The sequence below is a fragment of the Delphinus delphis genome, chromosome 14 (assembly GCF_949987515.2).
Source record: "Delphinus delphis chromosome 14, mDelDel1.2, whole genome shotgun sequence".
NCBI lineage: Eukaryota > Metazoa > Chordata > Mammalia > Artiodactyla > Delphinidae > Delphinus > Delphinus delphis.
The window spans coordinates 48,087,329-48,200,677 of record NC_082696.1 but is presented as its reverse complement, the minus strand read 5'-3'; the positions used below and the strand labels follow the sequence as shown (position 1 = coordinate 48,200,677).

Here is a 113,349-nt window from a genome sequence, read left to right as displayed (position 1 = left end):
CTTTCAAAATCTTTACCCAATGTGTTCTGAAATTTCAGTTATATGCCTTGCTTTGGGTCTTTTTTTTCTTTCTTTCTTTCTTTCATTGTGTGGGGTACTGAGTGAGTCCTTTCAATCAATATCCTTTGTTCTGAAATTTTTTATTATATTATTTTTTTGATAATCACCTCCTCTCTCTTCTTTCTTTCTCTTATTATTTGGGTATGGGGACTCTTGGACTGATCAACTAATTTTCCTAATCTTTTCTATCTTTCATCTCTGGCTTACCCTGCTTTCTCAGAGATTTCTTTAAATTTATCTGCCACCTTTTTTTTTTTTTTTTTTTTTTTTTTTGCCGTACACGGGCCTCTCACTGTTGTGGCCTCTCCCGTTGCGGAGCACAGGCTCCGGACACACAGGTCCAGCGGCCATGGCTCACGGGTCCATCCGCTCCGTGGTATGTGGGATCTTCCCGGACCAGGACACAAACCCGCATCCACTGCATCGGCAGGCGGACCCCCCAACCACTGCGCCACCAGGGAAGCCCCCACCTTTTTTTTTTTAATCACTCTCAGCTATCCTATTTTTAATTTCCAAGTACTCTTTCTTGTTCTTTGAACGTTTCTTGTTTATATATTTTATGTAGTATTCTATTTTTGTTTGTTTTGTTTAGTTTTTATGGATAGACTCTCTTCTCTTATCCCTATGGAGTATAATTATGGTCTTTTTTTCTTAGAAGTTTACTTCTACTTCCTATTATTATTTGTTTTTTCTGGCTTCTTTTTTTTCCTATTTTCTTTGATCTCCCGTCAAACACTGAAGGCTTCCTTCAATCTGATACTTGGCTATTAGTATTTAAGCGTGAAGCACAACAGAACAGATTGTAAGCTATTGGATTCTGGACCTCACCATAAGAAGACCAGGTTGCATTTTCTTTTATTGAAATGAGCCTCAAATGTCAGTATGTAGATAGAGCTCTTTCATTTGGAGCTACTCAGTGTCTACTGAGTAGAAGCCTCCAAACTCTGGGATATAAACTTGATTCTGCTTTCTGATATTAAACATTAGCACTGGGGGGAGGGGGAGAAGAGGGCTAATTTTCTCTAAGACTTATAAATTAAGTACTCAAAAGAACTTACTTCCTGTAGTACTTGACTTAAATATTTACCATAAGCAATAGACACAATAACTAAATTTCTCTAAATATTTGTCCTTAGAAAATGCGGACTTTTAAATTTCAATCTGACAGGTTTTTTAAGATGGAATGGACAGTGGGACCCAAAAGATTAAAAACCTCTACTCTAAGAAAACTTTATGTTTACCAGCGGCATTGGAAGACTAGAAGAGAACTGGGGGTTTGGGGCTTTAAGCCACAGTTATAAAAGGCTTTTAGAAGCAGCAATCTAGAAATAACAATTCTGTGAACTTTCTGGAACCAGTACCTGAGACCCAGGTGGAAGAGCCCTGCCCTGGACCCCACATGTCACAAACATACCTAAAATGAACTTATTAAATAACACACAGGCACCTCTGATACTTGGAATCCAGTGCATATTGCTGGCACAATTGTGACTCATAAACATCCATTCCTGGAAATAACACCATTTAGTCCCCAAGGAAATAATTCTCCACATCTTTTGCCCTACGTCCACAATACAAAAGGCAACTGAATACAAATACCATGGAACACAGTTTATGGTGCGGTTGACACAGGAGAAAGAACTGCTTTGGAATGTGGGGAGGATTTGAGTAGCAGAGACAGATAAGAGAAAAGACAAAATAATTAACTTGTCAAATTCTTCCTCTCATTGTGAATGCAATAGCTTTTGGCCTAATGAAGTATCTTCCCTAGTGCCAAGTATCCATTTTCTTGCTTCTCTCAGGACACCAGAGATACTCTCAAATTAAAGTAAAATTTCAAACAGTTGAACATAGTAGCTGAGGAACATTTTACAATACTGAACACTTTTATATTATTTTTCAAATTGTGTGTATGTAGGTGTAGACATAGCATACATGAAGTGTGATACAAACTCTACATTAGCAAAATGGACGTGTTATACTAGAATTGCAGATAGTTTGATTTTCATAAAAATATGTAATAAGGTTTCATTAAATTTTCAAAAATTAAATTTAAAAACTTTATAATTGTGACTTTGAGTTGTTAATATTAAATAAAATTCATATATTTATTTTTTTAATTTTAATGGGTAATTATACATTTGGTAGGAAAATAGCTTTTTGAGTTATCTGAAAATAATTTTAATTTGTGATTTTTTTTACATTTACTTTAATTTATATTTTATACACATTCAAAATAATCACTTTTTTAATCCTTTGGATGACAGAATGAGTACAAGTTGAGATCATGACAGATAAAGAAGATAGAAGAGTGGAGCTCAAAAACAGTAAAAAAAAAAAAAATCTCAAAAGGAAAAATAAATTTAAAAACCTTCAAAGAGGCTACCGGCTCGAATATTTAAAAACTGAAACAATGAAAGTGTTCATGAACCACATGAAATTTGCAAACAGCACATTACAAATTCTTTGCTTACTGAATATTTAATTACTGATGAAAGTGACTAAGAAACTTATGCTAACATATTTGGCCAGGACACTGGTCAACTACACTGTTTATAAATGACTTTGTCCTTTTACATTAAGGTCATTGTATATCTTTTCTTATTTTCAACTTTACATCTACTGTTAAATATTTAATTCGGCTTAGGAAACACCATCATCACTAAATTTGTTATATTCTGAGTTTCTTATTCTCGCTTAGTAGTTTCACTTTCTTCTGTTACCTGTCTTTCCCCTGTGTCTGATAAGTTGAATACAATACAGAAGATGAAGGGGAGTCATTCCAAACAAAACTGCTTTTCGACTTTTGGCATATCTCCTCTTATCCATGTTAGTCACAGCCAAGAAGTCAAATAGCTTCTGGGACAGATTATATCTGGGCACTTTTGTTTCACGATTTAATGTAAAACATCTCAGGCATTGCAATAGTGTTCCTTTCTTCGGTACTTTTGCTTCTGTATTTTGTAGTAATAATACCATACCTTATCTACAGTTTCCAAATCACTTTATTACTTGTAATGCCAGTGAAGCCCCACAACAGCCATGGGTGGTAGAACTCACATTTACAACAGAGCAAACCATGTTTTTAACACTATCAAAGTGACAGATTTGTGACAACCAGTGATATACTGGTAAATGTTTAACAACTGTCTCTTGGAGGATATGGAGAGCCCTGCTTGTAGAGTTTACCAATTTCCTTGAAGTGACTACTCCCAGCATGGCCAATGTCAAGCTACCTATGTGATGTCAACTGGCTCCTAAAAGTTCTGAAAAGTTAACAAAGGGCTCTTGCAAACAAGAGGAAGTGAGCTCCAGCACACCAACAGTCACTTTAAATTGAATCCAAAGTATATGAAACATATACATGCATATGTGCCTTGTTTTGAGATTAGGATTATCAAAATAAAAAAAATTGGATATGCCAATGTAGTTGGTGGATTAAACCAACAATTAAGCTATTAAGTGGTAAATTATCAATATATGTGGTCTCAATTACAAATGCTTTTGGAGTTCTCAGAGGGTAGTGAGTTGATGGACAGTTTCTAAACTGGCCTTCAATGACGTCCAACTCATGGTACTCATGCCCTTGTGGAATCCACTCCCTTCAGTGTGGGCAGAACTTGTTACTTTCTTCTAACCTCCTTAACCAACAGAATATGGCAAAGGTGATGGGATGCCATTTGTATGATTATGTTATGTTAGACTGTAACTTTTGTCTTACTAGCAGACTCTGTTTCTGGCTTTGATGAAGCAAGCTGTCATGTTGTGAGCTGATCTATGGAGAGGTCCACATGGCAAGGAACTGAGGTCCTCAGTCCAACAGCTTGTAAGGAACTGAATTCTGCCAACAACTGTGTGAGCTTGGAAGCAGATCCTTTCCTATTAGAACTTGAGATGAGACTGCAGCATGGACCGATACCTTGCTTGCAGCTTTGTGAGATACCATGAAGCAGAAGACCAGCTAAGCCATGTGCAAACTCCTGACCCCACAAATAACGAGATAATAAATGTGTGTTGTTTTAAGCCACTAAGTTTGTGTAATTTGTTATGCAGCAATAGATAACTAATATAGTCAGTGTGTACTGGAGTATTGTCCTAGAGAATGTTATATGGGATTGTAGTATTAGAAATTTAAATTTTAATGAGTTTTGATAGTGCAGGGATTGGAGGGGGCTTTGAGGGAACGTTGGAAGATAAGCTTAGTTTGAAAGAGTAGGGTCTATTAAGAAGGCACTTAAGGGTTCGTGACCTGGTCCGGGAAGATCCCACATGCCGCGGAGCGGCTGGGCCCGTGAGCCATGGCCGCTGAGCCTGCGCATCCGGAGCCTGTGCTCCGCAACGGGACAGGCCACAACAGTGAGAGGCCCGCGTACCGCAAAAAAAAAAAGAAAAAGAAAAAAGAAGGCACTTAAAAATTCATTTATGGGAATTCCCTGGCAGTCCAGTGGTTAGGACTCAGCGCTTTCACTGCTGGAGCCTGGGTTCAATCCCTGGTCATGGAACTAAGAGCCCTCAAGCTGTGCGGCATGGCTGAAAACAAAAATATAAATTTTTTTTTAAATAAAATAAAAATTCATTTATTCAACTAATAATGATTTAATACCAACCTTATGCCAAATACTTTTGGAGGGCAATGCTATACAGTATTGAGAAAAGACAAACAAGATTTATGGAGCTTAAAATCTAATTGCAGGTAAGAGGGAGCTGGCAATCAACAAACAAGTAAATACAAGAGAACAATAAGGATTATGCAGAGAATTAAAGCAGAATGGCGTGTTAGGGAGTGACTAGCTGGCTACTGTAGATTAGGTGGTAAGAAAAGGTGTGGCAGGCCTGTAAATTGTCCCCTGCATCCATTTTCTCCCTCTTTCCTTCTAGTAACAGAATCCCCCAAGTTTTCACCAGGCAACTTGAAATGTAGACAGGTATGGACCAGCTTCAATCATGTGAACAAAGATTGAACCTTCTGAACAATCTAGAACAGGCTAGAAGGAACCTGGGTCCCTGAATGATTTCATGGAGCAGAGCTGCCCACTCACGCTTTACCAACTGCCTACCTCTGGACTGTTATGTCAGAGAAATAAACTTTAATGTTTTTGAGTTACTATATTTCAGGACCTCTTCGTTATAGTACTGAGCCTATGCCCTGCTACTACAGGTGACCTCTCAGAAGAGGCAACATTTAAGCTAAGACCTAAGTGACAAGAATGAACACACCATACAAAGAAGAGGAGAAAGAGCATTTCAGACAAATGTAAAGGACCTAAAAGGAGAAAGGTCGGTATGGCTGGGGCACAGGGAGTGAATGGCAGAGATAAGCTTGGAGAATTAGCCTGGGACCAGATCACATAGGGGTTTCAAGGCTACGGTAGGGAATTTTTAGTTTAAATGTTATGGAAAACCATTCGAGAATTTTAAAATATTCAAATAAGAGAAGTGTCATAAATGGATTTAAAAAAATCTCTCTGCCTGCTCAGTGGTAAGTCATCTGAGGGGGCAAAGTGAAGGCACAGAGATTTTTTTTTAAATCTTTATTTATTTATTTGGCTGTGTTGGGTCTTAGTTGTGGCACGTGGGATCTTTCATTGCGTTGCGCGGGCTTCTCTCTAGTTGCAGCGCGTGGGCTCCAGAGCGCACAGGTGCGGTTGCCCGCAGCACGTGGGAGGGATGTTAGTTCCCCAACCAGGGATCGAACCCTCGTCCTCTGCATTAGAAGGCGGATTCTTAACCACCGGACCGCCAGGGAAGTTCCAGAGAAATTGTTTAGAAAGCTACTGCAGTAGTCCAGGGGAACAAATTTTAGTGCTCTAAACTAAGGTAGCAATGAAGATAGAGGATAAATCCTTGAATGTTTTAGAAGTATCAACAAGAAAGCTAATGATAGATTGGATTGGTAGGAGGAGTGCAGGAAAGAGTGGAATGAAGGATGACTTTGGGCTTGAGCAACTGCTATTATTATTATTATTTTTTTTTTGCGGTACGCGGGTCTCTCACTGTTGTGGCCTCTCCCGTTGCGGAGCACAGGCTCCGGACGCGCAGGCTCAGCGGCCATGGCTCACGGGCCCAGCCGCTCCGCAGCATGTGGGATCTTCCCGGACCGGGGCAGGAACCCGTGTCCCCTGCATCGGCAGGCGGACTCTCAACCACTGCGCCACCAGGGAAGCCCAAGCAACTGCTATTTAATGAGATACCTGCTACGTGAAGGATGGACCATAAGGATGCAAGAGCAGAGCAGAAAGGTCAGCCAGGGAGCTTGAATTGAGGAGAGCTGGATTTTTTGTTTTTGTTTTTGTGGGGAGGGGGCAAGTTTTGCTGTGAAAAGGAATAGCTCTCTTAGCCACTTTAGCTTCAATATGCTTATTAGACATTCAATCTGAAATGCCAGGTAGGCAAGTGTCCCAAAGGTCTGGAATTCAAAGGAGATGTCTGGGTTGGAGATATAGATTTGAAAGTCACTAGTATATGGATGTGTTATAAAGCCATGGACTGGATGAAGTAGGTCACTCAGGGAGAAAGTGCACACGGAGAAGAGGGCGGAGGAGAAGCCAAGGGCACTGTAGTGTTGGATAGTATAGATGTCAAAGGAAAACCAAAAAAGAGAGGTGTCACAAAAGCCTGGAGAATTGTTTCAAGAAGGAAGGTGTAGTTAATTGTGTCAACAGTTATTGAAAGACAGTTAAATGAGGACTGACATCATTCTTTGAACCACTGGCTTTGACAAGATGTGGGCCTTGAGAAATATCCATTTCAAGGGTGAAGAAGAGATGAGGAGGTGAAGACCAGAAGTATAGACATGTCTTTTAGGGAGTTTTGCTGTTGAAGGAGAGCAGAAAAATTGGGTGCTAGCTGAAGGCTGAAGTGGGGTCAAGTAAGGATTTTTTTAAATTTGGGTAAGATTTCAATAGGAAGGATTACTAAAGAGAATGAGGGGTGAGGGGTACAGTTAGAGGTGTCTTAAGAAGGTCTAGGGGATGGGAATCCTTTAAGTCCTTTAGGCAATCGTTTATGTGCAAAGCAAAAAATGTTCAATAAGAATTTCTTTTTTAAACTCGTAAAGTGGGAAAAATCATCAGTGATAAAAATAGGGCAGATGGGGCTTCCCTGGTGGCGCAGTGGTTGAGAGTCCGCCTGCCGATGCAGGGGACACGGGTTCCTGCCCCGGTCCGGGAAGATCCCACATGCCGCAGAGTGGCTGGGCCCATGAGCCATGGCCGCTGAGCCTGCGCATCCGGAACCTGTGCTCCGCAACAGGAGAGGCCACAGCAGTGAGAGGCCCGCGTACCGCAAAAAAAAAAAAAAAAAAAAAAAATAGGGCAGATGATAAAGGAGTGACAGATATGTTTTGGACATATTAAGTTCAGTGAAATATTTAAATAAGATTAACTGACCAACTTAGTACAAGAGACTTTGAGCTTCAAGATAGTAATAATCCTTAAGAAAAACAATATATTTTACAAAGGATCAGTCCAGTTGGCAGACACCATTTAAATTACCCTAGGAACTTCCCTGGTGGTCCAGTGGAACTAAGATCCCACATGCTGCAAGGCATGGCCAAAAAAAAAAAAAAATTATCCTATATAAAATTAACAAGGACTTACCTTGCCAAGATTCTCGGCACTTTTATATTCATTTAAATTGCATTGGGAAAAAGCATAACAGTAATTGAAAAGCAACTAATTATAAGCAATTACAAGCCAAATTATGTTTATACCAAAATTAGTGTTTGAGGTGGTTTAGTAGACTGATTCTTCATTTCAATAAGCAACTATCAAATAATTGAATAGCTTGTAAAACACATAAATACTTCTTTTATCTTTATTCCAAGTGTAACCACCACATTCTCTTTGAATTATTATTATAATAAAATAAGCAACATTCATTATTTTTTGTCCCAATCCCCAGTTTGAGTTGGGTGCTTTTAAAAACAAGGCAAGAGTAGCATATGTACCTAGTGCACAACATAGCTTCTTTCAACAGGTTTGACATAGAAATGCGAACAAATTCATGCTCCTGTAAAGACAACTACTATCCTGCAGGGAATCTAGAGTACAAACTCAAAGCACTTGACGCTTACAACATTGTCTTATTTCACTTGTAGTTGAGGTAAGTCTTTCTCTAAGGATGATAAGGAAAGGTCTTTTGTCTTGTGACTGCTGATTTTTACATCAGGTTGGTTTTTTTCTCCCATATTTCTGAGTAAAAGTCACAACTTTGTTACCACAATTTTGCCACCTCAGGTTAAACTGCTTGACTACGACTCGACAACTTTTACACTTTACTTGATTACTGAAGTTACAGATTCATGACTCTAAATCACGACTAGTGATAGCTCTGAATCCCTGTTACGTTCATTTCCCTGCAAACAATTTCAGATTATATTTATTTTTGGTTCATTTTTATTGAATGAAGGAGTCTTTAAACTCTATAGTGCTTCACAATTTTCAAGTCTCACACAGATGATTTCATACAATCCCAAAATAACCCCCCCTTTCCCTCCTACCCCTTTATGTCCCACTTTGAAATTATACTTAATAAATCAGGTTCTAGAAACAGTTTTGCAGAATAAAGTCCCACCAGTTGCCCTAATTGAGCGCGGAGTTGCCAGTGCTTCACTGCAGCTACTGCGCTGGGCCAACTCGGAGGCTTGGCGAGCCACATGCTGGGAGGTAGGTAGAGCCGGAGCCCTTCGAGGCTGGGCGCCACGTTGCTTCTCCCTTTTTGAATAGGGAGACAACGCTTCTGGCTATTGTGTAAACCGGTCGAGAACTGCGTTCATTCGCACATAAGCTAAAGCGAGAGCAGCATTAAAGCGCCTTCTAATCCTACCCCTGGCAACATGTGCGTCACGGACCAATGTTGAGTTTTAATGCCTGGCTTCGTTCGCCTTGGGGAAGCTTACTTGAGAGAATGGCCGAGTACCTCGACAATCGCGACGAAGTGCACAGGATCAAAACCCCCACGCCAGCCCAGCAGTGGCCACCGCCCCCGCCGAACCCCGCCAACCCTCCAGAGGAACCACCCATGTTCCCCGATAACCAGTTGTTTTACGCAGCGCTACACAGCCTTTCCTCACTCCGTCCCCGCTCTCCCACCCACTCCGCATTCGACCCCAGGTTTGTAGTCCCCAGCCGAACAACAGACCGCCGTCTCCCGCCCAGCTGCCAGCCCGAACCCGCACCGCAGCGAGGGAGCCAGCTCCCCGCGCTCCTCGCAGGCGGGCGGCCAGCCAGCCGCAACTGGGTGGTTGGTGATTGACAGGAGGCTGGAGCAATGAGCCGCAGGGGCGGGATGCTGCGTCACTTCCTGGCTTTTCGGGTAGACGGGGTATATAATTTCGGTGCTCACGCAGCGGCCTCGCTCCCACAGTATGGCCGGCGACATTAGCTAGCGCTCGCTCTACTCTCTCTAACGGGGAAACAGCGGACTACAAGAGACTGAGCTGTATCTGCCTCTATTTCCAACAGACTCACGTTCAACTTTCGCTCACACACACACACAAAAAAAGCCGGGAAAATTTTATTAACCCTTTTTTTAAAAAAGTTAATATAAAATTATAGCAAAAAAGGAACCTGAACTTTAGTAACACAGCTGGAACAATCCGCAGCGGCGGCGGCAGCGGCGGGAGAAGAGATTTAATTTAGTTGATTTTCTGTGGTTGTTGGTTGTTCGCTAGTCTCACGGTGATGGAAGCTGCACATTTTTTCGAAGGGACCGAGAAGCTGCTGGAGGTTTGGTTCTCCAGGCAGCAACCCGACGCAAACCAAGGATCTGGGGATCTTCGCACCATCCCAAGGTGGGTGCTCGGGGCTCTCGCCCACAGTCGGGTCTGGGGGCTGTCGCCGCCTGGGAGGCACCAGCCCCAGGCTGGGGGGCGGGGGTTGGCTTCCCGCAGCCTTCAGGTGAGGGCAGGTTCGCGGGCGGGGGTCGTTTGGGCGGGCGGGGGTCGTTTGGGCGGCCGTGGAGGGCGGCCCCGGCGCTATCGGGAGAGGCCAGGTCCACGCGCGGCCCGAGCCGGCTTCTCCCGCCACCGTTGCAGGGCCGGGCGCTGCCCGGGGGGAGGGGAGAAGGCCGGCGCCGCCGCGTGCTCAGGTAACGTCCCCCGCGCGGCGTGCGGTGCAGCGGGCGGCGACGCTCGGGGTGGTTTGGCAGCTCTCGCCTCCCAAACTTACCTCCTCCTCCACGGGAGTTGGCGGTTCGGGGCCCTGGGTGAGGTGCCCGGGGGTGGGGGCCGCGCGGGCTCCCTCCCAGCAGGTGTGGCTCGGCGGGCTTAGTCAGGCGCTAATTCGGGCGTGTCTGCCTCGGGAATGGAGGAGGGAGGGAGCGGGACAGGAGTCCGACTCGTTCTCTCCGCGTGCTGCGGGAGGAGGGGGCCCACCCGGGGCCGGGCCGAGGGGCTGACGAGCAGGCCTCCCGCCCGCGGTCGGCGCTGGCAGCATGTGGCGCCCGGGCGGCGGGGATTGGGCGGGAGCAGCTGTGTCGCAGTGGCTGGGCCCCACCGCCGCCCTAACGTGCTCTGCACCAAAGCCTTTTCGGGGCGGCCCAGGGAGCCCACCGAGGCTCGCTCCCGACTCTCTTGACCTTGGGTTGTGTAACCTGTTACCGAGTCGGCGGGGTCCGGGCGAGGTGCGGGGTAGAGTGACGCTTGCCTATATTCACGGGCTAGAGGCCCGTCCGAGCTCGGACATAATACCTTTAATGCCTAATCCAGCAAAGGAATCTGGGGCCCCAGCCTCCCACCCCGGGCAGTCACGCGAGAGAGCTGGGCGATCGCGCAGAAAAGGAGAGGTCTTGTAGTGGCCTTGATCCAATCGCAGACGAGGGCGCAGGCGACCCCTGGGGTGGCTGGGCCGGCTCCCCCCGGCTGGGCTCGCTAAGCACCCCTTGGCTTTCTAGGCTTCTCCGCGCACAAGTGCAGCTAGCTAGAGTGGCCGTGCGGCGGCGGCGGAGCCGGCGCGGCCGCTTCATTGAGAGGCGACGACCAATGAGCTCGTTGGCCCGACCGGGAGCCTGGCCCCGGGGTGTGGGCCAATGGGCGTTTCAGGAATGTTGGCTGCGCTCGCCGCCTTCTCTGACAAAAAGCAACTGGAGAAGGGAATCCAGGCGGACACGTGCTGCCGGGACTTTAAGGCGATCTATGTTGAAGGAATCTCCTGTAGAAGAGCATCGCGTTAGCTAAAGTGTGACCGGTTTCATTTTTCAAGCTTTGTGCGACACTTAAAAATGTCTTAATATATCCCTTTACTCTAAGCACTTTATGTTTATAGGAAGCAGTTACTTACAAAATATGGGGAAGCTTAGTATTTCCTCCATTTCACAGATGGGGAAGCTCCCTGGTGTTGTTAATGCGCCTTTGGTAAAACGATTGTGATGGGATTATCTAGAAAATGTTGTCAGGAAGAACTAATGAGTAAGAACAGTCTTATAAAATGAATAACAAAATTTTCTGCTCTGGCTCTTTAAATGGGTTGAAGCTTTATTTGTAAGCACGCGTTCTTAATAAAGGGAAGGGAGTGTTTCCTCCCCGAGTTCTTGGGCAAAAATGCCAGAATTTAAGCTTGGGCTTTTTTGGTTAAGAGTTCCCTGAATCAAGGAGGAGAAAGGCTTATAAATGGGCAACTTGCTTTCTTTAAATGTTTGAGAACCGCTTTTGTACTTTAATCAGCTGAAATTGTTTTACTGCTTCAGTGTGGATCTTAAAATGATGGCAAAAGTTATACCTTCAAGGACAGGATGTTCAGTTTTGTTGAATTCGTGATTTAGTGCCATACGTTTTGTAGACACTTAAAATTTGTTACGTCACTGTTGTGAGAGTTTAGCACATTTCAGCTGTTGAAACATCTATTGGATTTAACAGAGATGTCCGTTGGTAACCTTCGAGGAACATTTTTCAGTGACCTCTCAGGCAGAGATCAACTGGTTAGGTTATTTATTCAGAAGTTTAAAAAAAAGTACCTGAAAAACAATACATACTTGATACATCACCTAAAACCAATGGCCTGGCCAGAGAAAATCACTGGCTTCTGGTCTCCGAGGAGGTGGGGTGCAGGCCCCAGAGACCACAGAGGAGTTATCAGTCATCCAGAAGAGTAATGCATAATGAGATGGTTCGTGGATGACCTATGGCATGTCTAGATTTGAATTCAAATATCATCTAATAGCTAGCTGTTCGATATTTCCATGTCTCTAAAATGGAGAAAATAATGGTACCTACCTCATAGGGTAATTGTGAGGATTAAGTGGGTTAATACATATATAGTACTTAAAAACTGACTGACAAATTGTAACCATAAGTGTTAACATCTTTATATTTGATTCTTTGCCCTTAAGGACAGAATCTTTTTTTCTTTTCCTTTCTTTAAGCAAACCAGGCTGGAGGAGAAAGTATATCAGATACTTAACATTAAAGGGTGCTCTACCAAGTTCATGTATTTTTATTCAAGTAGAGGAGATATGGTGAGTTTTGGGTTGCTTAATGCAGTTAAACCTTAATTCTTCCACAGAATAATCAGTCTTTAGTAGCTTTGTTCTTTTTTTAATGATATAAAAGTTTGGAAGCCAGAAAATCCTTCCTTGTCCTTAACCTCACATCTCCAACCTCAGTAATACTGCCAAAATGCAAATAGACAAAAGTCATAGTGAAAAGACATTAACTAACAGACTGGAATAAAGTTAACAACTTAACTACACTGTTTATAAAACATAAAACTTAAGGTTATGGAAAGGGTTAAGAGGTCCTAAGAGGGCATCACTATCGATTAAAAGATAACAAGGATATTATGGGGAAATTCCTAGAAAAATACTTTTCCACACTGATGCAAGAAGAAACAGAAAATCTTAATAGTCCTATTACCATTGCATGAATTGAATTAATCAGTAATCATCCCATGAATATAAATCTAGGCCCAGATGGTTATACTGGAGTGTTCTAACATTCAAGGAAGAAATAATTCCAATCTTCTTCATACATTCTAATAGTTAACAGAAAGGGAATACACATGACAGTTCCTTTTGTGGTTTGTATAATTTTGATATCAGACCCCTGACAAGCTGTGAAGGAATCAGAATTTTCATGCACTGCAGATGGGAATGGAAAACAGTATATCCACTTTGGAAAATGGTTTGGCAGTTTCTTAATAAGTTAATACATCTGTCATATGATCCAACCAGTCTAGTCCACTCATGTATCTGTCCAAGTGAACCGGAAATGTGTCCATACAAAGACTTTTACATGAATGTATTCATAACAGCTTTATTTTCCAATAGCCCCCAAACTGGAAACAGGTCTCTATTAACAAGCAAATAGATAAACAAATTATGATTATTCATACGATAGAATACTACTCAGTAATAAAAAAAAAGAGATGAACTGTTATTGATACATGCAACAAATAATTGTGCTGGAGAAAAAATAATAAGCCTCACAAGAAGTACTATACTGTAAGATTTCATGTCTATAAAACCAGAAAATTCTAAGAATCTGACATGCAGATCAGTGGTTGCCTGAGGATGGAGTTAAGGGGGAAGGGTGGATTACAGAGAGGCATGAGGGACCTTTTAGGGGTGATGCATGTGGTCAGTGTTTTGTGATAGTTTCCAGGTATACATGTATGTCAAGAATCTTGTAGATTTAATGTAAATGAAAAGATTCAAATGAATTTGAAGTTTAGAGTACTATATGTCCCCAAATTCTTTGTACAGTAACAACGATGAATATGAATTTGGAGAATTTGAAAAGCTGCTGAAATAGTTTTATAGAAAAGATTCTGCTATCATCAGGTATAAGGATCCAAAAAAATACTTAGTTGGAAGCAGTGTGGGGTTTGAAGAATTTGTGACATGAAAATTATTCCACAGACATCAACCAAGAGAAAAAAAACCGTAGGGCCATTTTGAAGGAAGTATTCCAGCAGAGCTGGAGAAAGTGGTAATCTGCCAAAATAAAACAATATGATTTGAAAAATCTGACTAATAGTAAAACAGCATATCTTCTGAATACAGATATTTTGGGTTCTTTGAGCTTTTTGTTGAAGCATAACACAAAAGTTAAGAGAATCATGGGCTTCTCTGGTGGTCCAGTGGGTAAGAGTCCATGCTCCCAATGCAGAGGGCCCAAGTTCAGTCCCTGGTTGGGGAACTGCAGCGAAAAGACCCCGCATGAAGATGCCAAGTGCCGCAACTGAGACCCGGCACAGCCTAAATAAATACTCATAAGTACATCTCTGATTTTCACAAATTGATCACATTCATGTAACCAGCGCTCAAATCTGAGGAATGTAACTAGCCAGAAATCCCCCGTACCTCCTTCCAATTATAACCTATTCCCCTCTCCACCTAAGGGAACCACTATCCTGATTTCTAACATACCATAGATTAGTTTTCCCCATTTTATATATAACATGGAGTCATTTAGTATGCATTATGCCTCCTTTGGTCAGCATTATGTTTGAGGTTTTTTAGTTCATTCTCAATGTTGTATTTTGTGTCCATATGCCACAGTTTATCAAATCTATTGCTAACATGGGTATTTGAGTGATTTCCAGTTTGCTAATACAAATATATGGCTATGAACACTAGTGTGTCTTTTAGTAAGCAATATGTATGCTTTCCTGTTAAATATACACATACCTAGGAATGGAATTGCTAAGTCATAGGGTGTGCATATAGTCAGCATAAGGGTGCTGGTTGCTCCATATCTTCATCCAACACTTGTATTGTTTTTTTAATTTTAGTTATTATTGTGGGTATATAGTGGTCTACGTATTTCCCTTCAGACTAATGGAGTTGAGCATCCTTTCATATCTTTATTCACCATTTGGCTATCTTTTGTGAAATGCTTGTTCAAGTCAGCCTGTTTTTCTTTTGGGATGATTTTTCAGTTTGCAGGAGTTCTTTATATATTATGGATGAATTATCCGTCCAGTATGTGTATTACAGATATTTTATACACTCTGGTTTCCTTTTTCGTTTTATTAATGATAGCTTTAGAAACAAAAGTTCATAATTTTAATGTAGTCCCATTTATCAGTGTTTTCACCTTCAATGGTTAGTGGTTTTGTATCCTATTTAAGATATCTTTGCTCATCCTGAGGTAACGAAGATGTTATTTTTTCCCTCTAAACTTTGTTTTACTTTTCATATTTAGATCTGCAGTCCATCTGGAATTGATTTTTTAATATGGTATGAGGGAATAGAAAGCACATGAAGCAAAGTTGGCCCATCTTTCCAAGCTTTAACTCCAAGTCAAGCTGGAACCCACTCTTTCTTTTTTTGTGGGGGGGTGGGTGGCAGCACTGCGCAGCTTGTGGGTTCTTAGTTCCCCAACCAGGGATGGAACCCGTGCCATTGGCAGTGAGAGAGTGTAGTCCTAACCACTGGACTGCCAGGGAGTTAATTCCCTGGAACCCACTTTCTGTTAAACATTTCTCACTCTCCTGTAGGCCATTTAGTAGAATTGCAGCATTTACCTTCAGTGTAATCTGAACAAATGACATAATACTGAGAATCTTTTTTTTTTACTAATTTCTCAAGGGAGACAAAAGGGGCACATTATATAGATTTTGTTTTATTTTTTTAAGAAAGAAAATCTTTTCTGGTATGGCTTGGGTTAAATAATACTGGTTAACAATATGTTGGAGAAAAGCAGTAGTCCAGACATCCAGATGAATAAGGAACAGATGATGTGTTCTAAAACTGACTTATTTCACACAGTAATTAAAGTTGAAATATAAAAAGAGGGAGTAGTATATTAGGTTTAACCTGCAGTTTTCTCTACTGAATTTTTCAGATTTCAAATGATGTTGAATAGAAATAGACCATTTATGTCTATTTCCATAATGTCTTAGAATTGCCCGACTGAAATCCTGGACCAAACAAAAGCCTTTTTATAAGAAATGGCAGCTATGGGGAGGAAGTATGTTAGAAAATAAGAAATTTTGGTGAGGAAAGATAGTTTAATCTGATCTTTCAGGACTCTAAAATTGGCTTTCCTTTTTGCTTTAGAATTCATCTCAGACCTGAGCTATATATATTCTTAGTAATGAGGTAGGTTCACATGGGAAATTGTAGTGGATGGAGGTGAAGAGAATATTTTACTAATTGTGGGAAGGTTAGAGGTGTTAGACGTGTTACTAATTGTGGGAAGGTTAGATGAAAACTACCATCTATAATTTTAATATTGGAAAAGACATTTAGGACTAGTGGCATGTTCTGCTCTTCTTTCTTTCCTTCACTCAAATTTGTAAGCTAAAATAAAATCTTCAGTAAAGGACTGGGGGCAGTTGCAAAAATAGTAAATTACACCTCAGCATTAACTTTCCCAGAACTCATGCCTTACTTGACTAAATGACTGCACCATATTGCAATATCAATAATTTACATTTAAGGAATTTACAACCCCTTGCCAAGAAACCTTTTAGCCTAAATGTTTAGGAGTGAAAAGCTTCTTATTGAGTTAAGCTTCTCATTACACTCCTCACAGCAGTTTCAGAAAAGTTTGAACTGTTATCTTTAAACCACCTTTCTGGGCTTCCCTGGTGGTGCAGTGGTTGAGAGTCCACCTGCCGATGCAGGGGACACGGGTTCGTGCCCGGGTCCGGGAGGATCCCACGTGCCGCAGAGCGGCTGGGCCCGTGAGCCATGGTCGCTGAGCCTGCGCGTCTGGAGCCTGTGCTCCGCAACGGGAGAGGCCACAGCAGTAAGAGGCCCGCGTACCGCAAAAAAAAAAAAAAGTTAAACCACCTTTCTTTGAGAGGTACACATTGAAAGTAATAATCAAATGAAAGTAGCAGTAATTATACTCATTTAATTTTTAGGTAAAGTTTGAGATGGAGAATTTAGTACTCTGATTATAATTAACAGTGCATTCTGAGTTGATTTCTTTGAACAAAAGATAAAAGCTTATTTCTCTGGATAATCTGAATTAAATTCTGGTCAGTCTAGACGTTGCTAAAGAATAATCTCATGTTCTAGGATAGGTTTGACTCAGACTGCTATTACTAGTACTACTACTTTGGGTATGGTGTTGAGACCTGAATGTAATGTGATAAGGAGAGTCTCTGAAACAGATAGGTCAAGCTAATAGCTAAGGTCACAGTTCAGGGAAGCTTCAAATAGTTCAGTTGGGTGGCTTTTTGGGTAAATTACTTGATAGTCCTGAAACCAGTGATTTTTGCTTAAAGGAAGAAAACCATTAGAGGAATCTAATCACATGGAGCCCTTTTAAGTAAATGTAGGTTTCGAGGCACCATCTGCAGAGTATCTGACCTACAGTATCTATGGGTAGAATCTAAGTGATAAGAGTGAAATGAAACTCTGCTCTAAAGGGTTTCTTCCACCTGCTTGCAGCATTTTGTTCCCTCCATCATTTACTTCTTTTAATTGATGTTTTAAAAAGTCTAACAAAGTGTACAATTAAGCAGTATTCAGTGTGTGTGTTTACATTGTTGTGCAGCAGATCTGTAGAACTTTTCATTTTGCAAAACAAACTACCCATTAAACACTAATTTCCCCTCCCCTCTTCCCCCAGCCCTTAGCAATCACCTTTCTTTATGATTTTGACTACTTTAGATACTTCATATGAATGTATTGATTACCTCATTTAAGTGGAAACCTACAGTATTCATCCTTTTGTGACTGGTGTATTTCACTTAGCATAAAATTCTTAGATTCATCCACGTTGAAGCATGTGATAGGATTTCCTTTAAGACCACATAATCCATTTTATGTATTATACCACATTGTCTTTATCCATTAATCCCTTGATGGACATTTGGGTTGCCTCCTTCTCTTGACAATTGTGAGTAACAGTGAACATGGATGTGCAAATATTTCTTCCAGATCCTGTTTTGTATTATTTGTGTATATACCCAGAAGTAGAATTGCTGGATCATGTGGTAAATTCTATTTTTAAATTTTTGAGGAATGTCCATACTGTTTTCCATAATGGCTGCACCATTTTACATTTTCACCAACAGTGCATAAGTGTTAAAATTTCTCCACATTCTTGCCAACACTTGTTCTTTCATTTTTCCTTTTAAATAGCAGACATCCTAATGGGTGTGAGGTGGTATCAAGAATGTGATTGGCGTTTCTCTTATGAATAGTGGTGTTGAGCATCTTTTTACATGCTTGTGGGCCATTTGTATATCTTGGAGAATTGTCTATTTAAGTCTTTGCCTACTTTTAAATTGGGTTATTTTTGTTGTTGGAGTTCTTTGTTTATTCTGGATATTAATCTCTTATAAGATATATGATATTTTTCCAATTCTGCTTTTTCACTCTATTGAGTGTTTTCCTATGATACATAAAAGTTAAGTTTTATGTAGATCCATATGCCTATTTTTGCTTTTGTTGCCTGTGCTTTTTGTGTAACATCCAAGAAAGCTTTGCCAAATCCAATATCCTAAAGTTTTTCCCTATGTTTTCTTATAGGTGTTTTGTGTCTTAATTTAGGTGTTTAACATTTTTTTATATATATATATATATAATATTTATTTATTTGGCTGCACTGGGTCTTAGTTGCGGCACGGGGGATCTTCATTGCGGTATGTCGGATCTTTAGTTGCAGCAGCATGCGAACTCTTAGTTGTGGCATGTGGGATCTAGTTCCCTGACCTGGGATCGAACCCCCTGCATTGGGAGCGAAGAGTCTTAGCCACTGGACCACCAGGGAAGTCTGTTAATTTAGGTGTTTAAGTCCATTTTGAATTATATGGTGTAAGGTAAGTATCTAATTTCATTCTTTTGTGTGCAGATCCAGTTTTCTCAACACCATTTGCTCAAGAGACTCTTTGCCCAATTAGTCTTGTACTTTTGTTAAAGGTCATTTGACCTGAGGTGTTTACTTCTTAAATTTTTACATTAAAGAGTGTAGCCAGGGAATTCCCTAGCTGTCCAGTGGTTGGGACTAGAAGCTTTCACTGCGGTTGCCCAGTTCAATCCCTGGTCGGGGAACTAAGATCCCACAAGCCATGTGGTATGGCCAAAAAAAAAAAAGAGTACTCAGTTAGCCATTACAAGTGTTATTGAATCAGATGACATAGAAGTCTCTTGTCATTTTAATTGCCTCTCTTACTGTGTTAACACCCCAGTTTGTTCTATTTTTATTAGACCACAGACTCTTTAAGAAAACTTATAAAATATGGCATGCCATTAATGTTTTACTTTTCTGGCATAGTGACTAAGATCATTCAATCCATGTACTGTCATTTGTAAAGAGCATACTATTTGGGATCTTTATCATGATCTGGGTGTGGCTAGGATCCAAAAAAAGCTTTATTTACAAAAGGAGGCTTATTTTCCCCTCAGAAATGTGATATTAATAATATGCTGAAATTCTCAGCTGTTTGGTTTTCTCCTTCTTCTTTGTGTTCATGTATGGCATTGTATTAACTTCTTCAGTTCTGTATCTCTGTTGCATCTTTCCTGCCCTTTGATTTATTATTTTTTTGAGCCAACAGTGCTCCTAAGATTGTGTTTTTATAATCACTTGGTTGATAGACTGTTCAACTGTGTTTGGCTTAGGGTGTTTTAAAGCAATTCCTTTCATACTGTGACTTTGAAAAATCCTACTTGAAGGTTTCTATTAGGTGAGGAAGGGTTTGGTTGTAGAATTAACACTGATGAATGAGTGCAAGAGCATTCTTGTTCCATCAAGATGGAATAAGCACACTCTATTCTCACTAAATGCAACTAAAAAACCTGGACAGAATGCATGGAGCAGCTATCTGAGAACTCTGAAAAGTAAATGTTAGGTGAATTGGAGAAGGAAGCCAAAACTCAAAATATCACTGAAATAGTCGGGAGTTTGTTTCTTTTTTTCTCTGGTATCTCCTGGGGTGGTCTCAAAAGCTGCCAGAAACCTGGAACTGCACACAAACTGAGCTCTGAGAGAGGTCTTTTTCTGGAATGCAAAGAAGGAAGGGAAGGGGGGCCCCTTTGGGTTAGAGAGAGTGGGGAAAATCCCTTTTTTATTTTCGTATTGCTTTGCTTTTTTTCTGTTCTCTCCTGCCACAGCTCAGGCAGTCCTGTAGCAGACTGCTGCAGAGTGGGGAAACTAAATTGGCTTTCTAGCCAGAGGACCAAGAAGCAGGCCATCTTCACTACCACCCCAGTCTGCCCCCCAACCCCCCCCCCCCCCCCCGCCTTGAGCCAGAAGTTGTTGTGGAGATTATGGAGAGAAAGAGGTGAAGAAGGTGATCCCTTAATGATTTATATGAACACTCCTTAGCTGCTCATGTGTGGATCTGACCCTAAACAGTGTATCAAAGGCTTTGAAAACTGACAGATTGGCCACTGGGTGGCACATATGCAGGACAGCTCAGAATTCCATAGCAATGGCTTTCATAACTCTGAAATCGTAACATAACCCATAGAAGTTGGATAAGAACAAGACTGAACTTAACCATTTCAACTGTCTGCTAGCACAATTTTTTTTTTTTTTTTTTTTTTTTTTTTTTTTTTTTTTTGGCTGCGTTGGGTCCTCGATGTGGTGCACGGGCTTCTCATTGGTGGCTTCTCTTGTTACAGAGCATGGACTAGGCGCACGGGCTTAAGTGGTTGTGGCTCGCGGGCTCTAGAGCGCAGGCTCAGTAGTTGTGGTTCATGGGCTTAGTTGCTCCACAGCATGTGGGATCTTCCCGGACCAGGTTTCAAACCTATGTCCCCTGCATTGGCAGGCGGCTTCTTAACCACTGCATCACCAGGGAAGTCCCCTAACACAGTTCTTTAAAATCAGCATGCTCCATAGGATTTAAAGGAGATGTAAAATCATATAGTGTGAGGTCCAGGATGCGATCATAAATTACTCGACATACAAATAAATGACCAGGAAATTCTTTCAAAGGAAGACAATCAATAGACTCCAGCCTCTAGGTGATGCAGATCAAAATTTAAAAGCATCTATCATAACCATTCTACAAGAAGTAAGGAGAACACTTAGAAGTCTTAGCAGAGACATAGAAGATGGAACTAAAAAATAACTACTGGAATAAAAAGTTTACTGAATGGGCTTTATTTAGTAGGATGGAGATGACAGAGAGTGAGTGAACTTGAAAACAGATCAGTAGGAATTGCCCAGTGTGAACAACAGAGAAAATATGGAGACTGAAAATGAACAGATCCTGGTGGGACAAACCAAAAGTTTTAACATTTTGTGTCAGATTCACAGAAAGAGGAGTGTGATGCAGAGAAAATAGTCCATGTCTAGGTTCATTATAATGAATGGGTTCTATAACAGCTAAGATATTGGACAGTGAAATGACTAAGCTTCATTTATGCAGGTTAAGATAGCATTTCAAGTGGAAGATGTATGTGTAGCTCATTAACAGAATAATTCTGTTAAATGAATCTTTTATCTTTTCTTTTTAAGAACTCACCCTCTAAATACCTGAATTATTATGGTGACAAATTTAAAAAACTGAATGGGATCATGTAGCAGTTTAGATTTTTTAAATTTAAGGCTCTTTGATTTTTTAGTAAGTTTATAAGATCTAATCAAAATTATTGCCAGATGCAACAAATATTTTAGGACCTGCTGTGAACTGGGCTAGGCACTGAGGATGGAAACAGTAAATTACACATTCAACCCCTAACTACATGGAATGATTCTGGTGGGATTAACATGAATACGAAAATAGCCACACAACTAAAGCACTTAGGTAAGCCTTCTGAGTTTTAAAACATTTTAATGGCAGACTTGATCTGGTGGGGGTAGTGGGGTGGCTTGAGCTGGAGGAAGGGAGGTGGGGACAGAGGTTCTAGGTAGAGTGAAATCCATTCAGCAGTATCCAGAACAGTCAAAGTTTGCACCTGTTGTCTCAGCATAATTATAAGGATCTAGTTCACTCTCAGGTGGCTTGATTTGGGTGAATTAGTTATCTATATGTCTGTCAATGTACACTTTATTTGATTTAATTATTCTTCTCATTGTCTTTTGTGTGTGGGTGGCTACCTTGGGTCTTTGTTGCTGCCCGCGGGCTTTCTCTAATTACAACGAGCTGCGGGGCTACTCTTCATTGCAGTGTGCGGGCTTCTCATTGCGGTGGCTTCTCTTGTTGCAGAGCACAGGCTCTAGGCACGAGGGCTTCAGTAGTTGTGGCGCACAGGCTTACTTGCTCTGCGGCATGTGGGATCTTACCAGACCAGGGCTCAAACCCGTGTCCCCTGCGTTGGCAGGCAGATTCTTAACCACTGCGCCACCAGGGAAGTCCCTCGTTGTGTCTTTATCATATAATGTGTCAGATGAGAAGGGGGGATCCCAGGAGATCTGAAGATTAGATAATAGTTTACTCTTTGGAGAGAGTAAAACAGGATCTTTCTGAAGTAAGGGAAGCAGGTACAGTTGAGGGGTAGAGTCACTACACGGAAAACAGAATAAAAAGTTTATACTGAGTGTGAGATCCGTAGCCCTTTATCAGCTCTTTTACCTACCAGAAATCTTAATATGCTCCAGGCAAGACAACCGAATATTTGGGTAATCTGACCTACCCAGGAAAGAACAACAGCAAAAAAACACGGAGTTCCCAAGTGAAACAGCCTAGATAGAGAGAGGTCCACTAAACAAGCATAGAACTTCTGACTAGCTAAGTCTTAGCACCCTATTCTTGGCCAAGAACCACTTAAAAGAAACGTTGAAAGAGGAGACATTTGGGGGAACATCTGAGGATAAATTTGGATAAGTGTGTAGAAAACAGAAGCAAATGAAAAAGCAAGACAGCTTTGAAAAGCAAATGAAAAGCAAGTCCAGGAAAAAAACCTATACAAGCGAGGAAAAGTTCTTGTTATACTACATCTAGCTCAGCCACAGAACACGTTTAAAAGTCTTAACATCCTATAGTTAACACTGCTGTATGATATGTGAGGAAAATGTTAAGAGAATAAACCCTGAGTTCTCATCACACCGAAAAAAATTTTTTTCTTTTAATGCCTTTTTTTTAATTGTATTTATGTGAGGTGATGAAAGCTAACTAAACTTATTGCAGTAGTCATTTTGCAGTATACATAAGTGAAATCACTATGATGATGGGCACCTGAAACGTACACAGTGCTGTATGTCAACTATATCTGAATAAAACTGGGGGAGGGTAGTTAACTTTAATCACCGCTTTTCAGTTCTATTCACTATTTATGTTATGTCCCGTGGATAGAAGAGAATATTTGCAGGAGTGCTTAATTCTAGTGGGAAGTCAGTATGTAATGACATTAGCCAGTAGCATTATTGGAAGATCTGAATTAGATCTCTAAAGAGATCCCTGTGCTCCAGAATTTTACTTAAATGCTTCTAATGTTTATAGTGGGTATTTTTATTATTTACCTTCATATTCAGTATTTGAATTCTAGTAGGTAAATTTTGTATGCATTATGTAATTTATTATCAGTCATGTGAGGTAGGTTTTATTAAACCAAGCCCAGGGGTAATTGTAAGAAATGTCACAAAGCAGAAAAGCAATAGCTTCAATAAGAGCCTCATGTTTTCCTTTAGTTCTGGTTATTTCTTTTTGCATGAAGGCATATTCTTTGTGGAATTGAAATACTGTGGGTTCTGGAATGTTGTTTGCACATTTAGTGACCTTTGAATCTTAGAAATATGAAACTGAAAGCTACTACTTCAGTACCTAAGACAATATAAATTTGTGTTAACTCAGAACTGGGTCTTAATTGCAACTGTTTTTCCTTCCCTAAACAAATTGAACCATTTTTAAAATTTGAAACAAACTGCAAAAACATGGCCAAGTCTAATACGTATTTTCTTCTTTATATAAACAATCAGTAGCACCTCTTAAAAAGAGTAATTGTTAGCTCTTTTTAAAAGTTGCTTTGTAAAAAAAAAAAAGTTGCTTGATAAAGTTATGGGCAAATAGGCTTTATAATTAATCATTAGCAAGGCTAAATCATTTAAGTTTTCAGATGGGTCTGAGTAATGTTCAATTTAATCTACCAGTGGGAGGAATTATTACTGCCTTGTGGCTGGTCATCCAATAGCCCATTGGGCCAATAACATTCTTTCCCCGCCCCCCCCCGCCCCGGTACGCGGGCCTCTCACTGCTGTGGCCTCTCCCGTTGCGGAGCACAGGCTCCAGACGCGCAGGCTCAGCGGCCATGGCTCACGGGCCCAGCCGCTCCGCGGCATGTGGGATCTTCCCGGATCGGGGCATGAACCCGTGTCCCCTGCATCGGCAGGTGGACTCTCAACCACTGCGCCACCAGGGAAGCCCCCAATAACATTCTTTTAGAAAAATGATGAAACAGGCACAAAATTCTAGCAGGATTGATTGGTATTATGTTTGCCTTTAATACAAAAGAATAAGCATACCTATTTCTGTGCTGGCTGTGCTGTTGAGGATTTCTCTCACAAGGTCTTAACTGGAAAAGAAAACTTTAATGTGCCATTTTCTTGGGTATACAAGAATGAGTTGCCAAATATTAAGAGGCTTAAAACATATTTCTAGCCTTTAATCTGGTTATTTTAAGCTGTCCTGTGGGAATATTTTATGTTAACTTTCTGTTTATAGTGGGCACACTGAAGAGGAAGCACTACCTTAGGTCTCAATTGGGTAGATTAAGACTAGCCCATGACTTCCTTTTTGCTGTCTACTGCCTTACTGCATTTCAGCCTTGTTGAAATGGGCATTTTGTCATCCCATTAGAGTGTAACAGTATTCCCAAGATCTTATGGGTATGCTTGTACTATTGAATTGTCAGCCAAAGGCATTTTTTGGTTTTTTTTGACAATGCTTCTAGACCTTTAAACAGCACTGGGCATTGTGATTAGCTGCTAATTTGATAGCAGAAAATAGTATCAAAACTGTGTGAGAGTACCAGCTTACTTTTGCTGTCAAACTTAAATCTCTTTGCCAATCTAATTGGTGAAGGAAATGATGCTTTTAAATTGTAATTCATATAGTAAGGTTAAAAATCAGAATTTGAGGGACTTCCCTGGCAGTCCAGTGGTTAAGAATCTGCACTACCAATGCAGGAGGCGCAGGTTTGATCCCTGGTCGGAGAACTAAGATCCCACATGCTGTGTGGTGCATCCCCCCCCCCCAAAAAAAATCAGAATTTGATAGGGGAAAAAAGTATCTCGTTTTAACTTGTATTTCTTTAATCACTTAGTGAAAGGTAATGTTATCCCTTGGTTTATTGGCCTTTGGTATTTCCTCTGTACATGGCCTATTTACATTATTTTGTCCATTTGTCCACACCCCCCCATTTGTCTTTTTCTTAATAAATTGCAAATACGTAGTATAATTTCCTGGGTTTCGGTTTGCTTTTTTGTTTTTTTTTTGGTTTTTTTTTTTTTTTTGCGTTATGTGGGCCTCTCACTGTCGTGGCCTCTCTCGTTGCGGAGCACAGGCTCCGGACATGCTGGCTCAGCGGCCATGGCTTATGGGCCTAGCCGCTCTGCGGCATGTGGGATCTTCCTGGACCAGGGCACGAACCCGTGTCCCCTGCATCGGCAGGTGGACTCTCAACCACTGCGCCACCAGGGAAGCCCTGCTTTTTTGTTTTTTACATGCTATAGCAAAATGTATCCATCTTATTTGGTGGATATGTCATTTTTTTTTTTTTTTTTTTTTGGTACGTGGGCCTCTCACTGTTGGGGCCCCTCCCGTTGCGGAGCACAGGCTTCAGATGCTCAGGCTCAGCGGCCACGGCTCACGGGCCCAGCTGCTCCGCGGCATGTGGGATCTTCCCGGACCGGGGCACGAACCCATGTCCCCTGCATCGGCAGGTGGACTCTCAACCACTGCGCCACCAGGGAAGCCCCAATATAAATTATTTTGAAACAAAACTAAATGTTGGTATTCATAAGAGAAGCTGGAACAAGAATGTGACAACAAATATAAAATGTGGTCTTAAATCATTGGAAACCTTTGAGACCTTTGTAATTTTTATGAGTGTACTGTTATGAATTAATCATCCTCTTTTTGGTTAAATAATAGATCCGAGTGGGACATACTTTTGAAGGATGTGCAATGTTCAATCATAAGTGTGACAAAAACTGACAAGCAGGAAGCTTATGTACTCAGGTAAGTCCTGTAAAACAAGTGTTGGCTAACCAATTTCAGTCTGAATCATACTTTACATGGAATAGCAAATCATTTTTCTGGATCTTAGTTCTATAATTGTCTTCATCTTATTTTTTAAAATATGATGTAAAATAAAATGTTTACTTCTGATGTCCCTAGGCAGTAGGTTTTTGAAGTCCTACCTAATAGCTCTTCAAGATGGTTGCCATCTTTACTATCTCCTTGAGGTTAGCAGGAAATGTCTGTGAAGGAGGGGAGGGTAGAATGGCACTGTTCCTTTGCCCACAGTCCCTGATACAGGTCTTCCTTTTTAGTATATGCCTCTCTCTCTCAACTTCAGGCAAAGTGAAAATTAGCTTCATCATACAAATAGGATTGCTGTATGTAAGAGAAGAAAGCCATGCAACCTTTTTATAGGTATAAAGATACTATATTGAATTCTTATAATAATATTGTAACGGGCCTTGGGGCTATTGTATTGAACATGGTGCCTGCTTTTTATGAAGCTTGTGCTTGGCATGTACAGATGTTTATCAAATGATTATTATGTGCCAGGCCCTAGGGATATAATGGTGAGTAAAAACAAACATTCCTTTCCTCATAGAGCTTATTATCTAATGAAAAGTAATGAGATGGTTACAGAAATACATGAGAGTGGGCAGTTCAAAATGAGGTAAAGTATGAATTTAGTGTCGTAGGTTAGGTTAGGTTAGGTGAGGAGGAAAGTTGACTACTAAAAGAGAGTTTGTGTAATGAGCTAATATGCTTTATACCTAATTTAAGTTCTGTTTCTGTGGGGTCCTATAACCTTACACTGATTTTTATATAATAGAAGAGGAAGAATACTATAGTACATTATTTGCCTCCTTGAGATCTTAACATTTAAAATTATTAGCCAAAAATTTACATTGTAAATGACAGTGCAATAATAGATTAAGCATCTCAGTAGTACATAAACATTGTTATAATATTGTGACTTTTTTTTAAACTGCAGTGAGAGTAGCATGTTTGTCTCCAAGAGACGTTTCATTTTGAAGACATGTGGTACCACCCTCTTGCTGAAAGCACTGGTTCCCCTGTTGAAACTTGCTAGGGATTACAGTGGGTTTGACTCAATTCAAGTAAGTAATCAAAAATCATTTATCCTTTTGCGGGGTGGGGCGTAAATGTTAGGGTTTGGTGATGTGCCTGGTAAATAAATTTGTATACTTGTTCAGTTTTAATGGGTAAGGACGTTCACAACATGGGGAGAAAGAGTGCCTGTTGCTCATTAATAGCAAAAAATATGGAGGAACCAGAGAATGGGTTGGGATAAAACTCAAATGGGAGAAAAGAAAACCAGACACTTTCAGTAGTTAATTCCTTAATATTATTACTATGAATGGTAGAGAAACTAAGAAAAAGAAAAGCAAGAAAAATCATTCAGTCTTCATAATAAAGAATTGATTATGTTAAAGAGCAATAGTCAGTTAATTCTTGAATGCTATCAGAATTTATACTTAGGGTATAATTGTTCTGATAAGCAAATGTTGAATTTTAATAATTAACTATGGCAAGGATAGCTGTCATTAGGACCTAAAACAGTTTTTGTTAATTATTGACCCTTTTAAGAAAATCTAAATTTAGCAATATGTTCTTAATTTTTGGATCAGTGACTCTTTTGAAACTAAATATACACATGTTCTGCCACAAAATTTTTGCTTACATGCCTGTTATAAAGCTCAGATTAGGGACTCTGGTGGCACAGTGGTTAAGAATCCACCTGCCAATGCAGGGGACACAGGTTCAAGCCCTGGTCCAGGAGGACCCCACATGCCACGAGCAACTAAGCCCGTGTGCCACAACTACTGGGCCTGCACTCTAGAGCCTGTGAGCCACAACTAGTGAGCCCACGTGCTGCAACTGCTGAAGCCCGAGTGCCTAGAGCCTGTGCTCCGCAATAAGAAAAGCCACCGCAATGAGAAGACCGCGCACCACAATGAAGAGGAGCCCCCACTTGCTGCAACTAGAGAAAGCCCGCACGCAGCCAAAATTAAATTTAAAAAAAAAAACAAAAAAGAAACGTATTAGAAACTCCTGCTCTAGGGCTCCCCTGGAGGCACAGTGGTTAAGAATCCGCCTGCCAATGCAGGGGACACAGGTTCGACCCCTGGTCCAGGAGGATCCCACATGCCGTGGAACACCTAAGCCCGTGCGCCACAACTACTGAGCCTGCGCTCTAGAGCCCATGCTCTGCAACAAGAGAAGCCACCGCAATGAGAAGCCTGCGCACTGCAATGAAGAGTAGCCCCCGCTTGCCACAACTAGAGAAAGCCCATGCACAGCAACGAAGACCCAACACAGCCAAAAAACTAAATAAAACAAAATAAATTAATTTAAAAAGAAAGAAAGAAAAACTGCTCTAGGGAATTCCCTGGCCATCAAGTGGATAGGACTCCGTGCTCACACTGTCAAGGTTCCAGGTTCAATTCCCTGGTTGGGGAACTAAGATCCCACATGCCACGTGATATGGCACAGAAAAAAACAAAGAAAGAAAAAGAAACTTCTGCTCTAGAAATAAATATTGTACCTTGTCTCTACAGTTGTTATGACCCATCATTAGTAGTTGGGCATTTTTTGGTTTCTAGAAATTCAGTGACACAATCTACATGGTTAATGTTCTATTTAGACTCTCTTCACAGCTGAAAAACAAAGTTGCTCTGTATAACACTAACCCATGGGTATTGGTCTGAAACCTTGCTCTTTGACACAGTGGCCTTTGCTTTTGTTTGTCGGCCAGCAAAGTACTTATACATCTATTAAGCATATTAAAGGAAAAACACTATGTTAGGTGTCATTGGGGAAAATATTTGTGGATATAGTTTTGACTTTGATATGTATATGTAGAAAATAGTTGATTGGTTTAGGAAAGGTGATAGAATTCAGTGTATGAAGTTATCTGTCTGTCTTTTTATAGAGCTTCTTTTATTCTCGTAAGAATTTCATGAAGCCTTCTCACCAAGGGTACCCACACCGGAATTTCCAGGAAGAAATAGAGTTTCTGAATGCAATTTTCCCAAGTAAGTTTTAATAGAATTGAATCCTGCTTTCTTAAAGTTAGAAGATATATTCTCTCGAATGTGTGTGTGTGTGCGCGCGCGCCTGTGTGTCAAATGCAGCACATTATATAGTTAAGATAAATATATCAGTGTAGCTGATTACAATTTTTGGAGTATGTTGTGTAAGTGTTGTTGAAATGATGGGGGGAAAATCAAGGAATTGATCGCCTGCCAGAGGGAGAGCTCATCTTCATCTAGCCAGTTGCCCTCATTTATATCTAACTTAGTGGTTATGAAGGCTGTAATCCCTTCATCCAGAAAAATGCCCAGTCACTTCATAAACCCAGGCTAAGGCACTGGTCCATGTTAAGAAACGCTGTCGTGCATTCTATATAGGAATTGTCCTAGCTTAAAAATGGTCAACTTAGTGAGAGCATAGTGTCACTTCAAGTAAATTGGCAAGATTTTTTCCATCCATTTGCTAAGCTTTTATTTATAGACCTTCCTTTTTGAGCTTCAAGGACAGGGAAGTAAAGTTTATCTAATCTAACACCCTCATATCCTAAAGGAGGCTGAAAACCTGGATGATTTTAGTAACATGGCACAAAGTTGTCCACAGGGATGATTTAAAAAGAAAATCAGATTTCTATCCTACTGTTCTTACCTCATCTACTAATATGAAATTTTACTAGTTATATAAATAAGAGTGCTGAGTATAATTTAGTTTAAATATCTACCAACTATTAATTTACTGTGTTTAATGAGGCTTTGAAACACTATGGACAGGAGGACGTATTACATAAAATAACTTTTTACTTGAGAGAGTAGATAAATGGGTGACCAAATTCCATTTCCTAATGGAGTTTTAGGGGAGAGTAAACCATAGTTTTCTCAGCACCATTTAGACTGACTCACTAGCTGAAGTGCATCTCTAAATGACAGCCAGTAAAGTTTTTTCTTAAAAGGTGAGGGGGATCCTGCCTACTGCTATCGAATGGATCTGTTAAATTTATTTTATGTTCTCCTTCAACAGATGGAGCAGCATATTGTATGGGACGCATGAATTCTGATTGTTGGTATGTTGGACCCAATTTGATGGAAGTTTTGTTCTACATAAGATTTACTTTGAACTTGGAGTTGTCATTTTTAGAAACTATTTTGTACTTTTACATAGGTACTTGTATACTTTGGATTTCCCAGAGAGTCGGGTAATCAATCAGCCAGATCAAACCCTGGAAATTCTGATGAGTGAGCTTGACCCAGCAGTTATGGACCAGTTCTACATGAAAGATGGTGTTACTGCAAAGGATGTCACTCGTGTAAGCATTTTCAATAATAATTCTGTATTCTGCTTGGTGACTAAATATTTTAACTCATTCTCCATTTATTTTTCAGATTTGTTTTTAATTCAGTTTTTGGGCTTTTTTCCAGGAGAGTGGAATTCGTGACCTGATACCAGGTTCTGTCATTGATGCCACACTGTTCAATCCTTGTGGGTATTCAATGAATGGAATGAAATCGGATGTAAGTAAGAATATCTTGCTTAATAATTGAAATATTTAAGTGTGCCCTTTCCATTATTAACACAAAACTATTTCTCAAAGGGAACTTATTGGACTATTCACATCACTCCAGAACCAGAATTTTCTTATGTTAGCTTTGAAACAAACTTAAGTCAGACCTCCTATGATGACCTGATCAGGAAAGTTGTGGAAGTCTTCAAGCCAGGAAAATTTGTGACCACCCTGTTTGTAAATCAGGTAAAGTATTTTATTATCGACAATAAAATCTTACAGAAAATAAAGATAGTGAAGCATGTCATAAAATGTATTCTGAGATGGCACATAATCATTCAGCTATTCAGAGGTACTACTAATTGAGGTGTTTGGTAGATGAGAAGCTTTATGTGTTTCATTAGACTTCTGTTGGTCCTTGTTTTTATATCTAACCCAGTTCATGGGCTCCTCTTGTCCTATTTTCCCTGTTGATAGACCTTGGGGTGGGGGGTGCCAGGGGACATAAGGTGCCCCACTTCATCCCACCCCTAAGAAGTCAGCTAAAATATTTCAGTGCCACAGTTTGACTAAAATAATAGTCTTAAATATTTATTGCATGACTGCTTTGTTCGAAAATACTTCTGCAGGTTGGAAGCACTCATGGTTAATTTAATTTTTTTCCCCAGAGTTCTAAATGTCGCACAGTGCTTTCTTCACCCCAGAAGATTGAAGGTTTTAAACGTCTTGATTGCCAGAGCGCTATGTTCAATGATTACAATTTTGTTTTTACCAGTTTTGCTAAGAAGCAGCAACAACAGCAGAGTTGATTAAGAAAAATGAAGAAGAAACGCAAAAAGAGAACACACATAGAAGAAGGTGGTGGCTGCTTTTTAGATATTGATACCAAGGGCCATGCTTTCCATAACCACCACCTTGTAGTTGCAGAAAGCCCTAGATGTAATGATAGTGTAATCATTTTGAATTGTATGCATTATTATATCAAGGAGTTAGATATCTTGCATGAATGCTCTCTTCTGTGTTTAGGTATCCTATGCCACTCTTGCTGTGAAATTGAAGTGCATGTAGAAAAAACCTTTTACTATATGAAACTTTACAACACTTGTGAAAACAACTCGATTTGGTTTATGCACAGTGTAGTATTTCTCCAGGTATCATCCAAAATTCCCCACAGACAAGGCTTTCGTCCTCATTAGGTGTTGGCCTCAGCCTAGCCATCTGGGACTGTTCTATTAAATTGCTACCAGGATTTTGCATCCAGTTACCTCCACTTTCTAGAACATATTCTCTACTAATGTTATTGAAACGAATTTCTACTTCATACAGATGTTTTTGCAGCACCAATCAAAGTTCTTCTTCCACGAGTCGAGTCCTCTACGAAAATGACTGCAGTTATCCATTTTGTGTATTACTATCTCACTGCTTCCTATACTTGTGTGACTTTGATTCATTCCTCACCATGGTGTCTCCCTCCCAACCACACCCCCTCCATAAAGCAATACACTGTTACACTGTGGGTTTACACTAACCTTATACCCCAGAGGGGGAACGGGGTTGGGGGTGGACCCTGGGCTTAATTTTCTTTTAAGGTCAAGGGAGTTTGGCATTTTTCGTTACCATGAGCTCTTTTGGAATAAGCTGGTGTTGATTAGTGAAGAAGGTGTAGATTGATACTAGGGAATATTGGCAGAACTGTATGCCATACTGTGCCCCCCATTAAATGAGATTAGCTTCTCATGGGTACCATGTCTTTATTAACTTGCTAAGTAGTAGTATAGGAAAATTATCACTAAATTTGTTAGCAAGGAGATTTAAGATAAAGGTTGTGTTGGATTCAACAAGTTGAGTCAGCTCAGATGATTCACCTCAACTTTTACTTTCATAGCCATTTCCACTAATTTCTATTAATGATATGCCATAAACTTTCGTTCAAAGCAGAATCGATGTCTTTGCCATCTTTGTGACTTAAAAAGTTCTGTGACTTTGTGATGCATGTGATAGTGTTCTGACGCTTCCTCTTACTGGTATTTCTTTCTCCATGGAGTAACATCAAGTGATGAATGAGAACTGTTCAGGTTATTCAGACATACTACACAGTGAAGCAGAGTGCTATCCATAAAACATAACATATAAAATTCCAAAATGGTCAATTGGAAATGACTAGAAATACAGGCTTAAAAGAGTTGGCATCTTTTAGCTGTATTTGCTAATACGGACATTTATTTAAGCAGCTGAGAAAAGAGCAAAGTTGACTCAATTTTGTATTTCTTCTTGTCCTCAAACAATTTTTGATTCATTCTGGATTGATGCAGTGATGTTTTTGTTCCTTCCGTACTTATAAATGAAACACTTTTTTTTTAGTGTTTCTAAACATAAATTCTACTTGGTTTGAAATCAAGTGGTTGGAACACTTTTGACTTTTAAACATGTTGATTCAGAGCTTCATTGAAGAAGCTTTCAATCAATGGATCAGTCCGATTCTGTAATTAGTGCACAGTACCTAATGTTTTGGTGCTATTATGAGGACCAATGCTCAAAGTGGATTTTGTTCTTGAACAGTGTCCCAGTAGATTTGTTGAACACTTATTGGCTTGAGGTCTGATCCCTGCCCCAGCCCAATAGATTTAAGATTTCTATTTAATGTTGAGAAACTGCACAAATTTGTATGGAACAAAGCCTAGAAAAATAAAAACTATAGATTGAATAGTAATCTAAATTAATCCTAGTGTGTATGATAGAGGAGGGAAAATTTTGGTGCCATAATTTCTCTCTTCATGGTGTTGGACTTAAATCAGTTGAAATGTATTTCTGTACCACAATTTAAGCTTCAATAAAGGTTTGCTTAATTCATTGTCTAGTGACATTCAGAAAGTTTTCTGTTGATGTATTTTTTTAAATAGTATACATGACCAAATACTAGACATCTAAAGTTTTTATAATTAATTGAGTAAATCAATATTTAATGATCATTTTTTAAGATTTATGGGAGTTGTCATGAAGATAAGATCTCTAAGCTCCTGGGAGAACAGATTTAAACATTTTTTTGTTAGTGGCTTCATACCTGAAGCTCAAAGGAAATCATCCGGGCTATATACCAAGATATCAAAGAGTAAAAAGGGTGTAAGTAGTAAGAATAAGAATGCTAGAGTTTGGAGCTAGAAAAGTGAAAAGTTTGAAGGTGGAATAATCTAACATTTATTATGAAATAGGCTCTTGATGGTGGGGTGGGGGCAGAGTTTAACTCATGGTTATTTCTATTAACTAGAACAGAGTTATAAGCTTTTGATCATTGTGCCATGCGGGTACATATCTCATCTGAGTTTAAAAGGGTTGATCATAGAAAAGCAGGTTGTTACATATGTGTGCAATACTTACAGCACCAAATTCTTTTACATGAACAGGTAACTGAGTTTGGCAGACACTTGGTGTTAATCAGATTCAGGGACATAATCTGAAAAATATGGTAAATGTGATATCACACTATGAAAGATAAAAGGCTTTTATTGTCCTAGTCAGATAACTCACCATTTCCTGGCTACCCACCTTCAAACTTGACATTCTCATCTACCCTTTTTGTCATAATGGAAGAAGTATTGGTCCTTTGGATTCTATCCACCCATTCCTACTTTCAGAGACTTTATAACTGAGTTCACTGCAAGCATGTCCACTGTTGATCACCATCAGTTTGTTTTACTTTTCTGGTTTCTTCCCACTTATGTTTGCTCCTTAGGGTCTACTTTATTAGTCCTTTACAAGGTGATAAGTGTCAATTCTTACCCCAAACTGAACCCTCTTCAGACTACTTCTTGCAATCTAGCATTTTCCTGAGTTGTTGAAACCAGAAACCTAGGATGAAATTGAGGCAGGGTCAGAGAGATCTGTTATGTGACTAAGTTTGGAAGAAAACCATTGGCAGTGTCAAGAGATGTCCAATATGCTGTTGGATATGTGAGCTAGGAGCCCATAAAAATAGGTTGAGATTGGTAATTAAACATCTTAATTGGATGTATATTTAAAAAAATTGTACCTTGAACCTTCACACCCTAGCTTCGATAGTCCTCAGTTCTGCTTTGGTACATTCATCTGTCCGCTATGCACACCTCTTACTAGGTAAGATTTATTAAAAAATTGAAATACGCAAATCTTAACTACAATTTTGAAAATGGATACTTTTAGCCCACAGCCATATCAGGACAAGGGAAGGTTCCCATATACCCCTACCTAAGCAACAAAGCCACTACCCCTACTTTAGTTGGTAGTTTAACTACTATCCATATTTTTTCACCATAGACTAGGGTTTCCCTCCCCGCCCAGCTCTGAAACTAAATTGAATCACTTAATGCTTTCATTAGTATAAAGTTTTGAGAGGTTGAACCATGTATTTCTTTTTATTGCTGAGTAGTATTCCATTGTATGAATGTACCACAATTTGTTTAGCTATTCTCCTGTTAATGAACATTTTGTTTCCAATTTTGGGAAAATATGAATAAAGCTGCTATGAACATTTGCATATAAGCATTGTGGCTTCTGAGTATGTAATAGTATCTTGTATTAATCTACATTTCTCTAATGAACATGCTCTGTCAATTAGCCATTTACTATATTCTTTGAATGAAAATAAGTTTTGTATATTTTAAAATTAGGTTGGCTTTTTATTAATGAGATACAGGACTTTTATATATTTTGGATACAATTTTTTGGTCTAGTATTTTGCAGATATCTTCTAGTCTGTCTTCATTTTTCTAAGTGTTTTGATGAGTAGAAGTTCTTAATTTCAAGTCTTAATTTATCAACTTTTTTAATGGATCTTTTCTGTGGATAAATCTGCCTTCCTCCACATTGTGATGGTGTTGTTTTCTTGTAAAAGCTTTATAATTTTTGGCTTTTACATCTATGATCCATCTCAAATTTTTCTAAGTGATACAAGGTAGGGATCGAGGTTCATTTTTATCCATATGATCAGTTAATCCAGCACCATTTGTGCTTTTTCCATTTAATTAATTTGGTGCCTTTTAATAAATTAGGTTGACCATGTAAGTGTAGGTCTACTTATTGCTTTGACTATTTCGTGTACTTTGTATTTCTGTGTAAATATTAAAGTAAGCCTGTTGATTTCTATTTTTTAAAAGCCTGATGGGCATTATGATTAACTAGCATTGAGTTGAATCCATCTGTCATCTTTAATTTTTCTCAGCAATATTTTGTGTAATGTGTGATTTTGATTATGTCATAACTATTTTAGGTTTCTTGACGCTAAAAACCTATCAATGGGATTGTTTTTTTTCCAATTGCTATCTTACACAATTAAAAAAAATTTTTTTTCTTGTATCATGAGACCTTGCTTAAGCTCACTGGTTTTAAAAATTTTTTATTTTCTTCTCTATTGCCCTGTTAGGACCTCTAATACATGTTGAGTATAAGTGGTAAGAGCAGGCCTACTAAGATGAGGTTGGGAAGACAACCTAGGGAGCAGAATTCAAGGAGGTAGTGTCAGGGTGATGCAAGTGGGCATCTGGGAGTGAGTGCATCCTTGCATTTTGCTCCCTAGGGGCTTTCCTCGCCTCAGCCTTATCCTGGTCTTCTGTTAAGGCATGCTCATCCCAATTTTAGGAAGAAAAGAGCAGTCCGTCAAGAATGCTATTGGTAGCTAGCAGGAACCTGCTGTATAGCAGAGGGAGCTCAGCTCCGTGTGGCGCTCTGTGACAACCTTAGATGGGTGGGATGGGGGGAGGTGGGAGGGAGGCCCAAGAGTGAGGGGATATAGGTATACATATAGCTGATTCACTTCATTGTACAGCAGAAACTAACACAACATTGTAAAGCAATTTTACTCCAATTAAATTTTTTAAATGTATTTGTATTAAATAAATATTTATTAAATAAGAAAAAATGCTATTGGTTTTATGTAGATGCCTAGATGGATACCTTTTACATAGTCTACTTCTGTTTAGTTTGCTCTGTTTTTCTCATGAATGGGTACTGAATTTTGGCAGACTCCTTTCCCCCCCATCCCCCCTCACCCACTTTTTGCATCCACTGAAATGACCATATGGTTTGTCTCCTTTATTCTGATAACATACTATTCCTGTCCTTGGGGAGGAGGATTTAGTTAATGGAAACTTAAGACTGAAACATCCCCCAAACTGTCCTGTTTAAAGTAACTTGCCCAAGGTTGCACAAGTAGAAATGTCTACATTCAAAACTGGCTCATTTTCTTAATCACTGTGCGGTCTCAGCTAAACCTTTTCCAAATAAGTCTCCCTTTTATAGCTACCTAAAACTTGGGGATTCAGTTATTTCACCTACTTTATTTACAATTGAAGAATTCGTTCCCCATCCTTGATAGTACATTTGCTTCTTCTGACTTCAGTTTTAGCATTTTAGTAGTAAGGTTGAGTTGAACCCTGGAAGTTGGCCGCCTTCATTAACCCTGTGATGTCCTTTACCCTGATGCTCCACACAGCCTCATGGTATCTCCCAGTCAACATTTTCCCCAACCAGCCCTCAATATTTTGCAAGGATTAAAAGCCTGCAAAATAAGGAAAAATAATGAAATCTAATGCTGGTGAAGCTTTTATGGAAATACGTACCAATTCAATGATGGTACCCTGGAAAATAGTTCCTAGGAAGGATAATCTGGCAGTGCGTTTTTAACTTGAGGGAATATGTAGGTAGATAGCCATATACAAAGTCACTTGCAGAAGCAACCTAGATGGAAAAAATTAGGGTCCCAGTTAATCTGGTCATAATGTCTATGCAAGTACATTAAAATTTTAAAGGAAATGTGCTCACTATACGAACTAGGTAAAACTACATGAATAGTAGGTTAAAAATACTAGGTGTGAATTAAATGCAGAACATAGTGCTAGATGCTGAGAATATAGAAGTGAGTAAGACGTAATCACTGTCCCTCCTAGGATCTCATTCTAGTAGAGGAAGTAGATTATAAAAGGTGATCTGATGTAGAGAACAAACGTAGGGACACCAAGGGGGGAAAGCGGGATGGGGGGGGTTGGGATGAACTGGGAGATTGGGATTGACACGTATACACTGATATGTATAAAATAGATAACTAATAAGAACCTGCTGTATTTAAAAACAAAACAGTGATCTGATAGTGACGTGCTGCAAGAGCCTCTTACCCAGGGAGGTTAGGAAAGATTTAATGGGAGAAGGTCATCTTTGAGCTAAGAGCTGTGGGAATATACTAAGTAACAAGCAAGGATGTAGCCTTCTAAGCAGATCTTTTCTGAAAGAATTCCAGGTGAATTGCTTGCTATAGAAATAGGAAGAATCTCCAATTAGGTGGAGGGACTGAGTGTGGAGGGAGGAGGGAAAGTGATTTAAGATGGTGGAAAGATTGCCAGTGGGTACTTTGGTGCTAAATTTGGATTTCATTTCCCCCTTGGCTTGCCCCCACCCCCACCCCAGTACTGGCTACTGGCGGCTCATAGCTGACTCTAGAAATTGTTCTCAGCTAAAGAGTTCTGTATCATAAGGAAAATTTTTTGAAGAAACTTAACTTGGGGGCAAAAAATCCTGGAGGGAGCTTCAAAATGGATTGCAGAAAGTTAGGCTGGGGAGTTCCCTGGTGGCCTAGTGGTTAGGATTCCGGGCTTTCACTGCCGCGACCCAGGTTCAATCCTGGTCAAGGAACTGAGATCCTGCAAGCCGCACAGTGCTGCCAAGGGGGGAGAGAAAAAACTGGATGTCAGGAGACCAGTTAGACTCCTTCAAGAGGAGAGGTAAGAAATGTTACCACTAATGCAGTGAAGTCACTGCAACAGAAAATGATAAACATGAGACACTAAAGAGGTAAGTAGAAGACCTAGTGTTCTCTAGCTTGGCTCTACTGACAGTTCGGGAAAGGGAAGAGGACTGGGGTAGGAGATAACAGGTCTGTTTTTGGACATGTTGAGTTTAATGAGCCAAAAGGTGGATAAAGGAGCCCAGATTTCCTCTGCTGAGATTGTGAGATTATGGGCACTTTCATAAAGAATAAACTTTTATGCAAACTTCTTCAATTTATTTACTTATAATTTGAAAGAATTGCTTAACAGGCCTGTGGGCCTGTAGGGAACTGGTTAAATAATCGTCCATTGAAATGTGTTGAAGCTATCAAAACTTATATGTCTATGTTGGCATGATAACAATTTTGTAACATGTTAAGTGAGAAAAGTAAGTTACGGAGCTATAGTAAATAAGAGTATCTAACAGAAAAGTTCCTGCTGTTGCTCACACCTCCCATTGAGCCACCTACCGTACTCTATACCATGCAGGGACAGTAGTATGAATTTAGAAGACAGCTCCCTCTGGGCAGGCACAGCCCTGTGAAGACATGCTGGGCTGAGTATATTGTGTTTCAGCCCAGATGCAAATATAGGATGGAGGCCAAGGTTGCAGTAAGGCCAGGTGGGTTCAGAGACAGGCCAATGGAATTCACACATTCAAAAAGACAAGGCTGGATTGATGCAGGAATCACTAGGCCTTTTTTTCTGTTGGTATTTGGGCTAAAGGGTCACCTAGAACAGTGTTAACATTTTTGACATGAAGGACCAGTTTTTGTTTCCAATCTATCATGGACGGATGACTGTGTAAACTGCTGTAAGTCAATAACTATGAAAATGAATTTTTAAAAAGATACAGCCTGATTTTTAAAAGTTCAACCGACAGAATTACTCTGCCAAGTATTATAAAAGCTCTTAAACGCTTGCCCTCAGTTTCTGTACTTATCTGGTTGCAAGCTGGTAACAGTTTGGGACTGACAGGAGTCAGCAGACGTTTTGTAGCGCTGATAAAGCTCTGTACTTTAGAATGTAGAAACTGGGGAACAGGGGAGGGGAGACATGACACGAGTGTCATTTTCCCATCTTTCTGGAAGCCGTGCCACCTGATAAAACAGGGATCCAAATGCATTTGGGGGCAGATGCTAACCCACCACACAGCTCACTCATTCATCATGATGTTCAAAAAACACTGAAGTTCTGGTACCGCCTGTCCTGAGGAGATGAACTCTATGCTAAGGCAGAATAATTCTGAGTAATTTTTTGAAGATTTTATTTATTAGGCATTTATAAAACATGTTATTAAAATACACATAAACAAGTGTAACAACACTCACTTCCTATAGAACATAAAGTTCTTACAGCTGAAAAGCAGGTCATCACATTTAAAATAATTTTCATTGTAGAACCTAATTAAAGTGGTTGCTTCACAGTCTAACCTTTCTTGCACCTGACAATTATGACCAATAAGTCACTAATCTAGTAGCTAACTGTTCTATGCCCTGGAAGGAAATTTGATCAGATTCTTTCTTATTAAATTATCAGATCTTAACATTGTACTCTCCTTTTAAAAACACTACATTGTGACTCAGTGACACTATATTTGTGATGCACTGCTTGTGGTCATAGTATAAAAAGCTATCGTGTTGTCAGAGTAGACAAAGGGAAGCCGCCTTTATTTCCATTCAAAAGAATGAGACAGTGGGACTGAAGACCTTTTTTTAAGTATGTAAATTATCTTAATGGTATTTCTAAATTATTTTTAGCTGCGTGGTGTAGCCTGAAGGTTCCACTATGTTTTATCTGCCTCAAAACAACTCCCCTGATTCACTTTGTTATAAAGCAGAAACTAATACACCATTGTAAAGCAATTATGCCCCAATAAAGATGTTAAAAACAAAACAAACAAACAAACAAAAAGAAAACTCCCCTTCTGGCTGCCCTACGACTATCGGGCAGTCATCACTATTAGTATGTAACTCTTAAGTCAGCATTTTCACATATGGCTCCCATTGAAATCAGTCCACAAATACTTACTGAACAGAAGTGCAAGACATAGTAAGAGGGAATGAAAAAAGTATAAAACCCTCTGCTCAGAATCTTCCAATAGTTCCCCATTTCACTCAATTTTATTCCCTCATCTCTAACCTCATCTACTTTACTTGCACACTCCACTCCAGGTATGCTGGCTCCTTGCTGCTCCTAGAACACATCAGGCATGGTTCTGTCTCAGGACCTTTGCACTGTGCCCTAGAATGCTCTTCCTTTAGATACCTACATAGCTCACTCCCTCCCCAACCAAAGTCTTTGTTTAAATATATCAGTACGACCTACTGTGAACATCTTATTTTAGAATTGCAAACTGACCCCAAAGCAATCCTAATACCACTTAATCTTTATTAAATAGTTTTTTTCCATTAGTTGCTGAGTAATTTATCATGTTATTATTTATTGTCCAGCTGCTTCTACTAGGATGTAAACTTTGAGGGCAGGGAGTTTTGTTTCTCTATTTCTCAAGTGTGGAGGCCACCTTCCAAGATGGCCCCCAGTTATTCTCACATTGATAGTGCTGATTTAAGTAGCCAGTATGATAATGCAGAAATTATAGAGTATGACTTCCAAAGAAAGGTCATAAAAGGCATCTTGGAAATAAATCCTCTAGACCCAGTCAAGCCGTTAGATAACTGCAGTCCTGGTCAACAACATCTTTTCTACAACCTCAGGAAACCCTGACCCAGAACCAATTAAGCTGCTCCCAGATTTCAGACTTATTGAAAATTTATTGTTTTAAGCTGCTAAATTTGGGGCTATTTAACGTAGTAAGAGCTAATGTACCAAGCACCTAGAACTATTTCCCTGGCACATAGTAGGCATTTAAGAAATAACAGAGGAAGGAAGGAACAAAACTGCCAGAAATAACCCAACTTTCATCAATAATAGCCAGGATTATTGTCACTTAGCAGAAAGTGACGTAGGCTTTGAGGTAAGCAGGTATACAGTAGGTAAATTTTACAAAGAGAAGCTGAGTTTGAGATGTAACATGAAGTAGAAAGGAATGTTACTCTTCCCCAGAATTCCCTCCCATCTTTTATTGCGAATCATGTCTTACACCTAAGAGTTCATTAATTTTTGAGCATTAATAAAGTTGCCTAGGGTACCATCTCTGCCATTTTGCCTATGTAAATTATAAATTAACTATGGTATTATAAACACATAATATTATTTCTGTAAAAGTTGGAGATAAACTTACGCTTCTGGCCAAGATGGACTAACAAGGAAAGGATTTACCCTCTCACCTGAAACAAGTAAAAAACTATGTACTTCACAGGACATTGGATAGGCTGAAGGCTTTTGCTTCAATAGTGAGCCCTTGACCAAGTGCTTCCTGCAAAGCAAGACCCAAAGGGATCTAATTGCTTCTAACTATTGATAACTGGGTCCCAGAACAAAGCTCAAGAAATGCTATCATCCAATACATTACCAGGCATGCAAAGAAGCAGGAAAATACAACCATACTGAGGAGAAAAAATCAATCAAAATGGACCTAGAAGTAATTCAGATGATCAAATTTTGAAGACATAGCAATAGAAAAGATCCAAAATGGAACAAAAAAGACTAGAAAAAAGAGATGGCATCAGTGAGCCATAGGACAACTCCAAGAGGCCAAATGTACATGTAATTGGAGTTCCTGAAGGGCGAAGATATTTGAAGGAAGACTGGCTAGAAGTTTCCCAAGTGCCATAAAAACTAAAATCTCACAGTTCCAAGAATTTTAATAACCCCCAAACACAGGAAACATGAAGTTTTAAACATGCTTAAAATCAGTGATTAAAAAAGATCTTAAAAACAGCCAAGGGAAAAAAGAGATACATTACCTACAGAGGAACAAAGCTAAAGATGGGAACAAATATCTTGTCAGTGCAAGCCAGAACGTTTTCAAAGGCATGAAAGAAAAACTTCTAAACCTAGAATTCTCTACACAGTATTTTGAAAATACCTTTCAAAAACCAAATGAAATAAAGACTTTTTCAGACATACAGTATTATTAATCATCAGGAAAACGCAAACTAAAAATCACAATGAGGTGTCACTACATACCTATAAAAATGGCTTCAATTTAAAAGGCTGCAGTGTAGGGCTTCCCTGGTGGCGCAGTGGTTAAGAATCCACCTGCCAATGCAGGGTACATAGGTCTGAGCCCTGATCTGGGAAGATCCCACATGCCGTGGAGCAACTAAGCCTGTGCGCCACAACTACTGAAGCCTGCACTCTAGAGCCCGCGAGCCACAACTACTGAGCCCACATGCCACAACTACTGAAGCCTGCATGTCTAGAGCCTGTGCTCCGCAATGAGAAGCCCGTGCACCGCAACAAAGAGTAGCCCCCGCTCGCCGCAACTAGAGGAAGCATGCGTGCAGCAACGAAGACCCAACGCAGCCAAAAATAAATAAATAAAACAAATTTTTAAAAAGCAAAAAAAAAATAATAATTTAAAAATTTAAAAATAAAAGGCTGCAGTGTAGAATTAACACAAATGTCCATACACTAGTGGGTGGGTTTCTGGTATAACCATACAATGGAATAAACGGGAATGAAGTACGGATACATGCTGCAACATGAATGAACCTTGAAAACACTAATGTGTGTAAGATGCCAGTCACAGAAGTCCACATATTGTACGATTCCATTTACGTAAAATGCCCAGAATAGGCAAATCCACACAGACAGAACGTAGATTAGTGGTTGCGTACGACTGGTGTTGAGGGCTGGGGAGCGAATGAGGAGCAGTGACCTCGCTGTGATGTGGGGTTTCTTTTGGGGATGATGAAAATGTTCTAAAATTGACTGTGGTGACAGATGCACAGCTCTGTAAATACACTAAAGACAATGTAATTGTATACTTTAAATAAATGGGTGAATTGTATGGTATGTGAATCATATCTCAAAGCTGATTTCTTTTTATAAATATATTTGTTTATTTATTTATTTATTTTTGGCTGTGTTGGGTCTTCGTTGCTGCACACGGGCTTTCTCTAGTTGCAACGAGAGGGGGCTACTCTTTGTTGCTGTGCGCGGGCTTCTGATCGCAGTGGCTTCTCTTGTTGCAGAAATCTGGCTCTGGGCACGCGGGCTTCAGTAGTTGTGGCACGCAGGCTCAGTAGTTGTGGCTCACAGGCTCTAGAGCGCAGGCTCAGTAGTTGTGGCGCACGGGTTTAGTTGCTCCGCGGCATGTGGGATCTTCCTGGACCAGGGTTCGAACCCGTGTCCCCTGCATTGGCAGGCAGATTCTTAACCACTGCGCCACCAGGGAAGTCCCTCAAAGCTGATTTTTAAAAAAGGTTGGAGTGTTGGAGAGAATGTGTAGCCACTAGAACTCCCATGTACTGCTAGTGGGTACAATCACTTTGAAAAAGTTTGTCAGTTACTTAAAAAGTTAAGAATACAACTACCACATGAATCAGCCATTCCATCCTTATATATTTACACAAGAGAAGTGAAAGCATATGTTCATTCAAAGACTTGTACATGTAATGCAATGTTTATAGTAGCCTTATTTGTAACAGTCAAAATCTGGAAACAACCCAAATGTCCAGCAATAGGTAAATGGAAAAACAAATTATGGTATATTCACACAATGGAATACTACTCAGCAACGAAAAGGAATAAACTGATGTGAGGGGTATGGTTGGGAGGTTGGTGAGGTTATAGGAGGGCAAAATGAGAACTTTGCAGTGATAAAACTCTTCTGTATCTTGAAGGGGGTGGTGGATACATGAACCTACTTGTGATAAACTGTATAGAACTGGTGTGGGGGGGAGGACAAATTAGGAGTTTGAGATTAACATATACACACTACTTTATATAAAACAGATAATCAACAAGGACCTACTGCATAGCACAGGAAACTCAATATTCTGTAATAACCTATATGCAAAAAGAATCTGAAAAAGAATGGATATGTGTATAATTGAATCACTTTGCTAAAACTAACACAACATTGTAAATCAACTATACTCCAATATAAAATAAAAATTAAATTAAAAAAGAATCAATAACAAATAAATTACTCTTAAATTTAAAAAGAACTATAGAACTAAATGTACCCACACAAAAGACTATAAGATTAGCAGATTGTATCAATGCCAATATCCTGGTTGTCATATTGTACTATAGTTTTATAAGATGTTACCATTGGGGGAAACTGGGTAAAGAGTATACAAGATCTCATTGTATTATTTCTTTCTTTTTTTTTTTTTTGGCTGCGCCATGCAGCATATGAGATCTTAGTTCCCCCACCAGGGATTGAACCCATCCTGCAGTGGAAGCGAGGAGTCTTAACCACTGGACCACCAGGGAAGTTGCAAGCAAAGGGGTTTCTGGTTTTTTTTTTTTTAGGTGTTGGGGGTAGGAGTTTATTAGTTTATTTATTTTTGCTGTGTTGGGTCTTTGTTTCTTTGGGAGGGCTTTCTCTAGTTGTGGCAAGCAGGGGCCACTCTTCATCGCGGTGTGCGGGCCTCTCACTATCACGGCCTCTCTTGTTGCCGAGCGCAGGCTCCAGACGCACAGGCTCAGTAGTTGTGGCTCACGGGCCTAGTTGCTCCGCGGCATGTGGGATCCTCCCAGACCAGGGCCCAAACCCATGTCCCCTGCATTAGCAGGCAGATTCTCAACAACTGCGCCACCAGGGAAGCCCCTGTATTATTTCTTACAACTGTATGTGGACCTATAATCTCAAATATTTTAATGAAAAAAAATTCTTCGTACTTACAACATAGATAAACCTCTAAATAATTATGCTGAGTGTAAGAAGACAAAAGAGTACATACTGAATGATTCCATTTATATAAAATTCTAGAAAATGCAAACTATTCTATAGTGATAGAAAGCCGTCAGTGGTTGCCTAGGGAGGGGAGAGGGCCTGGAGTGACAGGAGGGAGGGATTACAAAAAGGCACAATTTTTACAGGCGATGGAAATGTCTGTTATCTTGACCGTGGTGATAGCTGTACCCATACCAAAACATGCGCAATTTTTGTACATCAATTATACTTCAGTAAAGCTGTTTAAAACTCTGAAAGTTAAAATATCTGCAACAAAACTAAATTTTGTAATCATGATTTCACCAAATTTGGCCCTCCTAGTTCTGTGAAAGAATAAGGGGTTTCATGATCTAAACTTTGTTTGGGACTGAGTGGATCAATTCAGATTAAAAGCCCAGTACAAGCTGTCCTGTCGGGGTTAGTTGTACAAGAAAGCACAAAACCCCTGAAGCCTTGAGTGGAGGTTGGCCACCAGCTGAACCTATTCAACAGTGTGTCTATTGTATGAAGTGAAACTGCCTCAGGCGTCTTTTGAAACCTTATCTAGAGAATTTTGATTGCTGAGAAGTTTTCCCTACATTAGCCAAAGGCCAGAATACTTCAGTTCCCTTATTTTCACAAACACCAACGTTCTTGCTTGTTTCCCTGCACCAAATATGCACACACGCATACTATTTCTTTGACTGTTAAGTTTGTAACATTCTTTGAATGTTACAACTTAGAGAAAGCTCGCTGGTCTATAAAGCGTGTCAAATATTTGAGCGACTTTCTTTGTATATAAAACCTCTATTCCTAGGTTTCTGCTTACTATTTTCAAACCTCAATTTTTAAATTAATACTTATATATATAATATATTCAGTAACTGAATTCATAAAAGTGCAAATGATACAAAACAGTGTAGAGTGAAAGGTCACCCTCCTACCTCTATTCCCCACCTGCCCAATTCCCCTCTCCAAGAGCATCCAGTTTTGCTAGTTCTTCTTATGAAATGCCAGAAAGTCTATGCATACAGAGGCAAATATACACAAACACACACACATACACATATATGTCTTAGTACACAGTCTTATTATCTCAGTTTTTAAAAAACAATTATGACTTTTGAATAGATTACACATGATGTGTTAAAATCCAGTAGGCATAACACTGGTTCCCCTTCTACCCATGCCCGTTTCCATCTTCTTCCCCTCCTAAACAACCAGTGTTACCAGTTTGCTGGATTCCTTCTAGACTTAGTCTATGCATATAACTGTTTTTCTGTGGTTTTTTTTTTTAAACTAATAACACAATCTTGCTCCATAAATGCAGGGACGTGGCCTACTTGGGTCACTCTTCCTGCCCGAGCATGGAACACAGTTCCTGGCATATAGTAAGTGCTCAATAAATATTTTTGGAATTAAGTCATCTAGACACAAACATCCTTACCTTCCTAATCTCTCTCTTCTGCATTTTCAAATATATCTAGCAAGTCTGATTGATTCTCCAATGGGAGAATTTCATCCCTTCCTCACTTTTTTCTGTGATCACAGTCCATGCTCAGGGTCTAATCACTATATGCCTCAGAATACCACAACCTCCTCAGGAATCTCCTAGGTCTCTATCACATAGGTAAAGAGCTCTATGGAGGGCTTCCCTGGTGGCGCAGTGGTTAAGAATCCACCTGCCAATGCAGGGGACACGGGTTCGAGCCCTGGTCCAGGAAGATCCCACATGCCACGGAGCAACTAAGCCCATAGGCCACAACTACTGAGCCCGCGTGCCACAACTACTGAAGCCCGCGTGCCTAGAGCCCGTGCTCCGCAACAGGAGAAGCCACTGCAATGAGAAGCCCATGCACCGCAACAAAGAGTAGCCCCCACTCTCAGCAACTAGAGAAAGCCACGCACAGCAACAAAGACCCAATGCAGCCAAAAATAAATAAAATGAATAAATTAAAAAAAAAAAAGAGCTCTATGGAAAGAGAGGCCACGTCACATAAGGGGTAGGAACACCAGGTTTAGAGTCAGACAGCCCAAGTTCACATTATAGGTCTGCTATATCAGAAGCACTTTAACAGATCTTCACCTCAGTTTCCTTGTCTGTACAATAGAGATGTCAGTGTCTTCCTCATAGGGCTGTTGTAAGATGAAATGGGCTAATACATAAATCACTTACATATATGCATCTGGCACATAGTAAGTGTTCAATAAATGTTAGCTATTATTGTTATAGTGCAATTCATCTTCCTCAAGTGCTGTTTTTTTTTTCAAGTGCTGTTTTGAATACATCGCACATCTGTAAGCAGCTCATAGACACTGTCCATAATTTACACTGAGCCTTCTGCTCCTTTTTCAGTTTACCTCTTCCTCCTTACTCTACCATTCTCTTAACCTGCTGCGGCACGTGAGCGCCACTCCAGCAACCCAGTCGTTTAAATATACCACACAGACGTCATCCCCACTCACCCCAAAGCTTCACACAGCACCATCCCTCCTTCCTAGGACCCATTCTCATCTCATCTAATCTCACCTCCCCTTCCTTCCTTCCTTCCTTCCTTCCTTCCTTCCTTCTTTCCTTCCTTCCTTCTCCCCTCTTCTTGCCTCTCTCCTTCCCTCAGGCCTTCTTTGATTACTTCTGGCTCTGATATAGAGATAGAATTGTTCATATATCATATATACATTTGTATTTCTATGTTATACATTCTTACATATTTTCAATTGTGTGTATCCAGAGTATCCCATTAGATTATACTGAACTGCAGTGTCTATAATGTCTATTCTTTTGTTACCCTTTGTACAGTATGTTCATGATTAACCCTTGGAAAAACATTTTGACTTTTTTTTTTAACATTTGATCTTTCTCCAAATCCCCTGGCTTCCAGAAAAACTATGACAATAAAATATAGAGAAGGCTATGGCTGGGTACAAGCTGAGTCAGGGTGCAGGGATTTGGAAGGGAGGCCTGTACTGAGGAACACAGGAGCAAAGCTGTCACTCCCAAAGCACTTGCCTCCTAGAAAACATGTAAGTGAAGTATTTGGGGTTTGCTATAAGCAACTGATCTGAACCCTCAACAGTAAATCACTTATTATTGATCATTACGATCACTGAGATCATCATCAAGAAATTACTTAGCACCTATATTGTGAAGGCGCCATGTTTATAGGATACAAGGAGACGTTGAACTCCTCTTCCCTATGATAAACTGAAAATCTAATGTGATAGAGACCCAATATGCTCAGCCACCTGAGTGGTACAAAAAAATAAGCCATCATCAAAGGCTGTGACAACCAATTAGTGCTTCACGGAGAAGGCTGAACCTGATCTGATTCTGAAGAAAGGGTCAAACGTTTAATGAGCATAAGGAAAAGCATACATTTTAGGTGGTAGGTACTATTTGAATATTATATTCCTTTATGTGAACCTCTATTTAAGAGTTCGGTTTCAAAAAAAAACAAGGGCTTCCCTGGTGGTACAGTGGTTAAGATTCTGCGCTTCCACTGCAGGGGGCGCGGGTTTGACCCCTGGTCGAGGAAGTTCCGCCAGCCACACACAGTGGCCAAAAAGGAAAATAAAAGAGGGAAAAAAAAAAAAAAAGAGTTCAGTTCCATTATTATTTCATTAACAAAGAGATCATTCCAATGACATTTATTGAGTACCGACTATCTGCAAAGCACTATGCAAGGTAGAATGGGATACAGACCTGAATGGGGTGTGATCCCTGCCCTGTAAGAGATTACAATATAGTGGAGAACACCAACATTTAAATCCCGGACTAACAGCTTGCAGAGTAAAGGAAGCTCAGAAAGTTGGTCCAGGACAGAAGCAAAAATCTCCTGACTGCCACACTGTTGTGTAGTCCATTTCCAGAACACAGTAAACCCCTTTAAGGGCAAACTCTGGCAAAATGCTCTAATTGTGGATGACATCAGGTAAATAACAAGAGGGTCTGGTACAGGGCTACAGAATGGTGATACTATGTATTTTTCTATCATCATCCTTTTCACTATTCTCATAGGAACTGTTTTTTGTCAATTCCTTGTCTCAGCCACGAGACCTTTTTGTTCCTGAAAAAGCATTAAGCAAGCTGTGTGGAAGGGACCTTAGTATTATCCAATCCATTCTTCTAATTTTATAAATGAAACAGCTGATGTCTGTTACAGAACTTGCTTAAAGGTCATGAGGCTTTTTCTTTAATTCATTTCTTTAATGATAACGGCACTTACATTTAAGTTTTATGTTATAATTTGCCATTTTTAGACACTTCTTAAACTTATCTCATGACTAATCCAGGATGTGACACTGGTGACAGTAAGTTAGACTGATATAATTAAGTGCTCTGAGAAGCTTCTGCTGCCCATCCCCATCTCCCCACTAGTGATGCAACACTTTCTTTCCGTGACAGTTAAAAAAGAACCTTTGGTACCTCTCCAAAGAAAACTATCAAACACAATAATACATAAGAAATTTAAAATTACTTTTTATTAGTACATATTTTTCCCCCAAGCTTTAAATGACACCCAATTGGATTTGGTAATATACTTCTGAATAGAAATCTATGTGGTTTTAATGTTAGGAACATTAGAAGAACTGAGGTTGCTTTGTTCCCCCAAGTCAATCCTTTTTTGCCCTTATGTACTGAATTTTTATCTGCAAACTGGACTTTTGCAATGAATTGTTCCAATTCATCAAATATGTATCAATTTCCTACAATGTGTACTGTTTTATGCTTGACACTGAAGGACACAGTAATAAGTAACACATAGTCCTCTACTATCCAGTTGCTTATCAGATACTGGGCAGTGTTTCATGGAACACAAGTTCATGAGAGATAAATAGCTGCTGTTAATTTAGCATAATGTGAGTAAGATATTTCTTCTTTTTCCTAAAGTGTATCTAAAGTTATCAGAGGCTTATGAAAAGCCACGGGTGATACCCATTTGTGTTCCGAACATACCAGAGTGAGTTCCATATAGAAAATTATGTGATGAATCATTATAGGAATTCTGTGACACTGAAGCGAGCACCTCCCTCCAAGGGAAAAACAACCCCAACCCTCCCCCCCACACACAAAAAGCAGGTGTATGAATTAACACCTGAGAAAATACATATAAACAAAAAACAGAACATGAGGGAATCCAGTCAAGATGAAACTTAGTAGTGCTCATTGCTTACAGTCAAGATGTCATTTTAAACAAAGAATGAGGTGAAACAAAATAAGAGGAAGATCCAATGACAGCTACTTAGTCAGGTTCTTTTTTTAAAACACTGGAAATTTTCTGTTTAACGTTGGAAGCTCTTATCCTTAACTAGTTGCTATCCTGTTTCACTCAAAGCATGAAAAGAAACATTATCTTCGTGGAAAAAATCACAGCCTCATAAATCATAGTGCAGACTAATCAAATTGCATCATCAACTTTTAAATTTATTTCCACATTTCACGAATATGTAAAAGAGTATCTCGCGTAGCAAGGGAGCTTGATAAATATTCACTGACACTACATTTCTACAAAAGGCAATAAGGATAGCTGGGATTTTTTTTTACCAGTAGCCTTTGGACTATCAACACAACAAAAATAAGGTGTATTTTACTTGTGTTCATGTTATAAAGTATTTTTCTTCAGACCTTAAATAACCAAAGACACATTGGCACCAGAAAGATGGCAATACCCTCGCAATATCTGATGCTGCTAAAACAGTAGGTCATGTTCTATTCATCTGGTAAGAGGCCAGTTTCACATCAGGGAGCACAGAATGATGAGGTTATAACTAAGGTTTAGACATCTTTCACAAATGTGTCCTCTTAAATATGAGAAACAATTGTGTTCTAAAGGCTTTGCTTAAAACCAGGAACAAGGGTCTAATTGTTGCCAACAATTTGTTGCTATAGAACCTTCTTGCTCATAGACATGAGCTTGGCTTACAACAGGCCATTTTGTGCTCTGATTATTTACGCTGATCTATATAGTGATGATAACTAACTTTCTACCCAAGGGTGCTTTGTTTGGAAAAGACAGCACTGGAAATTTAAATGCTTAAATAAATGCCAAGTATTATTACTGACCCTTTGTCCTCTTTTGCCCCTCAGAGCTCCTGTGGCAATTTTAATCTAAGGGCTCCTGTGTTAATTGTCCACTATACCCTTATATGATCTCACAAACTCTATTGCTATTGATGCCAAGGTAATCAGGATTCATGTGGAGATCTGGACTGAATGTGTATTCAAGGCTGACAAGGGAAAGGGTTTCCTTAAGTACTGCAAGCATCCAGTGAATGTTAACATCATTTGGAAGACAATGCAATAGAAGCAAGTAAGAGAAACTTCTTAAAGATCTGTTTGACACCATCCAATTTCAGTGCAACTTCAGCAAAAAGGAAACAGCTAACACAATAATGAAACTGCAGAAAGCAAAACTGAATCCTTAGAGAGTTCAGAACTGGTCGTTTTAGATCTCTGATTTGATACTTTGATCGTTCATCCATAAGCAAATGCAATTTTATTTTAAATTCTCTTCTCACTCTGAAAGAAAATGCTTCAGTGTATTAGGGGAAAATAGGGGAAAATACAGAGAAGTCTTTGTTGAGCTCAGCAACTCTCAAATGAGCAAACTATGAACATGTTTTATTCTTTCATTCATTTAGGGCACCAAAATACTCTTTAGTAAATACCTGTTGAGCGAAAAGACTGTATTAATAATTCTTACAGCTAGATTTTTATCTACCATTGTTCAAGTCAGAAGATGCTACAATTTGAAAATGATGCTATCAACAATGATTATTATCTGCCTGAGTGGGTGTTGCTGAAAAGACCGATACTGGATTACTCTAGAGTTACTGGGTGTGGTACACTTTTTCCAGTTAAGAATTAAGGTTAGAAGGGCATCATGCCTGCAACTCACTCTTTTTATTTTTTTATTTTTTTTATTTTTTAACATCTTTATTGGGGTATAATTGCTTTACAATGGTGTGTTAGTTTCTGCTTTATAACAAAGTGAATCAGTCATACATAAACATATGTTCCCATATGTCTTCCCTCTTGCGTCTCCCTCCCTCCCATGCAACTCACTCTTAAATGTCTCAGAAAAAAAAAAAAAAAGTGGATACGTGAATAAAACTAAAGAAATATACTATATGTATGTAATGTTTTAAGATGAAGACTAGCCAGGAGATTCTTTATACTATTCTTGCAACTTTTCTGTATATCTGAAATTATATTTAAAAATCTTTAAGTATAATTAAAGTTCATGGAATTGAAATATACTTTTGATGAATGATGGAAAATTAGAATCATTTTTAATTGAGATATATACCATAATGAAATAATCTTAAAAAGAATTTTTTCATTAAAACATCAATTAAAATTATGATCCCAAATTATTATGAAAAATATGTATTCACAGAAACCATAAAAATTCTATACCTTATGTTTAACAGCAAAGCTTCTATTATATTCTCATTAGATGAAATACTAGAAAATAATTCTTTATGTTTTTATTCATTAGCTAGATTGTCAGAAATAATACCAAAAAAGTAAAATACCAATGCATTAAAATTTTTGGCCTTCAAGCAAAAATTTCATCATTTCCCCAATTTTATCCCTTTGTTAATAGCAAAATTAACTAAATTCCACATGTTTTATTCCTGACCCAACCACTTACTTGCTCTTTAACCTTAAGTAAGTCCCTCAACCTCTGTGGACCTAGCTTCTTTATAAAAATTTACTGAGTTGTATTAAATTCTTAGATGTTCCTCCTAGCACTAACATTCTAAGTTCCTTTTTACAAATAGGGAAATAGAAATTCTAAGTAACTTTCTAGAAGTCACATGATAAAAGTCTAATTTTAGAAGAGTCTATTAATCATATCCAATCTGGAGTCATACACCAACATGAAACCCATTGTCAAAAAACCTTCCTAAACTTCCCAGGCACACCTGCTGTCAAGGACTCATCCTCGAGTCATCAGTTGCCAAAGCTCATCTCACTCTATGAGGGAGAGTTATAAACTCTCTGGTTTGGTCTTGGGAATGTTTTCCATCCACCAGAGGCTAACAAGTGTCCTGGATACAAGAGTAGGAAGGAAGAAGAGGCCCCACAGTCAAGGTGATCTCCACAGAGACTTGGGACAAGAGATGACTTGGCTGTAGGACTGTGGCTACAATAGGCTGTTTTGTTACTCTTTGTAGCTATCCAAACACTTTCTGGTAAGTGAGAGAACATGTTAGACTCATTTGAATCCCTGCCCTTTTTATTTGATTTTAATTATGGGTAAGCTGTACAAAAGACTGAATACTGCTCTCCGGCTCAGCAGGATGTGGCAAAAGATCTAAGCTTTCTTTGTGCAGGTTTGCTCTGCAATAAGGTAATACCCTATCCTGAAGTGTCTACTTTAAAACAGAAAAGGAGAAAGGAAATAAAGAACAAACTCTGTGGGTTAGGTCTTCTTACAATAAGACAGGCTATATATAGAAATGTATCTTTTTGTTGTAAAGTACATACTTTTCTGATAATGAGAAGTATAAATATAGTATTTACACCGCCAGGCTCTGTTCCAGGCACCTTAACGTATATTGACTCATATAACCCTCACAACAACTTTCTGAGATAGACTGTTCTTCCCATTTTATAGATGAGGAAACTGAGGCACAGAGGTTAAATAGCATGCCCAGAACATACATTTAGTGATAAGCTAAGGCAATCTGGCTTCAGGGTCTGTGCTCTTAACTGCTGAGCATTCATGGGCCTTGTTTATTAATCCTACAATACCTTTTACTTAGGGCAATGGTGCTCAGACTTATGGGAGCATCAGAATCACCTGAGGCATTTGTTATAAGTGCATATTTCTGGTCTTTACACCCACCTACCCACCCAACCTCACCCCCAGAGATTCTGATTCTGGTAGGTCTGTGGCTGAAGAATCTCTATTTCTAACAAGCATCTCAAGTAATTCTAATATGGGGGTCCAGTATCACACTGAGAAACACAGACTTAGGGAAGGAAGACTCTTTCTTCTAAGGGTAAAACATTTTTCTTTGCAATTTATTCATCCACTCCGGAAACATTTATTAAGTATCCACTGTAAATTCAGAATTATATTAATTCTAAAAATTTGTGTGTGAAATTACTTCAAGTATTGGGCCCCTGCAATGAAAGAACTTGTACCATTATTGCAAAGGCAACATTAATTCCTTTTAATAATTAATAAGTGTTTTCTGAACACTTAACATGTGTCAGTCACTGAGTCAAGTCTTCTGTAGAAAAGAAATAATGTAAACAGTGAATGAATAAGGGTAAAAATTGAGTGATTCCAGTAAAAAATGCTTATGGAGGACTGCACAGTATATAGAGATAGGTCACTCAGCTGAATCATCTACAACATAACCCTCAAAGCTGTTTGGACTTAGAATGACTTTCTTTAAAAAATAAATAAATTAATTTATTTATGGCTGCATTGGGTCTTTGGTTGCTGCATGCGGGCTTTCTCTAGTTGTGGTGAGCGGGGGCTACCCTTCGATGTGGTGCGTGGGCTTCTCATTGTGGTGGCTTCCCTTGTCACAGAACACGGGCTCTAGATGCGTGGGCTTCAGTAGTTGTGGCATGTGGGCTCAGTAGTTGTGGCTCACGGGCTCTAGAGCACAGGCTCAGTACTTGTGGCGCACAGGCTTAGTTGCTCCGTGGCATATGGGATCTTCCCGGACCAAGGCTCCAACCCTGTGTCCCCTGCATTGGCAGGCAGATTCTTAACCACTGCACCACCAGGGAAGTCCTTTGAATGACTTTTATCTAGTTAAGACTTAAATTCTAGTTAAGTATTCCCCTCAAATCCTCTGAGTTAAACCAGTTTCACATTATTTAATTCATCCATCCACCCATTCATTTAATGATCTTAATGAACCCACAGCAGTGTGCAAGGAAGCCAAAAAAATTAACTCAAGGCACTTAAAATCAAGTTGAGGGCTTCCCTGGTGGCACAGTGGTTGAGAATCTGCCTGCCAATGCCGGGGACACGGGTTCGAGCCCTGGTCTGGGAAGATCCCACATGCCACGGAGCAACTGGGCCCATGAGCCACAATTACTGAGCCTGCGCGTCTGGAGCCTGTGCTCCGCAACAAGAGAGGCTGCGATAGTGAGAGGCCCACGCACCGTGATGAAGAGTGGCCCCCGCTCGCCACAACTAGAGAAAGCCCTCGCACAGAAACGAAGACCCAACACAGCCAGAAATAAATAAATTAAAAAAAAAAATCAAGTTGAGAAAAAAATACACATACATGAACTAACAAATACAAAACAGATGTGAGCAATATGATATAAAGTTGTCTTAAAAGATAAAGTGAAGCATATTAAAAATTTTAAGAGTTTATTTGAAAAAAAATCAGGTCCCATTAGGCAGTGCCAAACTGGAAGTGGTCAGGAGTGCTCCATCCACAGAATCTGGGGACAGACTTTTTTAGAGAAGACAGGGAAGCAAAGTAAGGAATTTATTGGTTGGTTATAGCTTAAAGCTTAGTTGGCTGTTTGTGATTTGTTGTCCTTAGGTTTCAATTTCATAACCTTGAGGCATGTACAGGCTTAGATCTCCAATTGCTTACTTAGGCTGCCACAGAATTAGAACCACTTCAGTCTAATGTCCTTTTTGTTTAATTAACAGCTGCATAGAGAAATTCATAGGAAAAGTAGAGGGAGGGTCTGGCATATATTAAGTGCTAGTAAATGTGGGTTGAATGAATGAATATACTATTAGAGTAGGCTAGTCAGGACAAGTTTCCTGGAGTATGAGAAGTAATAGGCAGAGATAGACTAAGGAGCAAAGGTCAGCCTGGAAGAGCAAATGACGTTAGGAAAGGCCCAGTGGCAAACAGAAAAAAAAAAAAAATGCAGGATGTAGAGTTTCAACAGATTGGCTTGGTTGGAACAAAAGGGTTAGTTGATGGGTGGAAAGGAAGAGTGTGAGGTTTGATAAGGTATGGTACATTGGTACATATGGTACATTCTGATACAAGCCAAACTGTCATAACAAATTAAACATTTGTAACACCCTAAGTATAACAGTTTTGTTCTTAAAACTTTGACTTCCTCTCTTGAAATGTATTGATAATAAAACGTTAATTCTGTAAGACCAAGTTATTTAAATAAGTAATATTTTGTATATAGAATAAATGCCATCAAGATGATAAAGCAAAAATATAATGGCCTAGGCAATGCCATGGATGGAGAAAATTTAGAGACTCTCTCTTCTAATGTAACCCCTCTTTATAAGCTGAGGGGTCAAGGATCCAGGCAGATTAGGGTCCTAAGGTATTGACAGTGCCAAGTTAGGCTGCTGCCCTATTTACCAACAGCTGATGGAATCTTTAATGTTTACAATTCCACCTGAACTGCATAATTGTTATAATTTGAAGATCAATACAGAAAATATGAAGCATATAAATAATTAGAAAAAGAAAAGATAAAGACATCATACACAGAAGATGTTGAAATTGAAGGGTGGGAAGTTTAGACCTGGATTAGGGCAGTAGCTGAGGAAAATGGAAGGAGAGGTCAAGAGATATTCCAGCTAAAAGTACTAAAAGTAAAAAGTTTGTTTGGGTTTTTCCAAACGACCTTTTTGGCCAACCCAATACTTTTTTGAGTGACTGCCTGAATAAGGAGGCCAATAAGAGAGTAAAAACAAACAAACAAAAAACTGCAAATATGAACCTGAGCATCAGACCTGATGGTTAAGTTTGGAAGTTGCTCAGTTGTCCAGGTGGAATGGTAATAGTATTAATATAGATTTCATCAAAAATTAGTTCTTTAAAAAGCAATTCTTTGGGCTTCCCTGGTAGCACAGTGGTTAAGAATCCTCCTGCCAATGCAGGGGATACGGGTTCGACCCCTGGTCCAGGGAGGTCTCACATGCCGCGGAGCAGCTAAACCAGTGCACCACAACTACTGAGCCTGCGCTCTAGAGCCCACCAGCCACAACTACTGAAGCCCATGTGCCTAGAGCCCGTGCTCTGCAACAAGAGAAGCCACCACAATGAGAAGCCCACACACTGCAACACAACAAAGAGTAGCCCCGCTCGCCGCAACTAGAGAAAGCCCACGTGCAGCAACAAAGACCCAATGTAGCCAAAAATAATAAATAAATAAAATAAATTTTAAAAAAAGAATAGATACCTAAAATTAAAAAAAAAAAAAGCAATTCTTTGCAAGATGAAAAAGTTCTGGGAGTTCCCTGGTGGTCCAGTGGTTAGGACTCACGCTTTCGCTGCCGTGGCCTGGTTTCAATCCCTGGTCAGGGAATTAAGATCCCGCAAGCCATGTGGTGAGGCCAAAAAAACACGAAAGAAAAAGTTCTGGCGATTGGTTGCACAACAATGTGGATATACTTAACCACTGGACTGTACACTTAACAATAGTTAAGATGGTAAATTTTATTTTAAAAAAGAATAAAAAATAAGTGCATAATTTTTTTAAAAGGAATTATTTCTATTAAACTTTTGCTCCATCTACTCTGGAGCTATATCAGCTTTTTATGTTTTAGGAGCACAGACTCACAGGTCACCTCAAGTAACTGGAAGCCTATCTATTTTAAGGATACACATGACAATAAAAGAGATAAGAATATCATAGGTACCTAAGAATAGCAGTATGATTAGGCTTCACTTGGGAACTGAAATGAACATGGAACTAGACAAATTCCATGTGCACCTAGAGACTGGGTTAACTTGTCACTCTTGGCTGCCGCAGGAATGCAGTATTCCCCAGCCATAGTGTGTCATCATTCCTGTATCCCTGTGACTACCAGCCAACCACCTCATTTAGTTAGTTATAGCTCTGCTTACTCATAATTCCAGCTTACTCATAGTATCTATGGCTGACTTCCAGCTTCTCTCCCCACAAGCAACAGACTGATCCTCTCTGTATATCCATTTCAAATTCTTAAAAGGAAAAAAAATCTGGCCTAGCTCCATTTTCACCTTAAGTGTGCATCAGAATCACCTGGAGAGTTTGTTAAACCACTAATTGTTGGGCCTCATTCCCAGTGTTTCTGATTTAGTAGCCTGGGGTAGGATCTGAGAATTTGCATTTGTAGCAGAATTCCAAGTGATGCTGACTACACGGGTCTGGGGACCACACCTGAGAACCACTGGTCTGGTTAGTCCCTCTTGTATCTGTTTGGACAGAGCAGATGGGGCTCTACCTCATGTTGTAAATACCATACTTCTGACTCTCAGGCTCATAATTGGAGACTTTTTAAAACTTCCATCTCTTAATGGCCTCTTCATTTAGGCAGTCACCCAAGTCCTATTGCTTTTTCAGCTGGAATGTCTCTGACCTGCCCTTTTATTTTCCTCTGTCACTGCCCTAATCCAGGGTCTCATCTCCCCACACCTGAACATCTACAGAAAAGCGTCCTGTTCCAAGCCACACCAAACTACCTTTCCCACTGACAGTCCCAAAGTGCTTTTTCTTTTTCTTTTTTTTTTTTTGTGGTACGCGGGCCTCTCACTGTTGTGGCCTCTCCCATTGCGGAGCATAGGCTCCGGACGCGTAGGCTCAGTGGCCATGGCTCACAGGCCCAGCCGCTTCATGGCATATGGGATCTTCCCGGACCGGGGCACGAACCCGTGTCCCCTGCATCGGCAGGCGGACTCTCAACCACTGCACCACCAGGGAAGCCCCCAAAATGCTTTTTCCATTGGCTCCCTTTGCCCATCTCATGAAACTAATCACTGTAACACCTCTAAACTTTTCCCTTTTAAGTCAATAATATTTACATGCTTATTTTCCCACACTGACGTTTCCTTTCTATCATGACCTCCTACTCTTTCCCTTGAGAAACCCACCTATTTGAGAGCTCTTAGGACCAGATTTACTTAGAAAAAAACTTCAACTTCTTTTTTATAAAGATGACTCTAGAATTTAACCTCTAAACCCTCTCAAGTTCCATCACTACATTTCAACTACTAGCTGCTAGCTCCACCTAACTACTCTGAGAAGCTCGAACTTGGTGTCCAAAGCCAACCTCAACATTTATCTACTCATACAAGTTCCTCCTCGAGTTTTTCTTATTCCTGTAAAAACAAAACAAAATAAACAACACACACACACACACACACACACACACACACACACACACACTCTCCCATTGTACCAGTCATCCAGGCTCTTAATCACAGTAATTTCGATTTTTCTATCTGCTCCTCTTCTTTCTACTCCCCTCACCCTACTCCATCTAATGAGAAGCCAAGTTCTACGGATTGTACCACATATCACAGGTGCTGCTGAAACCTGGCACTTTCCAACTATGAATGTCATCATGATGTTCTAAGCCATCAACCACTTTTGATCTACACCAGTATTCCTCCAATGTTTCTACAAAAGTACCTCTAACAGCAGAGAAAATATAAACGGTGGGGAGGAGGGTACCCTTATGGAATGTAACCCTTAGCGGCTTTTAAATCTTTCTATACCCACTTTGGAGAAATTTCTTTGTAGACTCCTGTTATCTTTAAAAAGTTAGGCAGATTTCGCATCCTCCCCCATCTTTTTTTTAAGAATACAAAAGGCTTATTTACATATCCAAGGTACTCAGATCCTACAGATGTGGACATGCTAGCTCCTTCTTTTAGAATAAACTGATGATGGGCAATAATCAATATCTGAAACTTTGTATTACTCTTTTTTTTTTTAATTAATTTATTTTTGTCTCCACTGGGTCGTCATTGCTGCACGCGGGCTTTCTCTAGTTCCAGCGAGCGGGGGCTACTCTTTGTTGCGGTGCGCGGGCTTCTCATTGCGGTTCCTCCATCTATTTTCGCTTTAACATTCTAGGAAGCGTCTAGTTAGCTGTCGGTGAGACAAACTGATGCTTTGAGAACATTTTCTACGTTTATCAGGAGCTTCACATGGCGTATCTGTGTTCTGGTCTGAGAAGAATCCCTGTAGACCCCACCTGGTCTCTCTGCCCTCGGTCTGTGTGTATGTGCCATTTTACTTCATCACACACTCCAGTAGTGCCACGCTGCTACCAAATTAAGTATAAGCTGGTTTCTTTTGATTCAAAGCCCTCCAAAAATGATCACTCCAATTTTATTTCTGATACTAAGTTACTTTTTTGCAAGCTGAAATGCTTTGATTAGTATGTTCTCAGTATTTTAATTGAATCTGGTTGTTGGCATGTGGCTTACTTCCATAGCCATTTAGCTAGCACAGTGGTTCTCAGAGTGTGTTCCCCAGACCAGAAACATCAGCATCACCTGAGAACTTGTTAGAAATGTGTATTTTACACCAGACCTGCTGAATCAGAAACTCTGGCTGAGCAATCTGCGCTCTAGCAAGCCCTCCACGGTGATTCTGATGCAGCTGAAGTTTGAGGGCCGCTGGTCTAGCATTTAGTTTTTGAATTTCAAATGGAGTAAGAAATGGATTTCAAAAAAAAAAAGAACCACCTAATGGAATATAAACTATTATTTAAGTGCAAAATCTTTTTTTAAGACAAAATGTTAACACTCACTAAAGGCTCTTTTACTAGAATTCTGCTACTAAATATAATTTTCATATAGGTTCTTCTTAATTTAGAAAATGTGTTCTAAAGGAAGACCAGATTAAACAATTTTTAGTTCATTTGTCTCCTCCTAGTGGCAGGCTTTTAAATATTGACCACGACAACCTCATTTATGTTTCATTTATGTTTCTCAGAAATCATAGTTCTGAATTTTTTTCATGATTCCTCTTATTAGCTACAATTAAAGTCAATTGGCCCTCCTACCAAATTACATAGATTCTTCTATATTAGCTCCAACTATGGCTGTAGAAAACCATGTAATTTATCTCTTCCTTGGCTCTTTTTTTTCTTCTCTTTTTTTTTTTTTTTGCGGTACGCGGGCCTCTCACTGCTGTGGCCTCTCCCGTTGCAGAGCACAGGCTCGGGACGCGCAGGCTCAGCGGCCATGGCTCACGGGCCCAGCCGCTCCGCGGCATGTGGGATCCTCCCAGACCGGGGCACAAACCCGTGTCCCCTGCATTGGCAGGCCGACTCTCAACCACTGCGCCACCAGGGAAGCCCCCTTGGCTCTTTTTAATCTGACTTGTAAATCTTCCCTCATTTTGTTACCAACTTCTTAGCAGTAGAAATTCATTACTTAGAACATTTGAAATGAGTTTTCTTCCTTTACAGAATGTCAACAACATCCAGGTGTTTACCTTTATTCCTCTCACCACCGCTCCCTTTCTGGCAATGCCACGGGAACCACACAAAATCTCCAGGGTACTGGGAGAGCCACTGCCTCCGAATCTCTTTTCAGTGAACACTTTGAGCCCTCAAGCCCCTAGGCTATATTGACTTAGGGTGTGAACAGATTCCTTTGACTCTTAAAATCAACAAGACAGGTTTGATTTCTTCCAAAAGATTTTATCAATATGGCAGGATAATTTACGGAGATACTAGTACACTACATTTTCCCCTTGATCTCTTCCAAGCGGGCAGCCAGGCCATTTGTATTCCTTTGTCTTGGATGTCTAAAGGATGGAAAGCTGAAGCTACTTGAAGACCGTGGCTTTTCCCATCTATTGTTAGAGTCTGAGCTCACTGAGGAAATTATGCTACATGTCTGAGAGGTAAAAGGGAAGAGGTGCCTTTATTTACACTGGAGGAAATAAATGAGATTTCCTTAGGCTGGGAAGGAGTGTAAACTGGTGCATCCTCATTCCCCTAGCAGCACCCTGGAGAAGTGTCAAGACCTATGGTCTGCTTAGAAAGGCTAGACCGCTAGCACTAATTGCCTATAGAAAGGGGTGCTGGGGGACAGGAATGGAAGGCTTACTTTTCAGTCTCTATCCTTTCGTAAATCATTCAAAATAAAAATAATAATTATGTCTTAAATAGTAAACAATAATAACCTCGACTAGAAGTATGAGGTTTGTTTATTTGAAAGGGACATCTTGAGTCATTACACTGACCTCGTAAAACATATTTTCATTCCTCAAGCCTTCCTTCACTGTCTGCTGCTCCCTCAGCTTGGATTGTCCTTCTCCTCTTTATCTTCCCTGAACCTTCAATAAAATCTGACAATTTATATAATTTTTCAATTTACAAAGCACTTTTAAAAAAAAATTTTTGGCTGCGCTGCAAGGCATGCAGGATATTAATTCCCCAACCAGGGATGGAACTCTGTGGCCCCTGAATTGGGAGCAGGGAGTCCTAACCACTGGACCACTAGGCAAGTCCCCTACAAAGCACTTTTAGATACATGATCTAATCTTCAAACAAAAAAATATATACAGTGAAGATGAATAATTTTATCCTCATTTAATAAATAAGAACACAGGGGATGAGAAAGTGCAGCAACTTGTGCCAGGTCACAATTCTTATATTTCAGAGCTATAATTCAAATCTACAACTGCTAACAAGTCCAGTGATTTTTCCCACTTTTTTTAAGCTACGAAATCCTATTCATCTAATGGAGGAACTGGGTAAAAATGCACAAAGATGTTTACTAAAGTGTTGTGCAATATCAATATTGCACAATAAATACCATCACATAGATCTGTATTTATCATGGAAAATATGGACAAACATCCATAATACTACATATAGTGAGAAAAGCAAGTTTAAAACAGATGTACACATAAACAATGTGTTTATGTAGAAAGAAGCTGGAAAGATATGTGTAGGAAAATGGGTTTTTTAAACAATGTGTTTACGTAGAAAGAAGCTGGAAAGATATATTGTGTAGGAAAATGGGTTTTTTGATTTTTTTAATAAACTTTTTTTTTTTTTTTTTTTTTACTTTTTATTATTATTTTTTGGCCGTGCCATAGGGCACGCAGGATCTTAGTTCCCCGACCAGGGTTCAAACCCGTGCCCCCTGCATTGGGAGCTCGGAGACTTAACAACTGGGCCACCAGGGAAGTCCCCTCGTTGTTTTCTTTGTTTTGTTTTGTTTGGCCGCACCGCGTGACTTGAAGGATCTTAGTTCCGGGACCAGGGATTGAACCCAGGCCACGGCAGAGAAAGCACCAAGTCCTGCCCACTGGACCGCCAGGGAATTCCCGGAAAACGTTTTTTAAAAGTTGTAATACTCTAAATTTTTATATATTATTACTAATACTAGATTAAATGCACATTAGTGCTTAATATGTGAATAGTGGGATTATCTCATTTAATCCTCACAATAACCAACTTGCCTAAAGGCTTACTGTTAAGTAACGCAGCAGAACCGGAAGGGTATCAAACCCCAAACCTCATGCTCTTTGAAGGTAGATCATCCTGTCTCACGTACAAAGATCATTTATTTTATAATCTGAAAAATCCATGAGGTTAGTTTAAGAAAATCCTGTTCAAAACTTCACTTCTCGGAGTCTACTATACTCCGCAGACAATCTGGGTCTCTTACAGCACCTAGGGCCATCTGATTAGTATTGGTTGGTCCCTTATTCTACCTCTCCTAGCTGCCTGAAACCCCAGCTCACTTCCTCGCGCAGTGGGCGCCCGATACGTGGAACACTGAGGACTGCCCTTTACTTAGCTCGTGGAGAACCTGAATTGATGATCAGTGCTCACACGACATTAGGAATTTCTTTCCAAGCATTGTAGGCTGGGGCCACACGAGGCCTCTCCATTTCCCTCGCGCACCGTAGCCTCCTTGCCTGCACCTACTTCATCCCCTCGGCTTCCATAGTGCTCGCGTCCCAGCTGGGCCGGGAACCCGAGGGTTCCCTAGGTCGCGGGACCTGCCCGGCCGACCCGCCAGGGCCCCGGCTCCGGCTCTCGGGACAGGGACAACAGGCTCCACGTGGGCCTGGGAGCCGCCATCTCGCGTGCTGGCAGGAGCAACTGGCGCTGTCGGAGCCGCGGCGGGGCGGAAGCTGCTGCCCGTACTCAAGATGGCGGCTCCGGCGGGCGGGGCCCACGGCTCGGAGACCGCGCGGAGGAGCGGCGGCATGGCGGCGGTGGCCGAGGAGCCAAGTCGGGGATACTGGAACGAGGAGGAGGAGAAGGAGGAGGAGGAGGAGGAGGACGCAGTGAGTGCGACGGCGGAAGCCCGCGCGGCGGTGGAGAGGGTGGCTGCTCGGCTGTGTGCGCGGAAGGGAGTCGGGACGCGGCGGGCTTGCGGGGGCTCCTGGCGGGATTGTGCCTCAGGGCGCGCGGAGCGGCGGGCAGCTGGCCCCAGCCTTATGGGCTACACGGAAGTTCGAGGGGGAAGGAGGGAAGTTACCTTAAGTAACGGCGCGCGCTTCCTCTTGTTGAAAGCAGGACCTAGTTTTCACAAAGGTGGGGTCGTTGCACTGGCGAGGCTTGGCTTCTCTCGTTAATGCCTGCTTCTTCCTGCACACTCGCAAGCTAGCGCCTTTAACCCCTCTTTCTTCCACCAGGAGCAGTTGGTTCTGGTGGAATTATCAGGAATTATTGATTCAGACTTTCTCTCAAAATGTGAAAATAAATGCAAGATTTTGGTGAGTCTTGTAGAATTGGGGGGTTGTTGTAGATTTTCTTAAATTTAAAACAAGAATGACTGGTGAAATATACCCGTCCGTAAGATTGATATATTAATTTCACGTGAACAAAGCAGTGAACACTGGAGACAATTACAGGAGTACAGGGGGACTGTAGGAGCAGCTGGGAGAAAGTTAATGCCTAACTCTGCCTGAGTGTCTGCCTGTGTGGCTGGAGAGAGGTAAAGATTTGGAGGGTTAAAGCATTTTGATATGGAACATTAGGTTTTGAAAAAATACACCGTTTTATATAGTGAGGAGGGTGAGTAAAACACAAAGGGCAGAGAGGATAATTAGATATGCACACAGAGGTTAAACATGCAAACTGGTATATATAGAATGGGTAAACAACAAGGTTCTACTGTATAGCACAGGGAACTATATTTCAATATCCTGTGATAAATGATAATGGAGAATATGAAAAAATGTATATATGTACAATTGAGTCACTTTGCTGTACAGCAGTGATTACACAGCATTGTACTTCAACTATACTTAAGTAAAAAACAAAATTAAAGGGGCTTCCCTGGGGGCGCAGTGGTTGAGAGTCCGCCTGCCGATGCAGGGGACACGGGTTCGTGCCCTGGTCCGGGAAGATCCCACGGGCCGCGGAGCCTGCGCGTCCGGAGCCTGTGCTCCGTAACGGGAGAGGCCACAACAGTGAGAGGCCCGCCTACCGCAAAAATAATAATAATAAAATAAAATTTAAAAAACTTCAAAAAATAAAATATGGAAAACAAACAAAAATAGTGTGGAGAAGGGAGAGAGAATACCTATTAAGAAAGGACTTCAGGGCTTCCCTGGTGACGCAGTGGTTGGGAGTCTGCCTGCTGATGCAGGGACGCGGGTTCGTGCGGCCCGTGAGCCATGGCCGCTGAGCCTGCGCGCCCGGAGCCTGTGCTCGGCAACGGGAGAGGCCACGGCGGTGAGAGGCCCGAGTACTGTTGACTTGAGCTATGGTATCGGGAGTTACCGTCTGTTTTATGTTTAAAATCTTTTGAGCATTTTTTTTTTTTTTTTTTGCAGTTCGCGGGCCTCTCACTGTTGTGGCCTCTCCCATTGCGGAGCACAGGCTCCGGACGCCCAGGCTCAGCGGCCATGGCTCACGGGCCCAGCCGCTCCGCGGCATGTGGGATCTTCCCGGACCGGGACACGAACCCGTGTCCCCTGCATTGGCAGGCGGACTCTCAACCACTGCGCCACCAGGGAAGCCCTCTTTTGAGCATTTTTGACAAAACTTCCTCTGTTCTTACTTTATGTTGAAGAGGATGTTGATTGAAATAGACCTTGCTACTTGGGTATGAATTAAGTAGTCTTCAGTTTGTAGCTGCTGTGATGAGAGCAGTTTTAGCTTATCTTTTACTTGCTAGGACAAGAAGATCCAAAGGTTCCCCAGCTTTGGAAATCAGTCTCCTTGGTAGCAAGGTTTCATGTAAAAGTCTTGTTCTTTTTCTGCCATGCCACACGGCATGCGGGATGTGGGATCTTAGTTCCCTGACCAGGGATCGAACCCGTGCCCCGTGCAGTGGAAGCGCAGAGTCTTAACCGCTGTACCACCAGGGAAGTCCCTTGTGCATTCTTTTTTAAATTGAGAAATAATTGACATATAACATTATACTAGTTTCAGCTGTACAACGTTTTCAATATTTGCATATATTGTGAAATGATCACCACAATGTCTAGTTAACACCCATCACTACACATCGTTACAATTTTTTTTTCTTCTGGTAAGAGCTTTGAAGGTTTACTCTCTTAGCAATTTTCAAATATAAAGTACAGTATTATTAACTATAGTTACCATGATGTTCTTAAACATCCCATGACTTATTTATTTTGTAACTGCAAGTTGGTATCGTTTGAGCCCCCACTTCACCCATTCCCCCCACCCCCAAGGCTTTTTCTAATGATGATTTTTTTAATGATCCTATATTCTGTTTTAGGGAATTGATACTGAGAAGCCCATTCTGCAAGTGGACAGCTATGTCTTTGCTGGAGAGTATGAAGGTAGGAGGAAGTCAGAGAGATGAAACTCCCTTTTTTTTTAATATGCCTTTCAGAGAAAGTAGCTCTGTTACTTCTCAACAAGTTGCCTTCATGTTTTTCTACAGACACTCTTGGGACCTGTGTTATCTTTGAAGAAAATGTTGAACATGGTAAGTGATTGCTATGTTGACTCAACTCTTTTTACTATGAAATATTTCAAACATACTTATGTATGGTGGATATTAAAATTATAAGATCTCATGTACGCCTTGTCTAGCTGTATCAAATCCTCCCTTTTGGTTAGGTAGTTAAAAAACATTCCACATACCTTTGAAGCCCCTTGTATACCCCTCTCCAAACCTACTCCCTTCCTCTGTCTTCAGAGTTAATCACTCTCCTGAATTTGGTGTTTTTCTTTCCTATACCTGATTTTATATTACATATGTATGTATCCGCACACAATAAATAGCACTTTCTGTGTATTTTCACACTTGATATAAGTTATAGCATATTACACATATTATTCTATGTCTTTTTTCAATTAGAGATGTTTCGAGATTTATATATGTTGATATATGTTTTCCTTGTTGCTTAAGATTCTATTTGTGACTATACCAGAGTTTATTCTCCAATTTATGGACATGTAGGTTGCCTTTGTTTTTACCAGTAATTATTAATAACTACTAAAATTTATTGAGTGCTTTCTGTATGTCAGGCACTGTTCTAGGTGCTATAAGTATTAACTCATTGAATCCTCACCACAAGTCTATGAGGTAGATGCCATTGTTTTCATTTTATATTTGAAGAAACTGAAGCACAGAGAGGTAAATAACATTCCTGAGGTCATACACAAAATAAGAGGCAGAGCCAGGATTTGAACCCAGGTGGTCTGCTCCAGAGCCCGTTTTCATAATTATGCTTATTAACTCACTACAGAAATGCTGCCATGAATAGTTTTATGTTTCCTTTTGCATATATGTAAAAATGTCTTGATGAGTGTGTGTACTAGATTCAACCATATGAAATTACCAATTTGGGCCGAATAGCGACAGTTTCATGTGGTTGAACTTAATAGATGTCACTGTGTTGCTTTCTAAAGTGTAGTATCAGCCACACAGTGGCAGGGTGTGGAAGTTTTCCGTGTGCTTCACATCCTTAGCACAGAGCCTCATCCTCCCTCCTTCCTACGCCCACAGTTTTTATAAAGCTGTGACCCCCAGCAGCAGGTTGGCAGCGGTTTTTTTCTCATCTTCTTTCATGATCGGTAATGTTCTCCACTCCAGTCTGGCTTCAAGCAGTAGGTCTACCTTTGGTCCTTCACTTTGAGTGGCAGAGTTTTCGACCTCATTACCCTGTAAGGCCAAATTCCTGGCCTCCCTTTCCTGCTTCCGAGCTGGAGCCTAATAGGCCCATAGCTTTAATCTCACTTTGTGTTTCTGTCCCGTAGAGATGTTTGTTGTCTTTGAGTTCACTGTGCCTTTTGTTCTTATGTATTTTATCTGATATTTCTCTGTGCTTGGAGCTGGAGGAAACTGGAATCATTGAGGCTTAACATGATTATTTGATGGCATCAAGCAGCATAATAGTGTTCATTTTATATTCTAGTGGATGCAGAAGGCAATAATAAAACAGCGCTAAAATATAAATGCCACACAATGAAGAAGCTCAGCATGACAAGAACTCTTCTGACAGAAAAGAAGGAAGGAGAAGAAAACATAGGTTAGTTCACTTAGTTCTCTGAAAATAGGTGATTTAGTATTGGCTTTATGAAACACTGCTGCCAGGATGTTCTTTGTACTTTGTAGTAATAACTATATGTGATAGGTAAAGTATATTAAAATTGAGGGTACTCCATGAAAAGTACCAAACATAGATTTAAAATTGAGTTGAATTCTCACATAGCAGGGGGCACTGGAGACATATAAGAAATTTCTATCTTCTTTGCATTGGAAACGATTGTGAGGAGTTTGTCAAGAAACTTGACATGATTTCAACCCCAGGGAATTCAGCAACTACTTCTCTCTCTCTCTCTCTCTCTCTCTCTCATTAAAACTTCTTTGTAAGTGCAGAAGATATGATGATAGCAGTTCTCGATTCCCAAGGAGTAACCCCATAGGATCTCCTGAACTTTTGGCAGATGCAGTAACCTTCCCCAAGATGCTCACAACTGGAAGAAACTGGCTTTATATGTGGGAGGGACTCTAGGACCAGAGTTGTTAGTCCTGGGTCTCGTTCTTTAATAAGCATCCATTTAGCCTTCTCCAGTTGCTCGTCATCCCACACTAGAGACCTTAGGCCAGTGCTTCTTGCACCCATAGCAGGCGCATGTTTGTGGAGATGAGCAAATAAACACTTGGTGGTTTAAAGCCCATTGTTCACCACACCAACCTCCTTCTCTTGCCCTAGGGAATTTGTGACACAGTCAGAATAAAGGTGTTTGTCCACCAAAAAAAAAAAGACTTATTGCTCAAAGACATATTTGAAACTCTAGTAAATGAGACCCTATTGATGAATATTCATGGTTTGATTTATTATATTTTAAGGAATAAACATTTGAAGGTACATTAATCATTTAGAAATTAATTATACCAGCTACACGTAACTATATAACAAATCTTTGTTCTTATATATTCCACAATTATCCCTTTTTTTAGGCACTCCAAAAATAATAGGAAGTAGGCACTTGAAGTTCTAGAATGAATTCGAAAGGCAGATACATACCAGATAGCTTAGCTATCATTTAGATATTCTTTTTAAAGGAAGTTATACAATTTCCTCTCCTATAGTTCTTAATAATCTAATAGATCTTTGGGAAGATTTGTGTGTATCTTTCAATCAAATAAATTAGTAACGAACTATTCAAGGCTGTATTGGTTACCTGTTGCTGCATAAAAAGTTACCCCTAAACTTAAAGGCTTAAAACAACAACAACAGAACACCATCTTACACGTTTCTGTGAATCAGGAACTGGGGAGCAGCTTAGCTAGGTTGTTCTGGCTGGGGTCTCTCATGAGGTTGCAGTCATTGTGTTGGCTGGGCTGTAGTCATCTGAAGGCTTGAGTAGGGCCGGAAAATCTAATTGTAAGATGGCTCACTCACATAGCTGGTGAGTTTGTGCTGCCTGTTGCAGGAGGCCTCACTTCCTCACCTCCTCACACTACTGTTTGAGTGCCCTCCTGACACGGAGGCTGGCTTTCCCAGACCAAGTGATCCTTAAGAACAAGGTAGAAGCCACAATGTCTTTTATGAACTATCCTTAGAAGTCACATTCTGTCATTTCTGTGATATCCTATTCCATGTGGGAGGGGACGACACAGGGGCGTGCTTGTCAGAAAGGTGAGGATCATTGGGGACCATCTTGGAGGCTGTTTGCCAAACATGGCAAGATGCTGGAGGCAGAACAAAATACACAGGAAATGTAGTCCTTACTTTCTAGGAACTTGTACTCTAAAGCAAATCACGTTGAAACAGACATGGATGACTATGACTCCACACCCATTTCATTCAACTTATTTTAAGTATCTGTTATGTGCCAAGTATTATGCTAGATAACAGAGTAGGCTTTAGGATGGCTTTGAGGTTTTAAACTTGGTGACTAGGAGAAAGACGTTATAGCAAGAAAAAACTATGAAGTCAATAGTTGAAGCTGAACTGGAGGGAAAGAACAAATCGATTTTTGAAAGAGGGAGACTTTATAGTAGTAATACATGAGAAAAGATATGGGATCAACAGTAAGGATGTTTCAACAAACAGCTGCAGAAGAGTTAGTTTATGAATGGGGACAGGAACAGATGGATGCGTGAACAGGGTGACAAGATAGGTTGGTATATCTTACATATATCTAATGGAACTTTGAAGGTGAGAGTAAACAGCTTGGGCTATAGGAATTGAGGATCCATTGAAAATACTTAACTGAAAGGGTCATAAGGATGAAAGAAAAAAATGGCTAGCATTATTGGAACAATTTTTTTTTTAAAGATTTATTTATTATTTATTTATTTTGTTTATTTTTGGCTGTGTCAGGTCTTAGTTGCAGCACACGGGATCTTCGTTAAGGCATTTGGGATCTTTCGTTGCGGCGCATAAGCTCTTCATTGTGGTGCACAGGCTTCTCTCTAGTTGTGGTGCACAGGCTCCAGGGTGCGTGGGTTCTGTAGCTTGCAATACGCAGGCTCTAGTTGAGGCACGCGACCTCAGTAGTTGTGGCATGCGGGCTTAGTTACCCTGCAGCATGTGGGAGCTTAGTTCCCTGACCAGGGATCAAACCCGTTTTCCCCTGCATTGTAAGGAGGATTCTTTACCACTGGACCACCAGGGAAGTCCCTGGAGCAATTCTCAATTATGGGAGTTCATTGACAGGTAAGGGCTTTGACTGTGAGTATGGAAAGGAACAAAAAATTTTTTCAAGGGTGTTTTTTGAGAGGTGTCTTATTTCACAATTGGATTTTTCAACTCAAAATGACAAATAAATGTTGACTCAAGATGACAGAGTGGTATCATCCATTGTATTATGAAAACTGAATGGGTAGGGAGAAAATTGTAGGGAAGTGACAAAATTTTCTTCAAGACAAAAGATGGCAGTGGGAGCTCAGTTATCTCTCAGAATGGGTTGGGAATTGGACTCTGGGAAAAGGGCTTGGAATAGTAACTGAAGTTGATTACTTTTAGTGATTTTGATGATGCATACCCTATAGGCATTCCAAGGTCTCCATGTAAGATGGAAATTATATGATCATTTATCAGTAGGTACAGGCACCATGTTCCTTTCTTTACGTTGGGGTTTTATTTTGATAAATATTCATATGAACAATTAAATTAAAAATATATGTAAGTAACTGAAATTCCTTTTTCATGTTTCTTGGTTTGTCCCCCTGCCTCCTCCATTAGGTGGTGTGGAATGGCTGCAAATCAAGGAAAATGATTTCTCCTGTAGACCCAACATGATTTGTAGTTTTCTGCATGAAAATGAAGAGGATGAAGTTGTAGCTCCAGACCCAGATAAATCTTTGGAGTTGGAAGAGCAAGAGATTCAAATGAAAGATAATTCAAACCTGAGTTATGAACAGGAGAAACCACCAAACTTGGATATAGAGGATTCTGGTCCTCTTATTGATATCCCTTCTTCTGAGACAGAAGGCTCTGTTTTTATGGAAACTCAAGAAACTGCCTTAGAAATCACTCCTAGATGAAATGTTCCTCATAAAAACTAGTCATGATGTTTTTAGAGTTTTTATATAAAATAACTGGCTTTGTAGTTTTCAGTTCACAATTTTATTATTTTTGTTGGCTATATACACATTTCCAATTATAATATAGTTTAATATACTAGAATCATTAAGGACCAGATACGAGTTTTTAAAAATATGGTTTCAATGACTGTAGGGACCCTTCTGTGATGAGTCCTTTAAAAGGGGGTTTTACTAAGGTAAGTGTGAGTTTCTATTGCAGCCATCACAAATTACCACAGACTTAGTGGCTAAAGTGTATTAAGCTACACAAGTGTATTGTCTTATAGTTTTGTAGGTCAGCCATCTGATATGGGTCTCACCTGGGCTAAAATCAAGGTATTTGCAGAGCTTCATTCTCTTCTGGATGTGGCATGGGGGACTCCATTTCCTCGTTCATTCAGTTGTTGGCAGAATTCAGTTCTTTGCAGCTGAAGGATCGCGGTCCCATTTCCTTGCTGTTGGCTGAGAGCCATTCCCAGCCAAACCACTTCTAGAGGCTGCCTGCATTCCTTCACTCATGGTCCGCTTCTCTTCAAAGCCAGCAATGGTCAAGTCCCTCTCAGTCTTTGAATCTCTCCTGCTTCTTCCATAATCCTATTGATGATGGACCCTTCTGCCTTCTTTTAAAGGTCCATTTGATTACACTGGGCACATCTGGGTAACTTCCCTGTTTTAAGGTCTATAACCTTAATTCCATCTGCAAAGTCCCTTTTGCCATGTAATTTAACCAGGCATAAAACTGAGAATTATGGCATGAAAACATTTGGGGGGCCATTTTCCAGTCTACCAATGTCAGTATTACTCCTGAGAACAGAAAAAGAATTCAGAAGTGCTTAAGGGTGAAGGTACAGTTCTGATATTCCAGCTGTAATTTCACTTCTTTCCCACTGAATAAAGATGGTTGGAATTCAGCTGTAACATTCTACAATATTATGGTGATAACCTAGATCTACCCTAACTTGTATTTTTTAAGTAAATTAGTCACACACTTTGATACAGGTTGAACTATATGAAATTACCAATATTTGTTTCTGACTATAAAACTCTGCAATTTTATATGGTTTAACCTGGTACTAGTAAGTTAAAACACTCCTCACGTTAATTATATCTCACAACTGTTGGAGGTGTAACTGTTGTGACAGATTAGAGAACTAATGTTCTAGGATGAGGAATTTTTTCCTTCAGTAGGTTTTGTAAATTTTTACTGTTTATTTGGAAAACAACTTACCCTGATTAAAAGCATTTCCAAATCATAAGTGTGTATCCTCCCAATTTTTATATGACTTTAGTGTCAGCTTTTGTTTAATCAAAAGCTTATTTTTTTCTACCAAATGGTATGAAGTCTCTATGTGGAGAGACTGCTAATTACTTGAGCCAGCATCTGGTCTTCCTTTATTTCTTTGTAACAGAATCCCAGAATTTATTCAGGTTAGCAGTGTGCACAGCTTTCCTCATGTATATGAAAGTGGCCGTATTATCTAGATGTTAGTTCTTCCCAGCTTGATCTATAGTTTCAATGCAATCTGAAATAAAATCACAGCAAGGTTTTTATGGATATTGTCAAACCAACTCTAAAGTTTATATGGAGAGGGAAAGACCCAGAATAGTCAATACAATATTGAAGAACAGTAGGAGGACTTCACGACTTACTGTAAAACTACAGTAATAGAGACAGTGGGAACTGCTGAAAGAATAGACAAATAGGCCAATGGAAGAGAATAGAGAGCCCAGAAATAGACATACATATAGTAAACTGATCTTAGATCAAGGAGCAAAGGCAATACAATGGAGCAAACATAGTCTTTTCAATAAATGGTCCTGGGACAACTGAATATCCATATGCAAAAGAATGAAGCGGGACCCCCCCCATCTCTACTATATGTATATATAGATTTATTCAAAATGGACCAAAGGTCTAAATAAATGTAAGAGCTTAAAATGATAAAACTCTGAAGACAGGAGACATGGGTTCAGTCCCTGGTCTGGGAAGATCCCACATGTTGCAGAGCAACTAAGCCTGTGTGCCACAGCAACTGAGCCTGCGCTCTAGAGCCTGTGAGCCACAACTACTAAGCCCATGCGCCACAATTACTGAAGCCTGCACGCTCTAAGGTCTGCGGGCTGCAACTATGGAAGCCCACATGCCTAGAGCCTGTGCTCCCCAGGAAGAGAAGCCACTGCAATGAGAAGCCCACGCACCGCAACGAAGAGTAGCCTCTGCTCGCTGCAACTAGAGGAAGCCTGTGCTCAGCAACGAAGACCCAATACAGCCAAAAAAAAAAAAAAAAACAAATCGTTTATTATGTTGGATTAGGAAATGTCCTCTTAGATATAACACAAAAATTGCAAGCAACGAAAAAAAAATGGATACATTGGACTTCATCAAAATTGAAAAGTTTGGGCTTCCCTGGTGGCGCAGTGGTTGAGAGTCCGCCTGCCGATGCAGGGTACACGGGTTCGTGCCCCGGTCCGGGAAGATCCCACATGCCGCGCAGCGGCTGGGCCCGTGAGCCGTGGCCGCTGAACCTGCGCGTCCGGAGCCTGTGCTCCGCAACGGGAGAGGCCACAACAGCGAGAGGCCCGCGTACCACAAAAAAAAAAAAAAAAAAAAAAAAAAAAAAAAAAAAAAAAAATTGAAAAGGTTTTCGCTTCAGAGGACACTATCTAGAAAATGAAAAAGCCTATTCAATTGGAGAAAATATTTCAAATTATATATCAGATAAGGGACTTGTATGTAGAATATATTGGAAACTATTACAACCCAACAATAAAAAGACAACCCAATTTAAAAATGAGCAAAGATTCGAATAGACATTTTCCTGAAGAAAGGTATACAAATGGCCAATCAGCCCATGGAAAAAATGCTCAAAATCGTTTGTCATCAGTGAAATGCAAGTGAAAACTACAATGAGATACTACTTTACACCTGCTAGGATGGCTTAATGAAAAAAGATGGACAATAGCAAATTTTGGAGAGGAATGGAGAAGTTGGAACCTGTGATTAATAGAATAATGCTCTCCCCAAAAGATGCCCATGCCTAAACTCAGGGATCTGTGAATATGTTACCTTATTTGGCCAAAGGGAATTTGCTATATGATTACGTTAAGGATCTTGCGATGGGGGTTATTATTGTGGATTATCCAGTTGTGCCACATGTAATCACACGGGTTTTATAAGAGGGATTCAGAAGTGTCAGAGAGAAAAAGAAGTTGTGGCAGTAGAAACAGAAGTTCAAGTGATGCCTTTTGAAGATGGAGGAATACTAAGGAATGCAAACGGCTTCTATAAACTGGAAAGGCAAAGAAACAGTCTCCCTGGAGCTTCTGGGGGAATGTACCCCTAGTGACAACTTAATTTTAGACGTGTAAAACTAATTTTAGGCTTCGGGCTTCTAGAACACTAACATAATACATTTGTGTTATGACAGTAAATTTGTGGTAATTTGTTACAGCACCAATAGAAAAACCAATTCCAAACCCTCTTACATTGCTAATGAAAATGTAAAATGGTGCAGACAGAAAATACTTTGGCAGTTCCTCAAAATGTCAAACATAGAATTACCACATGCAGTTCTACTCCTAGAGAACTGAAAACAAAAGTCTACACAAAAACTTGTACATAAATGTTCAAAGCAGCATAATGCATAATAGTATAAAAGTGGAAACACAAATGTTCATAAATTTTTGAATGGATAAACAAACATGGTATATCCATAGAATGGACTATTATTCAGTCCTAAGTAAAGAAATTAATGTACTAAGAAAGAAGTACTGATACATGTTACAACACATATGAACCTTAAACATGGACACTTATGAACATAGTAAGTGAAATAAGCCAGATGCAAAAGGCCACATATTGTATGAATCCATTAATATGGTATGTTCTCAATAGTCAAATCTACGGAGACATAGGTTAGTGGTTGCCAGGGGTTGACAAGGGTGGAAAGTGGAGAGTGCTACTGGGTTATAAGAGGGTGATAAAAATGTTTTGGAATTAGTGGTGATGGATGTACATCTTTGTGAATATACTAAAAACCAAGAAATTGTACACTTTACGGGGTAATTTATGGCATGTGACGTATACGACAACTTAAACATTGGGGGGAAAATAACAATCAGAAGTGTTATTTTCTGCATACATTTTATGTGCCAGGCACTGTGGCAGTTATAAACTCTGTTTATAAACTCTGCCTCACTGATCTCATAGTTTTGTCAACAGTGCATATTTCACATTGATAATTTTAGTGACTATGAATACCTACCATGCCACCAACCTTTCTAGCATCCTGGAGGATTCCCAGATGAATAACACCTGGTCCCTGAATATCTGAGTCCAGGTATACACATGAGACAGGCTGGGACCTGGGACCATTTCCTGCAGAGCTGCAATGCTTGCACCTGAACAAACGTCTCCTGGAGTAACAAAATACAAAAAAACTATAAGAGACTAAAAATATGTGCATGCACAGTTGGGGCAAATTATGGGCAAGAAACAAAAAGATCAGAAAAACCCCATTGCCACTTCTGCAGAGCTGGGTGCAAAGGGAGTAAAAGCAGGGTACTGTGCATGCCCCCTGCAACCAACACCACCAAATGCATGAGCAAACCACCTAAGCTACCCCTCCAGCCCACCCCTGGACACACCCTACCCTCACCCCATATAAGGAACCAGCTCACCTGCGCCCCACCCCCTACCTTCGGGAACTAGCAAGGGAACCCGTTACTTGGTTTTGCTCCTTCCTGCAGCCACAGAAGCCCCCCAAAAGCCTTGTCTGAATTTCTTGGCTGGCCTCTTACCAATTTCTATTGATTGGGGAAGGCCGAGAACCCTGGTCTATCACACACAGGTGTGTACATCAAGCTCCAAGAGGAGCCTGTTGATTTCCGGAAAAGAGCCAAGACAAACACCGGTAACCAAGGAAACAGAGCGCTATTTCATCCCAAACGGCCCCCAGCGCCTCCAAGCCTCCACGTCGGCGGCGGTGCCAGGAAGTGACGTCACGCCCAAGTTCCGGTTCCTCCTCGGTCGTTGCGCTGCCGTATCTCCTGTAACCCTGTGGTACACGTGCGTGCGCCAGGTGGGCGCTGCGGTAGCATGGACGCTTTGGATCGAGTTGTGTAAGTGCAGTGGGTTCTTTCCCCGGGTAACGTTGGGGAGAAGGGCCTCTGTAGCGGGACGGAGGAGTAACGCCTCTGCCTCCCGTTTCTCCTGGCCGCCCACGCTCCTTCTTCACCCCCGTTGCGACTCCGTGCGGATGTATCCACTGGTTTGGGTTTCCGTCTGTTGGGACGGCCTGCGGGGAGACGGAGAGCAGGGAAGGCCGTGTGTGGGAGCCGCGGCGTGGAGGTGGCACCGAGGCGTTGGCCGCTTTTATCCTAGACAATAGGAAGTGTCTCGGCTTCCGCAGAAGTGAGAGGAAGGTGAGAGAGGTGTTCTGGGCACAGAACACCTGAGTGAGGTGCTCTGAGCACAGGCCTGGGAATGTGACAGATTTAGGTGACAGTCGGGCCCGTCCACGTAAAGCTATGCGACTGGGACATTTAGTCCCCCTAAGTCTCAGTTTACTCTGTAAAATAGCGTTCATAATAGTCGTACTTCATAGAACTGTGAGGAATATTTGCGAGAATATATGTAAAGGCTTTGCGGCAGCACGTAGAGATGCTCATTAGCTTTTTTTCTTTTTCCCAAACTTGTACACTTTTCTGAGTTATCCTTGGGTAATGTCTGCTTTATATTAGTCCAGAAAACGTTTATCGATCTCATAAATAGTTCTGCTGTTATTTGTTATGGGTTTCTTGCGTTTTACCTGGGTTAACATGTAATCAAAAGGACAAATTATTCTTTTGGTCATTAAATCAGCGATTTTTGCACATGTGCTGAATATTCCTCTGCAGGTGCGGGGACCGCAAAAAAATGAGTAAGACTAGTTTACTGTCTCATTGTGGGACAAACAGCTAATAAAACGTACAAGGTGTTATTTGCATTAGTTGCTGGTTAGTCAGAAGTAATAAAGCACATGGAATATAGAACATATAGCACTTTTATTGGGTTAGAGACACACTAAATCTCTCCTGGTTTGACTTAAAAAGTACTGTGTATCTTTATCAACCAGTAAATGATTAGAAGCTTTAAATGTGCTTGACATTTTATCTGGTGAATTTTTAAAGTCTGCATGGTAAAGTAAGTTTGTGCATATTCTGTTTTGCTTTTACTTCACAAAGTGTCCGTGGGACTGGAAGGAGGGAGGGTCATAGTTATTTAAGAGAAGAGGAATTATTTCAGTAGATGGCAGAGAACTGTTGGAAAATCAAGATTCTCACTGTAGTGTAAGCAGAGGTGAACAGAGTGTATAAAAACATTCTACTCCTGCTGTAACATCATACAATCAGAATAATGGATTTGTTTTCCCTTCATATCTTGCAGAGTGATTGGTCTAGGTTAGTTTTTTTTTTTTAATGCCTTTTGTATTTATTTTTTAATTTTTTGGCTGCATTGGGTCTTCGTTGCTGCGTGCAGGCTTTCTCTAGTTGTGGCGAGCGGGGGCTACTCTTCGTTGCAGTGCGCGGGCTTCTCGTTGCAGTGGCTTCTCTTAGTTGCAGAGCACAGGCTCTAGGTGTGCAGGCTTCAGTAGTTGTGGCACGCGGGCTCAGTAGTTGTGGCTCGTGGGTTCTAGAACGCATGCTCAGGAGTTGTGGCGCACGGGCTTAGTTGCTCCGCGGCATGTGGGATCTTCCCGGACCAGGGCTCTTACCCGTGTCCCTGCATTGGCAGGCAGATTCTTAACCACTGTGCCACCAGGGAAGTTCTATCTCTTTTTTTAAATAAAAGGTTTAGAAAACAGTAATAAAAGAATGCTGGGAGTATAAAAATAGGAATCTTTTTAAAGACCATATCTAATAAAATTAACACTTACTTAACAGTAAGAGCTGAATATCTTTTACTAATATTCCCCTAAAAAGTGAGATTTTGTTTAGTGGTGGAATCCTAACTGATAAATGTCATGTAATGTCTCTGTTGATTTTTAAGAATTTGCACATAAGTCATGGTTTTGTAATATGAGGAACATGTTTTAAGTTGTTATGAATTGTGATTTTTCCGAATAGAAAGCCCAAAACAAAAAGAGCCAAGAGATTCCTTGAGAAAAGAGAACCGAAACTCAGTGAAAATATTAAAAATGCTATGCTGATTAAAGGGGGCAATGCAAGTTCAACAGTGACACAAGTACTTAGAGATGTGGTACGTATATATATACTTACTTTTTAAATGGTGTTGAAATCATTTTAGGAAATTTTTAGCATACTAGTTGGACTGCCTGAGAAATACATAGATAAGTTTGGCTTGCTTTAAGAAATGCTAGCCTTAGAGAAAAGCTAACGTCTCACCAAGGCCCTGACTACTGGTTTTCCTTACAGCAGCTAGTTCCCTTAGTAAATTTCACGTGATTTCAATTACTAGCATTTGATTTACTCACATTTCAGGAACATATCTAATTTGTAAAACGAGGTAACTGCATATTACTATCTATTCTTTCAACAATACCAACTACTGTGCTAGGTGCTAGGGATTAATAGTTACGTAAGACATAGTCCTTCCCTTCAGTGAGCTTAGTGAGGAAGACAGACAAGTAAAAGTTAACAGCATTGTGAATGAAGTGCTGTGCTGGAGGTACACACAGGATAGGATGGGAGGCTGAGTTAAAATCCCACGGGGGTTGCCACACACAGGATGGGCTTCCTAGAGATGACACTTAAGCATCATTTTGAAGGAGGAGTTGGAACAAGAAGGAGAAAAGGAAGCGGAAGAGAAGGGCTTCCAAGGCTGAGGAAAAAGCTTGTGCAAAAGGGCATGTGAATGAGCATGATGCATTTGGGGAACTGCAGAATTGGGGATGGCTAAAGGAGAGTGGGCTAGATGAAGCTAGAATTTAAGGAAATGAAGGGAATCATTTAAATTGGATAGAATATTGAAAGGGCATAGAAATTTTTAATTAGGAAAGTCCCAGCTAAGAATACTAAGCTCGTGTTGCATGTTATAAGTGATCAAAAGGGAGCCATGCAGAAGATAGCAGAATAGGATTCAGGGACCAGGATAATCTTGTATAATGACTGTTATCATGCTTGATTTTTACCTCTGCTTTTCAGAATGTGCTTTGTTTTGAAAGCTATAAATTATGTTTTACAGTATGCACTGAAGAAACCGTATGGAGTTCTGTATAAAAAGTAAGTCATGATTTCTTTTATTTCACTTATTAAATTATATTGTTTCATTATAAAAGTAACAACCAACCACTTTATGGGAGATTTAGAAAAATATTTTGGTTAAAAAATACTATAGTTCCTTACATACATAGCTATGAGTATTTTTATTTAATTTATTTATTTTAAAATATTTATTTATTTGGCTGCGCTGGGTCTTTGGTTGCGGCGTGCGGGATCTAGTTCCCTGACTAGGGATCGAACCCTGACCCCCTGCATTGGGAGCACGGAGTCTTAACTGCTGAACCACCAAGGAAGTCCTGCTATGAGTATTTAAAATTTGTTTGTTTCCTGTCTGTGTTTTCATTTGTACTGAATATCCTTACAGAGTTGTAATCATAGCATTATGTATTATTTTTAAATAGTAATAGACTTACAGAAAAGTTACAAAAATAGTAGCGTTCCCATATACCCTCTCCCAGCATCTCTTAATGTTATAACTTCCATAACCATAATACAGTTATCAAAAGTAAGAAATGGACATTGGTACAGTAATGTTAATTAAATCATAGGCTTGATTTGGTTTGCACCAGTTTTTCCTTTTTCTTTTTTTATAAATTTATTTTATTTATTTATTTTTGTCTGTGTTGGGTCTTTGTTGCTGCGCACAGGCTTTCTCTAGTTGCAGTGAGCAGGGGCTACCCTTCGTTGCAGTGCGTGGGCTTCTCATTACGGTGGCTTCTCTCATTGTGGAGCACGGGCTCTAGGCGCGTGGGTTTCAGTAGTTGCGGCATGCAGGCTCAGTAGTTGTGGCTCACGGGCTCTAGAGCACAGGCTCAGTAGTTGTGGCGCATGGGCTTAGTTGCTCCGTGGCATGTGGGATTTTTCCGGACCAGGGCTCAAACCCATGTACCCTCCATTGGCAGATGGATTCTTAACCACTGCGCCACCAGGGAAGCCCCAGTTTTTTCATTAATATCCTTTTTCTCTTCCAGGATCCCACATTGTGTTCAGTTGTCGTGTCTCCTTAGTCTCCTCCAGTTTGTTACAGTTCCTCAATCTTTCCTTGTCTTTGATGACCTTGAAACTTCTGATGAGTGTTCGTCAGTTATTTTGTAAAATATCCTTCAGTTTGCACTTGTCTTAAGTTTCTCGTGAGTGGATTGAGATTATGCATTATGGGCAGGAGTACCACAAAAGTGATGTGCCTTTTTCAATAAATCATACCAGGGAGTACATGATGTCTTATTACTGTTGTTGTTAACCTTGGTTAAAGTGGTGTCTGCTGGGTTTCTCCACTGTAAAGTTTCTATTTTCCCCTTTGTAATTAACAAACTTTTAGAGGAGATACTTAGAGACTATGCAAATAATCCTATTTCTCCTCAAACTTTTGTGTATTCATTTTAGCATTCATCAGTGGATCTTGTCTACAACAGTGATTACTGTGGTGTTCTAGTAGTGGTTTTCGATTTCTCTCATTCCCTCTGCGTTTATTAATTGGAATTCTGTAAGGAGAATCTGTCCCTTTTCCTCCATTTAATTACTTATTTATGTCAGTGTGGACTTACAGATATTTATTATGTTCTTTGGGGTTGTAATCCAGTGCTGTCATGATTTATTTATTTAATTTTTGGCTGTGTTTGGTCTTCGTTGCTGTGCGCGGGCTTTCACTAGTTGTGGCGAGCAGGGGCTACCCTTTGTTGCGGTGCGCGGGCTTCTCATTGCGGTGCTTGTCTTTGTTGCGGAGCAGGGGCTCTAGGCTCATGGGCTTCAGTAGTTGTGGCACGCACGCTCAGTAGTTGTGGCACATGGGCTTAGTTGCTCCGCGGCATGTGGGATCTTCCCGTACCAGGGCTCCAACCCTTGTCCCCTGCATTGGCAGGCAGATTCTTAACCACTGTGCCACCCGGGAAGTCCTGTCATGATTTATTTTGTTGCATAAATTGTTCTCCATTTGGCCATTGGGATCTCTGTCAGGTTGGCTTTTCAAAGTGCCCCCTGTGTTTGAGCACTTCCTTTCTGGCACCACAAGATGCTCTGGGTTCATCTTGTAGTTTTCATTGCCACGGCCTTGGAATCAGCCCTGATTCCATATATTGGAGACTGATAATTTAGAAACAGATCTATGCTCAGTTGCTACTGGAGTGTCATTGTCTCTAGGTCCTCTCAGCAGACAGAGTTTGAAAATAAATATTATGTACATTAACCTATGCATGTATGCATGTCTATATTTGTTTATATTTATTTATATATTAAAAAACCCTGAGTTGATACTGATACTTCCTAAAAATTCATGAGTGCATACTAGTGCTTCCAATTCCAGTCGAATACCAGAGACTTCATTCCAGCCTTTCTCCTTTTCTTCTTTGTATCTTCTATCTTCTGACAGTATGAAACCTTGCTTTTGTTATATTTACTTATTTGTGTAATTCTAGTAGTTTCAGAATTTCTAACCTTATAAGAAACAATTTTACTAACTAGAGTATGGAATTTATGTGCAGTTCTTTTTGTCTTTAACCTCACAACATGCAGTAAAAATATTGTTTTCCAGTGTAAGTCAGGTTAGGTTATTTTTGCCCCTTCAGTGTGATTGTGTTATTCATTTATACTATAGTTAAGGTCATTTATTACAGTCTGTATTCTATTTTGGGTTTTCTATCACTTCCTGGTTTTTTTTTTTTTTGCGGTACATGCGCCTCCCACCGCTGCGGCCTCTCTCGTTGCGGAGCACAGGCTCCGGACACGCAGGCCCAGTAGCCATGGCTCACGGGCCCAGCCGCTCCGTGGCACGCAGGATCCTCCCGGACCGGGGCACGAACCCGCGTCCCCTGCATCTGCAGGCGGACTCTCAACCACTGCGCCACCAGGGAAGCCCCCTGGTGGTTTTTTTAATTTATGTATGTAAAATTTACTGTTTGTGGTGTATACTTTCATGGGTTTTGACAAATACATTGAGTTGTGTCTGCCACTGCAGTCATGGTACAGAAACAGTTTCATTATTCTGACAATTCTTTAGTGCCTTTTTCATTTGTCTTGTAAGCATTTTTCTACTGATAGGTGTCCTTTATATATTATTTTTAATGCTAGTATAATGCCTATTAAATGGTTATACTAAAATTTACTTAACTGTTCCTTAACTTGAGGAAATTTTGATTTTCTTTTTTGTTGTTGTTGTTCTTATAAATAATGCTAAAATGGCCATTTTTTCACAAATGAGTTCTTCTTTTGTATTGGTTCCTACATGAGATTTCTAGACGTGAGATTACTGGGTATAGCTTCATGCCCAATCTAGCATATTAACAGTAGTGCTTTTTGAGAAGTTTGGCAGAGTAAAATGTATGAGTTTCATGGGTCACTACCTACTTTTGGTTTGTTTTTTAAAATTAAGAAGTGAAAATGACATTTTGTTTAAACTTGCATTTTCCCTATGTTTCCAACAGGTCATATTTGCGTATTTGTGAATTGCCGTTAGCTGTTAATCATAAATGCTGCAGTAATTTTTCCTGATTTGTTTGTGTTGCATCATTTTTTTAAATACATTTTTTGTTTTTTACTGATTAAAAAGTAATATATATTTATCTTAGATAGTTGGGATAAGAGTAAATAATCACCCATAGATAAGCACTATGTATATTTTCTCCTCATGCAGTTTTATATCTATATATCTTTGAACAAAATTGAGATCATGTGTATATGATTTTATTTCTCTTTAAATTCATAAAAATTATGAACTGTTTTATACTTTACTTACATGACTAAAAATCCAAAAATATACAGTGAAAATATAAACACACACTCTTCCCAGAACAGCCACTATCATTAGTTTCTTATATGTCTTAACAGAATTTCTTTATGCATATTTAAGCAAATAAAAATACATAATCTTATTTTTCTCCCTTTTGCATGAAAGATAGCATTCTGCGTTTCTCTACCCACTGTTTCTCCATCTCCACTACTACTATTCCTGGTCCAACCCACCATTTTTTTCTTTCTCTCCTGGATTACTGTGATAGCTCCTTACTAACCCCTTCACTCTTGCTGTGGTACATTCCATCCTTATATAGCAGACAGAGCAGTCCTTTAAAAAGAACATTTGGGGCTTCCCTGGTGGCGCAGTTGTTGAGAGTCCGCCTGCTGATGCAGGGGACACAGGTTCGTGCCCCGGTCTGGGAAGATCCCACATGCCGCAGAGCGGCTGGGCCCGTGAGCCATGGCCACTGAGCCTGGGCGTCCGGAGCCTGTGCTCCACAGTGGGAGAGGCCACAACAGTGAGAGGCCCGTGTACCGCAAAAAAAAAAAAAAAAGAACATTTGGGGCTTCCCTGGTGGCACCGTGGTTAAGAATACGCCTGCCAATGCAGGGGACATGGATTCGAGCCCTGGTCCGGGAGGATCCCACATGCCACAGAGCAGCTGGGCCCATATGCCACAGCTACTGAGCCTGCATTCTGGAGCCCGTGAGCCACAACTACTGAGCCCACGCTCCAGAGCTACTGAAGCCTGCACACCTAGAGCCCGTGCTCTGCAACAAGAAAAGCCACCACAATGAGAAGCCCACGCACTGCAACGAAGAGTAGCCCCCGCTCACCGCAACTAGAGAAAGCCCAGGAAAAGCAACGAAGACCCAACGCAGCCAAAAATAAATAAATAAAATAAGTAAATTAAAAAAAAAAAAAAGAACACTTGAATCCAATCATATCACTGTCTTGCCTAAAACCCCCCAGTGCTTCCTGTTACTCTTTTAATAACTTACGTTCCTTACCTTGACCAACAAGGCCCTACATATTCTGGGCCAAGTCTACATCTTTGACCTCATACCCCACTGTTAACCCTTTGTTCACTAAGCTCCAGTGACATTTGTCGTCTGTTTCTTGAATAGTCTAAGCTTGTTTCCATCTCGGAATCTTTTCTTATTCTGTTTCCTTTTCCTGGAATACTCTTAACCTCAAAACTTTTCCATGGCTAACTCCTCATTTATCAGGTCTCAGCTCAAATAATCATTTTCCATTCTTCACACTAACACAGTGCCCTGTTCTATTTTTGTCACAACAGATATTACTTTTTGAAATTGTTCATTTTTCCTCTAAAATGTAAGCTCCGTGAAAGCAAGGATCTTGTTTGACATGGTATTATGGTATCCCTAGCTCCTAGAACAGTGCCTGGCACATAATATGCACTAAATAAATATTTGAATGAATAAATATTCTTCTAGCTTCTATTTTTTGATCATCTGAATATAAAATTATCTTAATATTTATTGCTATGGATGAATTATTAAGATTATTAAAATTAGGGTAACTTTTTTTAATATTAGGAAAAATATTACAAGACCGTTTGAGGATCAGACATCATTGGTAAGTAGAATCTTTCTGATTTAAGAAGGCATATAAGTGATTGTTCAAACTAATTCATTTAATTTAATAGTACTCCTAATTTATGATTTTGAATTAGAAATCATCCTATGTGAGGGAATTTTAATGCAGAATGCAGGGGAAATAAGACTTTTATACTTTCAAAAAGATGACTATAGAGCTTACATTTCACTGAATGTTACGTATTCACTGCTTGCAAGTATATTGATAGAATTTTTAAAAATTGAATTACATTTTAAGTGCATAATTAATGGATTGTCAAAAGGAAGCTTGTTATGGATCTTTTTATAGAGCAAGTTTGATTTAAAAAAATTTTACTTTTCTTTTTTTGAGTGTTTTTAGAACAAGAAACACTACCCAAATGATTACTAACAATTGTCAGTTGCTTTACTAGAGTTAATCAAATTCCCGTTTGAGTGTATTAGCAATCAAAACTAAATGAAAAAGTCTAGTGAATGAAATCAGAAGATAAAAGGTGGTATATAATAAATGGAGAATGATGAGTGGACTCTGAGTATGTGATGATATTAGTTTCTTACTAAAGAAAATCTTAAGGGAATACGTGGATTAAACTATTTAAGTTGACTTAAAAAAAATCAGAACGTGATTATGTTCTCTTGACAGGACCGCCATTGCTTGTTCTTTTAGTTAGTGAATTTAAAAGAAAAAATGTTTGAAAAGAATCTCAATAACTAATTAGAAAACTGAAATTGAGCATCTTATCCTAATTTGGCAACTAACTGCAGTGAAAATTATATTAAGAAAATATTGTCAAAATAAACATTTTTTTAAATAAAATTGCTTTTATCATAGTCTTGGGTTTTTCACCGTCATTTTTGAAGAGATCATGAAAGTAAAAATGGAGGGTCTAACCCAGAAATCTCTCTCTTCCACACGTGACTTATCCAGGGCTGATTTTGTTTTGTGACACCATGGTGCTTTCAGTTGAGTGACCACTTTGTAGAAGTGTTATGTTGTAGAATCTGTAGCATTCTGTACTTTTTTTTCAATCCAGTGTCAATATGACAACTTTTCTTATACTTAAAATTGTGGCATTTCCTCTCTTTGATCTCCCACTTCCAGAGACAGGAGATATTTCATTGGCTGTAATAAATCTCAGACCACTAGAGCTCAAAATGACTGTGGAAACAGTGATCATGTTGGAAATTTGGTTGAATTCCTCCTCCTGACTGCCCATCCCCCAATAGTACATTTCTTACGCTGTAATCTTGGAAATGTGCTTAGTACAAGAGTTAGCAAATATACCTCCTGTGGGCTAAATCCCTGTTTCTGTGAGGACCACAAGCTAAGAATGGTTTTTACATTTTTAAAGTTTTTTTTTTTACACCATATAAAAAGTCTAAAATATATACTATCTAGTCTTTTGAAGATAATTTGTCTACTCTTGCTGTAGAATTTTAAGAAAAAGCGGACTTTATGGAGAAGGATGACAGATGAGTACTATATATATGTGAAAGGTAGTTTATGGAAAGCTTTGGGCTGTTAACATGAGAATGTAAAAAAAAATTTTTTTTAAGAAAGGATTTTCATTGATTTGGACATTTAAAAAACATTTCTAAACACATGCTTTGTGCCAGACACAGTGTAAGTTGCTTTCCCATATGACGTGTCACGTGGCCCTTGCAGATTTTTTCAGGAAGTGTTATTGTCTTTGATTTACACATGATAAAAGTAATTCTCAGAAAGGCTGACCAGATCCCATAGCAATTGGCAAAGCCAGAATTCTTGGACTTTCTGACTCTGTATCCTCTACATAGGGAGTGGATAGGCAAGTAGGTAGTTGTTTGTTCCGATTTGCTTCTGCTTAAACACTGGAATGAATGATAACCAAACGAGGGGCCCATACCTCAGGGGGTCTTGCACTCAATAAAGAAAAGTTGAGGACCGTGGTTGCTTCGAATGTTCTTTAACATTTTTGTCATTAATTTAGGAAGCTTTTCCAACTATGCTAGAACTAGACAAGAACACATTCACTCTAATTTTTGTGCTAAGATTGGGAATCTCAATAAACTGAATCAAAGTATGTAGGATATAAAGTATAGGCACTAGTGTAAAAGGAGCTGTCCAGGATTGAAACCCCATAATTGTGTTTCCATCCCTCTCAAATCTGTAATAGAAGTCAATTTTTTTTTTTTTTTTTTTTTTTTGCCGTACTTGGGCCTCTCACTGTTGTGGCCTCTCCCACTGCGGAGCACAGGCTCTGGATGCGCAGGCTTAGCGGCCATGGCTCACGGGCCCAGCCGCTCCACAGCATGTGGGATCTTCCCAGACCGGGGCACGAACCTGTGTCCCCTGCATTGGCAGGTGGACTCTCAACCACTGCGCCACCAGGGGAGCCCTCACATCTTTTTTATTCATTCATCTGTTGATGGACCTTTAAGTTGCTTCCATGTCTTGGCTATTGTAAACAGGGCTGCAGTGAACATTGGGGTGCATTTGAATTATAGTTTTGTCTGGGTATATGCCCAGGAGTGGGATTGCTGGTTCATATGGCAACCCTATTTTTATTTTTTAAGGAACCTCCATACTGTTTTCCATAGTGGCTGCACTTAGATTCCCACCAACAGTGTAGGTAGGAGGGTTCCCTTTTCTCCACACCCTCTCCAGCATTTGTTACTTGTAGACTTTTTAATGATGGCCATTCTGACTGATGTGAGGTGGTATCTCATTGTAGTTTTAATTTGCGTTTCTCTAATAGTTAGTGATGTTGAGCATCTTCTCATGTGCCTCTTGGCCATTTGTATATCTTCTTTGGAGAAAGGTCTATTTAGGTCTTCTGCCCATTGTTTGATCAGGTTGGTTTTTTTTTTTTTTTTTTTTTTCAGGTTGGTTTTTTTGTTATTGACTTGTATGAGCTGTTTGTCTGTTTTGGAAATTAAGCCCTTGTCAGTCTCATTGTTTGCAAATATTTTCTTGAAGTCCGTAGGTTGTCTTTTTGTTTTATTTATGTTGATCAGTTCTAGTAGTTTTTGTGTGGAATCTTTAGGGTTTTCTATATATAGTATTGTGTCATCTGCATATAATGACAGTTTTACCTCTTCCTTTACAATTTGGATACCTTTTATTTCAAAGAGGTACAATTCTTAAGATTCTTACATTTATGCATTGATTGAAGGAGATTTCTTTGGTTTTACAGGAATTTTTTTCAAAGAAGTCAGATTGTTCTTTATTCATGTTTGGCTCCCATAATAAGAAGCGGCCAAATAATCTAGTAATAGGTAAATATCATTTACTTTTTAATACTTTTATTTTATAGAGTCAGTTCTGTGACTCAGATTAATTGATGGTATTGAGGATTCAGGAGTAGCCAGTTAGCACTGAACTAGTTTTTTATTTTCCTTGTGAGTGTGAATAAAATTTATTTTTACCTACCAGTCTTCAGGTAAAGAAGGGGCATGTAAATATCACCCTACCTCAAGTTGTGGAAGTTTTTCAAATATAAAACATATATCCTAAATCAGTATTAGAGTTAGAAAAAGAGAAGTAGCATACTCACACACACAAATTAACCCTTCCCTAATAAATACCTGTATAGTGAATACATTTGAAAATAAACCCTTGCCCTGTATTGTGTATTGAGGCTTGGGCTGACATGCTCACTGGCTTAGGTAAAGCCCTTTACCCTCTGTGGGCCTTTATTTACTCTTCTGTAAAGTAAGGGAGTTTGGCTAAGTGATCTTTTAAGATCCTTTCCAGGTCCAAAGTTGAAACAGTACATTCTAGGTAGAGTTGAAAATTTAAGAAAGAAGAGACATGTTTGGGAGGTTTAAGGAGAAAGAAAAGAGGCAGCTATTAGGACATTTTGAACACGCAGATAAGTAGGTGAATATAAGGCAGCTGTTTGGGAAAAAATAAATGGTTAAAAGAAAATGTATTTTCCTTCTAGGTCGTATGTATGACTACCATGTGCTGGATATGATTGAAGTAGGTATCGAGAAGTTTGTCTCCCTTAAAGATATTAAGGTAAGATACTGATCATAAAAATAAGCATTTTATAACGTTGCTCTTGGGCAATAGTGACATCTTGTGGTGAAGAGTAAAGATACAGACTTAAATAAGAAAGAACTTTGGTTTTATTCTAGTGTGCTCTAAACTAAAAAGCACAATTTCATTTTACCTTTAAAAAGAGAGAGATGTTTACAGCATATAACACATATGTAGGCAGTTAGACTTAGAGTCATTACTAACTTCTTGTCTAGGCCCCATAGTTGAGATGCTCTTCTCTCCCTCTGAATTATCACAGCACCCATTTTATGTAACCTCAGAAATACCACAATTTTCTTTCTTTCTTTCTTTCTTTCTTTCTTTCTTTCTTTCTTTCTTTCTTTCTTTCTTTCTTTCTTTCTTTCTTTCTTTCTCTCTCTCTTTCTTTTTCTTTCTTTCTTTCTTTCCTTTCTTTCCTTTCTTTCCTTCTTTCTTTCTTCTTTTTCTTCCTTCCTTCCCCTTCCTTCCTTCCTTCCTTTCTTTCTTTCTTTCCTCCTTCCTTCCGTCTTAATTGTATTTATTTATTTATTTATTTATTTATGGCCGTGTTGGGTCTTCATTGCTGTGCACAGGCTTTCTCTAATTGCAGCGAGCAGGGGTTCTGCTCTTCATTGCAGTGCGCGGCTTCTCATTGCGGTGGCTTCTCTTGTTGTGGAGCATGAGCTCTAGGTGCGCGAGCTTCAGTAGTTGTGGCATGTGGGCTCAGTAGTTGTGGCTCGCAGGATCTAGAGCACAGGCTCAGTAGTTGCGGTGCACGGGCTTAGTTGCTCCATGGCATGTGGGATCCTCCCGGACCAGGGCTCGAACCCATATCCCGTGAATTGGCAGGCGGATTCTTAACCATTGCGCCACCAGGGAAGTCCCCACAGTTTTCCAAGTGAGCCCTGTTTTAAACCTAGGAAGCTTTGGCTGATCCTACAGTATTTTGGCTGCTGGGAACCAAATTGCTAGCTCACTTTTCCCCTTGAGGACTTGCATCTTTGTGTCTCCTTTGTTTGAATGGAATTATGAAACAGAAAGGCAAGAAAACTGTCCTAATGCAGTTCCTGGATCCAAATTGGGCTTCTGCTCCCTCAGACCTCTGCTCCTGGCTTAATCTAGTCCATCAAATACATTATTTCACTTAAGATCTCTTAGCTACCCTCTAAGGCTGAAATTATTTTCCCTATTATATAGATTTGGTGACTGAGGCCCAGGGGAATTCCACTGGTGACCTGGAGTCATACATACAGTAAATGGTATAACGAAGATTAGGACTGAAGGGCTTTGAAAGAAAGGATATTGAAGTTTGTAATGGAAAGTTACATAATTGTTCTCAGTCTGTGGGTCTTTGTATAGTTGAAAGAATTATAGCAAATATATAATCACTCCTTTTCCCAGCCTCCCCTAAGAAGAGGACATGCCTTCTAGGTTTCCTGTGTGTTTGAAAAAAGGCTCTTACCAGATCCCTACTTGGTTAGCTATACCACCTTCCTCAGGTACAGGGCAGAACAGTGAGATTGGATTTGGAGGCAGAACACTTGGGTTTGAGGCCTTTCTTGGTCAGTTAGATAGCATTTGTGACCTGACATTCAGTTACTTGCCTGACCCACAATTGCAATCAAGTATTAAACAGGTATAACAACATCAAACGAGATAATATATGTGAAAATGCTTATCAATGAATTTAATATATTGAAAGGTATTTTGAAAACTGTATAAACTGTGATACTTTATTACGGATGCCATCATTTTATTACAGTTTATTACAGGTTGTCTTTGGGGCTGTGTGTGAATCCCTGGAGATGAGCAGTACCACTGCTGTTAGCATGGTTACCAGTTAGTGGGTGTGAGCAGTGGCTGATGCCTGCATGCCAATCCCTCTGCTCTTTCCACTTCCCTTCCAAAGCAAAGAAATACCCCGTCACTGTGCAGCTTCTAAACTGAACCACAAAATCAGTATCGTTTGGCAGGTGTATTCTTAACAAGAACCATTTAAATTGAGTACTAGATCTCGTGGCTGTGTCGTGCGCGTGAGCGCCGTAGGGCCAGGGAGGCACCAGCTGCCACGCAGGGCGGAGGCCGAGGCTGCAGCTTGAGGGAGGCCCTGGTCCCTCTGCACCTGTGTATGGCAGAGCTGGTGTGAGACCAAGAGACAGTCCTTCCCAGCCGCCGGGATCATCAAGAGTTTTGGCCGGAACTTTGAGCACACACCGAAATAGTGAGGAGCCAGGTGAAAAGCACAGATGATGGTGCTGAAACGGATTAATAAGGAACTTAGTGATTTGGCCCGTGACCCTCCAGCACAGTGTTTTGCAGGTCCAGTTGGGGATGATATGTTTCATTGGCAAGCCACAATTATGGGACCTAATGACAGCCCATATCAAGGCAGTGTATTCCTTTTGACAGTTCATTTTCCTACAGACTACCCCTTCAAACCACCTAAGGTTGCATTTACAACAAGAATTTGTCATCCAAATATTAACAGTAATGGCAGCATTTGTCTCGATATTCTAAGATCACAGTGTTCTCCTGCTTTAACTATTTCTAAAGTTCTTTTATCCATTTGTTCACTGCTATGTGATCCAAACCCACGTGACCCTCTAGTGCCAGAGATTGCACGGATCTATGAAACAGAGATAAGTACAACAGAATATCTCGGGAATAGACTCAGAAGTATGCCATGTGATGCTACTTTAAAGTCAGAATAACCTGCATTATAGCTGGAATAAACTTTAAATTACTGTTCCTTTTTTGATTTTCTTACCCGGCTGCTCCCCTATCAGAACTCATCTTCTTTAATTTTATTTTTTGTTTACCTCCCTCCATTCATTCACATGCTCATCTGAGAAGACTTAAGTCCTTCCAGCTTTGGACAATAACTGCTTTTAGAAACTGTAAAGTAGTTACAAGAGAACAGTTGCCCAAGATTCAGAATTTTTTAAAAAATGGAGCATGTGTATTATGTGGCCAGTGTCTTCACTCTAACTTGGTTATGAGACTAAAACCATTCCTCACTGCTCTAACACGCTGAAGAATCATCTGAGGGGGAGGGAGGTGGATGCTGAGTTATCACATCAAAGGAAGCAGCATTATTCTAGCAGCATCCATTCATGTGTAAGCCTTCCACTGTTAGAGATTTGAGGTTACATGATATACTTTATGCTCGTAACTGACGTGGCTGGAAAATTGGTATTGAATTTATAGCATCAGCAGGACAGAAAATGTGATGTATTTTATGCATGTCAACAAAGGAATGACCTGTTTTACAGAGAATGGAAATTGGAAGTCAAACACCCTTTGTATTCCAAAATAGGGTCTCAAACATTTTGTAATTTTCATTTAAATTATTAGGAGGCTTGGAGCTATTAGTTAATCTATCTTCCAGTACACTGTTTAATATAGCACTGAATAAATGATGCAAGTTGTCAATGGATGAGTGATCAACTAATAGCTCTGCTAGTAATTGATTTATTTTTCTTCAATAAAGTTGCATAAACCAATGAGTTAGCTGCCTGGATTAATCAGTATGGGAGCAATCTTTTGTAAATGCAAAGCTGTTTTTTGTATATACTGTTGGGATTTGCTTCATTGTTTGACATCAAATGATGATGTAGAGTTCTAGAGAGTGAATATTTTGCCATGTTCAGTTAAAAGTGTGTAGTCTGTTACAGGTTGACACATTGATGGACCTGATTTATGCAGAATTAATAAGCTATTCAGATAGTGTAGCTTTAGTATGCTGCACATGATACTGGCAGCCCGGGGGTTCATAGATGGACTTGGGACCCAGCAGTTTTCAAATGTGTATATGGAGTTTAAGAAATTTATTTTCCAGGTGCAACCCCCATCTAACTAAATTTTTTCTTCACCTTGTACACTTGACAGCTGAAAAAACCATAACATTGGAGTAATAATGGGTCAAAATTTACAAAATAAAGTACTGTTTTGGTGTGGGGAAAAAAATAAAAATAAAAAATTGAGTACTAAATTTTCACTCATGGAGCATATCCATAACTATAAAATTCATTAATTGATGAGAATGTGCTTACATTGGCAATTCCTACATAGACTATTAGCCAGTCCCCTTCACTTTGACCCCGTTATTTGGCTACAACCTCGTATTTTTAGTTTGTTCTGGAGTTGCATGTTTTGTTGTACTTTCCTTCCATATTTATTTCTTCTTTATTTCTACCTCCTCGTTTTTAAGACATCTTTACCAGGTATTTCTTCTCTTACTTGCCCACTTTTATTGCCAAGCCTCATCCCTCTATTAACTCTTAAGCAACAGGTGATTAGACTCTACCAGGAAATAGAGTGATTATTCTAGAAGCCTGTTTTCTAAGATGGCCAAAATTCTAGGGATGGTTATTCTGCATAAAATAAGCCTAAGAAATGAGATGATTTAAAATTAAAGGTTAGCTGGGCACAGGTGGAACACAGAAGAGTCATTGGGTCTGGAAGGTCTATTCAGGCCCACAATCAGACAGACAGATTTTAGGCCCATCTCCTAAGTTTAAACAGTTCAGGTTCGTGTTGGAAGCAGAGAATGTCAACAAGAGTGGTCATGGTGAACAGCGAAGCAACACGTGACCTCTGGTCCAAGGGCAGAGGATGTTTGTTTGTTTGTTGTCCTGTCTCCCCCTACCCCCTCCACTTGGATAATCCTTGATTAGTGTCAGAGCAGAGATATTAGAATCAGTGGGAAGCTCAGACCGATTCTTCTTCCTCCATAAATTAACCCTTCAGTTAAAGAATTTTTTCTATTTGATTTTTTCTTTCACTTTGGTAAAACAAAAATTCACATTCTTTTTGGTATAGAAAATCCAGAACTAGGGAGTTCCCTGGCGGTCCCGTGTTAGGACTCCACACTTTCACTGTCGAGGGCTCGGGTTCATTCCCTGGTGTGGAAGCTAAGATCCCACAAGCTGTGTGGTGCAGCCAAAAAAAAAGAAAGAAAAGAAAATCCAGAGTGAGACAAAATATCTTTTAGAGTAGAGCTTCGATCCTGCTGAGTGAGGATTGCCCATATTTTCTGTAGCTTGTATAACATTATATTGCTTCCCATGTTAATGTTTAGTTGGTAGTTCAGTTTAGCTTTCATTTAAAAATACTGCTGGTGTGACATAGTAGGAAAGGCACATTGTTACAAATAATTCAAAGAAATTAAATTTATTTTGACTCTGAGATATTGGCTGTTAGAGGGCTGTGTTTGTTTTGCCGCAGGTTTAGCTTTTTATTTTATTCTTTGCATAGAAAGTGATAAAAAGTAGCTTACATCATTCTTTAATCACTTATTAATTTGGCACTAAGAGGGAGTGGAATGAAAAATCATTTTTTAGTATAAAAATCTGTAAATTAAAAAATCCCCACTCTGGTTTTAAGTCTAAAATCAGTGTTCATAGGGACATCCTTGGTGGTCCAGTGGTTAAGGCTCCACGCTTCCACTGCAGGGGGCACGGGTTCAATATCTGGTTGGGGAACTAAGATTCTGCATGCTGTACCGTGTGGCCAAACTAAATAAATAAATAAAATCAGCATTCATAGACATAGTTTTAGGACAGTTAAGAAAATGTGAAAATGAGTCACTGTATATCAGCGGTCCCCAACCTTTTTGGCATCTGGGACCAGTTTCATGGAAGACAAGTTTTCCACAGATGGATGGGGGGATGGGGAATGGTTCAGGCAGTAATGCGCGATGGGGAGCAGCAGATGAAGCTTCACTCTCTCGCCTGCCACTCACCTCTTGCTGTGCGGCCCGGTTCCTAACAGGTCGAGGACTGATGCCAGTCCAGGGATTGGGGACCCCTGCTATATATAAATATTGACTGCTTTAAAATCAGCATATAAACAATTTAGACTTGATAATTATGTAATTACTTTTTTTATTTCCTAGAATAGTAAATGTCCGGAGGGAACAAAACCCATGTTAATATTTGCAGGTGATGATTTTGATGTAACAGAAGACTACAGAAGGCTAAAAAGCCTTCTTATTGGTAAGTATTTTAATACATATCTGCAGGATAGCTCAGGTAGGCATTCTAAGAGTTGCCATTGGTCGTGGCAGTTTGCAACTTCACTCTAGATATACAGCTTTTTCTCTTTGATCTCTTTTTCTCCTTTTCATTATTTTGTTTATTCCCCACTAGAAGCAGGAGAGAGTTAAAAGGATGCTATACTCTATAGATCATTATTACTTTTTGATGGTATAGTAACTTTGGTAGCAACCTGTTTAATGCTTGCACCCGTCTCCTGTCATTATTGGCATTATTAAATTAAATTTAGAAAATTGAAAAGTTAAATTTTCGAGATTATTATACATCATCCACTTCCAATTCAAAAACCTCTATTAGTTTTTCTTAGTCTGATATACAAGGCTTTTCACACTATAACCCCGTATAACTTGCTTTCTTAATCTCCACCAATTTCATTCCTCCCTTTTCCATTTTAAAAAAAACAAAAAAAACCTTGTAAGGTTGTTTTAAAGGTGATTGGTTCTTAGTGAACTCTGCTCATTCCTAATGTTTTATCTAATGACTACATTACTTTTTATGTGTTCACAAGCCACCTTCTTAAAATCCAATATACAATATATAGTTATTGTCTGAGATTGATGTTAAATTTACCAATTTTAAACCACTTTTTCTCTCCTTTTTTGAAAAGCTGACATTATTGTTCTCCATGGTTTCTTAACGGTTACTAATACTTAATATTGTGTGATCACATCTGCCAGCTCTGTTCTTACTCTGGAAGGTAATTTAGTTCATCCCTAGAGATATGAACTCTTCTTATACTTAGTGGCATTTTCTGAAGTTTAAATAATTTATTCTATTTGAGCTTTTCTTGCACCATTCTTACAAGCTTACACCATTCTTACAGGCTTAACTTTTTTGGTTGCCCTTCTTTTGGATTTTTATATACTTTGCCCTAGATGACTTTTGAAAAGTTGGTGGGGGATATATTATAAATTATATACATGCTTTTTACAAATCTGAGCCAACCAAAGAATGTTTGTGGGCAGACACATTGCTTTCGGTTTTCCTTATTGGGATTAGTTATGCTCTTATTGTTAGGAATACAGTTTTCGGGACTTTCATTTCTCTTGTTCATAATGGCTATTTTTGAAAAACTAAGTATCACTGTTACCTGTTTAATCCTTACTAAAACTCTTGAGTTTGGTAACATTTCATTTTACAGATGGGAAGTTGGAGGCTCAGAGTGGTTAAGAGCCATTAAGTAGGTGAAGCAGAATCAAAACCCAAAGCCTGTGCTTTTCTTCTTCTGCTCTTCATCCTGCCCACGGTGAATAATTCCTTTGCAGAGTCTTTGCTATAGGTTCTTACCTCTGTTTTCCATGAATTAAAAAAAAAAAAGAAAAGGGACTTCCCTGGTGACGCAGTGGTTAAGAATCCGCCTGCCAGTGCAGGGGACACGGGTTTGATCCCTGGTCCGGGAAGATCCCACATGCCACGGAGCAACTAAGCCCGTGCACCACAACTGCTGAGCCTGCGCTCTAGAGCCTGTGAGCCACAACTACTGAGCCTGCGTGCCACAGCTACTGAAATCCATGCACCTAGAGCCCGTGCTCCACAAGAGAAGCCACTGCAATGAGAAGCCTGCATTGCACGTTGCACCGCAACGAAGAGTAGCCCCCACTCACCTCAGCTAGAGAAAGCCCGCACGCAGCAACAAAGACCCAACGTAGCCAAAAAAATAAATTAATTAAAAAAAAATCATACATGGAAGACAGCGACCAACATTTCTTTGAATATTACATAGCCCAAAACATCAAGGGAATTTTTTTCAGCCAAGATTCCTAGTAGTTGTACTGCGTTGGCTCAGATTTCCTGCTTTTTTCCCCTTGTTCTTCTGTATAATTATTATTAGTGAGGGAATTACTTATAATTTGTTATAACAGAGCTTTGTTGCTTCTGTTTAAATGGTTTTATCTTACTATTTTGTGCTTCCACTAGATGGCAGGAATAACCACATGATGCAGTAATGAGAGGGAGGGAGTGAAAACCAAAAAGGAATTAAGAAAGAAGAAAGACAGGTAGCAGGATGGAGTGACATTGTCTGGCACTAAGCAAAGTTGAGTTTTTAATATAAATAAGAAGTAAGAAAGTTGCAGAGTTCTTGGTTTGTGTTGTGTGTTCAAATGAAATAATGTAGAGCAGTAGGTAAAGAGAATTTTATCAAGGGCTTTTTTCCTGTTTGGAAGTTGTGTTTTTGTTTTCTTTTTGTAATTGGCCAGAAAGAAAAGTTACTTCAGTATTTTCATGCCAGATACCCATTTTGTTCATTCGAATTTTGCTTCTCTTTTGCTTTAAATATTATATAGATTTGTAGTTAATCTTAGCAGGTCCTGCTTTTCTTTACAGAAAACCAGTGCCTGTTTTTTGATTCAGTCCATCCTAATTTTTTTTTTTTTAATTCTGGTTGTGCCGTGTGGCTTGTGGGATCTCAGTTCCCCAAAAAGGACCAGGGATTGAACCCAGGCCACAGTAGTGAAAGTGCCAAATCCTAACCACTAGATCACCATGGAACTCCCAGTCCATCCTACTTTTTATGGTTATTTTTTAGTATGACTACTCCTCGTATATAAAGATGATAATGAATCAAGTAATAGGTTAGTTTTATTAAGTGTCCCTTTAAAGCCTACCTTTAACTTAACTACCTAACTGGGTTTTGTTTTTTTTTTTCTTCATTGCCTTTGTCTATATTAGTGGTCATATCTACATCTGTGGTCATTGTTATAATTTTTTTTTAACCTTTCTCATTTCCTAATTCTTATTCCACTTTAATACATATAATAATGAAAATAACTGCCATAGATTAGGTCAGGTAATTTATTAAATTTAATCCTTTCTACAGCTCTACAGAGATAATTGTATTAGTCTGCTCAGGGTGCCATACAAAAGACCATAGACTGGGTGGCTCATAAGCAACAGAAATGTATTTTCTCACAGTTCTAGAAGTCCAGGTTTCTGGTGAGGACTGTCTTGCTGGCTTCTTGCTTTGTGCTTACAAGGCTTTTCCTTGGGGAGGAAGGGAAGGAGGGAGATAGACAGAGGAAAGAGGGGTTTAAGTTTTCTGGTGTCTCTTCTTATATGGACTCTAATCCTATGGGAGCAGACCCTACCCTTATGACATACCTCATTTAACCTTAAGTACTTCCTTAGAAGCCTTATTTCCAAATATAGTCACACTAGAGGTTAAACAAACATTCAGTTCATTATGGTAATATTATTCCCATGTTGTGGATGAAGAAATTGAGACCAGTTCACTGATGTCCAGAGTGAAGAGTTAGTAAGTGTCAGAATCAGGATCTTATCCATTCTCTGACTCCACATCCCCCAGTCTTTCCCGTCAACACCCTGGTCATCCTCCTGTGCCCTTTCCCAGTGTTTTTACTCATGGACACAGTCACACTAAAGGTGTTATTTTTGCTTGGAATTGATCCGTTGAAAAAATGTCCAAACTGGGGCTTTCTTTCTAATTATAACCAATTTATCTGCTACCCCCTTATTTCTGTTTAACCAGGTTTTTCTCCTTATCCCTATTCTCATAATATCTTCCTTTTTACCTCAACCATCATTCCTGCCCAGTTTAGGGTCAGCCTTTTTGACAGTGCTCTGAGTTTCAACACATTTTAATCCATCACCCCCTTGATGTTTTAGACTCCTCTTGTACTTTAATTGCTCCAGTCCTGGAATCAGCTATTTCTGTAAGGATCCTGGGTTTTTTTTAAGTGAGATTATTTTAGAAATCACATTTTGTGTGCTAGGGAGTATTTCTGGGTTGGTCATTGTTTCTAGGCTTTTTCAGTGGACAGAACTATGAGATTTATTTGTTAAGATAAAATATATCCTGAGTTCATACTGAAACTTCTAACTCAAATTTAGGACAGAAGGATATGTACACGTACATACCTTCTTTCATCCATGACAAAAATCCAGGTTCTCAATGACTCCAACATAATGATGCATTTACTTTATACTGTACTACACATACAACAGTCTCAGAATAAAATACTGTTATTACTACTGGTAGTATGAATATTGAGTGCAACTGAATGGTGTTTGGTTTCTTTTGTGTGTGTGGTTTTTTTTTTTGCAGTTCTGTATGTCTATATATCCTATTAGGAATATGGTCAAATTACTGTGTTTTGAAGTCATTTGAAACAGTCCTTTTCTGTATGATTATGCCTTCAGCCCAATACACAGGTTCATTTCATTTTGTTTTCAATTTTTAGGGATAACTTTATTAAGTTTTTTCATTATAAATTATTTTTTGGGGTATGATTTACATACAATCAAGTGCACGTATTTATTTTTAAATTCTTTTTTTAATTCTTTTTTTTAAAGTTTTATTTTTTGGCTGCATTGGGTTTTTGTTGCTGCGCACGGGCTTTCTCTAGTTGCAGCAAGTGGGGCCTACTCTTCGATGCGGTGTGCAGGCGGTGGCTTCTCTTGTTGCGGATCACGGGCTCTAGGCGCGCGGGCTGCAGTAGTTGTGGCATGCGGGCTCTAGCGCACAGGCTCAGTAGTTGTGGCACACAGGCTTAGTTGCTCCGCGGCATGTGGGATCTTCCTGCACCAGGGATCGAACCCTGCATTGGCAGATGGATTCTTAACCATTGCGCCACCAGGGAAGTCCAAATGCACATATTTAAAGTTTTAAAATTTAATGGATTTTGACATATTTATATACCTCTAAAAACACCACTGCAATCAAGATATAGAACCTTTCCACCACCCCCCAGAATTTCCCTGTGCCCTTTGGTAATCCATTATTTTTCTCTATTCTAAGCAAACATTGATCTGCTTTCTGTCATTTTTGCATTTTCCAGAATTTAGGTAAATGGAATCATAGAGTATGTACTTTTCTTGGCCTGACTTCTTTCACTCAGTTTGTTTTGAGATTCATTCATGTTGTTGTATGTATCAATCCTCCATTTCTTTTTATAACCGAGCAGTATTCCATTTATAGCTATTCTGCAGTTTGTTTATACCTTCATCTGTTGATGGACATTTAGATTGATTCCAGCTTTTAATTATTACCAGTAGAACTGCTATGAACATTTATATACAAATTTTTGTGAGGACCTATGTTTTCATTTCCTTTGGGTGAATACCTAGGAATAAAATGGTTGGACCATTTGAATAGCGTATGTTAAACATTTTTTTTTTTTTGCGTGGGCCTCTCACTGTCGTGGCCTCTCTTGTTGCGGAGCACAGGCTCCAGACGCACGGGCTCCATAGTTGTGGCTCATGGGCCCAGCTGCTCCGCGGCATGTGGGATCCTCCCAGACCAGGGCTCGAACCCGTGTCCCCCGCATTGGCAGGCAGATTCTCAACCACTGTGCCACCAGGGAAGCCCTATGTTAAACATTTTTAAGAAACTGCCAAACTGTTTAACATGGTTGCACTATTTTGCATTCCCACTAACTGTAGGGGCTCCATCTCCTTGTCAATACTTGGTAGGCCGTTCTTTTTAATTTTAGTTACTCTAATAGGTGTTGAATACTGACAGTAATATGTTTCCAAAGTCAAATCTACAAAATAAAGGAGTGGTAGTGTTGCAGTTTTAATTTGCATTTTCTGGTGACTTATAAGGTTGAACATCTTTTCATGTGCTTATTGGCCATTTGTATATCTTTGGTAAAGTGTGTGTTCAGATCTTTGCCTGATTTTTTTATTTGGTTATTTGTCTTTTTATCGGGTACTAATGTGGAAGAGTGTGTGTGTGTGTGTGTGTGTGTGTGTGTGTGTGTGTGAGTGAGAGAGAGAGAGAAGTCTTTTGTCTGTCTGACATATATCTTTGAATATTCTCTCCTGGACTGTGGCTTGCCTTTTTGTTTTATTGATTTATGTATTTATTTATTGGCCACACCATGCAGCATGTGGGATCTTAGTTCCCCAACCAGGGATTGAACTCGCTCCCCCTGCAGTGGAAGCACGGAGTCTTTAACCACTGCACCACCAGGGAAGTCCCTTGCCTTTTTGTTTTTAATGATGTCTTTTTTAAAAAAAAAATTTTTATCGAGATATAGCTGATTTATAATATTATGTAAGTTTCAGGTGTACAACATAGTGATTCACAATTTTTTTTTTTTTTTTTTTTTTGCTGTACGTGGGCCTCTCACTGTTGTGGCCTCTCCCGTTGCGGAGCACAGGCTCCGGACGCGCAGGCTCAGCTGCCATGGCTCACGGGCCCAGCCGCTCCGTGGCATGTGGGATCTTCCCAGACCGGGGCGCGAACCTGTGTCCCCTGCATCAGCAGGCGGACTCTCAACCACTGCGCCACCAGGGAAGCCCAATTCACAATTTTTAAAGATTATGCTACACTTACAGTTATTATAAATTGTTGGCTATATTCCCTGTGCTGTACAGTATATCCTTGTAGCTTATTTATTTTATGCATAGTAGTTCGTACCTTTAAGCCCGTGTCCCTCTCTTGCCCCTCGCCTTTCCCTCTCCCTACTGGTAACCACTGGTTCTCTATATCTGTGAGTCAGCTTCCTTTTTGTTATGTGCACTAGTTTGTTGTATTTTTTAGATTCCACATACAAGTGATATCATACATTGTCTTCCTCTAATTTCACTTAGCATGATGCTCTCCAAGTCCATCCATGTTGCTGCAAATGGCAAAATTTCATTCTTTTGATGGCTGCGTGGTATTTCATTGTATGTATGTGTGTGTGCGTGTGTGTGCGTGTGTGTGTATGGACACTTAGGTTGCTTCCATATCTTGGCTATTGTAAATCATGCTGCTGTGAACATTGAGGTAGTACATGTATCCTTTCAAATTAGTGTGTTGTTTTCTTTGGATATGTACCCAGGAGTGGAATTGCTGGATATGATAGTTTTATTTTTAGTTTTTTAGGAACCTCTATATTGTTTTCCTCAGTGCCTGTAGAACTTACATTCCTACAGGGACTCCATTTTCTCTACATCCTCACTAACATTTGTTATTAGTGGTCTTTTTGATGATAGCCATTCTGACTGGTGTAAGGTGATATTTCATTGTGCTTTTGATTAGCATTTTTCTGATGATTAGCAGTGTTGATCATCTTTTCATGTGCCTGTTGGCCATCAGTATGTGTTCTTTGGAAAAATGTCTAGTCAGGTCTTCTGCTTTTAGGTTTAAGTAGGTCCCATTTGTTTATTTTTGCTTGTGTTTCCTTTGCCTTAGGAGACAGGTTCAAAAAAAAATATTGCTACGATTTATGTCAAAGAGTGTTCTGCCTATGTTTTCTTCTAGGAGTTTTGTAGTTTCTGGTCTTACATTTAGATCTTTAATGCATTTTGAGTTTATTTTTATATATTGTGTGAGAAAATGTTCTGATTTCATTCTTTTACGTGTAGCTGTCCAGTTTTCCCAGCACCATTTACCAAAGAGATTTTTCAACATTGTATATGCTTGCTTCCTTTGTCATAGATTAATTGACCTTAAGTATGTGAGTTTATTTCTGGGCTCTCTATTCTGTTCCATTGATCCATGTAACTGTTTTTCTGTCTGTCTGAAGTCAGGGAGCATGATTCCTCCAGCTCTGTTTTTTCTCAAGATTGTTTTGACTATTTGTGTCTTTTGTGTTTCCATACACATTTTAAAATTATTCTAGTTCTATGGCATTGGTATTTTGATAGGGGTTGCATTGAATCTATAGAGTATTATGGTCATTTTAACAATATTAATTCTTCCAATCCATGAACACAGTATATCTTTCCATGTGTTTGTGTTGTCTTCAATTTCTTTCATCCATGTCTTACAGGTTTCCAAGTATAGGTCTTTTAACTCCCTAGGTAGGTTTATTCCTAGGTATTTCTCTGACAGTGTGCTGTTAGTGTATAGAAATGCAACAAATTTCTGTGTATTAATTTTATATCCTGCAACTTTACTGTATTCATTGATGAACTCTAGTAGTTTTTTGGTGGCATATTTAGGATTTTCTGTGTATAGTATCATGTAATCTGCAAACAGTGATGTCTTTTAAAGAGCAGAAATTTTAAATTTTTGTGAAGTGTACTTTATCCAATTTTTTTCTTTAATGGTTGTTCATACAGTGTTTTGTTTAAGAAACCTTTGCTTATCCCAAGATTGCAAAGATTTTTTTCTCTTATAAATATTTTTTTGAAGTCTTATAACTTTAGATCTTACATTTAGGTTTATGATCCATTTTGAGTTAATTTTTGTATATGGTGTGAGGTAAGGGTCAATGTTCTTAAAACTTTCTACCTCATTTCATTCTTTTTTTGTTTTTTTTTTCTTTCTTAAAAGCTTATGGAAAAAGCACATGCCTATAAGGTTTGCATTACAAAAACTGTTTCAGGGGAGACTGGAATGTACATATCTTGTTCCCCAGAATGACTCTGACTTCAATAATGCTGCCACAACCGTGAGTGGGGCTTTATTAACTTGGCCACTGAAGGAGAGTCAGGTTTTGGCAAAACTATGGGAAAGTTCTTCATTAATTAAAATCAATTTTTAGATCAAAATACCTTGAAAACGTACATATTTGGTTTATAAAAGTACCCCCAAGGGATTTTTATTTGTGGTAGTAAGGAAGGGTGGTGTGTACAAGGGTATGCACACTTAACGTCTGCTTTATGTATGTTAGTGATGTGATTTTCTTTTGGTTATTTGTAAGAAGGAAAAAGCAAACTGTAAAAGATGTATATGTCCATGCACATGGAGATAATTCCCATCTTATGAGCTAATGGGAGGAGGGAAGCAAGTGCTGAGTGGCTACAGATTGGGACAGAATGAGATATTTCCTGTTTATGACATCACCTGTCTTAGGGCACCTCTTCCTAAGTAATTAATTTGGATGACCCTTTTATGCCTAACTTTGTCTTAGCTAGATGTTATTCATGTGTTCCCATTTAGCCTCCCCCCAAGTTCAGTCTTTTTATCTGTAAAAATGAGGTGACCAAACTTGTTTGCTGTTTTCCAAACTCTTTTCATTCATGTGCCACCTTCATAACGTTAGCCATGTCTGTGTAGTATCCATAGCATTGTTCACTGGAGATTTTTCTTTAAATTGACTCCTCTTTTTATTTTTTATTTTTATTTATTTTTTTTGCGGTACGTGGGCCTCTCACCGCCGTGGCCTCTCCCGTTGCAGAGCACAGGCTCCGGACGCACAGGCTCACCCAGCCGCTCTGCGGCATGTGGGATCTTCCCGGACCGGGGCACGAACCCGTGTCCCCTGCATTGGCGGGCGGACTCTCAACCACTGCGCCACCAGGGAAGCCCCTGACTCCTCTTTTTAAAAGGAAACCCTATGTCCCTACTCTCAGTGCAAAATGGTGTATGATAACATAAATAATGCATTGTAGATTATATCTGCCTGTGTATCATTTAAAATTATCTCATATGTGCCACTTGGGTATTATTACCACTCTGTGGGAAAACAGTCTACTCATTGATCTTGATGGTTCTTTTCTGGCTTTGACACTAGATAGCTTTTCTTTGCTCATATAATTGAGATACCTTGTTAGAATTTTCTTGTTTGTTGGCGTCTGCCATATGACAAACACTAGTTCAATTTAATAGTCAAAGTTTGAACAGCCATTTTTATAGACTTTTGCCATCTTAACCTGTCTGTCTTAGTTGATTAAAATTGTATACCTCGTTTTACATTTTCTAAAAAATTACTGTTCACAATAAACCTGTTATACTCTGGTGCTGAGCATTGGCTTAGAGGGAGAACTGCAAAACTGAAAAATTACATGGCTCAGTGAATTAAACAGAAATACAGTCATGAGATTAAATGGTAGAGGGGCGGGACCATCAGATTTTTCAGGCATGAGTTTTTGTGCTGCTTTTTAGATGAGATACAGAGAGTTGCGTTTAGAGTGCAGCTGATTTGTAACAATTAATCTTAATTAGTCTTTTAATTAAGATTTTAATTAATCTTTTAATTAATTAAAGTTAATTAATTTTAATTAGTCTTTTAATTAATCTTAATTAATCTTTTAAAATTTTTAATTAATTAATTATTTTAATTAATTTTAATTATTTTTAATTGATCTTTTAATTAATCTTAATTAATCTTTTTTTTTTCCCCAAACAACCTGATGTGTGCTTTTAGATTTCTTCAGAGGCCCCACAGTATCAAATGTCCGTCTGGCTGGTTTAGAGTATGTTCTGCACTTCACTGCACTGAATGGGAAGATTTACTTTCGAAGCTATAAGTAAGTGCATTTCTTAGCATGTTTTTGTTAATCCTCAGGGTTAGCATTTTAGTGTGACTGTTTTATAGAGCTCAGACTTAGAATTGGTGTCTGGCCAAAAGTTTATTTGGAGAGTTTTCAGAATAGCAGTGACAAAGTAGCTCTGTGCTGATCCTCAGGTCTGTCACTCCCCTGCTAACTTCTGCCTCCCAGAAACCCTGCTTTTCCAGGGCCCTGGGGCATCAAACAGTACACTCCCTCTGAGCTTAGAACGCTTATTCAGTCCTAACTTGCCATACTTTTATGCAGTATCTCCCTGTTTTTCTTGACTAAATTTAGAGCGCCAAGCCACAAGTCTTAGCCCAGCCAAAGCAAATCTCAAAGTCCTGAGTCTAAAAAATGGAGTCTGAAAGTAATAAGATTCAGTGGCTAGATTCATTTTACCTTCTTTCTCCAGCCCAGGCCTCTACCCATACCCCCACCACAATATAAATATAAATCCTAACAAGCACATTCTGTTTTCATAAAAACCTTAATGACGTGCTGCAACTGCCTTTTGAGGTAAGCATGACTTGTTTTTTCCCGTATTTAAAATAAAGTGTTAGCGCTGATTGATGGAGCACACACTTTCCTAGAGAATACATTGACTCCCACTAACTGCCTCCCTTGGTACATTGAATTCAGCCTGACATCTGCTTCGCGCTGTGGCGTGGCAGTGCGGCCTGAGCGCCGGCAGCCCAGTGTTGACAGTGTCTTCGTGCAGTGGTGCCGTTTGTGCAACCATTCGTGGACTTCAGCATTTCATCCATGGTTTTAATTTTGTTTTTTTATCATAATGGAATACATGGTTGACCAGCTTGTGTCCAGTGAACATCCAAATGAACTAAGTAATCACCTCTTTTTTGTTAGTAATGTCCATCTTTGTCTCAACTGTATGGAGTCAGAGATGCTCGGTTCTTTTCACCACATGAGTGGTACCACCATTTCTATTTTTCTATTTTTTTCTCATTTAAATAATAACAGGCAAAAGATTTTATAATCATTTTTAACTAGTTGAGATTGAAAGTCCCTATAATCTGTTGTTTTCATTTCCAAACTTGATTTTGGGGCAGCTAAGAATATTATGAAGTAGGTGACTCCTATTTATAGAGCAAGAGATAAAAGATGAAAAATCACTAACATAAAAAAAAATCTTTTTGAAAACTTATGTTAAACAAGGAGACCCTGGGATACAAAGGAGCTAAAAAATAAAGATAAAAGTCTTTGAGAATGAGAAATGAATAATAATAATCTAAAACTCATGGTGAACAATTTCAAAGGAAGTATTCTCTTGTATCAGAACTTGTATTTAGTGAAAAGAAAGATAAATTTGTAAAGAAAGAAAGAAAATACAGAGAAATAAAGCAAAATGGACAGAAAATTAGCAAATCAGTCTTAAGAACAAGGATAAATTGGCAGTGTAACTACACATATTCGTCCGTCCACTTACTTTAAGGAGTATGTAATTGCTGGAATCACTGTTAGGTTAGCATGGCATCTGCCATAATGAAAAAAAAAGATTTGAAATTTTTACGAAATTATTTTATTTATTTATGTATTTATGTATTTATTTTTGGCTGCATTGGGACTTAGCTGCGGCACTGAGGGTCTTCTTTGCACCATGCAGGATCTTTCAGTTGCAGCACGCAGGCTTCGCTAGTTTTGCATGGGCTCCAGAGTGCGTGGGCTCTGTAGTTTGTGGCACATGGGCTCTCTAGTTGAGGCCCATGGGCTTAGTAGTTGTGACAGGGCTTAGTTGCCCTGTGGCATGTGGGATCTTAGTTCCCCTGACCAGGGATTGAACCTACGTCCCCTGCATTGGAAGGCAGGTTCTTAACCACCGGACCACCAGGGAAGTCCCAAGATCTGAATTTTTAAGATCAGAAACCCTATTGTAAAATTTTTTTTTTTGCTGTACGCGGGCCTCTCAGTGTTGTGGCCTCTCCCCTTGCGGAGCACAGGCTCCAGACGCGCAGGCTCAGCTGCCATGGCTCACGGGCCCAGCTGCTCCACGGCATGTGGGATCTTCACGGACCGGGGCACGAACCCGTGTCCCCTGCATCGGCAGGCGGACTCTCAACCACTGCGCCACTAGGGAAGCCCCCCTAATGTAAAATTTTTTTTTTTTTTTTTCTAGTGTAAAATTTTAATCCCAGCTTTTCATATCTATATCCTGTAATACCTGCTAGCTATTGATTTGAAATAGAAAGTGGACAGTGTGATTGAGAGCAAGCTGCTACTGGGGAAAATCCCTAGATGTGGATTAGCTTAGCCTCCAAGGGCTGTGCTCTGCTTGGGAGAGGAAGGAAGAGGTGGTCCCAGGAATGAGCATCACCTCTGAGCCTAGTGACCTGGCTCTTTGCCAGGCTTTGCCACATGACATGGGCAAGTCACTTCTCAGGGCCCCTGTTTTTCCTTTGCAAAGTGTAGTAATATCATATAGGTAATTCTGAGGTCCCTCTGAGACGGATAATTCTCCTTTATGAGAGGGAGAGGGGTGCAGATAGAGGTGGGAATGTGCCATAGAAGTGTGTCTGACCTACTGTGGCTCCTCAGGCATTCTCACAGGCTGCTCTTGGGTGTCCTGCCCTCTTCCAACCAGCCCTTAGGCAGTTGGTTAAAGGTAGTTAATATTGACGCTTATTAATTTGTGAAGATCAGTAAGGCTTATAAAATGGTTTTGAGCTTCTTGTATGAAAGGAACTCTGAGCATGGAATTACATTAATAGAACCTTTGACCTTTCCTGTTTGGGGGAAATAAATCATAGTGTTACTGGCACCTTCCTGTATATCCTATAATAATTAATTCCTTGGAGAATTTTATTCACTATAGGGCCAGAGCTATTAATATGAAACTGAAGATCTTTAGTAACTGCCACGTATGCCTTTGCCATGGCATTGGGTAGGTTTTATGGGGAGAAATATGCAAAACAGGAAGTATTAGCGTACCTTAAAAAGCAAACACAACGTTCTAGGCAAGGAGTTAAGTAATGAAAACAGAATGTCAACAGAAGAGAGGGATATGGAAGGGAGAAAAATAAGGAAATTGCAATTTAAACAAGAGTGGTAATGCCAGTCTTTCTCAAGAAATAGGCAAGCACAGTCTCCGGACACGCAGGCCCAGCGGCCATGGCTCACAGGCCCAGCCGCTCTGCGGCACGTGGGATCCTTCCGGTCCAGGGCACGAACCTGCGCCCCCTGCATCGGCAGGCGGACTCTCAACCACTGCGCCACCAGGGAAGCCCGAATGTCACTTTTGATTTAGAGCTTATAGGGAAACAAAACAAACAAAGCTTGAGGTTAAGATCTGAAATGGAGATTTACATGGGTGTAAAGGTTCTGGGCAATAGTTCTTAACTTTCTGTGCGAGGGCTTTCTCTAGTTGTGGCAAGCGGGGGCCACTCTTCATCGCGGTGTGCGGGCCTCTCACTCTCGCGGCCTCTCTTGTTGTGGAGCACAGGCTCCAGACGCGCAGGCTCAGTAGTTGTGGCTCACGGGCTTAGTTGCTCCGTGGCATATGGGATCTTCCCAGACCGGGGCTCGAACCCGTGTGACCTGCATTAGCAGGCAGATTTTAAACCACTGTGCCACCAGGGAAGCCCAAGGCTGATCTTTTAAAAACATTATTATTTAGTCCTTTTTTTTCCCCTGTATGGAGATCTGGCCACAGTAACAAATTGAGTCTTTTAACTCAAAAAACCTTCAGGTCTTTGAGCAGTTCTTGTTGTATCTCTCACAAAAAAAGAATTTGTGACTCTCCCTTCCTCCCCATTGTATCCTTCATATGCTTTCAAATCCAGAGCTATTTGGACATATGGTATCTAGAAAGTTGTGGTTTTGTTATATTAAGTTCATTCCAATCTATAGAGATCAGTAAATGTCTATGCTATGGACAAAAGTTGATTCTGAATAGGTCTTAGAGAAATAAGAATTTGTTAATCAATCATGTAATATAATGTCTCAAAAACCCAATTAAGATTTTTTTATAATCATGTAAATCTTGCGTAAGATGAAGAAGTCAAATAAAAGGATTCCACTTCACTTCTTAGAACTATATCACCTGCTGTTTCTCAACAGTATTGCATACTCTTATGTTTTATTTTGAAAATAAGTAGACTAAAGAAAATACTTGGTCTTGGGGCTTCCCTGGTGGTTCAGTGGTTAAGAATCCGCCTGCCAATGCAGGGGACACGGGTTCGAGCCCTGGTGCGGGAAGATCCCACATGCCGCAGAGCAACTAAGCCCATGCACCACAGCTACTGAGCCTGCGAGCCACAACTATTGAGCCCACATGCCACAACTACTGAAGCCCATGCACCTAGAGCCTGTGCTCCGAAACAAGAGAAGCCACCGCAACGAGAAGCCACGCAGCGCAACAAAGAGTAGCCCCTGCTCGCTGCAACTAGAGAAAGCCCGCAAGCAGCAACGAAGGCCCAGTGCAGCCAAAAATAAATAAATAAAATAAATAAATTTATTTAAAAAAAATAAAAAGAAAACACTTGGTCTAAATATATAAAGTATTAAGCTTAGCCTTTCCTTTTTTTTTTTAATCTTTTTGGCCATGCTATGTGGTATCTGGGATATTAGTTCCCTGACTAGGGATAAAACCCATTCCCCCTGCATTGGGAGCGCAGAGCCTTAACCACTGGACTGCCAGGGAAGTCTCTAAGCTTAGCCTTTCTAAACATTTTATGATATTTTATGGAACTGTAATCTTCTAGAACAAAAATATTTGTGGGGAGGGCGGCGGGACTTTTATCAAAGTCAAAGCAACATTTCTTTTTTGCTATTTCATAAAGGTTGCTGTTGAAGAAATCTGGCTGCAGAACACCTCGGATTGAATTGGAGGAGATGGGACCCTCATTGGATCTGGTTCTGAGGAGGACACACCTAGCATCAGATGACCTTTATAAGTTATCTATGAAAATGCCCAAAGCCCTCAAGGTACATGGCTTGTAGCTTGGTGCCATGTTTATTTGTATATTCCATTCTTCTTTCCAAAAAAGGATTTGTGGCATATTATATTGAAGAGCATACATAAAGAGGTCAATAAAATAGATAAAATTAGACTCTCAGAGCCAAAGAAAGGAGGAAGAAGCAAATAAGCCAACCATAATTGATAATAAAATTGTAGAAAGCAGGCATCAGGTGTTGCTGAGAGCTTCCTAGTAGGCAAGACTGCCAGTTTTCAGCAAAAATGGGGCTCATTTTAGGCATTGTGAAAATGTAATTTCAAGCATAGTATGTGTAACCCATACTTGCATAAAATGTGTTTTGACTTTTGAATGGTTTTAAAAAGCAAGTAGACATGGCATCTCTGGAATGCCAATAAAGATTGAAATGATAGTTATAATCCTTAAGCTAAACACAGGAAATTCTCTCAGTGCATGACAGTGATTAGTCTGTTGTGTTGCTTCTCAAAGTATGGTCTGACAGTTTACCTGAGAATTGTTAGAAATGCTGAATTTGCAGATCCCACCGGAGTCCTACTGAATTAGAATTGGCATTTTAACAAGCTCTGAGTGATCTGTTTATACCTAAGTTGGAGGAGAAAGGGCTGTAGGGCTATAGACTCTATATCATTAAAGGTGTGCTCACTAATGGAGATTGTTGATACGATAGTTGTTGTACACTAGATTTTTACCAGTTCATGGTAGTAGACCCAACTAAATATAATATATTCTTGTTTCATAGCCAAAGAAGAAGAAAAATGTCTCTCATGATACTTTTGGTACAACTTATGGAAGAATTCATATGCAGAAGCAAGACCTAAGCAAACTACAAACCAGGAAAATGAAGGGGTTGAAGAAGCGACCTGCAGAAAGGAAAGCAGAAGACCAGGAGAAAAAATCAAAGAGAATTAAAAAGGATTGATGGAATATAGCCAGTAACTGCATTTTTATTGTAGTCTTCACTTAGACTTATCAAGCATCAGTTATTTCAGAGTTTCTTGTAAGGTTTTATTGTATATTTTTATAACTTGATAATTTACCTAAATTATATATTATATACATTGTGAACAGTAACATACTAGTATTAGGTTGAAAGTTAGGCTCTTACTGGAGACATTACACCCTGGTATGCCGTTTTCTCTCTGTGATGTGACATTTCCCTCTGCCTACCCCATACAAAGTCTCCTGTCTCGTTGGGTGGGTGAGTGAGGAGGGATCTCCAGAACAATCATTGGTATTTTAGAGAATTTTGGGTTAAGCTTTAGATAAAGGGAGGAAGTTATGGAAAGTAGCAATGCTCCAAAGTAACTGTATACATGCTCAGTATGAGCTACCTGGAAAGTTGACCCCATCTCCCAGCATATACATATAACCTGACTTTTATTTTTTTACTTTCCTGTTGTTTTACCTGAAATTCTACCAGTTAGAGATTAATTTTGAGATTTTAAGCTCTGTGTCTTAAAACAGATCTCTGAGATGTCCACTACCTGATCATTGACATGCTACCTTACTATTGATTAGTTTTAAGAGATTCTGCTAATAAAGGAGCCCTATTCCTCTTCTTTGGGAGAAAGAAAGTTTTGATAAGGGTTGAAGTGAGAAAGGAGAGATTAGATAAGTTAAGACACACGACATTTTAGGGTACTGGGTAGCCGTAGGTAGCTAAAGGTCACATGAAGGCCCTGGGTGTTTGCATACAGAGTAGGAGTAAGCCAAAGCCAAACAGCTTATTTTGAAATTTCTTGAAGACTGGCCCTGTGCCTAGGAAAGTGGGGGAAAGCTTTCTGCTTCCTGCTTCTCGTACTGCAAACTTGCGTTCCCTAAATGTACAATTTAGTTTCCTTGACTGAGTCCCTGGCAAAGAGGCTCCTTTATACAAGCACAAGCCAATTATGCTGTAAAAGTACAAACATACATAAACCATGATGTGTTATGTAAAGTAGAAATGCTATTGTTTTCATTTCCATGTCAAGGAGCTCCTCCATGTCTATGTGTGCATGCATTTATGTGAGTTTGCTAAAAGCTAGAACCTCAATTTTAGTTTTTTTATCCTTTCCCTTCTCTTTTAAACCCATTCCTTAGCCTTCCTTCTCCCCAGCCCTTTCCTGGCTAATAGTCTCTTAAAAAAGAGGGAGCTGGTATCACTCATTTACACTTGTTACTTGATTATACATTTAACCAAAGACTACACGGTTTTAGATCGGAAGTAGGCATTTGCATTATATGTCTAAATGGGGAGAGAGGGCGAAATTAAAATGATTCATATCCTGCCATCTGCAAGTAGATGGACAATGGACAATAGTTGGGGAGAAGGGGCGTCATGAAAGGGGCATCAGAAATGATGGATGCAGGACTTCTCTGGTGGCGCAATTGTTAAGAACCTGTCTGCCAATGCAGGGGACACGGGTTCGAGCCCTGGTCCAGGAAGATCCCACATGCCGCGGAGAAATTAAGCCCATGCGCCACAACTACTGAGCCTGCTCTCTACAGCGTGTGAGCCACAAGTACTGAAGCCCACGCACCTTGAGCCCGTGCTTCGCAACAAGAGAAGCCACTGTAACGAGAAGCCCACACAGTGCAACGAAGAGTAGCCCCCACTGACCACAGCTAGAGAAAGCCGTACACAGCAACAAAGATCCAACGCAGACAAAAAAAAAAAAAAAAAAAGAAATGATGGATGCATAGCCCTTACCCAATGTGTGACCCCTGG

The 113,349-nt window shown here is 39.8% G+C and overlaps 3 protein-coding genes, 1 long non-coding RNA gene and 1 pseudogene across 4 annotated transcripts; 4 read left to right on the top strand and 1 right to left on the bottom strand.

The window, feature by feature from the left end:
* Positions 1-9,430: 9,430 nt before the first annotated feature.
* Positions 9,431-35,154, top strand: AMD1 (adenosylmethionine decarboxylase 1). Its single transcript, XM_060030092.1, has 9 exons — positions 9,431-9,853; positions 26,001-26,087; positions 27,082-27,208; positions 29,044-29,146; positions 30,159-30,201; positions 30,300-30,444; positions 30,557-30,649; positions 30,730-30,885; positions 31,308-35,154. Exons 1-9 carry the CDS (start codon positions 9,744-9,746, stop codon positions 31,446-31,448), a joined length of 1,005 nt encoding a protein of 334 aa, XP_059886075.1. The 5' UTR covers positions 9,431-9,743; the 3' UTR covers positions 31,449-35,154.
* Positions 35,155-64,112: 28,958 nt separating this feature from the next.
* Positions 64,113-72,533, top strand: GTF3C6 (general transcription factor IIIC subunit 6). The gene is made up of 6 exons (XM_060030093.1): positions 64,113-64,231; positions 64,583-64,663; positions 66,643-66,706; positions 66,811-66,855; positions 68,291-68,404; positions 71,573-72,533. The coding sequence occupies exons 1-6, from the start codon at positions 64,151-64,153 to the stop codon at positions 71,872-71,874; spliced, it is 687 nt and encodes a 228-aa protein (XP_059886076.1). The 5' UTR covers positions 64,113-64,150; the 3' UTR covers positions 71,875-72,533.
* Positions 72,534-72,560: 27 nt separating this feature from the next.
* On the bottom strand, positions 72,561-76,889 carry LOC132436994 (uncharacterized). Its single transcript, XR_009521943.1, has 3 exons — positions 76,714-76,889; positions 76,179-76,329; positions 72,561-72,717 (listed from the first exon to the last, which is right to left on the bottom strand). It is a non-coding gene; the product is annotated as an uncharacterized lncRNA (long non-coding RNA).
* A 49-nt stretch (positions 76,890-76,938) lies between these two features.
* RPF2 (ribosome production factor 2 homolog) lies at positions 76,939-111,574 on the top strand. The gene is made up of 10 exons (XM_060030086.1): positions 76,939-77,034; positions 79,021-79,153; positions 80,099-80,136; positions 85,426-85,465; positions 88,641-88,722; positions 89,391-89,467; positions 95,364-95,463; positions 105,567-105,669; positions 110,487-110,631; positions 111,382-111,574. Exons 1-10 carry the CDS (start codon positions 77,012-77,014, stop codon positions 111,559-111,561), a joined length of 921 nt encoding a protein of 306 aa, XP_059886069.1. The 5' UTR covers positions 76,939-77,011; the 3' UTR covers positions 111,562-111,574.
* LOC132436990 (ubiquitin-conjugating enzyme E2 D3 pseudogene) lies at positions 91,290-92,156 on the top strand (annotated as a pseudogene).
* Positions 111,575-113,349: the final 1,775 nt, after the last annotated feature.

Excerpts from the sequence above, each read along its gene's own strand:
- AMD1 (XM_060030092.1), top strand. The coding sequence starts at position 9,744 with ATGGAAGCTGCACATTTTTTCGAAGGGACCGAGAAGCTGCTGGAGGTT. Across the intron at positions 9,854-26,000 it reads GATCTTCGCACCATCCCAAG|ATCCGAGTGGGACATACTTT; the intron begins GTGGGTGCTCGG and ends GTTAAATAATAG. Across the intron at positions 27,209-29,043 it reads GTGGGTTTGACTCAATTCAA|AGCTTCTTTTATTCTCGTAA; the intron begins GTAAGTAATCAA and ends GTCTTTTTATAG.
- GTF3C6 (XM_060030093.1), top strand. The coding sequence starts at position 64,151 with ATGGCGGCGGTGGCCGAGGAGCCAAGTCGGGGATACTGGAACGAGGAG. Across the intron at positions 64,232-64,582 it reads AGGAGGAGGAGGAGGACGCA|GAGCAGTTGGTTCTGGTGGA; the intron begins GTGAGTGCGACG and ends TTCTTCCACCAG. Across the intron at positions 68,405-71,572 it reads GGAAGGAGAAGAAAACATAG|GTGGTGTGGAATGGCTGCAA; the intron begins GTTAGTTCACTT and ends CTCCTCCATTAG.
- RPF2 (XM_060030086.1), top strand. The coding sequence starts at position 77,012 with ATGGACGCTTTGGATCGAGTTGT. Across the intron at positions 77,035-79,020 it reads GACGCTTTGGATCGAGTTGT|AAAGCCCAAAACAAAAAGAG; the intron begins GTAAGTGCAGTG and ends TTTTCCGAATAG. Across the intron at positions 110,632-111,381 it reads AAATGCCCAAAGCCCTCAAG|CCAAAGAAGAAGAAAAATGT; the intron begins GTACATGGCTTG and ends CTTGTTTCATAG.